This window comes from Notechis scutatus, chromosome 1 (assembly GCF_049901735.1).
Source record: "Notechis scutatus isolate UNSWTSFEM ecotype Mainland chromosome 1, rNotScu1.2, whole genome shotgun sequence".
NCBI lineage: Eukaryota > Metazoa > Chordata > Lepidosauria > Squamata > Elapidae > Notechis > Notechis scutatus.
The window spans coordinates 121,895,418-122,039,596 of record NC_142009.1 but is presented as its reverse complement, the minus strand read 5'-3'; the positions used below and the strand labels follow the sequence as shown (position 1 = coordinate 122,039,596).

Sequence of the window (144,179 nt, the reverse complement as noted above, 5' to 3'; positions counted from 1 at the left end):
GGGGGAAGGATCTAGCTCACACACAGAAGCAAATACTTGTTAGTTGAGGAAGGAAGAGATCCATGACCACATCTGCCAAACTGCTTCAAATAATTTCCTGAGATAGTGGCATAACATATGGATTACTGCTGTAAAGAAAAAAAACACAGATAAAGGTTTTATTTTGCACTTATTTTGTACTTTCCACTCTCAAGCTATGAAAGAGAACTGTAATTAAAATGTCAAAGAGAACTGTAATTAAAACTCCTAAAACAAGCAGCTGAATTAGTTATATATGGAAAGATTTTCTTGCATATTTTTTTCTCTCATTCCCGTGTTTCTTTCAAAGGAGTTTTCAGTTGATCTCATGGATTAGCAGGGGTGGGATTCTACCTGGTCAGACCAGTTCTATAGAACCAGTTGTTATGATTCTGTCCAGTTCAGAGAACCAGCCAATTGTACCACTGGCTGGCCCCATCTCCTCCCCTCCCCTTCCACTCACTCCTTACCTGGCATGCGCACCATCCAACTTGCCTGCGTTTGGTAAGTTGCTATTTTTCCTTCCCGCCCCCACAACCATCAGCTGTTCTGCTGTGCCGGGAGATTTAGATTAGCTAGAAAGCAGGAAATTGTTGGTATTTCTTGCTTTCTAGCTAATCTAAAAGCAGAGCTGAACCTTCCTTAGGACTGAAGCTTCTATTTTTCAGTGCAGACTCAGGTAGCAGATTGCAGAATCATAGATCTCTAAGTGAATCTGTGATTCTATGAGCAACTCAATCTGCCTGCCTGCTTTGCCTGATTTTGGGTAAAAGTTGCTCTTTTTAAATAAAAAATTCAATATTTAGGTAAATATTTACAATATTTACATACAAGCCATGCCCAGCCAGTCACATGTCCACCAAGCCATGACCACCCAGTCACATGACCACCAAGCCACACCCACAAATTAGGCCACACCCACAGAACCGGTTGTTAAGAAATTTAAATCCCACCCTGTGGATTAGATACGGTGATCTTTTTACTTAGTTAGTTATGAGCAGACCATGGGAATGTATAAATATCCAGGCTTACATTGTATGATGACTGGGTTTGTGGTTTTCCTGGCTTCCCGGATTTCCAGTGAAACCCCAAGGCAAGACAAGCTACCCAGTCTTTTTGAGAGGGTTAGAAGAGAAACAGATACGCCCGTATCAATAAATGGAAGTTTTTCCAATTAGAAAATCCAGGCAGCCACAAGGTCTTCCCTGAAATAGAAAGAAGTATGTTGAAGAAAACAACACCTCAGTCATTTCCAATGATAATGCAAGCTCAAAAATACAGCCGCAAGGGAAGTTAAATTATTAGAAGCAGGGAGACAGATCTGCTGAGAAATTCCAAAATAGACTTTGGCCCCGTCTTCACTGAAAATGATAATCCAGCTCTCCTGAAACAATGTACTGTACCTTGGTATGTAGCATTTCAAGACAAATGATTGTGCAATCCACGCATGACAGTCTACAATGGTTGGCAGAAGTACCCCAGGGAGAACCACGCTGGGGACTTTGCTAGCGGTACCTCTGAGAAAAGTGAGGTCCTACACAAATGCATTAGTATAGAATAGCTGGCTCTACAGTAGTAACTATGAGAGGAGTTTAGGTGTCCTCATAAGCCACACTTACTTATGAGCCAGTGTGTGCTGCAGCTGTCAGAAAAGCCAATGCAATCCTAGACTGCATCAACAGAAGGCTAGTATCAAGATCACATAAAGTGATAGTACTGCTCTATATTGAACTGTTGAGGTTACACTTGGGAATACTGAATCCAGTCCAGGTCACCATGATACAAAAAAGATGCTGAGACCTTAGAAAGAGTACAGAAAAAAGCAACACATAGGCGATAAGAGGCCTGAAGGCTAAACCATATGACGAATGGTTTAGAAAATTAGGTATGTCTAGTCTAGGGAAGGACTAGAAGTGACATGGTAGCGGTCTTCAAATACTTGAGAGGCTGTCACAGAGAAGAGGAAGGTCAACCTATTCTTCAAAGCAGCTGAAGGCAGAACAAGAAGTAACCGGTGGAAGCTTATCGGTGAAGGATCCAATCTAGAACTAAGGAGAAATTTCCTGAGAGAGAAAACAATTAATCAGTGGAATGGCTTACCTTCAAAAATTATGGGTGCTCCATCACTGGAGGCTTTTGAGAAGAGATTGAATAAGTGATTGGGTTGAACTAAAAGACCTCGCAAGTCCCTTCCAATCTTGTTATTCCATGTTCTTTAGTTCTAACGTCAGGTATCAAACATGGAATCCTTTGCAAGAGAAGCAGAAGCCCAAGTGAAATCCCACTGACCTCTAATGGCTACACTATTTTATCATTGTAACTTGTACGTTTCATTGTCCCCACCCCACCCCTCTGCATCCCATACCACCTTCTTTGATACAAAAAGAATTTTTCTGTGTCAAGATTTAAGCCATAGAAATATGTTTTTTTTTTTCCAAAGGAAAGGTCTATGCTTTTCAAAAAGCTTGGCCAAAGCCCAAGTTATTTGCGATGCAGACACCTCATGCAGGAAAAGGGTATAGAAAGATACAAACCCTTTACAAAGATGCAAACAAAACACTTGAAATGTCCTTTGCTGCTGAAAGCAGATCAAAGAACCTGCCATAAAAGGATTCCAACTGAATTAAATCACCCCCCTTCTACTTCAGAAAGGTAGCTGAGCTTTTAAGAGAAAAAAAACATGCTCAAATGTAATAAAATTAAAGATAGCGAAAGGAGACTGGAGAGTAATTAATTAAATTACAAACCATTGCTCAGGTAACTGACTGTGAGAAATTCAATAGAGCTAAAAGCCTGCATCAGTGTTTTAGCAACTGACAATTTGAATAAGCTTCTGAGTTGATCTCTAGGTCCTTTCTAATGATTGTTTGAAGGTTAAAATCAGAAAGTAACATGTAATATGAATCACGCACCCAAGCTAGCACAAAATTGTTAGAGAAGGCTCGGCCTGGGCTTACTCACATGAGCAGGCAGAATCCATTAGCCTTCTTTGAACTGAGAGTAGCTACTTTGTGGCGGGGGCACTGTTTCTACCATATAAGCATTGATGTTTAGGGCATAAGAGTCCATTTCTAAATATTTAATTCCACCATAGAAGATGTGCCTGTTAGTCATATTCTTAACTAAGGCTGGGTTCACACAAGCTATTAAAATATCAATGGCTAGTTTATGTCACAACCTATAGTGTTAACCCAGCCAGCATGGTCTGCTTATGACTCAGAGTGTATAAGGTGCGTGTCGGTGTGTTCGTGTAAATGGAAGCAATTGAGCTAAGATGATAAACCATGGTTTGGTTTGTTATGTGTTAGTATATTGTGAAAAAAAGCAACCTATGTCAAGCTCTCAGCGTTTAGGACTCTTGCATTGGAAAGGATCTCTTGCAGAGGTGGTATTCAGCAGGTCCTGATCAGTTCTGGAGAACTGGTAGCGGAAATTTTGAGTAGTTCGGAGAACCGGCAAATACCAATTCTGATTGAAGATTTTACAGTATCCTTCCCCTGCCACGCCCACCAAGCCGCGCCCACAGAACCGGTAGTAAAAATGTTTGAATCCCACCACTGATCTCTTATATATAATGCATCTCTAATACTTAAGAGAATCTGTTCTTATTTGGTGTAGTGAAGATGCTGGCATAGAAGCTGGGAGGCTTTGAGTACTGGGGCTCCCGTAGGCCTGAAAATTGGCCAGATGACTTTGAGACAGACTCTCTCAGCATAACGCACCTCACAGGGATTTTGTTGTTGGGAAAATAGGAGGGAAGGAGATTTGGCATGTGTGCCATTTTTAGTCCCCCACGTAAACCAAACAGGAAAAATCAGAAGATGAGCTAAATCTAAGTTGTAAGGCCTCAGTAACAGAATTTGAAAGTACAAATCTTCTACTGTCTCTTTTTAGTGTCTGAAAAGTTAGGGCAAATTCTTTCAGAGTTTCTTTCTTTGCTCATCACTCAGTCCTCCTCCTTTTAGCTGATCTTTCCTAGACAGCATCTCTTCCTCACCACCCGCCCTAGCCTTCTAAGGTCATTCTCACATTCCATTTGAGTGGACCAAATATCAAAAAGGCAGGATAAAAATATAATAATCGCTTACAGTAAGTTTTACTCGACACAAGAGAATTCTTTCCCTGCATTAAATAATTGAATATTTGAGACATGACTTCATTGACCATGAATTCTAAACTGCAAATCCAAACATTTTAATGAGGAGTAAAAATCCAGTGGCTACAATCAAATTTATTTTTTAAATAAACATAGGGCTGTTCAGATAGCAGTTAGGAAAAGAATTAAATTTTGGTGGTTCAAGAACAATCACCCAGATTATAAATCAACCTGGTTTATGGGTTGGGATGAGAAGGAAGTTGCGTCATGCAGACATGTTCTTAAGGAATCCTCAAGAGACAATTCTGAGGAAATGTTAGAAGAACGGGTCGCGCATTTTCTATTCTAAGTATAAAAAATGAATCAGAAATAGGAGCATAAGTCAAGATTGTAGAAAATGATTTATGAAAGTCTCTCTGACTCCATGTCAGAAGTGGTATTCAGCAGGTTCTGACCAGTTCTGGAGAACTGGAGTGAAAATTTTGAGTAGTTCAGAGAATTGGTAGCGGAAATTTTGAGTAGTTCAGAATTCCACCTCTGACTGGCTCCACCCGCATCTATTCTCTGTCTCCCGAGTCCCAGCTGATAAGCTGGGTCTTCTTTTGTTGCCCCACACAGGAGAATGGAGCTGGAAAGCAGTTTAGTGGGGTGGGGAGGGGAGGGAATGGAGATTTTGCAGTATCCTCCCACTGCCGTGCCCACCAAGCCATTCCCACCAAGCCAGGCCACGATCACAGAACCAGTAGTAAAAAAAAAATGTGAATCCCACCACTGCTCCATATGCTAAGAAGTTCCTTCAATTAATAAGGGTCACACTGAGTATACAACATCTCGAGGGCAGATATATTCAGATTTGGTGATCATTTAAATCTTTGCGGATAGAGCATATTTATAAATAGAATTCCAGTTATGATAAGGAGAGGCAGCATCATTTCAATGCCGAGCACAAAGGTGGCATTTGCTTAGGTTTGGTTTTGCAATAGCGTAAACAATCACTGGGCGGGCATGATGTGATGTGCCCAGCTTGACAGCTTGACACTAAAGCAAGTTGCTTTCTTCTCTGAGACATGTCACTTGCTCAAAGCAATCTGAGCTCAAATTTCCCTTATCTGAAGAAGAGCAAGAAGTCTGTGTGCTGTATTATTGTTTACAAGCATTGATGCTGATATATCTCTTCTGCCAGTGCAATTTAACTATTTTTTTTCCTGGGGTTTTTGCTCTCATTTACAAACATTTGGAAATCTGCTTTTAACACATGAGCAGTCGCTTCTCCCTTGGAGCCACAGAAGAGTTCATTGCAGCTTTCTGCAGCTCAGGAAAAGTGCTTTCTTAAAATGAATGAAACTCAACCAGGGTCCCTCGGTCTGAGATTGTCAGTAGCTAACGAAGACGCAAGAATAGAAAAGAAGCAACAAAAGAAGCAACGTATAGGAAACTTTTAAAGTGGAGAAGAGGCGATATTAAACTAAGATGGGATGTTAGAATCGTTTTCATTTCTGCAAATCATGGTTTGTTTTTTTACAAATGAATCCCTCGAAGCAAATGCTGCTGCAGAAAAGAAAAGACAGAAGGTTCACTTTATTCTTTTATCTTCGTTCTTCATCTCTTTGTTGTCTTTCTCACACCAGAGTTTAGAGTGCAATTTTTTTAACAAACGAAAATTCTTACAGACTTGAATGTACACTGGTAACATATTCTGGTTGTTTTTAGAGTAACCCCTAGAGGTGGTTTTCAGCAAGTTCTAACCAGTTCTGGAGAACCGATAGCGGAAATTCTGAATTTTCAGAGAACTGGCAAATGCCATCTCTGACTGGAGATTTTACAGTATCCTTCCCCTGCCATGCCCACCAAGCCACGCCCACAGAACCGGTAGTAAAAAAAATTGAATCCCACAACTGGTAACCCTAATGAAATCAATGGGATTTAACTTAGTTTGGAGGAATCAGTCACATAGATTTCACTGAATTGTACTAAAGGGGATTAAATTTGAATCCAAATCCTTCTCCTCAAAAAAGTAACGTCTTCCAATTTGAATAGTAAGAATACTATAGGTGTCAACATTTATAGCCTATAGTTATCTATATATTTCCAGGAAAAATGGGGTGTTTAGATTATATTGAGAGAAGAATTCCATCTTTAACTGCACTATCAAAAATCTGAATTATAATACAAAGGATAAATGAACTTGGCTATTTTACTGCTAAAGCAAAGCACTAATATAGAAAAACATTTGAAGGAGAAAGACACTATAGATAGTGGCGTTCATAAGCTGAGTCACCACATGACCAGACTTGAGTCAACAAACATTTTTATAGCAATTGTAAATTGAATAATCCAAGTTGTTAAGTGAATCATGCAGTCATTAAGTAAATTCAGCTTCCCCAATGGCCTTTTTTTGTTGGAAACTGGCAAAAAAAAAAGAAAATGTTTCAAGTTGTATTCACATATGGGGAAGACACTGCATCATAAATGTGAGGCAATTGCAACTGTCTGAATTATGATCATGTGACTACAAGGGCAGTGCAACAGTTTACAACATTTGTAAGTGCGAATTTAGACCATACATGACTTTTTCAGAGGCCATTAGAACATCTGGCCATTGTTAAATGAACGGTGGGATGTTAAGGATCACCGTATAGTGGCTTGCTGAATTAATATCTGCACATATTCTTTATACATGTTCTTTTGCTATGTTGAAGCTTTCAAAGTGCCTCTGAAGTCTAAAAGCCAGCACAATGCCTGCTGTGTCACTGGTTTCAGAACCAGCACAGCTTGTTTACTGTGGCTATCCTGCTTTAGCTATTTTGCCATAGAACAAATCTTGCCTAGCACGTACACCTCTCAGGGCAAATTCCACTGACAGGACTGAAACTGACAGGATTAACTCCAAAAGTCTGTGTCAGCTAAAAACTGTGTATTTGGTATTAAGACATGTTTACCTGAAAAGTATCAGTCATGAAGTTTGCTCCTTGTGTCACGTATCTTGGTTTCAATGATTAACTCTGTAACTTCATTGTTTCCTGCATTCACCCCGCACCCCCGTCTTTAAATCAGCACAATAAAAGAGGACAGCGCAAAGCAATCGGGGCCGCCGGGACAATTCCATCTGCCCCAGGCGCGATGTTTCCTCACCTAAAGAAACTATTTGTTTTGTGTCTTTTTCTTTGTGCTTTGGCACTCACCCTTGCGAGGGCTCCGCTAAATTAATTCTTGAAGGGAATTCAGCAACAGACTGGAAAATCGAATCAACGGACCGGTCGCTCGACGCGACAGCTGGGGGCTCGTCCGGGATCCCTCGATTCGTCCGGGATCCCTTCGATTTTCTGGTTTCACGGTGTGACTTCTGTCTAGGGGTGCATCGCCTTCACTCCCATTTCCGCACCTGGCATAGGCTCCGTACGAACGTAAGTAATGGGCTCCTCACTTTCCAAGGTTTCGTCAGGACATAGGGACGAACTTTACGATTTGGTGAAGAAGGCTAATTCCTTTCAGAAAATCAATGGTACCACTGTGTACCCTATTTCTAAGAAATCTTTAAATACATTTATAATTTACATTGAGGCACATTGTCCAGCCTATCCATCTGCTGGAACTCTCAGCCATTCTCTATGGGAAAAATTAGGGAAATATCTACACGAAATTCCTAGAGCTCCCATGGATATACTCATTTCTTGGAGAGCGATAATGGCTGCTATAATTACTGTTTATCCACCTTCTAGTCTTCCTGAAACCTCTTTTTCCCCTGTTTCCTGTGATTCCCCTTCTTCTCATTCAAAAACTACTAAGCCTCTTGCGGCTCATCTTGATACAATTTCTTCCTTACCACCTCCGTATCCTGACATTTCTTTCCCTCCTCCTTCCGCTCCATCTTCTCTTTCTGACTCTTCTCCGATAAAACCTGTGGGAGGTATTATAACTAATCTTCTGTCATCACCTCTGCCTTTAGAAACAGAAGATCCTTCTGCTTATCCTATGACTATTATCCCTGGTGCAGCGGGAGGCAATGTTCACAGCAACATTGAGTTTAAAGTTTTAAAAAATATAAAAGATGCAGTTACAACTTATGGATTACACTCTCCTTTTACTCGGGGAATACTTGATTCTTTGGTCACCGCTAATACTGTTATGTTACTTTATGACTGGAAAATGCTTTTCTCTATGCTTATGACTCCAGCGCAATATGTTGTGTGGCAATCTGAATATGAAAAAAGGTGTTGAGGCTGAAATTCGTAGGGGTTTGCCTGCTGGAGTAACTGTAGATCATTTAATGGGAAAAGGTCAATCCTCTACTCTAGCACAACAACAAAATTCCCCCGTCGCAGTTTTGCCATTATTCATATGTGTGCTATGAATGCTTTAAAGCGAGTGGATGATTCAGATTCGCAGTCCACCCAAACATTTTGAAAATTATGCAAAATCCTGATGAGCCATATGCTTCATTCATCAGTCGCCTTCAGACAGCCCTAGATCGACAGATAGATAATTCTACTGCCAAACAAGAGTTACTTATAAAATTGGCTTTTTCCAACGCAAATCAGGACTGTCAAAAATTCTACAGCCAGTCGCTAATAAGCCAGGCGTGACATTGGCTGAGTTTTTACAACTCTGTAGAATTGTAGGAACAACCACTCATAAAATGAATATGCTTGCTACTGCTATCACTGCTTCATTATCGGATCCTAATTCCGCATCCACTTCTCCTCCCGATGCTTTCGCTGTAACACGCAATGGCAATTGTTTTAACTGTGGCAAGCCGGACATTTTAAAAATCAATGTCGTATGCCAGGGGTGGGGCCGCTCTTCGTGGCCAAACCAGAGGTCCACCTCCCTCATCTAAGCCACAAACCATCTGTCCTCGCTGCCGGAAAGGCTATCATTGGGCTTCACAATGTCGTTCTAATCCTTCTCTCTCTCAGCCTTCAGGAAACTAATTGAGGGGTCTTCAGCTAGCCCCGCCACAAAGGCTGAATTACCTGCCACAACATTTCCTGTGGTGCTGTTAGAGGATCTTGTGTATGATGATCCTGGTGCTGTTTTTACTCTTCCTTTAACTACAACGCTTTTCAAACCTCTGCCTCCCTCCACACCTGTCTTACTTATTCCCAATTCTTCCCTTACCATAGAGGGTGTGGTTGCTGCTCCTTACTTATATGATTCTTCTGCTCTTAATAATCTTGCTTTGGCTGCAATAGGGGATCGTTGCTTTTCTTTAAAAAAGGGGACAGTAGTGGCTATGCTTATAATTTTGCCTCTTTTTGAACCTCTCTCCTTGTTTGCATTACAGCAGCCTGTCCAAGCTTCAAAACCCACTCTTTCTGTCACACTCAATGGTCGCATTTTTGATGGTCTGATTGACACCGGTGCAGACGTTTCTGTTATTCGTTCCTCTGAATGGCCCTCTTCTTGGTCTCTCACAGAAGCTTCTTCAGTGCAGGGCATAGGTGGGGCCCAAGCTGCTAAGGTCAGCTCTCATTGGCTCTCTGCTTCTACTAAGCATTCTACCTTAACTGCTTATCTTAAACCCTATATCCTTCCTCTACATTGTAACCTCTGGGGACGTGATTTACTATCTCAATTTCAGGCTTATATTCAGCTGCCATAGTTTTTCTATCTAAATGTCTATTTCTCCTTTATCCCTTACTCTTAAAACCTCTCTTCCTGTTTGGGTGGATCAATGGCCTCTCACCAAAGAAAAATTGGAGGCTTTACATCTTCTTGTCCATCAACAGTTAATAGAAGGACATATTGAACCATCCACCAGTCCTTACAACACCCCAGTCTTTGTAATTAAAAAGAAATCTGGCAAATGGCGCCTCCTTAATGATCTTGAGCCATTAATTTAATTATTCAACCCATGGGACCACTGCAGTGTGGCCTGCCTAATCCTAATTTGATCCCAGCTGGATTTGATCTCATAATAATAGATTTAAAGGACTGTTTCTTTTCCATACCTCTGGCACAAAAAGATAGGATCATCTTTGCCTTTACAGTACCAGAGCTTAACAACTCTAAACCCACCTCTAGGTATCAATGGAAAGTTCTTCCACAAGGTATGCTAAATTCACCAACTATGTGTCAATTTTTTTGTCAATGAGGCTCTGCGGCCTTATAGATCTCAATTTCCTAGTTTTCTTGTATATCATTACATGGATGATATCTTAATTGCTGCCGATGGGCCAAAGGGGACGGTCCAAAAACCTTCCCGATCCTCTTGACCACATTAGCAAAAGCAGGGTTACATATAGCACCTGAAAAAATCCAGTCTCACTACCCAATGCAATATTTAGGCCACAAGGTTTTAGCTTCCACAGCATCTCCACATATTCCTTCACTCACACTTCCCCAGCCAACCACGCTGGTTCAATTACAGCAGTGCTTGGGGGTTATTAACTGGGCTCGACCATATCTTGCTCTAACCACACAGATGCTATCACCACTCTTTCAAGCACTAGTAGGATTGAAAAATCCTGCAGATAAGGTCTATCTTTCAGATCAGCATCTAGAAGCTTTAAAACAAGTAAACACAGCCCTAGCCACCCGATGGGTAAACCGTGCACTCACAGACACACCACCTTCTCTTGCTATCCTTTCCACTCATCAACTACTGACTGCAATAATTGTCCAAATATCAGATGCAAGAAATCTTCATATTTTGGAATGGCTACACCTACCACACACTCCAAAAACATCTATTTTTACTAGAGCAGCGCAAATGGCTTCTCTTATAGAAAAAGGGCGTAAGAGAACCAAAGCCCTGATGGGAATGGATATTTTTACATTGTATATTCCTTTTAAGATCACTCAATGGGAACCTCTTTTTCAGACTTCCACAACACTGCAGGACGCGTTGGAAGATTGGTGTGGCCAAGTGTCGTGCCACCTTCCCTCTGATTCATGACTGCAAGTGTTGCGGACAGTTCCTTTTGTTTTACACTCACCTTTTGTCCAACAGCCATTGAAGGAAGGCTTCACTGTATTTACTGATGGTTCAAAAAATATTGGAGCATGTACATGGTACGAAAATGCTCAATGGCATAAACGTTTAACTACTTCACAAACATCAGCACAACAAGCTGAATTAGCTGCCTTCCTATTGGCGTTGTCTCTTTTTCACAACAACCTTTAAATGTAATATCTGATAGCATGTATGTTACCCAGATGGTTGCTCATATTTTCGATGCATATATCTCCCCTGTTACCCCTCCCTCTCTCATGACACTTTTTTGCAGCTTCAGACCCTGTTGAAAAAACGAGGGAAACCCTTATTTGTAGCCCATATCAGAAGTCATCAGCAATTGCCTGGATTCCTAGCAGAAGGCAATCATATGGCAGACGAGGCTTGTAAAATTATGGCCTCCTCTCCCCTTCTCCAACAGCCTTCACCTGGGGAGAGTCATGATTATTTTCATCAAAACAGGAAAGCTCTAGTGCGACAATTTGGAATTACATATCAAGAAGCCACGGCAATAATTGAACAATGTCCAACATGTAGCTTGCAGGCCAAAGGTATCCCTGAAGGCGTTAATCCTAGGGGTACTCAAGCCTGTGATACGTGGCAAATGGACATCACTCATTATCCTCCCTTTGCTCCCTGGAAATACATTCATGTATCAGTAGATACTTATTCAGGGTTTATTATAGCAACATTGCAAAGAGGAGAGGCTACCAAAAATGTTATTAATCACTGTATTCGATCATTCGTAACGTTGGGATGTCCAAAAATTCTCAAAACAGATAATGGTCCTGCTTATGTCAGTTCTCCCTTTGCTGTACTAATGGATTCACCTGGATATTGGGTTTTTGTAGAAAGTTTGATTTCAAATTGGGATTGGGACCAACATCGTAAGTGGACATGGATATCGAGAGATGAATTGTAAAAACAGGACTGAAACTGACAGGATTAACTCCAAAAGTCTGTGTCAGCTAAAAACTGTGTATTTGGTATTAAGACATGTTTACCTGAAAAGTATCAGTCATGAAGTTTGCTCCTTGTGTCACGTATCTTGGTTTCAATGATTAACTCTGTAACTTCATTGTTTCCTGCATTCACCCCGCACCCCCGTCTTTAAATCAGCACAATAAAAGAGGACAGCGCAAAGCAATCGGGGCCGCCGGGACAATTCCATCTGCCCCAGGCGCGATGTTTCCTCACCTAAAGAAACTATTTGTTTTGTGTCTTTTTCTTTGTGCTTTGGCACTCACCCTTGCGAGGGCTCCGCTAAATTAATTCTTGAAGGGAATTCAGCAACAGACTGGAAAATCGAATCAACGGACCGGTCGCTCGACGCGACAGTTTACCCCATAGGGCAGGGGTCCCAAAACTTGGCAACTTTAAGACTTACGGACTTTAACTCCCAGAATTCTCCAGCCAGCATAGAATTCTGGGAGTTGAAGTCTACAAGTCTTAAAGTGGCCAAGTTTGGAGACCTCTGCCATAGGGGTTGCTGACTGGAGCCCAGCAACATCACCATTACAATTGGGTCATCAACATTGGGTGGAGAGAAGATGAGGAGACATGAAGAGATGAGGAATACATCCATTGAGAATCAAGGAAATGTGTAAAAACCCAGGTAGAATCTGATCCAGTACAAACATTGCTCAGGCGCTGCTTAAGGATTGAAAGAGATAGCCAGCTGAGGTATTTGGAGTGTGTCCACATCTTGGGTTATGTGAACCAGGGACCTGAGTTATTATCCTGGATCACATAGGTGAATCAAACACTGCTCAGAAAGAGATTCAGGTAAATTGGGACTTAAGAACTTAAGAGCTTAGAGTCCTTCCTAGAACAAAGGTCTTCAAACTTGGCAAGTTTAAGTCTTGTGGACTTCAACTCCCAGAATTCCTGAGCTAACATGACTGGAGAAGGAATTCTGGGAGTGGAAGTCCACAAGTCTTAAAGCTGTCCAGTTGGAAGACCCCTGTCCTAGAGCAACGTAACTACCATAAGCAAGACAGCCTGATCAATTTCACCTCGCTCCTGCATATTTCACAGCATGGAATCCAAAGGTATTCCTGAGCTGCATGTCTATCACGGCAGCAGTCACTTATTAGGATAGGGGTGTCAAACTCGAGTCATTATGGCAGCATCATGGGGGACGTATCATGACTTTTTTCCCTTTCCCAAGCATGGGTGTGACCAGCGCGTTTCGCATCCAGCCCTTGGGCCACGAGTTGGACAGCCTTGTATTAGGATAACTAGTTGAACTAAGAGTTTATTTTTTTTTTTAAAGTTGGAAGTGGCTGCAGAAACAGGGTTTCCTTGTCCATCACAGTCCAAAAAACGAAAATGAATTATGGGCAGAGAGCCCAGAGACACGCTTCCAACTATCATTTTGACTCACCTCCTCCATGTGATCTACTGTAGAATGTCTACATAGGAAATTTTCTCCACATTTCTCATGGAAGTCACCGTTTCCACCTTGGTCTAGTTTTAGCTTGGCTCAACAAGGACTGGCAATAAGAAGGAGGCTTCCCTGTGAGGATAAGGCCCTCTACAAAAAGTAAGCAGGTTGTCTCTTGTCTTTCCAGGGGCAAGGAGGCTGTGTGGATTGGTTCAAGGTTTTTATACTCCTTTTTTTTAAAAAAAAAGTTTCTTAATATCCACGCCTAAACTACAGCAAGAGGGGAAGTGCAGGAAAAAGGCTTCTTCTGGGAGGAAATATCTTCAGTCCCTGTACACTTTCCTCCTAAAAGTAAGGTTAGAAAAAGGGGTTTGCTAACTCTCAGGCAAGAGCCAAGCAATAAGAAAACTCTTTCTTTGCCTCCCCTCTAGTGGTCAGATGGATTTCTGCAGCCCAGCTATGGAATTGTTACCTAAAGGCAGGGCTGTCAAACTCAATTTCATTGAGGGCCACATCAGCGTTGTGTTTGACCTTGGGGGGGACAGGGTGGGTGTGGCCAGGGTGGGCATGGCCATTTGACATCACTCTGGTGTCCTGAGCACTCTGCCAGCAAAAACGGGCTCCTGAGCTCTGTTCCTGGCTGTGAAGGCCTCCTGCAACCCTCTGCCAGCGAAACCTGAGCTCCATTTTCACTGACAGAGCAGTGGTGGTATTCTACTGGTTCGGCCCAGTTCAGCCAAATTGGTAGCTCCGAGGATCATCTGTGAGTGAACCAGTTCATTCCGACGATCAGCTGCTGGGCCCGCCTGCCCCCCCCCAGCTCTATTCTTACCTTTATTTCCTGGTTTTCAAGTTCAGCTGCCGCACGTCAGCTGTTTTATACACAGAGCTTGCAGCAGAAGGTGAGTTGCAAAGCACGCGTTCACTCCAAACTGGTAGGAAATTTTTTTGAAACTCACCACTGTGACAGAGGCACCATGGGCCAGACCCTTGCTGTTTCCAGGGTGGCCCCACGGGCAAGATCTAAACACCCTGAGGGCCACATTCGGCCCGTGGACCTTGAGTTTAACACCCCTGCCTAAAGGAGATGATAACCACAAGGATATTGCTTCTGGCATTCAATAATGAATTTGATACTTGAGGATCAAAAGTGTCCTGTGGTTTGCTCACCTGACCCAGAAGAAGGATGCTTTCCCAACCACATCCCAAAGGATTGCAAAAACAGAATCAAATGTGTGGTGAGCTCTAATGGTTCAGTCTACCTCATTTTATGAAGTTACATTAAAGTCCTCCTTTGATCTGATGTGCCTAAACTATTGTCACAGGCAATATCGCAGTTGCTAAGCAACTCTCTTCATCTATGCGGAATTGCCTTTTTATTTTTTATTTAGAAGAGTCAGAATTTTTATTTTTTTGCAGCCAAAATAGCATTCTTCAAAGAAGAAAATGCTTAGAAGAAGAAGAAGAATTGCACTGAAGGATTCAAACATTTTAAGGAGTTAATTCCAGCTGAGTTACAGAATTAATAGAGGCTTTGATTACAGTATTTTGGATGCTGATGTCTACATATATTTCTGCAGGTTAAGCACAAAGAGTTATTCTAAAACTTTTATTCTATGTGGAGAAAGCCAGGGTGTGGAAGAAAAAGAGGAAAAGACAGTGGAAGAGGAAGGAGACAGAAGCACTGTCATTTTGGGTTTGTCACCTTGTGCCTTCAAATGTACTATATTGGATAACTCCTCAAAATCCAAGAATTGTTAATAATACAATCCTGTATTCTAACATCTGAGTAGCACCAAGCTGGACAAGGCACCAAGATATATAAGTTTTAAAAATAATTAATTTACTAAAGTGGTAATAGAAATAAGGTCCAGTTCTTTTATAGCAATAGCACTTAGACTTACATACCATTTCATAGTGCTTTACAGCCCTCTCTGAGCAGTTGACTGTGTCAGCCTATTGCCCCTAACAAATTGGGTCCTCATTTTACTGACCTCGGAAGGATGGAAGGCTGAGTCAACCTTGAGCCGATCAGGATCAAACTGCTGGCAGTCAGCAGAATTAGCCTGCAATACTGCATTCTAACCAATGTACCACCTTTTATAGCAATGCACTACAATTTTCCCACTTAAAAACTACCCAGAGCTGTCCTTTGGGTCATCCAGACATTTCTTAAAGCCAGGACTCTCCCTTGGTTATTACAACATGAAAGTGGAGTGATACAAATTTGTTAGCATCTGTTAAGAAAATAAAAGACTTATGGAGTAAGATAATGTTCTTGTCTAAGAAAAAGTGATACATCAGATATTATCTAAGTCAGAAGGAGACATACCGTGGCTTCCAGATGTTATTGAACTACAATTCCAAGAACGCTCAATCAGTGTAGCCAGTGGTGAGGGATGCTGAGATTATAGTCCATCAACATCTGGAGCACCAAGAACGCCTTCTCTTTATCTAAGCTGTAAGTATGCTTTGCATACAGATTTTCATTTTGATCTGGTTTTTTCCCCTGTTCAAGTTACTGAAAGAGAAGAATTAATGCCAGTGTTAGTGGGAAGCAAGAGCAAGATTGGAAATATTAATGTTCTAATTAAAAGCACAGTGAATATGCTCAGTGAAGCAGATCTGCAGCAGACTAATTCTGGAAAATAGAATAAAAAGTGGTTGGGGTAACCTGAGATGTTTCTCTCTCCCTCCCACTCTTTCTATTTTGTTTTTAAACAGAACAAATCATTTATGGGGTTTGTATAAATTTGTGTATTTTTATTTCGATTATAAACTGTTATTCTTAAAGAGAATGTGAAGGCTAAGGGAAGAAGACCGGAAGAAAACTGGAAGTTCTTCAAGGAATTGAAGAATTGAATTGTAGCTAAGCTATATATATGGACCATGCCCTGAAGCAAAGGTTAGCAACTGGTACCCATGCCCAGCAATATGTACAGGTACTTTCCTTGGTGGATGCCAGGTTATTTGTCTCATTTGTCCTTTACCATTTTTAGCAATAGCAATGGGATTTAAACTTATATACTGCTTCACAGTGTTTTACAGTCTTCTCTAAGTGGTTTCACAGAGTCCAATAATCTGGCTCCTCATTTTACCAACCTTGGAAGGTTGGAAAGCTGAGTCAATCTTGAGCCAGTCAGGATCAAACTGCTGGCAGTTGGCAGAGTTAGCCTACAATACTGCTTTCTAACCACAGTACTGCCACGGCTCTCTTTTAAGATAATTCTTAGAAAGGAAGTGACCATTGATAGAAAAGATCCCAAATTTTATAAAATTGTTTATCCTCTTGTTCTCTAATTTCAAATGTCAATCTACTCATTTCAGCACATTCCAATATTTTCTTAATGATTTCCTCCTGTGATGGTATCTTCTCATTTTTCCAGTTTTTAGCAAATACAATCCTAGCCGCTGTTAATACATTTCCAATCAGGTATTTCAAGTCTTTACTATATATTTCAGGTAAAATTCCCAATAAAAATATCTCTGGTTTCAAGTCTATATGTTTTTCGTCATTTTCTCCAACCACATGTGGATTTTAGTCCAGTATTTTTGGCATCTGCACAAGTCCACCACATATGGTAAAATGAGCCAGGTGTCTGATGACATTTCCAACATTTTTCGGATTTATTCTTAAACATTCTTGTCGGGGGGAAATGCCACCTGTAAAACATCTTATACAAATTTTCTTTATATGCTGTTGACATTGTCGTTTTATAATTTTGAGACCACAATTTTTGCCATTTCTCTAAATCAATCCCATATCCAAAATTCTTCCCCCAAGCAATCATAGTTTCTTTAACTTGTCCTTCTTCTAGTTTAATTTCTAATTAATATCCATACAATTTTTTAATCACCTTTTCATCAATACCTGTAAAAATCTTATCTGTCAGTCAATTTATCATAGAAACCTTCTGTTTAAAAATCTTTATCATACTTTGAATGTATTTGCGCATATGAAAACCAATTCATCTTCATACCTTGTTCCTCTAGTTTTTGCATAGATTTAAGTTCACCCTTTTCATTCAGTATTTCACCATATCTAACTGTTTGTTCCTTTTTGTATATTATAGGATACGAAAATGCTTCAATAGTCGATAACCAGACTGGAATTTTCAAATAACATTGTCTTTTAACCTTCTCCCAGTTTAACCACAGCGATTCCTGTATATAATGTCTTCTAAAATACCCCTGTGTTTTAGTTCCTTTATACCATAAAAAAGCATGCCACCCCAACAACAGATCATGTCTTTCTAATGTCAACAATCTAGCATTTCTTAGTGTTATGCATTCCTTAACCCACATCAGATTTGTAGCTTGGTAGTACAATTCCCAATTAGGCAAACCAAATCCTCCTCTAATTCTAGCATCTTGCAAAAGTTTTAACTTTATTCTCACTTTCTTACCTTGCCATATATATTTCAACACAATTTTATTTAAATCTTCAAAGTAGTCTTTTCCAAGCCTAATTGGAATTGTTTGAAACAGATATAAAATTCTGGGTAATATATTCATCTTGATTGTTGAGATTCTCCCTATTAGTGAGAGTTGTAAGTTTTCCCATTTCACCAGATCTAGCGCTATCTGATGTTTAAGTTTAATATAATTATTCTCTTTTAATGTACTACATCTTGCTGTCAAATATATCCCCAAATACTTGATCTTATTTGTAACTTGAATCTTCAATAGGTCTGCCAGTTCTTCCTTTTGTCTTAATAGCATATTCTTTGTCAAAATCTTTGTCTTATCTTTATTTATTTTCAAACCAGCCACCTTTCCATATGTCTCTATCTTTTCTATCAATTTTGATGCTGTTTCTAAAGGGTCTTCTAAGATGAAAACCAGAGCATCTGCAAATGCTTGCAACTTAAATTCTTCCTTTTTGATTTTCATTCCTTTTATATTCTTTTCATCTCTAATATTTCTGTTTAACACTTCCAAAGTTAACACAAACAACAAAGGTGATAGTGGGCACCCTTGTCTTGTTCCTTTTCTTATATTAATAGAGTCTGTCAGCTCTCTCTCTCTCTATCATTACCTTTGCCGTTTGCTTATAGTATATAGCTTCTATTGCTTGGATGAATTTTCTAGCAAAACCCATCTGTTCCAACAATAATAACATGAATCGCCAATTCACATTGTCAAATGCCTTCTGTGCATCTAGAAATATCAGAGCCATTTGTTTTTCAGGATGTGCCTCGTAATATTCCAAGGTGTCCAAGATTACACTCATATTGTCTTTAATTTGTCTCTTTGGCAGAAATCCATTTTGATCAGGATGGATAAAATTATTTAAATATTTTTAAGTCTTTCTGCCAATATTGAAGCAAAGATTTTGTAATCTGCATTTAGTAAGGAAATGGGTCTATAGTTCTTAATTTGTAATGGGTCGGCATCCTCTTTAGGAATAAGTGTAATATAGGCTTCTGACCATGATTTAGGTATCTTCTTTTTTAACATAACTTCATTCATAACTTCTAGCAATGGAAGATTCAACAATTCTTGTAATGTTTTATAAAATTCTGCCAGAAGTCCATCTGGGCCTGGTGCCTTTCCACTATTTTGCTTCTTGAGTGCTTCAGTTAACTCCATCATCATTATGTTGCTTTCTAACACTTTTTCAGTCTCTTTAGGTATCTGAGGTAAATTAGCATTCTGTAAGTACTGCTTAACTCTCTCTCCATCAATATTCTCTTGCATATATAATTTCCCATAGAAGACTCGAATGATTTCCTTCTTCTCTTTGCTACCATGGCAAACTTGGCCTTGGCCATCTATTAATTGCAATATTTTCCTTGATTCTTTCTCCTTTCTCAATTTATATGCTAGCCATCTACCTGGTTTATTTGCGTCTTCAAAGTAGTACTGTTTAGCACCTCTAATTTTCTGTGCTAATTCTTCTTTTTCTATTTGACCCATTTTGTGTTTAATTATATCCATTTTTAACTTGATGTCCTTTTTCTGTGGCATTTTCTGTAGCTCTTTTTCAAGTCTTTTATGCTCATCCTCTAGGGCCTTAGAGGCTAGCCTTTTCATAGTATTCCTTTTCCTTGTATAGTCTATTATCAAGCCTCTAGCATATGCCTTCATTGTGTCCCATACATTCTGAATTGATGTATCTTTTTTATTTTCTCTAAAGATAAAGGCCAATTCTTTCTCCATCCACTGTGTAGTCTTTTTCCTTTAAAATAGTATTATTTAACCTCCATCTAGATCTTCTTTTTTGTCCTTTCCATTTAATTGTCATTGAATTGTGATCTGTCCAAGTACTTGTTTCAATATTTATTTCTTGAATGTTAGGTATTAATTCTGTTGACATCCATATCATATCTATTCTGGACCATGATAAGTGTCTATTTGAATAGAAAGTATATTGTTTAGTTTTAGCATTTCTTTCTCTCCATGTATCTTTTAAGTTTATTTCATCTACCATTTTAAAAAAGGATTTAGGGAGAGTCTTTCTGTTTTGCTTTGTTGTTTTCTGTGCTGTATAATCCAATTTGTTGTCTACAATTCCATTAAAATCTCCCATCATAACTATATTAGCATAGTCCAGTTCAATTATTTTCATATGTAGTTTTTTGTAGACTTGTTCTTGTTTGTCATTCGGAGCATATATTGCAATCAGGAGTGTTTTCATATTATTGTCCATTATTTCCACCATTAGTATTCTTCCATCATCATCAGTATAGATCAATTTTGCTGGGATGGTCTCTTTAATATATAAAACCACTCCTCTTTTCTTACATTGGTTCAAGGAAGTAAATATTTTCCCTAATTTTGGCTGTACCAACAATTGTTCATATTGTTTTTTAATATGTACTTCTTGTAGACAGATTATATCAAATTTTAATTTCTCCAATTTATGAAAGGTTTTCCTTCTTTTAATGGCTGAGTTGAGTCCATTTATATTTATTGTAATCATTTTTTTCTCTTCCATGGTTATATTTTATAATTTTTTCCCCTGTTCAAGTTACTGAAAGAGAAGAATTAATGCCAGTGTTAGTGGGAAGCAAGAGCAAGATTGGAAATATTAATGTTCTAATTAAAAGCACAGTGAATATGCTCAGTGAAGCAGATCTGCAGCAGACTAATTCTGGAAAAGAGAATAAAAAGTGGTTGGGGTAACCTGAGATGTTTCTCTCTCCCTCCCACTCTTTCTATTTTGTTTTTAAACAGAACAAATCATTTATGGAGTTTGTATAAATTTGTGTATTTTTATTTCGATTATAAACTGTTATTCTTAAAGAGAATGTGAAGGCTAAGGGAAGAAGACCGGAAGAAAAATAAATCTGGAAGTTCTTCAAGGAATTGAAGAATTGAATTTTAGCTAAGCTATATATATGGACCATGCCCTGAAGCAAAGGTTAGCAACTGGTACCCATGCCCAGCAATATGTACAGGTACTTTCCTTGGTGGATGCCAGGTTATTTGTCTCATTTGTCCTTTACCATTTTTAGCAATAGCAATGGGATTTAAACTTATATACTGCTTCACAGTGTTTTACAGTCTTCTCTAAGTGGTTTCAGCATATTGCCCTCCAATAATCTGGCTCCTCATTTTACCAACCTTGGAAGGTTGGAAAGCTGAGTCAATCTTGAGCCAGTCAGGATCAAACTGCTGGCAGTTGGCAGAGTTAGCCTACAATACTGCTTTCTAACCACAGTACTGCCACAGCTCTGTTTTAAGATAATTTTTAGAAAGGAAGTGAAAGTAAAATGATGCAACACATTTGCAAGGCATAGGGAGGAGGGGAATCCAGCATTCATTAGGACCACACAAAATGGAACAAAATAATGCACAAAGCAAATATAATTCATTTGCAAGTAATAAAGCCATACATTATCCCTGAAAAATGCAATAGCTCTGTCCTGTTCTACAAATGATAAAATGTTGAAATGGGACTCCATCTTCAAGCATTCTGAAGAGTCAAGCCTCACAACCTTTGCAGATGCAGGAAGTGCACCACCTTTCACATATCCAAAGAGGACATTTGAGCCTGCCTTCCTTCCTTCCTTCCTTCCTTCCTTCCTTCCTTCCTTCCTTCCTTCCTTCCTTCCTTCCTTCCTTCCTTCCTTCCTTCCTTCCTTCCTTCCTTCTTCCCTTTCCATTCCCCTTCCTTCCTTCCCTTCCTTCCTTTCCCCTTTCTTCCTTTCCATTCCCCTTCCTTCCTTCCTTCCTTCCTTCCTTCCTTCCTTCCTTCCTTCCTTCCTTCCTTCCTTCCTTCCTTTCCTTCCTTCCTTCCTTCCTCCTATATGACCACTGATCTCAAAACTGACTCTGGGCAGTAAACAGAATTAAAAATTAAAACAATTACAAGCAGCAGAAAAAAATTAAAACACAAATCAGCTGCAAAACATCAAATCCAAATCACTCATGCAATATAGGTGTATTCTATTCTATTACATGGCATTGTATTATACTGTGTTGCAGTGCATTATATACATAAATGCTGCTGATAATGTTTCATTTCAGATGGAGAATCACATGCAAAATGCTATGAAAAGATGCTCGGAAAGAAACACAGCTAGCACTGCAATGCATGACCCAGCAGGAATCAATCCCCATTGTTTTGGGATTTAGGGGGACATCTGGAATTTTGAGAAAATGCAATGTTTTCACAAAAGTTGCCTTGCTAAACTGTGTCTGTTTTCCAGACAACCGCCCAAATTAATAGGAATAATACATAATACACATCCAAGTCTAAATATCTAATATTAATCCAGCCAGACCCAACAACAGAAATGATCAGCAATGATGGCTTTCAAAATTTAAAATGTAACCATCAAAAAGGGCTAAAGCTGCTTGGTGCTGTGAAACTAAAATTGAAACTCTTCTCCTCTGCTTGTGTTTTGCATTTGGAACAGATTTCTTTTCAGGTGGGGAGGGGGAGTAGAACTCCTTAGCATCAGAGCATGTTAATAATAATATAGGATATACTAATGCTCTGGGCATTTCAACAAATCCTTTCTTGGTGAGCACCTAGAAGCCAAGAGGAACATACATGCCAAATTTCAAGTTTGTAGGCTTTATGGTTTTGGAGATTTTGTGATGATGCGTGAATGGTATTTCGCTTTTATATAAATAAAAATTTCCTTTGTTTCTAGTTTCTAGACTATTTATTAATCCTGGTTTCTCATCTATTAAAGCTGACTGCAGGCTACTTTGGATTCAGCTCATTGGGTAGCAATTAACTGAGATGGGTTTTAGTTGTAAACTTTTACCTCCAAGTCTTTTCTGGCTATACATTTCAACTAGTTCAGGAAACCAAAGTACAATTTCAGATTCATGACTGAATGAATAGGATTGAAGCTCTCCTATTTTTAAGCTTTTCGAATGAAAAAAACCCACTCTCTGCAACCTCGTGCTACATTTAAAAGGCCATACTTACCTAGAAACCCAAATGCTCTGTTTTTAATTTCGGGCATCGTATTGAGTTAAACAAAAGAACCTGCAATTCCGATCTCTATGCTACAAAGTGCTGCTCTTTTATTTGGGAGTCAACCTGACCTGTTCAGGGAGACCTTTTCCTTTAGTGGAAAAGTATGCTGCTACAAGCTTCAGTCTTCCCATTACATGACTCTGGGAAACATGGGGGCGAAGGGTGGATTTCACAAAATTCAGAAGAAGAGTGAGTGCAGTCTATACATAGTTAAAGTTCTGTGCAGAACAATAAAATAAGGAAACATTGTTGAGCACAAAAAAGCTCATGGTAAATTGATCAGTGCCTAAACGTAAAGCCAAATATAATTATTAAGGTATAATAATATCTAGTGCTAAAAATTCAGAAAACAGAAATGATCCAACATCTGCTTCCAACATCTGTTCTGTCAGCTCCACTGGGATTTATCAGATTTGATCTACAAAAATCTGAAAAGGAAGCATAAAGTTGGAGGTTCCCAGAGTCTTTGCTGCTCATTAATGGACTGTGTGGATTATTGCACCTAAGAACTAGCTCCTTTAAAATTACAGAATCAGAATTGATAGAAATGGGAGCAAAGTTATTCTAAATTATTCCCTTTTTCTTACAAGAATATGACTTAATCAATGGCTATCATGTAAAGTCTCTTGGATTCTTTGGCTAGTGAAAAACAAAACATTTAACATCCACAGAACCTACACAAGAATCCATTTCAAGCAATTCTCCAGGCACATGACGGAGAGCTGACGATGATGGAAGAGAATAGAGGACGTTTCGATACAGGTCCAGAAATCCACCTCAGACTACTGTGACCTATACAGAGGGAATATCTGCAGAACAAAATGTAGCATTATTAAATTGAACACTTATCTCATAGCTTAGATACAGCAGATCTCTGACAAGCATGGACCAATTTTCATATTTGCTACTTCACAGACCCCATGTTCACTTTTTGATTCTTTGTTGGAAGAAGTTTTTTTTTTTTTTGATGAGCTTCTGTTGATAGGATTTCCAAGTAGAATTGAAGGGGGGTGCTTCCAATGGCCAAGCGCAAAGAAGTCCAGATCAGGGGGAATGGTGGTCTTTGGTAGGGTGACTTTGAATCACTCACATGTTTTCAACTCTCAGTGCCCCAACACCAGTGGTGGGATTCATCCGGTTCACACTGGTTCACACGAACCAGTAGCTAACACCATTGGCTCACTCCACCCCTCACCCCTCTCCTCCCAGCCACTCCTCGTGTAGCTGACTTTTTGCCTAGGTTTGTCCGGAGGTTGGGGGGGGAAATGGATGCGGGCCTGGTGAGAAAGTGCTTCGCTTGTCGCAGCTGCCAGCAGGCAGGGGGGGCGGCCAGGGACTGTGAGGCTGCTCTACCCTCACCATCCCTCTGCCCAACACTGGAGGTTTTTAAGAAGCGGTTGGACAACACTATTTGTCTGAAATGATATAGTGTTTCCTGCCTGAGCAGAGGGTTGGACTAGAAGTCTTCTGGGGACCCTTCCAACTCTTGTTATTCTGTTATTCTCATTCTTAATCTCACTGACTTGCTGTGAGAATAAAATTAGGAGGAGGAAGAGGCATCACCAGGGATGGCATCCGACCAGTATAATTACGGGTTCTGTTGCTCTGCATTGCCTGAGTACAATTTACGACCTGCTGAGCTGCCTGGACAGCTGAGCAGTGCTGCGTGCAAGTGGCACAGTGGTTGGAAAAGCCCCTTTTTCCTGCTTTTTCAACCGCAGCTGTGTCACGCAAAGTAGCTGTGGTTGAAAAAGCAGGAAATAAAGGTCAGGTAAGAACCTGGGTGGGCAGGTGGGCCAAAACAGCAGCAGACATAGAACCAGTTCTATGTATACTCTCTGTTTGCTGCTTTTCAGAGCAACCGGTTCTACAGAAGTGGACAGAACCAGTAGAATCCCACCCCTGGGCATCACCTTGAACTCTCAGAGAAAAACAATCCAATAGATATATAATAGAAATGCATGGCTGGGAGAGACTCAAAGGTTACCGTGGGAAGAATGGGACCTTCCTCTTCTACTAACAAAACTAACCCCAGCTAATAAAATCTGATACTGGACTGCAATAGCTTCTGCAGGAGGGAGATTAAATCTAAAAGAGTGAGGCCACACCGACCATTTTGCAGATTTTTATCTTCCCTGTAGATGTCATGTCCTTCAGAGTTATCTCCTGGATTTGAAGGCTCCCTATAAAGAGTGATGAGGTGTGGTATTCCAGTATCCTGGCATCTGTAAAAAGATGACTAGTCCAAGCAACCGCAGCTGCTAAGTAACACAAGCTTGCTTCCAAGCCAACAGAAAGTGACAAAAAAAAATACTTATTGGAAATCTGGGGTAGAAATCTTTTTTTAGGCAAGCCAACAACATCTGGTGAGTGGGATGTAGGGTGTGCTATAATGAATCCTCCCATTCATCCCCACTGAGTCAGTTGTATTCTAAAAATGGTCTCCCAGAGTTTGTTGCCTTGTGTAGTGAGACAGAGGCCTACAGAGTGAAAAGCAGAGATTCAAAATTTCTTCTCCCAGAAGCCCTCCAGGTTTTGTCGCCCTGGTTCCACTTCCTGCTTTGGGGCAGCAGCTTGGTGGTTCTTGTTTCCATAATTTTATTTTGGAAGATGTTCCCCATCTAACATCCATCCCTTTAACTATGGTGGGAAAAGACAAATATGGAGCTCACATAATCTGATGATTAAACATGCAAATATTTAAATACAGATAATCATCGATTTACAACAGTTCATTTAGTGCAGGGGTCTTCAAACTTGACAGATTTAAGTCTTGTGGACTTCAACTCCCAGAATTCCTCCTCCAGTCATGTTAGCTCAGGAATTCTTGCCAAGTTTGAAGACCCTCGATTTAGTGACTGTTCAAAGTTACAATGACGCCGAAGAAAGTGACTTGCGACCATTTTTCACACTTTTGACTGTTGCAGCATCCCCATGGTCATGTTATCAAAATTCAGACATTTGGCAACTAACCCATATTTATGATGGTTGTCATGTCCCAGGATCATGTGATCTCCTTTTGTGACCTTAAAGTAAAGTCAATGGGGAAGCCAGATTCACTCAACAACCACATTATTGAATTAGCAACTACAGTGGTTTATTTAACAACTGTGGCAAGAAAGGTTGCAAAATGGGGCAAAACTCACTTAACAAATGTCTCACTTACCAAAATAAATTTTGAGCTGAATTGTGGTCATAAGTCAAGGACTACCTGTAATTTTAACAGCCACCTCCTGACTACAAAACTAAAGAATTTATGCCTTCTTTTCCTTGCCCCACCCAATGCCCTGGAATTTAAAACAATTTTAGGTAGCTAAACAAAATCAGTTTTGAAAAGATAAAATGGAAACAACTCCCCTTAATTTTAATGGCCAGTCATAGTAGCATTGCAAATTACAATTTAGGTAAAAACAAACAAACACACAAAATAAATAAATTCTCGAGCATACAATACTCTGAACATTATTGTATCACAAGGTGAAGTAGGATAATTTGATTCTAGTCATTTGTATCTTGAGTGACAATTCTGGATTGATTTGCTCAATGATCTATTGCTTTGTCTTCTTGACTGTCCACAGTTTTCTCTAGCATCTTCTCCAACACCAAAGTTCAAATGCATCAATCATAATGAGAGAGAAAAAGGTGAAACCTAGCACCACACAGAATTTCTTTTAAAAAACAGAAAATTATTGGCGGCAGGTTATTTATGAAATGAAGGGAAACACCTCCCTCCCAATTTCAATTTCCTGTATTTCCAGGGGTGGGATCCGACAGGGTTAACTACCAGTTCGGTCATTTATGAAGTTTGGTGATTTACTATGTGCTTCCCTGCATGCTGCCAGGCGGGCGCCTGTAAATCGTCATCAGCATGCTACATGCAGAGAAGCAGCCTTTCAAAAAGCCCCCTTTTCCTACTTTTTTTAACTGCAGCTGTGCCTCGCACAGCAGCTGAAGTTGAAAAAATCAGGAAATAAAGGTCAGGTAAGAGCCCAGATGGGCAGGTGGGCAAAAACATCAGCAGACATAGAACCGGTTCTATGTCTGCTGCTCTTCAGAGCTACCGGTTCTACAGAGGTGGACAGAACCGGTAGAAACCCACCCCTGTGTATTTCTCTAAATTTTTAGAAATCCCATGCCTTAAGCCTACTGGGAATGAGAGATTTATCTCTGCAGTTTTCCTGGCAAGATTTTGTAAACGGTTTATTTCTAGAATTTGTTCTAGTCAAATTTCTTTCTGGCGTAAAAAGGTGGTGAATAAATAAATAAAAAACAGAACCAGTTCATTCTTGAAATATCATCAATAACTCTTAAAGATTTGTCTGATTCCATCTGTGTAACCAAATGGATGGGTAGGGAGTGGGATTTCCCCCCCCCCCGGGGATAAAATGTTTTCCTTCAAAGATCTAGAACAGGGGTGTCAAACTCATGATGTCCCTGCATTGTCACATGATGTATCGGGACTTTTATCCCATTTGTTAAATCGGGTGTGGGCATGGCCAATGCATGACGCATCCGGCCCATGGGCTGCGAGTTTGACAGCCCTGATCTAGAAGGATTAGATCAGAGAACTTGTAATATTCAGAGAACAATCTGCTGATGCAGCAGAACACTCTCGTAAACATTAAAAGACGATCCAGAAATAACAATGCTCTTTGTCGTTGTTGTTTACTAGTTTTAAAACAAGTAATTCATTAGAATATTGCAGGCATTGAGAATATATAATTTGCCTTGAATCATGAATATTAATAAAGTTCTATGAAAGTGTTTATACGGCACACGTGATGGTCTTAGGATGCAGGCTGGAAGAAACTATCAAGTAAATCTCATTAAGTGTGCAGTCACAGTCGTAACCTCTTACTTCCCATTGCAGGCTGGCAATGCTTCTCCACCCACTCACTGAAGATGGAGCAAGTTGCTCCACTGCATTGCTTCCACATCACTGCATCAGTCAGTTCAATCAACTGAAGTGTGCAAATAACACATTAACCTACATTTCGTCAATGCCTTTTTAGTTCCACCATAGCCTAGAGCACAATTTTAATGCTAGATATCAAGGAAAGGGTTTTTTTTGTAATAGGCTGGAAGCCATTGTCAATTTTTTTTTTTCTTCCTGAAACCTCTGGGAAATTACCTTTCTTTGTTTGGAAAGAAAGCTGAGTAAATGGATAAACCCACAAATAGATCACCTAACCCAGAACACAGAAATGAGCTTAGAATGTTTTTCTCAAAAGGATTGTCTTTTAAAAACAACCAGCAAATCATTTCTGTAATACAGGATTCTTTAGAAATTCCTCTGCCTCCATAGGTTTGTAGATTATTACTTTTTTTCTCTTAAAAGCAATGATAAATCATTGCTTCATTGATCTATTTCATGCACTGTCTACTTAATTTAAAAACATAATGAGCATATGATAATACAGCACACTGAGCATGGAGTATTGTTCTGTCCTCACTACACGTTAGTCTGTGTGCAGCTCAACATGAAGCTTAACCCATTTATCCTCCAATTAAACAGACCATGTGTGTAGATCTGGATACTTTATTGAAAGAACAGGATATGATGAAACTGGGGAAAATAGGAATACATACAATGAGAACCAAATACAAGATAGGCAGTATTGAGTTGCTGCTGAACGTAACAATTAATAAATACAAATAAACTAAATCTCACCAGCGATACTCTGTGTGTGGGATGTGGGTTTGTCCTTGGATGAGCATATGCCACAGATTAACATGGATTCTTCTTTGTGCTTCTGCCTCCTCCGAATGCTAAAGGAAAATGGAGACTGGCTTACCAGTGTGCACTTGTTTTGAGAGTGTGGGCTGATGGGTAAAGGGGTTGGGTCAGCTTCAAACAATATAATTGGTATTTGTCCCTCCAGCCACCAGGTGGGGCTAGAGAGCAACAATAGTATATAAAGATTATATGTTGGAGCATGATAACATGCATACTATGCCCTGTCTTTAGAAGAGGGTTGAACAGAAGCTTAAAAATGGGATCTATTGGTACTCCTCTGGATGATTGGCAGCAAGGCATGCCTGCTTCCAGTAGCTGCAAGGGGAGAATCAAAGCAGATGGAGTGATGTCACAACATCACAACTGAATCCCCACCTCTTTCTGCAGGTGTTCAACACATATAGAAAAGGGTTAGGGCTTGGAACATACTGCTGTGACTGCCATCTTGCTTGTTTTGACCCTCTCTCTAGAGCAGCAGCAATAACAATACTGTAAAATAGCGCTTCACCTACTCTCAGAGATAGTGCTGAAATAAAGGTTGGGCAAGGGGAATTTTTGTTTGGAATAATTTTGCAAACTGTTTGATACCAGTACTCAAAGCAAATTAGGAATTCCCGTGCTGCAGCTTTTTGTTCTAGTTGGTGAACAACTGAAGTTCTGGAAACTGAAGAAATGAAATGGCGAAGAATGTTGATCTCTAGCCTTTGAAGTGTAGCTAATTTTGTTTTACAACAGTTTGTTCATCCAAGCTAGAAGTCATACAAGGTCTTAATCTGCTTTGCCTTTGCTATTTCTCATCCAGACCTCTTCCAAGTGTAAGAAAAACCATGCATTAGTTTCGAGTAGCTTTAGTTGTTCTTTCGTTGATAGTTTAATTTTGTACTTCATTACTGAAGGTAGAGGGATCTGACCAAAACAAGGCATATTTATTTTTATTTGTCAGAGTTATAGTCTTTCCTTCAAGAGTGCAAAACTGTGAGAATTTCCCTTTATTCCCACAACCACCACCCTGTAGCATAGGTTGGGTTGAGAATGTCTGGTCCAAAGTGACACAATGAGGTCCTATGGCCAAGCGTGGACATGAACGCCCATTTCAGGTATGTTGCTTCAAAAATGAATGCCCTACGTCCAGTTGAAGGTTAAAAACAATGAAACAGACACCAGAGTTTTGGTAGAATATAAGATATTGCTACTTGTAACTTATACATTTCAAACAAGCAGTTCTGGCAAATCATCTGACTGGCAGTGAACATGGGGAGTTTGCGGAAAATTTCTATAAAGCATAATTTTCAAATCACTGTCCTGAGACCTGGATGATCAATGTATATCACTGTTCTCTAGTAAGGTGTGCCATTAAAAAAAAAAAAAAAAGCTGGATTCAGAAGACCTTTTCCAGAACAAAGGATCTCCTTTAGTTGGTGGAAGGACCTAAGAGTTATCAGTGTCTTTCCTTAGTCATAGGAATGGGAGGAGTGATTTCTTTTTCCTTCTGCAAGTCCCAAAACGTCTTAGCTCCCTCGAGAAGCTTGTTAAGGGACAGAAGGAGCTGCAGAAGGAGGGAGATTGTTAGACTTGTTTCCTGTTTCCATCCAGCAAGAATGTGTACCGAATTCAACCCCACTTGCGGGAATTCTGGATTCAGCTGGGATATTTCCTATGTGTTAATTTTTACTTGTCTGGAGGCCAGCTGCCGGAAGAATGGCAGGATATTAATTAATTAAGGAGCTCCTAAGCATGATAAAATGCAAAACAAATCGTTAATGTATTCTAAGAAGGGCAGATTTTTCCTGTGAATATTTCCCCAGCCCTTATAAGCCTCATCAGCTGAAAATAAAGAAATAAATATTGTTTTATCTCTTGCAGTTGTGTCACAGATTTCTTCCTTAAGTCAGCGGATGCAAGTATCTTCAGATGTTTTGGACTTTTGCCGCATCAGGCTCAGCAAGCACAACTCGTAGCAAGAGTTATGAGAGCAATAGACCAAAATACCTGGCTGTCACTAGGTTTGCCCACTCCTGAATATCTGGAGTTACTGCACATGGAAGCCCATCTAGATCTCTACTGTATATCTCGGAGTATCTACTGAGATCTTGTGCTTCAGCATGTACAGTGTGCTCCAATGAGTACTTCTTGCCTAGTGCCAGGTATCTCCATTTGCTAATTCCTGCTCCCTCCCTCAGCAGAGTGGCTACAAACAGCACTGACCCTTATTTTCTACAAAGCCCATAAACTCAGAGATCAAGCTTGTTCACCTTATGCAATCATGATGTGCATACCATCCAACCAGCCATTTTACTTTCATCCCAAGACAATATGGGGAAGGCTGGCAGTGCAACACTTCAAATAAGGAGGAACCAAATAATGTCAGAGGTGGTATTCAGCAGGTTCTGACAAGTTCTAGAGAGAACTGATAGCGGAAATTTTGAGTAGTTTAGAGAACCGGCAGATACCACCTCTGACTCGCCCCACCCCATTTATTCTCTGTTTCCTAAGTCCCAGCTGATCGACTGGGTTTTCTTTTGTTGCCCTGCACAGGAGAACGGAGCTGGAAAGCGGGTTAGTGGGGTGGGGAGGGAATGGGGATTTTGCAGTAACCTTCCCTTGCCATGCCCACTAAGAAATGCCTATCAAGCCAGGCCCACAGAACCGGTAGTAAAAAAAAATTGAATCCCACCACTGAATAATGGTACCCAACATTATGGTGACATTCACCAAGAGTAAATTTTTCCTTTCTGACACCACCCTTGGTAATCTCCCTCCAGGGGAAGAGACTATGAAAACATTGAAATAGATCATCTATAGAAGTATTGTGTCAAATTGTTTTTTTTTTAATCTTGGTAGATTAGAAATAAGTATGTTTGTGATGCCTTCTCACACTCTTCCTATGCTCCCATAGGATAATCAAAATTATGGTTTTTTTTCTTTTGAAGGTGGCTGTTGTTGAGAACGGCCATACAGAAAGGAAAGTGTGCTCTTAGGAACCATTGTAAACAAAGTGATTAAAAATGGCATTTGGGAGGGGGAAAAGCATCCAGCACTTTGATACAAGATTGTTTAGAGGTTCTTTGGAAAGAAAAGTAATTGCATTGGGGTGGAAGACAGAAGTGGAGGTGAAGCTGTTTAGAAATCACTCAGCCAGGCCTGTTTTGTGAAAGGCAAGCGAGAGGCTTCGTGTCACTAAAAATGGCTCTCTGAAGTACCTTCTTCATATTTCTCCAGAAAGCCTTGCTTTCCCTGAAGAGGGGAGAAAATAATAAAACAGAGGGTGTCATTACTGAAAGGATATAATTCTTTTTTATTTTCCTTGGAAGAGCAGCTGTAATAAGTCATGTGCGATAGTTATCTTCCAGTAAATATCTAGCTCAATAAAGAGAAGAAAATGACAAGATATGAATCTGGCAAAAGCAATGTTATAAAGAAAAATCAATATTTGCAACTGCATGCTCTGTATTTCCCACCCCTCCAGACGAGAGAGAGAGAGGGGGAGGGAGGGAGGGAGGGAGAGAGGGAGAGAGAGAGAGAGGGAGGGAGGGAGAGAGAGAGAAACTCCACAAAGCTCCAGTCAAGTAAAAGCAACATTTCCACTTATCCTGTAACTTCAAACTTCTGTTAATGGTAAACAAGAACAGCTATCTCAGTTCACTGAGCATAAAGCTAACAGAATGCTTTCAGTGAACATCTCATACTGGGAAAAGGCCACAAGCCTTATAGGATATAATTGGCACTTTGTGCATGGCTGGATTTTCCCTCCAAAAAGAAGAGGGCGGAGGAAAGAAAGCGGCATCTCTTCCTGTGGATTAAGCTCTGAAAAAGGAGCTTGCAATGCTTCAGTTGTCAAAAGGAAAAGGTAATCTATTTACCCATATGAGAGTCAAATATTCATTCATTTGTAATATTTTCATGTTTGAGATGACAATCTGCCTGAAGCAGCCAGCCTCCTTCACCTCTCCCTCGCCCTGCTCCCACCTGCCATGTCAATGTCAACATGAAAACTCAAGGTGTGGGGAACACAGCGTCAAAACATTTTGGTTGACGTTGGTATCTAAGTTTAAACTTCTCTTAATTCTCTAATAGAAATTAATCCTGGTTTTTTTAAAAAAAAAAATTGTCCAATACTCGAAGCTACTTTGATACATCTTTGTTCCCTATCTGTTTCCTTTCTTCCCTATCTGAAAATATGCTCAAAGTACATGACCCATAGATCAGAAAAACAAATGAATTAAAACATGTCAATAAACTTACAGGGAAACCATCTGATTGGCTGAAAACTTTTTCAATAAAATTTGAAGTGTTTTCCAATTCTTTGGGCAAAAGACTAAAACAGCAAATCCTCCTTCATTATCCACCCCATTCTCCTCCTTTTTGTTCTGCTTAGAGGCTTTTAAAAGTATCAAAAGCTCAGGTCATTCATTAGAACAGGAGTGTCAAACTACAGCATCACGGCATCATCATGTGATGTATCGGGACTTTTTCCCCCTTTGCTAAACCAGGCAGGGGCATGGTCAGTGCGTGACACATCCAGCCTGCAGGCCAGGAGTTTGACAGCCCTGCATTCAGTGGTGGGATTCAAAAATTTTTTACTACTGGTTCTGTGGGCATGGCTTAGTGGGCGTGGCTTGGTTGGTGGGCATGGCTTGGCTTGGTGGGCGTGGCTTGGCTTGGTGGGCGTGGCTTGGTTGGTGGGCGTGGCTTGGTTGGTGGGCGTGGCTTGGTTGGTGGGCATGGCTTGGCTTGGTGGGTGTGGCAGGGGAAGGATACCGCAAAATCCCCATTCCCTCCCTTATTCCTGGTGGAAGGTTACTGCAAAATCCCATTCCCTCCCCACCCCCACTAACCTGCTTTCCAGCTCTGTTCTCCTGTGCAGGGCAACAAAAGAAGACCCAGCCGATCAGCTGGGACTCAGGGGGGCAGAGAATAGATGGGGATGGGGATGGGGCCAGTCAGAGGTGGTATATTCCGGTTTTCCAAACTACTCAAAATTTCCGCTACCAGTTCTCCAGAACTGGTCAGAACCTGCTGAATACCACCTCTGCCTGCATTAGAAGATCTAAGTGATCATTTCAAATGTTTCAAATGTTATCTGTGTCACAAAGACCTTCTTTATCAGGGCATTTTGTCATGGATCAACTTGCTCCCAAGATTCAGATGACCCCAATCGTGTTAGCCTTTTTGTAAGGTTCCCTTAGACTTTGGATATTAGTCAAAGCGTTGAATGAACCCATCTTTAAGAAGCATGGGGATATATTGGTGAGCAATTTATTGGTGAGCAATGTACTGTTTTATAGTTCTTTTTAACTTGTACACCATCCAGAGGCATGGTGAACTGGCAGCCACAAATCAATAATTGTATTAAATAAATAAGAAAGGAATCATTTTAATCAGTTAAAAGCAATTGAACTTCCATCTTTGGAATACCTCAATGGCATCTACATTTTCTTTCTTATAAAATGTTGGCAATTGTTTGCCTGCAGAACAGAACTGCTCCATTTTTTGTTTTGTTTTGAGTTAACAAGTTCTGTTTCCATGATTATTTTCAAATACATTGTAAGCATTGACATGGCATAATCACATAACCATGTGTGACAAAGAGAGGGGACTGCACATTAGTCATGACCTTATCAGTTCCTATTCTGTGGTCATGTGTGGAAAATGTATTGGGATTGGTTATTGCTGAACAGTTAAACACATTTTTAAGATTCAGCCTATATGTGTTTCCTCTGTTCTGGAAATCCTGATTGGAGGTATTGTCCCAGCATATGTTTATACTGTATGTCTTTTGTCTGCAACTGTGTTGTAGTTAAATATTCTGCCTGGAGCTCAAGATCTTAACATGCTACTCAGTATAGCTTGTGTGTCTTGTTGATTATATGGTATTAATAGTCAGGAAGCATATGCAGTACACAGAGCTAGTTCCTAAATTGCCATTTTTGGCCAAGAAAATTGCTAAAATTGATTTACATTCCTGAGGGTGGCCCTCTCCAAGTGGGAAGCCATGGCTATCAGCCCAGGCTTCTCTGCCTCAGTCCAATTGCAATGCCAGTGACCTCTGGTCAATTGATAAGAAGAGAAAATGGAGTGAAGTTATCCCTTTCCCTTTTTCCAGGCATGTGCAGAGGTAACTATGTCAGAATGTAATCAGTACCCCGTTGGATTGGACACCAGGCCTTTCTAATCCAGCAGTCTATTCTCACAGTGGCCAACTAGGCAACAAGGAAGCTACTTGTCTCCCAGCAGTGGCCTTCAGAGGTAGCCACATTGCCAATAAGGCTAATAGCCATTGATTCCCATGACTTTAATGGATTTTTCCAACCCTTTTTTTTGAAACCCACCAAGCTAATGGCTAGCATTATATTTTGGGGAAGCATAGTTTGCATAAGAGCTGTTAGCTACCAGACCTGAGTTAGAGTTGACAAATACAACATAGTATTTCTGTCATTTTTTTAATTTTAAATAAACATATTTAATAAATAAATTTTGTTTTAAATAAATAAGCTGCATTTTAGCTTGTTTTTGAAGTAATTTCATTGAAGACAAGGGCCATCTCTAATTCTTACATTTTCCTCCTCCTCCTCCTCCTCCTCCTCCTCCTCCTCCTCCTCCTCCTCCAAAGGAAAATATATTTTATGCTATATTAAAATAGGATTTATGCCAAAGATAACAGAACAGTCCTAAGGAGAAGCATGCTTTCTGATATATAAAGAGATGATTGACTAAAGTTTGGATTTGTACATATGTTCTTAAAGAACCATATCATTCTAAAATTGACTTGAGTCATTTTTGCAGCATTTTAATTTACAGCTGCATTTAGAGATAAACATTGTCTCCATTCTGAGGTTGAAAGGTTCATTCTAAAATGAAAACATATTCTTGGTCATAAGGATAGGAATTTATGATGATCGTTAATTAGCAAGTCTGGAAATTATAATTTCTGGCACCCATAAGTGGAATTCTTTTTTAATATTATGCAGTTCAAAAGCATTGTTAGAGATAACTCATTGGTTTTGTGGCAGTTCACATATTTTTGGGGTGTTTATTCATTAAAGTGTATTTATTGTATCCTTATTCTTTTTCTTACTGGAGCAAGAAGCAAACATGATAATTATTTCTATCAGACAAAATTAGAAATGCACCATTTTAGCAGATGGGAAGAGGTTATTGGTGGTGGCAGGGAGATAGATTTCTAAATTCTTCCTCCATATAAAGAAAACCTTTATTGGCTTATAGCACAGCATCCCATAAGGCGAGTAACCACATGACAGATGTGGATGACAAGTTGGTTTTCTCTTCCCAAGATCGCAGATTGCAACTTCTTTGCTTTTTTCCATGTACCTGGAGAGATTGCCAAAGAAATGAGCTCAGCTCTTTCTGCTCTGGTCTCTGTTTCTGAATGTGACACTGGACCAAGGCTAAGCAATTTTGGGTGGAAGAGTGTGATGACCCAGCACAAAGGCAACACAGCCAGAGAATAAGTAGAGGTCCCTTTATTAGGTCCAATTTTCCCCCCAATGACCTGATTACCTTCCAGTCTGGAGAAAAACTCTCCCACAAACCTGCACCAGCCTTTGGCTGCAGATATTCCAGTCCAAACATTGTAAACTAAAAACTTTAAACTATAAAACCAACAAGGCAAAATAACGTAATAAATCCGGCAGAGCAAGATTGGAGTTCCAGAAATGAAGTAACAAGGCAGTAAATCAAACCAGTTGGGAGGATTCTAGGAACTCATAACATCAGCCAACACAAGATAAACTCAACATTTGTTCCCAACAAATGCCCCTCTGGTTCTCCCTTCCCAGGTGTGCCTTGTGAAGGGAATCAGGGCCCTTTCCTCCCTCGTAAGCCACGCAACCCATGTTGCTCTCTTCTCCGTTCTTCCCTGCGTGCCCTAGGATGAAGAGGGGGTGGGCTTTGGTCTTCCTCTGAACCCCCTCTCCCTTGTTCTACCTCTTCCCTGCTCTGCCCAGCCTGACGTTGCCCTTCCCCAGTTTTCTCCACAGCCAACGGAGCCACACTCTCGCTCCCTGACAACTGTTTGTCTTCCTCCTCAGATTCAGACTCCGAAGGCGCCATGACAAAGAGGGATGCATCTCCATCAATGCCTTCTAACTCTCCTTTTTATCATATCTTTGATCTTTTTTTTTTTTTTTTTTGCCTAAGCATGTTCAATACATTTCCATGAAACAAAATGAGCCATAGCTCCTAACCATTCTCTAGGAAAATTTGAAGGGCATTTGTGGGACCCAGAGGCATTTTTGCAAGTTAAAGTTAATGCTAAAAACTAGAAATTGCTGACAACTTTCTATGTGATTTTTTTTAAAATTAGCAAATCTGAAAGGGAAGAAAATTCTGAAAGGGCCAGGAGAGTTGTAAGCAACAAGGAAGAAGTTTTTGAATGTATTAGTGAGCAGAGCTACCATACACTCTTTGCCTTCATAAAACATGATGAAATCCTGTAAAAATGCGTGAGAGATTTAATTAATCTGGGAACTGGCTACTATTTAGGCATATATATGCAGACAAGTGGGAATAGTATTGACTTAGCATTGATCTGCTGGAGAAGAGCCTTACAGAAGAGGGAAGCTTGGAATGCACAATGTAGAATACCTTAGAGCCCAGCAGACATTAACTGAGAGTTCCTCTGATACGATGGTGACCTATTTTATAGATAGTCCTTGATTTTCAACCATTTATTTAATGCAGAGGTCTCCAAACTTGGTAACTTTAAGATTTGCGGACTTCAACTCCCAGAATTCTCTAGCCAGCTATGCCCACAAGTCTTAAAGTTGCCAAGTTCGGGGACCCCTGGTTTACGGACTGTTTGAAGTTACAATGGCACTGAAAAAAGTGACTTGTGGCCATTGCCGCATCTCTGTGTTCATGTGATCGAAATTCAGACGTTTGGCAACTGGCATGCATTTATGACTGTTGCAGTGTCCTGAGGTCATGTGATCGTAAGATAGGCTCAAGATCCAGAAGAATCTCAACAGATTTGAACACTGGGCCCTGCCTAACAAACTGACATTCAATGGTGAGAAAAATAAGGTTCTACATTTTGGCAAGAAAAACAATTGCACGGGTATAGAACAGGTGGTACCTGGCTCAATAGTAGTAACTGCAAGAGGGGTCTTGGAGTCCTAGTAAACAATCACTTAAATATGAGCCAGCAGTGTGCTATACAGCGGACAAAAAAAAGCCAATGCAGTCCTAGGCTGCATAGAGGCACAGGTGGTATTCAGCAGGTTCTGACCAGTTTTGGAGAACTGGTAGCAGAAATTTTGAGTAGTTTGGAGAACCAGCAAATCCACTCTCTGCCTCCCAAGTCCCAACTGATCAGGGATCAGTTATTTTGTTGCCCTGCACAGGAGAACGGAGCTGGAAAGCAGGTTAGTAGGGTGGGGAGGGAATGGGGATTTTGCAGTAACCTTCCCCTGACATGCCCACCAAGCCATGCCCACCAAGCCACGCCCACCAAGCCACAGAACCGGTAGTAAAGAAGTTTGAATCCCACCACTGCATAGAGGGATAGCACCAATATCACATGGTGTTAGCGCTACTTTATAATATCTTGGAATATTTGGAATATTGCATCCAGTTTCTGGTTACCGCAATTAAAAAAAAGATGTTGTCTAGATATCTAGAAACAGTGCAAAGAAGAGGAACAAAGATGATCAGGGGACTGGAGGCTAAAACATGAAGAATGGTTACAGCAATTGGGAATGTCTACTTTAATGAAAAGAAGGACTGAGGGTGACGTGAGGGCAGCGTTCCAATATCTAAGGGGGACAAGAAGCAATGGATGGAAACTAATCAAGGAGAGAAACAAATCAGAATCAAGAAGGAATTTCCTGACAATGAAAACAATCAGTGGAACAATTTACCTCCAGAGGTTGTGGATGCTCAAACACTGGAGGTTTTTAAGAACAGATTGGACAACCATTTTGTCTGAAATGGTATAGGGTTTCCTGACTGAGCAGGGAGTTGGACTAGAAGACCTCTAAGGTCCCTTCCAAATTCTGTTATTCTAATCACCTTTTGCAACCTTCTGATCAGCACAGTCAACAGGGAAGCCATATTCATCTAGCAACCATGTTACTAAGTTAGCAACTGCGTTGATTCACTTATCATCTGGGGCAAGAAAGCTCATAACGTGGTGCAAAATTCACTTAACAACGGTCTTGCTTAGCAACAGAAATGTAGGGCTCAATTGGGGTTGTAAGTCGAGGACTACCTGTACTGCACTCTGTGCAGCGCCATATAGTTGATAATAGCTGTTAATTTCTTACAATGCTACTGACAGAACATTATGTGTCATTTTGGGGAATAATTGGTCTCAGAGGAGCTTGCCTGATGCTGAAACTCAAGATTCTGTGCCTTAAGGTCATTTAGGATGTCCAATTGCTGGAGAAATTGCATCTAGATGTATTATTACCTCACCGTAATATCCCATCATGACCCTAATGCATTGGTTAGCAATGGCTTGAAACAGATATCACTTCAGATGGGCAGGTGTAATAAAGCAGCTCTTACATTTCTATATGCTGTCTACATTTCCTGGAGAGCAGGCAACTGAAACACATTCAGTCAATGTCCAAGTTTGTCAATAATTGTGTAACAAGTATGTTAGCTGCAATGTCTTAGCTTTGATCCTGAAATTTATAACTGTCAGAACCAGCAACTAAATTAAAACATCACTTGCTATATATCTCGCTCTTTTAGCCAGGAGAGTGCTTTTGTAGCATTTACCACATTTATCTTCAAAATGAAAGTTTGTGGCAAGCCAGTTGGACTCTCACTTTGAAGGAAAAAGAGCCAGCAATTTAATTTCCCATTTCACTACTGGACCTTGCTGATTCCAAAACACCAGATTAAATTCACAGTGTACTTCTGCAAAGTATTGTTAAAATTATCCTATCAGTGGTGGCACTCAATTTTTTTTACTCTCAGTTCTATGGGTGTGGCTTGGTGGGCGTGACTTGGTGGGTGTGGCAGGGGAAGAATACTGTAAAATCCCTATTTCCACCTCACTCCAGGGGAAGGATACTGGAAAAACTCCATTTCCTCTTCACCCCACTAACCTGCTTTCCAGCTTCGTTCTCCTGTGCAGGGCAACAAAAGAAGACCCAGCTGATCAGTGGGGACTCAGGAGGCAGAGGATAGGGGCAGGGCCAACCAGAGGTGGTATTTACTGGTTCTCCGAACTACTCAAACTTTCTAGTACCGGTTCTCCAGAACCTGTCAGAACTGGCTGAATACCACCTCGATATCCTATGCTGTTGTTGAAAGCATGCAACTATAGGAGAGACATTGAAATCAGTGGAAAAACTTAATCACGACCAAATTCCTGAAATTCAGTGTTTCCACTTTATGCAATAATAGATGTGAAAGGCTGTTGTTAGCACTTCATTTTTTTTTCAGGAGACAGTCAGAGTAGGAATTCAGAAAATATATAAATATGCAACCAAACTGAACAAAAACAAAAAGGCCTCCTCATATACACACATCTTTTGACAGGATGCTAGAGCATGCTTTTTAGCAATGTTTTGGTAGGCATTGGAACCCATCTTTAAAATATTGGACTTTCTGTTTGCTACTTCTGTTGAATTACATGTTTTGGTCACCAAGGGACTCCCTATTCTTTGGATCATTGTGAAGCGTGCAGGCATCTTTTTGCCTATCACTATGCCAATTTGTGTACTCCGCTTCTGGTTTCTGCAACCACTGAAATTACACTCTCCTTGCGTTGTGAGATATGGAGACCATGAAAGCTGCAATAAAATTCTCACACTGGTTAATTGCATAGCTAAAAACAAAAACAAAATCCCCGAAAGGTCCTTTCCCAAACCCAGCCCTATTTATGTGTGATGGGTCATGTCCTCTTTGATTCTTCAGCCCTCTCTAAAATATTAAATATGGCCTTTGGCCACCAAAAAGTTAGCTTCATGGGGGTTAATATAATCATCTAGGTTTTTCATGTCAAGCAGATGGTCCTTGGCTTTATGACCTCAATTGAGACCAGGATTTCCATTGGGAAGCCAGATGATTATTAATCAATCAGAATAAAACTGGAAGGGACCTTGGGAATCCAGATGATTATTAATCAATCAGAATAGAACTGGAAGGGACCTTGGAGGTCTTCTAGTCCAATCCCCAGCTCAAACAGGAGACCCTATAACATGTCAGACAGGTGGCTGTCTAACCTTTTCTTAAAAACCTCGAGTGCATGAAGCGCCTGCAACTTCTGACCGCAAGCTCTTCCCCTGGTTACACCCAATTTTACAACTTTTTTTTGCCATGTTTGTTAAACAATTCATGGCAATAGTTAAGTGATCCATGTGGTCATTAAATGAATCTGGCTTCCCCCATTGACTTTGCTTGCCAGAAGCTGGCTGGGAAGGTTGCAAATGTTGATTATATGACCCTGGGATGCTGCCATCATTGTAAATATTTGCTGGTTGCCAAGTGCCTGAATTTTGATCATCTGACTGTGGGGATGCTATGAAGGTCCTAAGAATGAGGAACAGTTGTAAGTCACTTTTTTCAGTTGCTGTTGTAACTTTGAATGTTCAACTAAATGAATGGTTGTAAGTTGAGAACTACAATAGCTGGGTGGTCAAAATAAGTGCTAGGCTGAAGCAAATTAGACCCGCTAGACTGTTTGCATTTTAAGTTTTTATTTCCTTCTGGTGTAGTTGTTATTCTACTGTTTTATGGTCTCATCAATTTATATCTTTAATCCATTTTAATTTCTTTAATGACTATTTATTGAATAAATAAATTGAACTACCCAATCCCATTTTAGCCTAGTTTGTATATAAACACAAATGAGGAATTGAATAGAAGAGACAGAATTCTGCTATTTTCCACTGCTTCCACTAATGTAACAGTACAAATCGGATCCCTTTTCTGAATGATAAGCATAATGTAACCCAGAAGTCTCAATTCTTTCAATATTTGGAGGATCAAGGAAGGGTTTATCATAGACTTAAATGCCATGTCGGTCAAAGAAATCATTAATAGAAATAAGACAACTTACATTGTATCAGTAGGCAAGTGACAACCAAATTAAAATCAGAAAAGCTTTAGCTGTAATAGAAGGTAGCTCTTTTGAGATACAATGGAACCTCGGGTTGCGACCATAATCCTTTCCAGGACTTGGTCACGAACAGAAGCAAGACTGACTGTGCATGTACCTACAATTCTGCACATGCGCGGAAGGAGAAACCGCCACGGCAGGGAAAATCACTGTGGCTGTACTGATCGGCACCTGAGGGTCTGTTCGCAACCAGAAGCAACAATTTCTCCCAATTTTTGGTCGTCACCGGATTTGGTCGCAAACAGAAGCATTCGTGACCCGAGGTTCCACTGTACAGTGTTATTAGCTGCAAAACTAAAGATTAGATTGAGGCTGCGTAATAAAGAGTGGAATCTATTGTTTCCCAGAGAGCATACCAGGGACCCCAGAACTGTAAATCTCATTGTCTACCTGCAAAAAGGGACATTTTCAGATGAAGAAACAATATGAGATCTCTTCCTTCTTGTAGGACGCTGAATCAAAAGCTGGACAGTTCACTCCTCATAGAGTGTCAACTCCTCCAAAATTCACTTGGTTCTTTTTTTAAAGCAGCATGGTGAAGATGCTGGCCTACCACTTGGAAGATTGAGAGCTCAATCGTAGATAGCAGCAGGTGTTTCTCTCTTAGGCCACACCCCAAAAAAATCTACTGCAAACTCCTTGAAGGCTTCTGGAAGGGCATCCAGCCAGTAAATGCTCAGCTCCATTCAGCCACCTCAACTTTACCTCAAATAAGGACTACAGGATCGTAAAAAGGGAGTTTTCTTCATTCTATCTCCCAAGTTTCTTTCCTGCCAACAAGAACTAAACAAACTTTGGGATGTGACAGCTCCTCTGAAAAAGGATGGGGGAGTGATAAAACCTGTTTCAGCCTCAAAATGCAGTCTGCTCAAGTATGAAAGAGTGGCATTTACAGCAAGAAAAATAACAAAAGAAAAACCCATAATATTTTTTCTGCTTCTCTGCACCTCACAAAAAGTATTGTTACACAAATAACTACAAACTCTGTTTTTTAAAGAAGAAATTGAACCTTGATCAACTGAAATCATATTGTCCACTCATTCTTTTCCATGGATAAAACTTCCCACAACTGAAAGTTAGAAAGGTGAAACAAATTAGTTTTAATAGCAAAGCTACTGCAAAAAAACTAGTTTTGTAGTTCAACCATACTACAGATGAGCCAAAAATAATCTCTACATTCTTTTAAGGAATGTTGACATTGTGTGAACAGAGGTCTGGAATGGCAGGATCTCAAGCGGAAATACTGTCCTCTTGTTTTCAGGAACTTGTAGGTAACTAATTCAAGTGATTTGCTTGTTCTTTTGTACTAATGAATGGCTGCTGGGAAGAGTGAACCTGATGGTTGCTAAAAATATGAAATGATACGTTTAAAAATACTCAGTCTGTTAGGCCACTTGACATCTGAAGATGCTTTATTCCTCTTTAAAATCAGAACAAATTATATCCTGAATACAGATAGCACAAACAAGTTTGGGGGAAGACTATTAGGGATTAATGGCTTTTTTCCAGCTTTAAATACACACACATCTACCACTTATTTTCTGAATTCTCAACAAATTTACTTTTTGGTCTTGTCGTGGCTTCCATTGACTATAATATTGCACAGAGATCTCATAGAGGGCATCTCATTAGATCGTTGATTCCATTGTCACGAGGGCTTTGGGGGTTTATTGTGGGATTTTTGTGGAAGTGGTGAGAGACGGCAAAAATTTAATAAATATAAACAAACAACAATACCGGTAATTCTTGACTTACATCCACAATTGAGCCCAAATTTTCTGTTGCTAAGTGAGACAGTTATTAAGCAAGTTTAGCTCCGTTTCACAACCTTTCTTGCCAGAGTGAAGTGAATCACTGTAGTTGTCAAGTTAGTAATATGGTTAAGGGAATCTGATCCCACTTATTTTGCTTGTCAGAAGGGAGCAAAAAAGGATCACATGATCTCAGGACAGTGCAACCTTCATAAATACATGCCTCTTGCCAAGACTCTGAATGTTGATTATGTGAGCATGGGGATGCTGCAATGGTCCTAAGTGTGAAAAAGTATGATAAGTCACTTTTTTCAGTGCCATTGTAACTTCAAACAGTCAGTAAATGAACTGTTTTAAGTCTAGGATTACCTGTAAAACTGGGGTCTCCATATTTGGCAACCTTAAGACTTGTGGACTTTGGCTCCCAGAATTCCTGAGCCAACCAGGCTGGATGGGGAACTCTGGGAGTTGAAGTCCACAAGTCTTAAAAGTTGCCAAGTTTAGAGAACTCCTGATGAAGAACATTGCTGCTTGGTTCTGTCATAAAGGGTAGAGTACAGATGTGATAGGCAGGTCCTCATCTTCATTCCGGGGTGCTTCTTCCGTGTTCCTTTTCGAATGCATATATGAGCTCAGTAAGAAAGACCCAGCTCTAAATTATGTAATTTCATCTCTTGCAATCTAACTCATTTATCACATGGCTGACAACGATCATATGAGATCAAAAGCAACAGATATTGAAACCCAGACAAGGAAAATGAGGAATATTTGTGAAAGATATTTAGGCCTTTCTCAGAATACTATATGTATAATTTTTTCCTCAAGATTTAAGTACCCTTATGTACACCTTGAGTTGAAACAGCTGGAATGTGAGGCATATCTCTGGTTTCAAATCAGGAACTTCAGCATTCTGCAGAAGGTGGCTGCTTACATAATTTTAAAAACGGATTCCACTTTGATGCTTCCCTTGTCACTTCTTGTTCCTCTCAATTTTCTGTAGTCATTTGAACTCAAACACTTTAACTTCAAGGATCACAGAATGCAGGAGCAATATGATGAACAGACAGGTCATTCGCATTTAACATGTCACCCACGTAACAAGTTTATACATGAAGTGTGTACAGATGTTTGCAAGCTGGCCCAAAACATGAACAAAACATCTATTTTATTTATCTTATTTTATTTTATTTTTCATACTTAACTGCCTCCCTCCCTCCGAGAGTAGGCCTATTTTGGGACTGGTTTTTGAGCTATTTTCAGGCCATTTTGGGGCTGTTTTCAGGCCATTTTCCAGGCCAAAAACTTTTATTTCTTTGAAAGAAAAAGAAAAACCAGAAAGTCCAGTTGCCTCTTGAAAAAAAAAAACACGTTTGGGACTTTGAGCAACTTGAAAATGTATGCTAGTGAATGTAGAAAGACAAATCTCACTGTATCTATCTGAATCACTCTTCTAAAACGTGCTTTATATTAGAAGAGTCCCATTCATGATTTTGTGCCATTATAATTGATGAAACCAAGCCCCCTCCCCCTAATATGTTTGTTTCCTGTTATTCATCATTTATACTCAATAGGGCATTGGTTTTTCTTTTCCTGCACAAGGTAGTAGCTATGAGAGCTAGTAATAATCCAACAGTTATTTATTTTGATTCTCTTCCAATGTTTTTAAGGAAATCAGAGTTGTTTTTGTACTGACAGTTGCTTCTTAATATTAAGGATGCTTGATAGAAGCATACTATAGTTATACATTTATAAGTAGTCTTTATGCAAGAGGCATACCATGTTTAGTTGCTCTGTTGTAGCCTAATGCTAATTTTATATTTCCTTACTCCAGATAGCAGGCTTTGCTTATGAGGACAAAGTAGTTCAAAAAGTCACTTTACACATAAAATTTTCAAAACACCCAGGCTATTCCTTGTGACATTTTTACTGAGCATGCAAATATTACCAAGAAAGCATTGCATATTATGTCAGCATGTTACTCTTAGGAGCTAAACAAGTTACTGGTTTTTCAGGCTGTTTGTTCCTGTCAGGAGAGGTTCTGGCTGTCACATCTGCCCAGAAGTTGTTAAAAATGGCAAAATGAATACAGTGTGTATGTGTGTGTGCGCGCGCGTGTGCACTTCCAGTCAGTAAGGACTCTTGGCAGTTCTCTGGATTAATTCCTGCAGTTTTCTTGGCAAGATTTCTGAATTCTTGCTGAACTCTTGATTTCTTGCCATTGTATTCTTTGTAGGGCTGAAAGAGGGTGATTGGCCCAAAGTCACCCAGCTGGCTTTGTACCTAGGGCAGGACTAGAACCTATGTGCAAGAGAATGTTTTTAGCCTGTTTTAAATTCAGAGCCTGAAAATAAAATTGAATTAATTCTTGATCTAGCTGGATTTCAGAACTGGAGCTGAATGGCTTTGATGGCCATAAAATGCTTAGCAGTTTGAGGAACCTTAGGTGTTTCATTCTAAACATCTAAATGATCTTAAATCTCTACCTGGGATTTAAATTAAGATTCTTTAAGTGCATTGAGTAAATTCCAGGGGGCAATTGCAGAGACAGAGTTCTGAACTTTCTGTCTTACATGGAATTGAGAATCAGTTTTAGGTAAATGCTATTAGTCATGCATCAACTGCTTCCTTGACTTTAAGGTCATGAAACAGAAGGGGGTTTTTTGGCCTAGTTTTTTACTGAATCTGTTTCAGTACCTGGACAGAACAGTCTCTGGACCTGGACAGCTATTTTATATTGTGCTCCTTTTTAAAGGGAGGTTGCCTGAAAAGGAAAATTAAGAATATATAAGACCAATAAACCTATAGTAGTATGCAAGAGTATTCACGGACTATCCTTCTACATGCACTGAAGTTGTCAATGTGAGCTGAGATTCTAAGTTTTAATAAAGATAAGGGTTTCTCCTGTCCAGTTGTGTCCAACTGGGGGCAGTGCTCATTTCTGTTTCTTGGCCGAGAAAGACAGTGTTGTCCAAAGACATTTCTGTGGTCATTTGGCCAAATGACTATAACCCAAGGCTTATGGAATGCTGTCACTTCCTACCAAAGAGGTACCGGGCTTATTTATTCACATTTGTATGCTTTCAAACTGCTAGGTGGACAAGAGCTGGGGAAGAAACAAGAGCTCACCCCATTGCACAGCACTTGGGTCTCAAATATGGGCTGTCAGCTTTACAGCTGACAGCATCCTTAACCACTGAGCTTGTCAGATGGAAATGCAAAGGCCATTACTAGCATTATGCTGATAGTCTGAGCTGTTTTGCTGATCTTTGGGGTGTGTGTTTGTACACTGTGCATGTTGAAGGGCATTACATCACAGGTTATGTGAAGTCAAGACATTATTTTGTCCTTCTTGCTATTCCCAAGTTACAATGATCCAATGAAAAGTTTTGAAGGGGGCTCTTACCTTCTGAAGTTGGGAACAAAAAAAATTGTTTGGGCATACCCCTGGGGAGGGGGACTCCTTAAGAAAGAAATCATAATGAAGTACAAGGATTCTCTTTTCTTCCCCCTGCCTTTTCCAGTAAGCATGTTAAACTAAGCCTTTTTTGTCTCTCCTTTGACCACATCATTTCTCTCATGATTTCTGGTATGGGAAACCCTGCAAGAAAAGCTAGCTTAAGCATCAAAAAATAATAGTAAATCTAAAATATTATTCCATATTATATTTTGAGGGAGCAAATATATGAAATTGCTGCAGTCTGGAAAACACAGAAAACACACTCAAAGCTTGTTTTCTTTATATGTAATTATTTAGGCATGATAAATCTAAGAACAGTAAAGACTAAAATTAAATAACAGATTTTGAGTTACAAGAATACTTCAGAATAGTATGTATTTAGGATCCTGATTTTTATTTTACAAAATAAGAAACAAAATAGCATTATTTTAAAGCATTTGTGCCTTTCATCAATTATAATTAAGCAAAATTATACTGAATAGTTGTTTCAGTGTTTAAAACATGGTTCAGCATATTTGTACTATTATGCCAAGACAGTAAATAGCAAACTGTAACCAAGCAAGGTGATTAATATTTAATGTTTTTTTTTAAATGTACATACTGGGTTTAATTTAAACCAGGAAGAAATTAAAGCTCACAAATTGTATGAAAAATGGAAAAAGTGTCTTTCTTTACATTGTTATTTTGAATTAGAAAGCTCAGAACATATTCTATATTGTTGATCTGCCCAGATCTATTGCTCTCTATCCAACTGGGTTGAGAATAGTATATGCGGGCAGATACTAAACTGGGTAAACAAAACTTGAGAATGGAATACACATTTCTTCCACTATTTTACTGAACATAATAGTTATAACCCATCTGCAACTATTGAATGTCATACTAAATTCATATTTGATATGGGAAGGATTTGCTCGAATGATCAGAGTTGTACCTAGTTCTATTTTCTTTAAGTATCACTTCATATGGCAACAGGTGTGTTTCAGGTATTAGTTTCATATTAACAAACACTGGTAACTTTAGATTTCTACGAGATGTATGACACATTTGTCAGTTTGGTCAATAAGTCTAAAGAAACAAAAATCATTAATAAATTTAAAATTCAAGACTAACAAACTTAAATGGCATTTAAATGACATCACAGCTTCGTAGCTATATACTCAAAAAATAGTTCTCTTTAATTTTTCCTTCATAAAATTAGCTCTTGTGCCGATGTACAAATGAATTTAACTATAAGCCAGTCAGATTTGCAGAAATTCCAAATCCTGGTTTATATTACTTCTCCCTTCAATATTGGCAAAAGTGAACTTTTCCAAGAATAAAGTCAGAACCAAAAGTGGCATTTTCACAGTTTTACATTGCAAGCGTTAACCTTCAGGACTGTAGGCTGTCAGCCATAATAGAGCGATGGCTCATCATCACTTATATCTGAATCATCTTCATCCACTTCACCTTCAATGACTGATTTTTTTCCTTTGCAGCATGACACAATTAATCCAATCAAGAAAACCTGTGAATTTACATCAACACACTGGAGGTTAGATGAAGGATGCAACAGATTTATGCAAGGCAATATTGCCATGATGTGCATATATTGTTAAGTATAGTTATCCTAGAACATTAAATTGTATTTATAATCATCTTCAAATGAGATTACTTACTCCAATAAAAGCCCAATTGCCAAAATAATATACAGCACTGAAGAACCAAAATTGGTGTAGAAACAGATATGTCCGAGTAACAGTGCACTGATCTGGAGGGAAAAAAAGAGAGAAGCAGCTAAGAATTGCTCTTAAATGTTAGGAAATGAGTTTAAAAGGGTCATGATTCTTCTAAGAATACATGGATTCTCTTTATAATTGAAATTACTGCCAAAATATACACTTACAAAATACCATTCATTTTTCAATCTGAACAGATGAGAAAGGATTCATAAACACAAGTATATACAATTTGTCAATTTCAGAAATCTAATTTATTATTCAATCTCTGAAATCTAATAAGGCACCTGGAGAAGATTTTTTTTATTGCCTGATCTCTTCAAGACATACATTGATTGGCGGGTCCCATTATTAGAGCTGTTGAATATAGAATACAGGTTACATCCCAGTCAGATAAGAAATCGCCATTATAACCCTCATTTATAAAAAGGGAGGCAAGGGTGACAAAAAAAAATTATAGACTGAGAAATCTTAACTGAAATTCTGGCAAAAATGTATACAAAACATCTTTTAAGAAAATACACTGCTCAAAAAAATAAAGGAAACACTTAAACAACACAATGTAACTCCAAGTCAATCATACTTCTGTGAAATCAAACTGTCCACTTAGGTAGCAACACTGATCAATTTCACATGATGTTGTGCAAATGGAATAGACAACAGGTGGAAAGCAGAGGCAGTTAGCAAGACATGCCCAATAAAGGAGTGGTTCTGCAGGTGGTGACCACAGACCACTTCTCAGTTCCTATGCTTTCTGGCTGATGGTTTGGTCACTTTTGAATGCTGGCGGTGCTGTCACTCTAGTGGTAGCATGAGACGGAGTCTACAACCCACACAAGTGGCTCAGGTAGTGCAGCTCATCCAGGATGGCACATCAATGCGAGCTGTGGCAAGAAGGTTTGCTGTGTCTGTCAGCGTAGTGTCCAGAGCATGGAGGCACTCCCAAGAGACAGGCCAGTACATCAGGAGACGTGGAGGAGGCCGTAGGAGGGCACAACCCAGCATCAGGACCGCTACCTCCGCCTTTGTGCAAGGAGGGACAGAAGGAGCACTGCCAGAGCCCTGCAAAATGACCTCCAGCAGGCCACAAATGTGCCTGTGGCTGCTCAAACGGTCAGAAACAGACTCCATGAGGGTGGTATGAGGGCCCGACGTCCACAGGTGGGGGTTGTGCTTACAGCCCAATACCATGCAGGACGTTTGGCATTTGCCAGAGAACACCAAGATTGGCAAATTCGCCACTGGCGCCCTGTGCTCTTCACAGATGAAAGCAGGTTCACACTGAGCACATGTGACAGGGTCTGGAGATGCCGTGGAGAACGTTCTGCTGCCTGCAACATCCTCCAGCATGACCGGTTTGGCAGTGGGTCAGTAATGGTGTGGGGTGGCATTTCTTTAGGGGGCCACACAGCCCTCCATGTGCTCGCCAGAGGTAGCCTGACTGCCATTAGGTACCAAGATGAGATCCTCAGACCCCTTGTGAGACCATATGCTGGTGCGGTTGGCCCTGGGTTTCTCCTAATGCAAGACAATGCTAGACCTCATGTGGCTGGAATGTGTCAGCAGTTCCTGCAAGAGGAAGGCATTGATGCTATGGACTGGCCTGCCCGTTCCCCAGATCTGAATCCAATTGAGCACATCTGGGACATCATGTCTCGCTCCATCCACCAACACCATGTTGCACCACAGACTGTCCAGGAGTTGAGGGATGCTTTAGTCCAGGTGTGGGAGGAGATCCCTCAGGAGCCCATCCGCCACCTCATCAGGAGCATGCCTAGGCGTTGTAGGGAGGTCATATAGGCACGTGGAGGCCACACACACTACTGAGCCTCATTTTGACTTGTTTTAAGGACATTACATCAAAGTTAGATCAGCCTGTAGTGTTTTTTTCCACTTTAATTTTGAGTGTAACTCCAAATCCAGACCTCCATGGGTTGCTAAATTTGATTTCCATTGATAATTTTTGTGTGATTTTGTTGTCAGCACATTCAATCGTGTAATGAACAAAATATTTAATAAGAATATTTCATTCATTCAGATCTAGGATGTCTTATTTTTGTGTTCCCTTTATTTTTTTGAGCAGTGTAGAAGACAGAGAAATAGAGGGGAGGGGACTTTTAGTGGAGGAACAAGCTGGATTCACACTAAAGCACATCACAATAGACAACTGTTTTATTTAACACCATCTCATAACAAAACAACTAACTAATGGCAAGAAAATGTTTAACAACATTATAGATCTCAGTGTGGCTTTTGATTCTATAAACAAAAATATTCTGGGGAAGAAACTACCCAACTTAAATATGGGAACCCAGACTCTAACTCTTGGTTAAGGCCCTTACTCACCCATTTGAAAGTCTGCGTGGGTGTAAATGGTCCTCTAAGAATATACTTACCCATAAAGATGTCAGGCAGGGATTGTATTTTAGCCTCAATGTTTTTTTAACATCTATGTTAATGATGTTCCAGGATTCTGTATGCTTCACACACACTCATATGCCAAAGATCCATGACAAATTTATTAATACCATTTTATATCCTGATGATATGGCACTCTGAAATAGGGTTAATTAGTATACTGCTACTGTGCAAGACAGTTTGTCAAAATCTACATTAAACTTTTTTTTTCTTTCAAAATGGCATGTCTTGCAATTTTACATCTGGAATCTGTATATTCTAAATAAGTCTACTCTTTATTCTCAGAAGAATGTGTATGTATGTGTGCACTAAAGAAAAGAAATAGACATTGTTGGCAAATTGCAGTAAGGCTTAGCCACATCTTACAAGCAAGGCCTTGTTCTTCTGCCATTTCATTTAGGAGGATAGTATCAGTAGAATCAACTGACTTCACTGACCCTACTTTCTTAGTCCTCCAGAAGAATCTAGAATGTAGTTTATACATGCTAAGTGAGAGATAAGTACACAAATACACATTTGTTCTCAAACATACAGATTTACAGTACAAGTTTAACAGTTACAACTCAATTTTATAATTTAAATATCAGAACTTGTTTATACTTACATATGGCATGACTGCTAATATTGAAACTGGTTGAAACCACATAGCCAGTTCTTTTCTGCTACGTTCAAACTCTCTACTGGGAACTGAACTTACAGACTACTGAACTTTAGATTACCAATGCAGTGCATTAGCTTTAGGAGCTATCCAGGGCTTGGTGCTTAACAGTGTGGTAGGAAGTGATATGCAGAATTTATCAGAATGGTATGCGTGTGTGTATACACAGTTTGGATGTGTGTGTATGTGTATATATGTGTGAATAACTGTATGTGTATGTATATATACACATACATACATGCACAATCCAAATTTCCTTAAGATCTCAGGTAAGTACAGGTGTTGCATTATATTATGCCCCTGCATTTAAGTTTTTACATGATTTCCATCACCACTGGAGTAAGGTTTGGGGTCAGTGAGTTCAATTCTTGTCAGAGGGTTTGATATAGACCATCCAGAATATAGATCTCCAGAATTAACACTAGATTAAGTCACATGCATCATTTCCAATCTATTTTCATAAAATCACAGAGTTGGCACATATCTTAGAAATCAACTGGTCTAACCTCCTGATTATGTTAACAATCTTTTCATCTTATTCCTTAATATCTTCACTGAATTAATTTCCACTCAAAACAAATGAGTTGCTGCAGCCTCAGCTTTGTCCACAGCACCTTGCTGGTCAGTCCAGGTACAGCCAGTCCTCATTTAGAAACTGCCTTGTTTAGCAAGTGTTTGCCGTTATGACAGGAATGAAAAAAATAACTTTACAACAAATCCTTGCAGTAACAATCCTTACAGTAACAAACTTCAAAGGTCTATACAGGTAGTTCTCAACTTACAGCCACAAGGGAGACCAGAATTAAGTAAATCCAACTTCCCCCATTCACTTTGCTTATCAGAAACTGGCTGGGAAGGTTGGTAAATGGTGGTCACATCACCCCAGGACACTGCAAATGTTGTAAAGACAGGCCAGTTGTCAAGTGCCTCAGTTTTGATTATGTGATGGTGGAGATGCTGTGATTGTTATCAGTTCGAGAACCAGTTGTAGGTCACTTTTTTCAGTGCTGTTGTTAACTTCAAATGGTCACTGTAGAATGGTTGTAATATCATAGTTTCACTTAGCAATTGCTTCACTTAGCAACCGAGTTTCTGGTTATAACTGTGGTCACTAAATGAGGATTATTTTATTCAGTACCCTTTTGTTTCAAGTAAGCCCTGACTGACTTTTTAAATGCTTTAAAATATATCATCTAACTTGGAAACGGAAAAAAAAAAGTTTGCCTTAGTATGAACAAGGCAAATCAAGAGCAAGTTGCTTTGGAGATGATTGGTGTTGTTATAAGTGCACACAACAAAAGCAAGAAAGCATGACCCTACTGAACCTTCGTTATGCTCTGTTAAATGAGAAACATAACCCAGACATTCAAATTAGCTCTAAGGTTGAGAGAAAATGACTGCGCTAAGATCACTAACAGAGTTTGCATTTGAGAATTGGAATGTACGTCTCTATGATTTCTACGGATTACACATAAATGTTCAACTATGTTTTCAAGTATCATCCAGGAAAGAAAAATAAGCTACTTAAAAAAACCTAATAGAAATCAGTACACCAGATGATAGAGAAATTTCCTTTAATTTAGCCTGTGACCATTCCCTCTTGTGCATCTTGCTGTGATTCATAGAATCAAAGAAAGCAAGAGTGGGGAAGCCCTCTGGAGGTCATCAAGTCCAACACCTTGTCCGGTGTAAGAATCTCCACCATGGCATCTCCACCAGATGGTTTTCAAATTCTGTTTAAGCACTTCCAGTGAAGGACAGACCACCACTCCTAAAGCAACTTGCTCCTTTGTTGAACAGTTCTTACTTTTAGGAATATTTCCTGATTTTCAACAATATCTACTACCTTGTAATTTAAAGCCATTATTTCTTACCCTGTCTTCTGCAACAACTCTGAACACTTCTGCACATGACAGCACTTCAGATACTTGAAGACAAGCTATTACGTGCCCCCACAGGCTAAACCTACTCAACAACACTTCACAAATGTTTACCCTCAAGTCCTTAATCTTTGCTCCTCTCTTCTGGACCCATTCTTCTATGGCTCTAGTTTGATAACTGCTTCTCTCTGGCCTGTTTTACTTTCCTGTGTCTGTCTGCCAGATACTGCAAGCCACTTCCATAAAGCAAACTTCTACAGCATCCACTCCCAGGACCATGTAGTTTATGCATTAAGTTGCTGACAACATTAAACACTTATGTTGATCAGGACCTTACATGTTTCAGGAAGAAATCTATTATAGTACAATACCATTTCATTTTTTTCTTTTCTTTTCTACCAATTAGTCAAGAAGAAATTCAGCTTGATTATCTTTCACCTTCACTTAAACAATGAAGAGTCAGAAGAGGAGCAAGAAACTGTTGCCATGAGAATATAGTGCGCCCACACTACTGCTGCAATGGGAGTGTCCTGTAAAGCTTGACAAAAATAATCTAAGGTCTTCTGTTCCTTATTCACACCAGATGCATTTTAAAGAAACATGTAATTGGCTTTAACACATGCTAGAGATTATATACAGCATAGACAGGGCAAAAAAGTATTAAAAGATTCTATGACAGATTTCTCAAGAGAATATCTCAAATGAGTAAGTAAAGTGCAGATGTTTCCCAGACAAGGTGGACTTGGGGAAAGCGAAAACCTATCCTGGATTTAACTAGCAATCTCAGCAAGATCCAAAGGAAAAACTGGACAGCCATTAATAATTTATCAAACAAGGTTTGTCTAAAAATAATATCAATGAATCTAAAGTTAAGGAACAAATTCAAGAGGCTAATTATTTATGTGCTATTTTCTTTTAAATTGAGGAATGAAACTACAAAGAATCACAAATGAATGCTGAGTACTTTGTTTTTGGAAACCTTTTCAAATCAAAAGAGTTTTCAGTAGTAAAGGTGCCATACCAAACATCTTTCAGGAATCACTTGTGAACAATATTGAACCCCCGTGAGTTAACCTCTAGGTAATTTGGATCCTGTTTAAGCCCAACAAGGAAGGGTAGCTGCTGATATTTGTAAGACTATTCTTAAAGACAGGAAGTTCTTACATTGATCCAAAGTCATGAAAATATTGTATCAAATATGTTTTTGGTTCCCTTACTTCAGTGATAAGGCATGCTGGAAATGTACTGCAGAAAGGCCATTTACTTGTTAATCTAGAGTCACACAAATAATAGCTGAAGATGATTTTATTTTTTCTTTAACAATAACCTCAGACCAACTAATATGGAATATAGGAAAGTGGTATCAATGTTTTTTTATATTTCACAATGTGTCATCTTAATTTCTATGTACCAAATAACTTAAAGTAATTAATATGATACCGTGTTTCTCATATAATAAGGCCGGGTCTTTTTTTTTTTTTTGAGCCCCCCAAAAATGGCTAGGACGTCTTTTTGGGGGTGACTTAATTCCCCCCCTTGCATCTTTGGGCGGGTGGGCGGCGACGGCTTGGATGTTGACCTCGGTGTTGATGGGGCACTTCGTATCAGGGTCAACGCAGGCAGCACCATATCCGGGTGTGCCACAAAAGTACTTCCTAACGGCAAGCCCCCCCACCATTCCCCCCCATTTCGCATGTTTTAATATAGGCCTTAATTTGGGGAGAGGGGCTTAATTTCATTTCATGCCTATAAAACATGCTGGGACTTCCTATTGGGGGAGACCGTATTGTTGGAGAAACAGGGTATAGGTAGTCCTCACTTACCAATGGTAATTTAAATGGGGAACTCCATTACTAAGCAACCAGGTTGTAAGGTGCAACAACATGTGATTGCCTTGAATTATAACAGCCATTCTGGCAGCCGAAGTAGCTGTTATTAGATGACCTCTTAAAACATTTCTATTTCAAAAACCCTTTAGTTTGCTTTATTTTTTTTCTTATAAATGGAGTTGTTTTTGCTGTTCTTATTTATTATTAAACACAGCACTTGCCTTTCTGCTTATACCAGCATTCAAGATATATTATATACAACAGATAATACAAATTTTTAAATTTGACTGTAAAGTCAACAGATTAGGTTAACTATTAAAATACTTAACAATTTAGAGTTTGACAAAAGAGATGTAAAAACACATTTCTTACTATCTGGAAAGTGGGACTCATACACCTCTCCTTAGGCAATGCATTGTGGGAACAGCAGTGGAGGCACCACTAAGGGGGGTTATCCTGTTAGTTGAAGTAACTAAGCAGATTTATACAGACTATCCCTCTACAAGAAAAAGAGTGAGAACCCATTTAAGCTTGTAAACTACCTGGGAGGCCACTTTCAAAGCTGAAAAGGGTGGCACATAAATAAATAAACCATGTGTAGGAAAAAGCCCAAAATGTAAATTGAGATCTAATTCAGCAGTGTAGGACCTTTATGAGCCAGCTTCTATGCTCTATGTGACAAGAAATAACACACAAGAAAATCAAAGCAGCATATACCATGCCATACGCAACCCCCTCCAGCTGCTTATCTGAATTAAAGAAAATGAACAGACTTACAGATGGCTCTCTACAGTAATCTGACAAAACGAATTATAGCCAATTTTTTGGACCCATTTAGTCTTCACAAGACAGGAAAGCAAAGACCAAATTTGGATAGAGCTGAGAGAAGAGGAAAAGTGCTTGGGGATGGAAGGAAGGAGAATAAAGAAGTACTCTTTAAGGTTAAAATACTAAATACATCTGATAACCTGCTTGCCCAAGCAACATTAATATATAAAGGAATCCACATTTTGCACCAGGTCTTGTCTTTTCCTTTGTCTTCAATAGCTTTGATTCTTACCGACAAAATTAAAACTATCACCTGAAATCCCAGATAATTATTTGAGGAAATAAATGCTACCTTCTATTGGATAAAAATGGTGCATGCATGTTCAGAAATGAGACCAGGCTATGGTCCATTTAAAATGTCTACTATTAAAACTGCCTGCCTGTTAAAACTATTGAGAGAAAGTGGCTTGGTAAACTTTGGGTTGATACTGGTGGATGAGATAAGATTTTTTCCTCCGTTGGCTCCAATGACAGTTCTTTTCACAACTATCCATTTCTTCTTGATCTGTCCTTTATTATGAAGATTACAATGAATCGAAAAATTGTCTCGGCTCACATACACTTTCTAACAATTCTCTTCTGCCTGAAACTCTAAGACAACATATAATTAAAGAAATATAATGTGCCCTTAAAGGACACAAGTGAAGCTAAGCCATGCTGAAAATAGAAGAACTACATGGGATTGACCTACATTTAAAGATTATGTTTGCAGCTTTTTTCAAAATTTAACAGGTAAATGAAGCCAAGACGTTACTGCATTTTTTTTTTCAACAGAAGATAGATAACTGTATGCTAAATGGGTATAAATATCTAAAGGAGAACTTGCTTTAGATATAGAGGGGAAATATTCTTAATTTCACTCATTATTATCCTACAATTCTTTTTTGTGGCAATCACCCAAAATTAGAGGTGTGCTTTTTATATCGCAGGAAAATTGAAGTGAGTCCAAAATTATACTAGGGCAAAATTGTTTCCATCTATAAATTCCACTAGAAATCTTGTGTTCTATGAACATAGTGATATTTTTTTCTGAATTGAAAATGACTATTTCTGTGAAATTCAAAATTATTGTTATAAATGTGCAAATAATGCCACTTTCTAATTTTAGAAAATAACTGTATAATGTGGCAACTAAGGATAGTCTTATACTAATATTTAAATATGGCCTTCTACATCTGAATAAGTTATTATGGAATTGACAATTTTATTTTTAAATTTGTTCCTTACTATTTTTATAATAGAATTCCCTTTTTTACATTTGCAGCAGATGTTTACTTTATTGATTTATAAAACTACCACACTCTTGAGGTCCCTATCATTTTCATTATATACTCATAACCTCAAGATTCCTTTTCTTGCCAATTCTTGATAGTTATAACATTTTGGATACATTTTATTACCCCATTTAACATATCTTTTTTATCTGAACTGATTTCCCCCCCGCCTTTTCTATTTACTAACAATTCCTCTGGAGGATAGAGAAGACCCAGACTAACGTCTGAAGATAAATGTAGGCTAGAGTTTTACTTTACAATTTGCTAACTTTCCAGTTTAAAATCATGTCATTCCATGATGGACCTTCAGAATAAAGCATTTTTCTCCTACATAATGAATTACATAGTTTTAATTACCACAAGATATGATGATGATTCACAACCAAAGTTGCTTTTAAATTTTCTTATAAAGAACATTATACAAATAAAGAGTAGCTGTAATCACTGAACACCTCCAAGTATCAGTGGCATAATGCTCAAAAGTACCATTTGATGAAGAATAGAGAAAGACAGTTATTTCTGTAAGATCAAGCTAAGCACTGTGGGAAACAGGATGCTGGGATAGAAACATTTAGGTCTAATTCAGTTAGGTTACTCTTCTATTCGAAGCAATATTCTGAGAAATGTAGTTGCCATAACAACCTCTTTTTAATATTACCAATGAAACTGGAATTCATGTACAATCACCTCAGCAACAGTTTATTTCGAATACTCTTCTGTCAGTATAATCTCATAATCAATATATACTGGTGTATAAACCATAAGAACTGGAAGCAGGATGTAAATTAGAAAGTAAATTGGTCTGCTAAAATATATTGCACCACAGAACAATGAACATATTTAAGAGAACATTCTCGCTGAACAAGGAGTTACAGCCACAACAATTTATTACAAATGAATTAGTGTGTCAGTTTCTTTATTAAAGAGTCCTTCATGTCAGCACTTTTTTAATTCCCAAAAGCTGGTGGGGAAAGTAATAAATTATCTAGTTAGTGGCCAAATGCTCATCTTTACTCCAAAATACAAGTTAGTCTAGTCATTAACATATTACTTAGAAGTAGTTCTACTGACAAAATAAGCATCCTTAAGACTATAGTCACACACAAAAAAGACCAAAAAAAAAAAGAGAGTGACACATTTTTCCCAACAGTTTTCTGGAAGGAATTAGCAGCCATTCTCTGCAGAAACAAACAAGCAAACAACCAAACATAAACCTCCAGAGAGGAAGTGGTAAATACCTTCTCATTCACTCATGATCTTCCTTTAAATAGCCTACCTCCCTAACGAATGCAGTGGAGAATACTTGAGCATCTGGGCTACTTGAGAGGAAGATAATACAAAAACAGTTGTTTGTGAAGGAACATCCTTCTGAATGTTAAAAACTTGTTTAAAAACTGCCCAAGAGTGGGGAAAAAAAACTGTTATTGCAAAATGGGCAACAGAAATACAGAGATAATTTTAAGCCTATTACTCATTTGAAAATAACAGCAAAATCAATATGGATATGGAATTTTGTTGAGGGAACTCTATTTAGAATGGCTATTTTCTTAGAAAAGACATTATGTCCAAACATTAGCAAGTTTCCAATTTCTTACATTTGATAAGCCATATTTAAAGGAATTTGATGGCTCAGGACTAAAGCCTTCATTTAACATCAGAATAGACTGTAGAAATAGAAACAGAGTTAGTTCACCAACATATTTGACAATATTTTTATTTCTTAGAAATTCATGAGATAGGAGGTGAATCATCAAGATTGCAACCATAGTTGGGGACAAAGAATCAAATTAATGACAGTTGCAAGGCAAGTTCTGATAGTGATTGGTGAGTAGCTTTAGTGTCTTCCATGAAAAATCAATACATTAAAATATGTTAATTACAACCTCAGTTATCTGTCATTGTATATTATAACCGGGCTTGAAGTTATCTTACCTTCAGGTGCATCTGCATCACAATCTTTGGATATGTATGTTGTTTCATTGTTCAAATGTCCTTGAAATGTCTTATTATTCTGCACAAAGAAGACATTAATTGAGGGTTATTTCACAGTACATGTAAGATACTATTGCCATTAACACATCATGCATTTTACTTGGTGCAACAGGTATCATGAGCTTTTTTCTTTAAAAAGAGATATAGTCCTCAACTTACAACAGTTGATTTAGTGACCATTCAACGTTACAAAGCACTGAAAAAAGTGACTTATGACCGTTTCCCACTTACGACCATTGCAGCATCCTCATGGTCATGTGATCAAAATTCAGGTTCTTGGCAACTGACTCATATTTATGACGCAGTTGCAATGACAGTTGCACATGTTTTTGTGACCTTTTTGCGACCTTCTGACAAAGTCAATGGAGAAACCAGTTTCAGTTAACAACTGTTACTAACTTACCAACTGCTGTGATTCACTTAACAACTGTGGCAAGAAAAAATGTAAAATGGGGTAAGTCAAGGACTACTGTATTTGTATAACATGCAGTATTAGAAAAATCACATTTCAAATTACTATTTGAAATGCAAGCAGTTTTGTTAACAATATCTAAACTGTTTTGATAACTTTCCATCAGCTGAAAAACCAACAATTGCAATCTGTTATCAAGGTCAAATCCCTACCAAGGAACTGAAGGAATCAGATCTGGGGGGGAAATGATATTACTAAATAACATGAAAAGATAAAAGGGAATGAGATAAGAGAATATGGAAAAAAAATGACCGGGTCATCAAGGAATGATTGAAAATGCTTAGGAAAGAAAGTCTATTTTGAATAACATAATATATGTAACAGATTTGCAAGCTTTGCAATACTGTGACCCTCCGAAAAAATAAGAGTATAAAATAAAATACATATCTAAAGACCCTCCCTCAAGAATAAAAGTAAATAATTCATTAAAACTAGGCCGGGGCAAAAAATAAATGCATCACTTATACACTGTAGGAAGAAGTACAAGTCCTGTATAAAACCTATTTGGAACACATTAAAACATACACGCAATCGGACCCAAGGTCCAATGAAATAAAACTGTTTTGGGGCCCTTCCTGTACACCAAGAGAATGGAAACACTTATAGGGCAACTATGATCCAAAAGAGTGGGTCACTATCCCTTAGCCCAATCCCTCCTGATATCCTATGGAGTGGGGTGAAATATGGACCAACCCCACCCTTAGTATTAGGAAAATTTTAGGCACTGTTATGATATTGAAGGATGGAATTGGAAAAAAGCAATGAAAAGGAAAAGAAAATAATTATATTCTGTCCTTCATATTATGAAATTACCACTATAATGCTTAAAGTATTACATAATTGAACACTAGATTTATTACTTGAACTTATATTCAACATAACCCAAAAAAGTGCTTATTTCAAAATGCATAATGGCTGACCGCAAAGTTCCAAAATCTTACCGTAATTAGATACTTTTGACTCCCATACATAACATATTGAGGGGCTAAACTGTAGATCATATAGCTGGTGTGAAGAACAATCAACAGAAGTATCATACAAAGAAAGAGAAGGGCTTGAGGTCGTGTCCTCCCCCGTCTGATCTTGTACAGCTAAAATGTAAAAATATGTTCTTATATTAACACATTATGACTTAGTTTTTGACATTAAAATAAAAAGGCCTTTCATTTGCAATTTCTGTTCGCAAATTTGAAGAAACAGGAGTTTACAATTCTATACAAACAAAATATTGCTGATGAATGGATGCTTTAACTCAGGGGTCTCCAACGTGGCAAACTTGGCAGGGGAATTCTGGGAGCTGAAGTCCACAAGTTTTAAAGATACCAAGTTTGGAGACCCCTTCTTTAATTTATTTAAATATGCAAACATGTTAAAACATACCAATCTATAGGAAACTGGATTATGCCAAGCCAAATTATGAGCACATCTACCCTGGTGTTATATATTCCAATTCTTTTCTACATAGCACACTATCCTATGTATTAACAGCAAAGGACCAAACCAGGACAGGAAACAGAAGCAGTGAAGAAAGAGAAAAGAAGAGAGAGAACTACAGCAAAGCATGAATGAAATATCTGGCATGTGGCTTGAGATCTAAACTGCTTGGGTAATATGAGCTCCACTGGGGGATTAAACTAAATGCTACTCATCCTTTTTGTGGAGCTTATAGTTTGAAAGGCACTTAAAATCATCTAGTCTTTTCTTCTGTTTTTTTTTTAATCTGTGTAAGCTGCTCAGAGTACACTTGTTTGAGATAGGTGGCTTTATAAATCGTATAAATAAATGAAGAACAGTCCAATTTCTGCAAAACGCTGTTGCTGCAGCATTCAGTGTTTAACTAACTACTTCTAGAAAATAAGTGTCTATCTTTTTAAAGCATTTGTTCCAATGGGAATCAGCCCACCAGATAGTTTTACTTATAATTAATCCAATTTCCTGCAATAATGCATTTCTTGTTACTGGTTTTAGAGCAGAGGTCCTTAACTTTTCATGCCATTGAGAATCTGGTGAAATGTATGGATCCTTTCCTAGAAAAATGTATTTAAATGCACAAATAAAATACATAGATTGTATTAGAAAGAAAGCAAAACGTATTTGTGCTCAAAAAGTATTATCATTTATTAAAACATAGCAAATGTATAATATAGGTAATACAGGTAGTCCTCGTCTTACAACCATTCATTTAATGACAATTCAAAGTTACAACAGCACTGAAAAAGTGACTTCTGACCATTTTTCACACTTACAACCACTGCAACATCCCCATGGTCATGTGATCAAAATTTAGATGCTTGGTTCATATTTATGATGGTTGCAGTGTCCTGGGGTCATGTGATCAGCTTCTGTGACCTTCTGACAAACAAAGTCAATGGGAAAGCTAGATTCACTTAATAACTGTGGCAAGAAAGGTGATAAAATGGAGCAAAACTCACTTAACAACTGTCTTACTTAGCAACCAAAATTTTGTGCTCAGTTGTGGTCATAAGTTGTGGACTATCTGTTTATATGAAAATACATTTATGTTTTCCCCATGAAAATTCATGGATTTCCTGAAATCTATCCATAGACTCCTGTACCCCATAGGGGATATTAACTACAGACTAAGAGTGGCTCTAAGACTAAAGAAAAAATGATGTACTATCTCATCTATGTTTTAGCATTTCAAATATTTGAAAACAGAACTGATGACAATAGCTAAGAAGTATTTCTTTTAGATCAGAGACAGAAAAAACCGCTTAGAGAGGGCTGTAAAGCACTATGAAGCAGTAAATAAGTCTAAGTGCTATTGCTAAGAGTTGTTTCTTTTAAAGAAAATCAGCATCTAAGCATTCAATTTCTACCAAGCGTCCATTTTCAAAGCAACCCTGCTTAAGTAAAAACATATATTTAATAAAATTAAAAATGTTTAAAATACTGTTTACAATACTTTAAAACTGAATTCATACTAATAACATATTATGAAATACAGTACGCTAGAACACTTTTTAAAATATTACTACTAATAATACATGTTTTAAAATTAAGCATTTAAATATAATAAAATTGCCACCTAGTTATTTTGGACACATTCCAAGGCATTAAGTTTCAGAATGATTCCTGCATGTGAAGTGAAATGATTTATATGAGCTGATATAAAAGCTGATAAAACAGGTATCTGGTTTAATATTATATGTAAAACAAAGCTTTCTGCATGTTTTCTAATATAAATTTGCAATGTTTTATTCATTTGTCTAGCATACTAAATTACTTGGAAAATGAGTGAAAGATACAATAAAATTTACCCTTATCCAGAAGAACCATATACCCATATTGCGAATTCCAGCCATTGAAGTAAATATGAAGTACATGATGATGGTGGTAATAAGAATATAATCTAAGGGAAACACCTAGAAGATAAATGCACTATATTTATACATCAGACAAAATTTTCACTCTTCAGCTATCAAATTTTGAGGAAAACCCAAACAATAAAAGTATAAATAAAAGTGTTACTAAATCCAATATATTCAATAATGATAAGAAAATAACAGAAAGTAGTATTTTATCCAAATGTTGATTATATTAATATCAAAATAATTAATAGACTTAAATGGGTTCTTAAACAGTCAAAGTTGATGTGTCTTCCCAAAAACTCTCCTGCACTCAACACTCAGTTTATGGAAAATGGGATAGCATTAACAGGGTCCCTTGGTGAATGCTATGGGATCAAGAGATTCCTTGCTCCAAAATATGGATAAATAGCAACCTAATTTCAGGTTACAAATAGATTGAAAACTATTTGCATGCTTTAAAAAACTCTGTACTGGCAAGATACAATCCAGCTAGAACAATTTAGTTGATTATATTTAATTTATGATATTCTCAACCAATAATAGTTTGGGTAGTTTTCAAAAGATAACTGTTATTTATTGGAATCAGAGTTTTCATTTTCTATCAATCATTGTCAAAGATGTACTTATTATATTATTAACTCATTGTTTAATATTTCATTTGCTTATTTTTAAAACTCTTTTACTTATTAGCATTCAAGTCCTTAACATTTAGTAGAAGTGAGGTTTTACTTACTGTCTGTAGAACAGGTAACAGCATATTCAATGGATTGGTCAAATTAGTTCCCAGGATTATAAATCCAGAACTTATACCAGTAGAATGAAGTGCTTTATCCAAACTGTAAGAATTTAAGATATAAATTGTTATTGCTTGATTTTTTTTTTTAAAAAAATTACATTTTGAGTATATTTTCTGTATGAAGTACTTAAAAATAAAGATATACATTGACATCAACATTTTAGAAATTATCTTATAACATTTGATAGTGATAATGATTGGGAGTATAGCATTTTCTATTTTAAATTGTGCACAGATCAGGATTGATCCTTGTATATATCTTCTAAGCAACTTACAGATTCAGAAAACATACCATTTTATGATAGAAAATTCAGAAGACTCATGAAGTAGACATTAATCTGATAATTATCACTCATGTTTACATTAATATCAACTGTTGTATTGCTGAAGCTCTCCAAGCTTGATTTTTGGATTGCTGATAACATTTCATAAACCCTCTCTCCAAAACTCCTGAATTGATGATGTTACCAAGTAGGGTAATGAAACATCAACACTTACTACACATATCTGCTGTAAGGGCAATAAAATGAATTCCCTGTGAGTGCAGACTTTTATGGAAACCTTTTGCAAAACCAGAAATATATTTGAGGTTTTATTTTTAAATTCTATGTATTCGATTCTATGTATTCTATGCCTTTTTAATAGCCTCTGTTCTACTCTCAAAATATTATGCATTACAATTCACACTCCTCCGCTAGCATCCTATATATTTTAGCACATTTTGTCGCAGACACATTTTTTAAAATCCATGTATTTATGCATGTTCACAGTGCCAATAATTCAGAAATAGTCCTGTAAAAACACTAGAGAGACATATACAGATTTTGTTTGTTAGTTCTTTATTTTAGGTTGCTCAAGTTTCATCCCATTCTTTCATCTTAATATATATGAAATAGGGATGTACAAACTTATTTGTAAGTATGCTTTCAAGTCAACGTTGACTCCTGACAACTGTCTGGAGAAGTCCAGGCAGTTTTTTCTGGCAATATTATTTTGCCCTTGCCTTCTCCCTAAGGATAAGAGTGAGTGACTGGCCCCAATGTCACCCACCTTGTTTTGTACTGAAATGGCTCTTATGCAAAACATACAGATTTGAAAATGGAATATTCCAGAGAATTTCACAGTATTCCAAACTCTTTCCAGTCGATTCATAATCTCTTTTAGGCTACAGCTTTCCAGGGTTGTTCAGCTATATCCAGAATAAATCTTCTAGTAGTTTGAAATGTCTCTAAGTGAAGTAGCAGGTGGGTCAACCCAGAGTACTTTAAGCCATTTATGGTCTGCAGCATTTAGTTTCAGAAACTGGCAAAACACCACCAACATAGACTAATCCAGAATGAGAATGTGTCATTCCCATGATTTAAATAGGTGCTACAACAAATGTTCAACAACAACAAACAAACAAATGAAGAAATAATGATTATATTATCTCTATCTAGGCCTGTACTTAAGCCATATAGTGTTTGCTGTAAAAGCAACAAGATAATTGTAAATATTAGTTCACAGAGCGATAAGGATATGGTTTCTAAATAGCTACTTGAGTACTTTTCCATTATCTGTGAAATCTACTCCCCCAGCAGTTCATCAGAAAGCCATTAAAAAGAAACTAAGAAAGTCTCCATTATAATATATTGGGAGATAAATTGGTTCTAAATTGAAAATAGTTACTTGCTGAGATTTCTGTATCCCTATCCCTTTCATCTCACAAAATCTTGTTAAACCAGTGAGAGAATCTTATCTGGAAGAAATACTTTCCGTCTGGAGCAAAAAAAAAAAGCTTGCAGCAAGGTAGGACATTAAGCTTTTTCTTCGTGTGTTTACTTGAATGTATAAGGATTTGAAATATGCTGAGCACACTGGTAATTCACTCTATTTTCTGTAATATTCACATGCTCAGACAGAAAGGTCTGAAAAATTGTTGGCTTAAATTTGAATAGTACACAGCCTTGCAATCAATTCGTCTTTTGTTATGCAAACAGCTGATTTACATTCAAATATACATCCAAAGGTATTTTCAGTCTTCTGTGCTAAACAAGAGAACGGTGGGTATATGGCCCATGTTCTGTTCACTTTCCAGCTCACACGTTTCTGGTGAAGGACATTCATATCAAGTATTGGCCTGAGTCTGTCTGAATGATTTTCACAGATACATTTTAAAATGTAAAGCACATGTTAAATACTTACTTCGACAGGAAGAGAGAAACAGTGAACAGCAGGGCCACAAGTATAAAAAATATTCCCCATACAACCTAAAACACAAGTAAGTTTGAAAAACAGTTTAGCATGTTCTCAACAATTCATAGTTTGTTCTACTATTAGTTAATGACATAAATATGAGAAATTTGTTAGCAGGGCATTTTTCCACACAATTACAAATGCAGCGCCTACAGTATTTCCAAAGCCTCTACTAATAACATCAGAAGCTACTCTGAATTCTGCAACATATATTTGCTCACACAAAACAAAACAATCAAAACTATAGAAATTCAAGACTGCAGTTGGAAATCAAGTTATAAGTTAACCTGAATTCCTCAATTCATTTTCTGAAAAAAAAAAAAATTGTCCACATATAGGACAAATTAATTTGTACAGTTGGTTATTTTGGGGAAGATCAGCTCAAATGACAATGTACATTTAAATCTTTCTAAAAAGTGGATAAAACAACTAAAACACATGTTTATGTATATTTATTGATTACTCTAGCATGTGTAAACCATCTAGTCCATAAAGTCTTAGACAACAGATAAAACACATAAATACATGTTCATATGAGGTGCCATTTCCACAAGTGTGAAAAATTATTTAGACATAATTGCTGCCTAGTGAACTGACTTCATTTTTTTAAAAGGAAGTCTTTAAATAATTAAAACAGCAAGATCAGAGCTCACTGCAAGGCTGGAGTCTTAATGTGACTGTACATGCTGCAAGAGAGAATTATATAAATTTAAATGATTTGGAATAATGTACTGTTCTGTAATATGATCCCACTTGTGTTTTAATATGTTTAATTTAAAAATAGACTCGATTTTAATGATTCTCATTGTTAACAATATAAAGCCTATTTAAATACTGTATTGTTTACATCATAGCTGTTGCAGCTATAAGATTATTGCTGATTAGCTACTAGAACATCATTACACCATTATTTACAAATACTTGATTCAAATTTTTGAGTCTGAACTTTATACTGAATAAATGCAAGAGGCCTTGACAAGTGCAGAGTGCTAAACAAGTTCTCAACTCTTTGGAAATATATACATTTGATCTGCACATTGCAAAGTAATCTTCATAAGTTACATATAACTTTCACTATAAACAAATTATTTTTATAACAAAACAAGCCTCTTTTTGGTGGAAATTTAGTCCCAATACTAGAGTGAACTTTGCTATCTAACATGCCTATTACAAAGTAATGGTGTATTTTCAGCATCATTTGGGTGCAATTCTTTTTATGGGAATGTAAAATCCCTAGTGCCTTAGCTTTTGTTTCTACATTCTGTTGGTATCTTTCCTTTTTCCACATTCATACCCTGATAGTTTTCTAACACTAAATTGAATTTGTTGCTTATTTGTTCATCCTTCAAATCTGTTCACACATTTCTCCTTTTGTCTACCTGTTTTACCTTGATCCATTATTTATCCAATTGTAATAGTAACTTAAACCATAAATCTCTCTTCAATTTCAAAGTTAGTCTGTGTGCTTGCTAAATGGAATGTGACCCCATGGCACTACACAACTGTATGAGTCTCTACTCCCAGTATATTTAATGGGAGCCATAGGTCCAAGTAAATCAACAAACAAAATAAGAATCAAATTGATGTGTGCTCACATTTAATATTCTGTATTAGAATTCCCCCATTCTCCACATCTCGATTTTAGCTACAGTTCTGAACCATAATATATTTTAACAATAAAGACATGGAAATATAGCAAAAGGTTATCTATTTATATTGTATATGTACTGATTTAGCCAGCTCAAAAGAATTTTTCCACGCATGACTTTTTCCATTATAAAATACTACAATTATTGAACATCCTAATTTAGCTTAGAGTAATTCACCAAACATTATTTTATTTCCTTACACCTAAAGAAGTGAATATTTTTCAAAAATGAGGGGTGGGGTTTTTGTTTTTTGCAATTTTGCAAATTTGACACAGTTGTCCAAATTTGAATTAGCAGAGGCTATCTCTAATCTGTCTTCTAAAGAATTGTATCAGGACTATGCAAAACATCTCAATGAATGGGTTGCTTGAAGCAACAAGGCTCCATCCCTGCTTCTAAGCAGCAATTCAGAGTGAGGCAAAGCATTCCAGTCCAGCACTCTCTCAGATGCCCAGCCAGCATCCAACATCTTTTGCAGTTGTTTATGTAAACATTTATGTTTACAGAATAGGCAGTGTTCACATTTATGAAATACAGTAGTTTGGATTAAACCTAAGGGGCTGAACTCCCCAGCAGGATTTTCAAACCATTATTATATATCCTTGGCATAGCCATTTATTTTTCCACTCGGTTTAGTTTCAAAACATTTTGTTGATTAATTTTAGTAGAAAAATATATTGCTTACTGACACATCAAACTCAAAGTATATTTGCACATAAGGTCTAAGCAATAGAGTTTTTTTTAAAAAGCCCTCAAAAACAATGCTTCTGCTTTCTCTCACACTGTGGAACCAGCAGAGCCATTCTGATCTTCTGAGTCGAGTCTGTCTCTAATAATATGAACATTTTATGTTATATTGGTAGGACATCAATATCTTTTAGTACGAACATAAAGTTTTCTTATAATACAAAATGAGGGTCTTTACTTTTAGGGGTCTCATGGCACCACAGAATTTTGTCCAGAAACTTTTCTCAATGTATTCCAGACGCCGTCCTCTTTTGTGAAGGCTTCTTAATTTGTCTTCAAGTTGTTGCAGCATTTGCCTGTCTCGAAGTGGTAAAGGCCGGCCATCTCTGCACTAGTAAGAAAAATCGTAAGTAAAAGTGCAACATTTGTATATTAGTACTACAATGTTTTTGTTTAATTCCAATCATTACTTGTGGAAAATGAATTCCAATTTCATTTCAGTGTATTTAAAAAAAAATCTTTTTAAAAACTAAGAACTCGTTTCTAAAGGGATGGGCTTTCCAATTCAAATTACTGTAAATGAAATATTACGCCAAAATCTGAGAATTTCATTTCTAACCCTAATACAAACTTCATATAAACAAACAAAAACTCATGGAATGAGCAGAATATAAATTAATAATACAAAGAACCATATATACTATAGTAGTAACTTTTAACTGTTATTAAAGTTGTCAGGAAATTATATACTTTATTGAGCTACTAAAAATGTGAATGAATGCAAATGAAATCCTATATGAATGCATACTGTATAAAGAAATAAAATCCTACTTTAACATACATTGCATTTTTCAGGTGTCCAAATTTTAAACTAATAATGAATGAAAGTTAAATAATCTTAGAAAAAGCATGGAACTAAAGTCCTGTTTAATGTTTAAAAGTAGCACCAAACCTTTGATTTAATTCTTTGAATATTTTGCTCAACATCTTCAATATCTTCAGTGTTTTCCAAGCGTTCATAACTAGCATTTCTTGTGCCTTTTATAAGGTTGAGAGGCAAAGCAGACATACCATAAGCCTGGAGAAAAATGAAACAGAGCATTAACTGAACCAGCATTTCTAAATGATCGCTGTAATTGGTGCAAAATCAATTTTAGTTTTAGTATTAAAATGTTCAGTCATATTCTTTTATGACCATTTTGTACCAAATACTCACAAAACATATTCTGAACCCCTCTCTCCTTACCAGGAAGAAGAGTAAAGTACAGGATACAGAATTCACCCAAAATACTGGCAAAAATTTGGATATTTAAAAAAAAGGAAGATCCAACCTGGAACTAAAGAGGAACTGCTGACAATGAGAGCATTTAATCAATGGATCACCTTGCTTCCCAGAATTGAGGGTATTCCATCACCGGGGGTTTTCAAGAAAAGATTGGGCAATCATTTGTCTGGAATGGTATAAAGTCTCCTGCTTTCAGCAGGGCGTTTAAACAGAAGACAATTATCCAGCATGTATTGGGAATAATGTCTCATGTTCCTTAGCCTTTTCTAAACACAGCTTGAATACCTGACATTCCTTTTCCATATAGGGCTCTAAACTGTGCTGGACAATCCTAAACATAGTTTTGCTAGTATATGAAATTAAGGATACTATACAGTAGTTTGCACACTTTATTACATCTCCTTTGATACTAGTCTATAGATTGACTTATTCCAATTGGTTGGCTACAATGTCATTCTTCAGACAGATATGCTGGCATAGTTTAGCTAGAACCTTGAGTTGTTCTTCTTCTGTTGCTTGCCATATTTCAATGGGTATTCCATCAGTTCCTATAGTCTTCAACTTGGTAATGATTGGAGTCAGGGGTGGGCTGCTGGGGGTTCGCAGAGGTTCGGGAGAGCCCCTAAGATTCTGTGCAGTTCGGAGAACTCCCAAATTCCACTCCTGGCTGGCCCCACCCAACCCACCCAGTCCTTCCCTGGAGTCCCCACATGGCCTGTTTTGGATGCAAGTAAGTGAAGGGCTTGCACGGAGGTTCGGGGAGGGTGAAAAATGGGCCAGTTTCTGGCTTCCAGACAGCCTCCGGAGCCCGGGGAAGCCATTTTCACCCTCCCAGAGGCTCGAGGAAAGCTTCTGAAGCCCAGAGGGGGCAACCCCCCTGCCGTGATGCAGGAGGCTGACTAGGCCATGCCCACCATGGCCACACTCACCCAGCAACCGGGCAGAGAACCCTTTGCTAAAATTTTTGAAGCCCACCTGACTGGAGTGCTGATCTACAGTAACATCTAGCACTAATTATTCTTGTAAGTAAAGAATATCTTCTAAGGTATCTTAGATCTCCCACTCTCTCCCTCTCTCCCACACACATTTATTATTGAAAGTATCTCTTGTAGTACAAAAATATTGCTCCTCAAAATAAAAAGAGAAGATTAAAAACGGCAATCACAACACACAACAGCAATACTCACAAAGAGCCCCAGAAAATAATGTAATTTTGATTTGGCAGTTAAGCTCTGTAATCAGAGCATCAGACAATCCTCTTTAGAGAGTTTGTTCCATAGCCAAAGCACTATCACACAGAAGATGCAATATCATATTAACACAGTGAAAGCTTTTGGAGGCAAAAGTACCAAGAGACGATAACCCTTTAATGAAATTAACAAACGCTGAAGAAAGAGAACTATCGGCAATTCTGCAAATCCAGCCTATGCACCAATAAAATATAATAAAAATAGACATAAGAGATGAGGTAACATTTCTAAAATAAAACATAGGAAGTTATTAGAGATAAGAATAGAAACTGCAGAAGTGACTGAGATTAAGTGACAAATGAAAGTTGTTTATGCCCAGAAAGTCTAATAATTAAATGTAGGAAAACACCAGAAACAAAGAAGAAAGGACATCTAAAACACATACACCTTAGTGAAAAACAGAACTGGAGAAAGGAAGCCTGCAGCAGTTACTAAAAGAAAATCCAAACCTAGAACAAATAAACAAACTTTGAATGTATATTAACAGGAAAAAAAACCTCAAAATAAGCACAATCCAATTTATAAATGTTTTGGAACAGACAATACTATAACCAGTGGTTCTCAATCTGTGGGTCTGCGGACCCGTTTGGGGCCATGATATTATCACAGGGGGGTCCGCGAAGGCTTGAAGAAATGTTATGATTTAAATCTTAAGTCTTAGGAGTCCTTGGCCATGATCCATGGCCACAAAACATGTTTCAAGGGGGTCCATGATGAAGAAAAGATTGAGAGCCGCTGCTGTAACTATTTACTCAATGCTTCACAGAAAATTTATTTACTGTATATACTCGAGTATAAGCCTAGTTTTTCAGCCCATTTTTGTGCTGAAAAAATCCCCTCGGCTTATACTCGAGTCAGATCCCCTCTGAAAAAAAATGGTGTGGAGTCGCGGCCTCCGGCGGCAGCGACTCCCAACAGCCCCAGCCGGGAAGGGAAAGGCAAAAAGCGCTTTGCCTTTCCCTTCCCGAGGCGGCGGGACTGGGGCGCGCCGGCGGTAGTGACTCCTGACTCAGGGGGCCTCCGAGGGAGGGGAAGAGAGTGACTCCTGCCTCCCGCTGTCATCATCATCTTCTTCTTTTGGGTTAGTGAATCAATTAAACCTTTCATGATAGTGAGATCGTTTCCCAAATTTATTTTTATTTTTGAAATTTACCAGTAGCTGCTGCATTTCCCACCCTCGGCTTATACTCAAGTCAATAAGTTTTCCCAGTTTTTGTGTAAAATTAGGTGCCTCGGCTTATATTCGGGTCGACTTATACTCGAGTATATACGGTATTTGAAATAAGAATGAGCAAATTTAACAGCATCTCTGGAATATACAGTCAGCATGTTTTCCTGGAAGATATTCTATTCCCACCATACTGTTTTCTAGACCCCAGCTCAGAGTCCATTTCTGTAGCTCACTGTCATGGCCTCATCGGATCCTGATTTGGAGGAGGAGGAGGAGGAATAGAAAGAAGATTAAGCTTCTAAATGGATAAAATTATATTATCAATAAAGATTTCCAAGTGTCAGGTTTCCAAGTGATGAAATCCATTTTAAAAAGAAAAGCACAAAGTCCATCTTCCAAGACAATTTCTTTTATTGAGGAAAGCATCAAATTGGCAAAGCCCGTGGTATTTCTGTGTAGAGTTGTAATTGCAGGAATGTTCCAATCTTGGATGGCAAACCTCATTAAAGTTGATCCAAATCCTGCATCCCCACGATTACCTATACCAGGAAAAGGAATTTCATATGGAAGAAGAAGCAATTGAGCAACAGAAGAATTACAAGGAAGAACTTGAGGAAGATTCACCCAAATCTGAATCATGAGGATACCAGTGTAATCTGAATCTATTACCCCAGGTACAACAAAACAGCCCTTTTTGTGTGCAGAACGAGGCAAAATTAAGCCAACTAATCCCGAAGGAAGAGGACCTTTAAATTGAGATGGAAATATTTTAACTTCCATGGGAAATTTAAACTCAATTTCCTCTTGATTAAATCAATCCCAGCGCTACTGGCTGTGGCTGGGGAGGAGTGAGAGAGACTGCTGGAGGAGTCAGAGTGATGGGAAAGGCACGCTTTGGATTCTGGGTGGGTGCCACACCCATTGGCAAGTTTCCCGACCGAAACCGACATTGATTGGCCCAATGAAACCCCTTTTTGCAAATAGGGCACTTCTTAGAAGGACGATTCTGAGGCACAGAAGGTGTAGAACGACAGTCCTTCTGAAAGTGGCCAGGCTTCTTACACTTAAAACAGTTACCAATTGGTCGCTGTCCTTTCTGAATAGCAGCTGCTAACATATGCATTTTATAAGTTTGTGATCCAATATCCTGGCAGACTCGCAGCATATCTGCCAGAGTGTAATGAGCAGTAGCTTTTAATGACTGTAAAGCTCTTTTACAATCTGCATTAGCATTTTCAATAGCTAATTGGCGAAGTAGTTCACCAGCAGCTTCCTGATGATCAAACTGCTGTCTAATTGCTTTGGACAGACGGTCAACAAAGTCAGCATAAGGCTCATTGGCATTCTGTCGAATGTTTGAAAAATTTGCTCTAGGTTCTCCAGCTTGGGGTACCTTAAGAAAAGCACGAAAGGCACATTCAGAGACAATAGTTAACGTAGCTGGAGGAAGAACAACTTGAGTAGGAATTGTACCAAATGGTCCAGAACCAAATAGCTGCTAAACTGTATATGCTCCTCCCCCTCCTAAAGCAGCAGCTTGAGCATGTCTCATATATTCACTCTCCCAAACCATATATTGCATGGATGTTAAAATCATGCGAAATATTTGCTTCCAATCTTCAGGGATCATTGTATAACCATTTTTTATTCCTTCTACAAGTCCTCTTGTAAAATTACCACTAATCCCATAGTCTGTAACTGCCTTTTTTAACTCTCTTAAGATCTGATAAGGCAGACCCTCCCATTCTGCTACTTGCAGTCCAAGCTGTGGCCCCTGACCAGGACGATATTGTACTGGACAAACAGACAGTAATTCTGCAAGTTCTGTTCCTGAGACAGAGGCATTCCTTTTACAAGTCTCTACCATTTTCTGAAAAGAAGACTGAACAATAGAGTCAGGAGGCTTTCGCCCTCTATCTGCAGGAGCTGGGGGAATTGAAGACATATATTCAGGTGAAGAAGGGGGACAAATGACAGCATTAGTATAACGTGAAGGTGGAGGTGTTAAAAGAGAAAGTTCATTGTGACCAAATTTTTCAATTGCATGCCTACATAAATGCCACACATGCAAAACTTCTATTTTTGCTCGAGGTTCAGTATGCAATGTTTTCCCTATACGTTCCCAATCAGTTAATTTTAAAGACCCCTTTTCTGGGTACCATAGGCACTGAGCTGCAATCTCCTGGACCAGCCTTAAGAGATTTCTCTGTAGTACCTTGGTATTATTTTTCTTCAACAAATTGCCTAATTCATCTACATGCTTCCTTTGTTCCTCAGAAAGTGAAGACCCCATACTTACAGAAACCAAAAGGCTGAAGAAACCACAAAGGGTAGAAGGTGCACCAAATCCTTGCCGGACGAAGTAAGAGGGTCCCTGTTCATGCGCCACTTGTTGTAATGATGAGGCAGTCGAGTTGTTTGATCATGAACAACTGAATCATGATGATCTTTATTGGAGTCTAGTCTTGCATTTATACACATTTTTAATTATCCTCCATCATTGGTTAACTTTTGTTACTGCTTAACTTTCATTACTGTTTAGCACAGTAATCCATACAATTAATTATCTCTAATTAAAGTCTAACATATGTTTACTTCCTCTCTCTAATCCTCCTTTAGATTAGTGACTTTGTTTAGCTGAGTTGTATTTGCTTGGAAACATTCTTTATCTGAGGTTTGCCATCCGAGATTGGAACATTCCTGCAATTACAGCTCTACATTTCCGGATCTGACAGAACCTGGAATTACCCCACATAGTAGAAGTTAGAAACAATTCTCCAAAAGTCATATTCTCCAATAGAAGTAATTCAACATTGCTTGATATCATAAATCTCCACCTCCAGTGCCTAGGCACAGACAGCTTGGGTTCCCATGGGAAGAGTGATCACCTAGCCTAAAAACTCTATCTCCACTCCTCCCCACTCAGGAATGTGGCAACCCCGAAACCCTTCCCCCATAACTGCCAAAGAGAAAGTAAGAAAAAGAATATATATTAAGCCTAACTAAAATGGCTACACATATGTCAACACCGGGCTTGACAAATATCCCATAAAACTAACATCTTAGTAATTTTCAAGTCTTGAAACAGAATGATAGCAACTTTCCTGAAGAATAATAGAAAAAAATGTTTAAATAATCTGTAAACTGCTCAAAGTCGCTGGGAGGTGGGCATTGTATAAATAACAACAACAACAAGAAGACTCTGTTTCTACTGTATTCAGCATTACTGCCCATCAGACTTTAGAAGCTATGAAAATCATCCTTTCCAATGGGAAGTGAAAGTTTGAATTAGGTGATCTTATGGAATACTCCTGCAGATGCAATTAGCTGTCACCTAATTTGGGAAAGCCCTCAAATTATTTTATTTTGGAGGCCTTTGGGCATAGAGTGATTACAAGCTTCTCCCTTTTTTGCTTTTCTTATATGATTGTTCTTGTTCTACAAATATTCCTTGACTTATGACCACAACCGAGCCAGGAATTTTGGATGTTAAGTCATTGAGGCTGTTGAATAGATTGCTATGTTACCAGACTTAATCCATAAAATGGATCAGATGCTCAATAAACAAATCCAGCATATCTAGTGTGCTTTTTGCTTTTTTCTGCCAGAAAAGGACAAAAAGGTCACAAACCATGGTCATGTGACTGCGGGACACCGCAACTGGTCAAAATGCGAACCAGTTGCCAAGCACCTAAAATGCAATCACATAACAGATGTGAACAGGTGCAGATGTAACTTTGAAGATGGATCACAAATAGCCTTTTTTTTAAGTCCATCGTAACTTCAAACCGTAGTTAAGAGACCAGTCATCCAGTAAGCACAGCCTATACCTTTGTATGGTTGATCTTTTAACAATATCCATGCTGTTAATTTGTATATGTATGCTGTCAATTCTTTGAGGCAAGCAAGATCAAGAAACAGGAACAGCGGGGATTCTCAGACTGCTGTTTATTATAGCAAGATAGAATCTTGAAAGCCTCTCAGAGGTTCTGTCTGCCTTATCTTGTACCAAACAAAATCAAGATGGGTTACTTTGAAATTTATTTCTTATGCTTTCATCTTCTCAGGACTGAATAATCTTTTCTGAAAGTCACTCTTAACAGTTCACTCATCATTTTCCCATTCTCAAGGCCAGAGCTATTCTAGCTAGCTAACTAAATAAATATATAAATCTTTTCATTCCATTCTTCTCCTGCAGATTACATATATTTCCTGATTCTAAAAACAGCAACATATCAAATAAATTCCAAAAGAAAATAACTAGGACTCCAAGTACATGGGGAAATAAAACTGTTACCCATTTACAGTGTGGGACACCTCACAATAGGAATGGCTCAGGGGCAGGATCTTTTTTATTTCCTATTACAGAAAATCCTCCTTTAGCGACTGTCTTGTTTAGCAACTGTATGCATTTACAACTGTGATGAAAAGGTAACTTTTCCTTGCATTTATTACAGGCCTATAAAGCAAAGGACAATTGAATTAAGCTCATAAGAACAGCTGGGGTTTCCCTTAGCAATCACTTCACTCAATAACCAAGTTGTTAGTCCCAATTGTGATCACTAAATGAGGACTTAAGGCAAAAGCTTTTAAACTAGGAAAATATTTTAGCCAACATGCTGAGATCAGTTATAAGAATGCTAAGATATACATAAGCAGCAATCCAACTCCATATCCTCCTCTTTAACATAGTGACTTAGAAATGGCATCAAACATTTGCTGACTGTACTATGGAGTCAGGATAATACATCACAATTATACTATTCATTTTAATATCCTTCTCTCTCTGGATACTAAATTTTGAGAACATCCAATAGTAGTATATAATCATTTCAAAACAACTATTAACTAGATTTATGAAATACTTTTAGAAAAATCCATGCGGGTAGTCCTAAACTTACAACCACATCTGGGACCAAATTCTGTCATAAGTTATTACATAATCAGACCTGATTTTATGACTATTTTTGCATTGGTTATAACAGTAAATCCACCTTAACAAAGGGCATTTTTTTGCTGGAAACCAGCAAAACCCATCACAAATTGTGATCATGTGACTGAGGGACACAACTGGTTGTAAATGTGAGCCAGTTGCCAAGTGTCAAATTGCAATCATGTGACCCTGAGAATTGCAACAAATTCAGGTCATAATTGATTTTTTTAGAAGTTGTGATTAATTTGAACTATTAGGTGAACTTTCGTAATCAAGGACTACCTTACTATCTAAATCTTTAAAAGCAACTGTTTGATATTTAAACATTGCAAATTACTTTCACATTAAAATTTGTTTAACAATGCATCAATCATGTGGATTCCTTGTTCCTAATTTATATTGTCCTTTGCACAATTCCTGATGATGGTATAAGGACTTTCTAAACAAATTTGGTCCCTGATAGTAGGAAAGAAAATTTTGTTGCACAGCTTCTGCTTATATAGTAAAAACTGTCATTGTTTTAAGTCCTCAGTAGTTTTAAAAGGAAAAATATTAAGCTTTGTTAAAGAAATATTGGAGCCATGAGACAGTTTGGTCTAGTGGTTAAACTGTGTGACCATGAGTTCTAGTTCCGCTTTAGGCCTGAAAGCTAGCTGGATGACTTTGGACCAGTGTCACTCTCCCTCAGCCCAACACACCTCACAAGGTTGTTATTGTTAGGAAAACAGAAGAAGGGTGGAGCATTAGATATGTTCATTGCCTTGAATTACTTATAAAAATAATAAAGGTGAAATAAAAATGAATCAGTGTGAAATCCATTGCTCTTCAATGTTATATTTGATTCCTAAAGTATACACCAGAAAGCATAAATGTTAGGGGAACAATAGTTCAATAACATCCAAAGGGCTAAAAATGCATCATTCTTATTCCAGATCTTCTCTTTTAAAGAATAAATTATATCATCCAATTAAACCTGACTTCGTTAACCTAAAACTGAGAACTTGCAAAATAAGTTTAGGGAACAATAGATTTGCAGCTTAAATCACTTGTTATGCCTCAACTTCAACAATACTGAATTTGATCTTGAATTAACAAAGGGAAGAGTTCAAAATGTTGAAAAATGAAGCCAGCCTTCAATGGAGGTAAGACCAAAAAGAAGTTGCTCACCGTATAGGTAATAGCTGCCACCATTCCTATAAGGGTCAAAGAACTTATGGAGAAGGAGAGGGCAGCTAAACCATCTGCAAGGAAAAAAATACAATTGTTTCGTTAAAATGTATACAATAAAAGAAAATGAAATGAGTGCCATCCAGTATCACAGGGAACAATAAAGTATCAAAAATTGGCAGTGTAAATAATTGTTAAAAGCAGAACAGAATATCAAATCTCATTTACCATCCACTCATTTACCAACCACTCCCCCCGCCCTGCCCTTCTCAAATTGTGTTAAAATTGATGTTTGCATTGATTTAAACCCTTATTTCAAGCAGTGAGGAACTGGTGACCATCCGGACCTTGCCAGATTACAGTACCCATTATTCTTGATCTGTGGCTAGATAGTGCTGAGTTAGAATGCTATAAAATTGGGTAGGTCACTCATCCTCAATTACTCTGTTTACTAAAGAAATAATGATGTCACTAATAATACTTTTGGCTTAAGATCCTGTGCGCATTGGCTCACATTCAATACATCTGTTGATTTTGGAGCGTTTGTACTTTTTCCAATAAGATTTCTAAGTTTTATCACTCAAATATATCCATTGTTTCTTCACTGGAAGTATGCTGCCTGGAAGGGCTAAAATCTCAAAGACAAAAAATAGAGTACTTTAAATAAAGCATATAATCTGAGGGTATTTAGTCCAGCTCCATGATTATTGCACTATATCTCCAAACACCCCACTAACTATTCAGCTTCTCGTTAATAATTCTAGCAGAGCAGAACCAACACTCCATGAGGTATTTTACCACAGATCAACAGCTGTCTGTGTTAGAATGTTACACGTTCAGCAATGAAATAACATTGGGCCAAAATACTGACATCCTTAATTTAGCTCCTTAATCAAACTTTAGAGCTCTCCAGTTATTATTTATATTAGTTCCTCAAAAGTTCCTCAGAACCAACTACCATAAACACAATTTTTCTGCATATAGTAAAAGGTAAATGGTATCTTAGGTCTTCAATACTGAAACTACACTTAATATAATAGTTCTATACTACCCAGATTATTCCCTCATGATTAGCAGTTCATTAATTCACACACAAATGCAAGTTGCCTCAATCCAATGGAATTTAGAGTAAGAAAATACAAAATTATCCAACTGATTTACAAGGGGAAAAAAATCTTACGGCTACTTCCAAGTTCTTCAAACAAAAGTTTTATTTTCTCCCATTCTGTTGAATTTTTCTTATTAGGAATATCCAGTGGAACAAAAGCTCTGTAACAGGAATAAATGAAACATATAAAATCAATCTGTATGATTGTTCTAATAATACTGGCATGCTAAAGCAACTGCACTTAACTAAAAAAAAAGTAGCTAACTTCTTTACTTCATATAAGTAATATTTATTTTCTGATTTTACATATTATGCTTTAAAAATTAATGCAGTAGCTTGGGATGAGTCATGTGATTTTTGTGATAAATCAGAAATTCAAAGAAAGTAAAGAAAGCAAGAAAAGAAAGCAGGCAAATTAATTGTTTCAAGTGAAGCTTAACTCCTACAGATTTGATGGACCGGCTTGTGTGGTTTTCTTAGCAATAACATTGAAATGGCTTACCACTGCCACCTTCTGGAATTTTTTCAACTCTCTAGTCTAGCTTATAGAGCTCCATGTCTGGACTCTTCCCTTTTAAATGTCGATCAAGCCTGACCCTTCTTAGCTTATGAACCTGGGTAAGATCAACCAGGCACCGACATATGCTGAGACAAGCAGCCAAATACAGAATGTGTAAGCACTGTATATCGGTACAGCATGCCTAACATGAACATATGCTAAATTAAAAAGTATGCAAAAGAGAAATGAACTCACAACTATTTGCTTGTAAAATAATTTTAAGCATGTCTTCATTCAAAATTTACTAATGTGTACTGCATTTGGGTCGATCTTAGGCCCCCGGCACCAGCAACAGAAAGTGGACCACGTGGCCTTGTATATACGATTTGTTGAGGACCGTCTGGATGCTTGTATGGTGGCAATGACATCCTCTGAAATCTGTTAGGTCCTTAAACGGTTCCGCTCAACCTCCATACGGCTAGGCTGAGCCATTGTGGGTCCGGGTGAAGTACCGGCCCTTGCGAGAGGGAAACCCTCGACGGTGGAATTTTCCAAGGTTGTTCTCTCGACAGGTCCTGTAAGTCCACGAACCACGTTCGCCTCAGCCAGTAAGGGGCGACCAATATCAGTTCAGCTCATTCCTCCAATAACTTCTGGATCAACCTGGGTATTACAAGGAGTGGAGGAAACGCATATAGAAGTCCGGGAGGCCACTGACATCGCAGAGCGTTGACGGCCTCCGCCCCGAGTCGGGTACCTTGAAATATACCGGGGCAATTGGGCGTTGAGGGGAGAGGCAAATAGATCGATCACCGGTTGCCCAAACCTCCGCACTGCTTCCTGGAAGAAAAACGGGTGTAGACGCCACTCTGCCTGATCTATCGAGGCCCTGCTGAGCCAGTCCACTTGTGTTTTTAAGGCCCCTGCTATGTGCTCTGCTTTGAGCGACAACAGATTGGCCTCAGCCCACTTGAACAACCTGGCCGTCTCCAGCATCAGAAGTTTGGAGTGGGTACGCCCCTGTCTGTTTACGTGGGACTTGGTTGTGATATTGTCTGTCAAGACCAGAATGTGGTGTGACTGGAAAAGGGGTAGAAAACTGCGTAATGCCAGATGAACTGCACACAGCTCCAACAGGTTGATGATTTGTGATTGTTCGGAAATAGTCCAACTTCCCTGTGCAGTGTGGGATTGGAAGTGAGCTCCCCATCCTACCAGGCTGGCATCGGTTGTGATCATTGCCCTGCAAGGTTCCTTGAAAGGACACCCCTTGTTTATTGTGTTTTCCGACCACCAGCGGAGCGATTGGAGAACATTTGCGGTACCTTTATCCGGACGTTGGAAGTGGCTCTTCCGGATCGCTGGAAAGGTAGCAGGAACCATTGCAGATCTCTAGAATGGAATCGAGCCCAAGGCACAATGGAAATACAAGAAATCAGTTTCCCTAACAGTTGAGACAGAACTGCCAGGGAAACCCTCTTTAAGGCTCTGATCTCTCAGGCCAAAGACTGGATACTATTCAACCTGTAGTGAGAGAGAAAAACCTTGCCCTCCACAGTATCTATCACTGCCCCTAAATGAACTAACCTAGTTGAGGGGGTCAAATGGCTTTTATCCCAATTTATGGAAAAGCCGTGACCTTGAAGGGTCTCCAGAGTAATCTTGGAATCCAAATTTGCTTGATGTCTGGAAGATGACAAAATTAAAATATCATCCAGATAACATTGTAAACGAATAGATTTGATCCTGAGGGAGGCAGCCAAAGCCGCTAGCACCTTGGTAAAAGTCCTAGGGGCCGAAGCCAGACTGAATGGTAGGTCGATATATTTGTAGTGCCGATCACAATAGCAAAATCTAAGATATTTGTAGTGAGCAGGTCTAATTGGTATATGTAGATAAGGCTCTGTCAGATCTATAGAGGTCAGGACATCATTCTCTCTGATGCTGAGTAGAATGGACTGGAGAGTAGTCATTTTGAATTTCGATAAACCAATGCTCTGTTCAGACGTTTGAGGTCCAGAATTGCCCTCCAGCCCCCCGAACTCTTTGGGATCACAAACAATAGAGAGTAACAGCCTTGACCCTGTTGTTCAGATGGGACCTCTCTAATGGCCCGAATATGCAGATGATTGAGACCCTCCTGCATCAACACTCCCTTTAATGGGGTCCTTAATGGGGACCTAGGGCTCCTAATGAAAAAGTTCGGAGGGGAGTATTGAAACTCTAGTGCCAAACCAAACCTAACAGAGTCCCTGATCCACGCATCAGAGGTGGAGCTGTCCCATTGATCAGCAAACAATTTTAGACGCTCTCCAATGGGAGCTGCTGTCAAGGACTCACTTGGGGCAACTAAAAAATCGGCCTCCGGTATCTCTGGGGTTTCTTCTGTTTTGGCCTCCCCGCTGACCTCTGTCGGAAGATTCTGACCTATCCTGTCTAAAACTGGGTCTGTAGTCTGATGTTCTTTGCGATCTGGGAATGTATGGGCCTTGATAGTAGGGCCGAAAGGAACCCCTTCGAAATGACTGGGGCGTTCTGTTTCAGACCTCCGAAAAAGAGGGGGAAGCACTTTTTTCTTGTTTCTATTCTCAATAAGCAGGGGCTCCAAGACACTGCCAAATAATTTATCCCCCGATATTGGGGCTGATGCCAGCTTGCATTTATGCTTGGAATCCGCCTGCCAATGTCTGAGCCATAGCAGTCTCCGTGCTGATACGTGAGATGCTATGGCTCTAGACGAGATTTTGACTGCATTAAATGTGGCGTCGGCGGAGAATTCTGCCGCTGCAATAATCTTAGCAATGTCCTGGTGGGCTCTGACATTTGACGCCGGCAATATATCCCTCAAGTGGAAGAGCCATCGTAGGGAGGACCGTGTAAAAAAGGACGCAGCTGTAGCTGCCCTAATGGCCCAGACATCAGAAACATGCGCCCTATGGAGTGCCAACTCTGCTCTCTTTTCCTCCGGTCTCAGGGCTTCCTCGGCCTCATTGGGAAAGGTTGAAGAAGAGGCCAGTGCCACAATGGGCTCATCCACCTCCGGCGTTTTGAGAAAATTTGAAAACTCTGGTGCCAAATTATAATATCGTTTATCATACTCTGTTGGGGCTGGGTAGGATCTGCTGATGCCCATTGATTTTGTACAAATTCAGCAAACATACGAGGGACAGGAATAGTTTCTGCCTCATTAGCCGGTTGTGAGAATATTAGATCCTCGGATTCGTCCTGAGACCCTGTTGACAATGGATGAGGGCTTGATGTGCCTAGTTTAGCGGTGTTCTTTGCTTTGAACAGTAAAGATTTAAAGAGGTGAGGACAAAAAAGGCCAGAAAAGGTAGGTTGGTCCGGAATGAGGCCTTCGTCATGCGACATTCCTCGTTCTAATGGGTCAGCCTCTGACAACCGCAAGTCCATCTGGTGGATTGACCCCACCTCCATGGGAACATCCTGGTCATCTAATTCCACCTCCTCCTTAAGACCCTGGACTGGTATGTCAGGGATATTGGGGAATACCTGAGTTTGATGATGTCCCATATGTGCAAAGGATCAAGCAGACAGGGATCCCGCTTCCGAAGTAGCCAAAAAGTGTCTGGTCCAGATGGATTGCTGAACTCCAGCCGCAATGCCCTTTTGTATGGCCATCTCCATCCATTGCCTCATTTCGATGGGAATAGTCTCAGGTAATCCCTCCTCCTGTCATAAACCGGCAGCCGTAGGGGTGAAGGTTGCCTCTGGGATTCGCCGGGCAGTGCTCATTGGAGGAGATATGCCTATGGGAGGCTGTCCAGAAATAGCCTGTCTGGGCTGGGTGGATAAGTCCAAGGGCCCCAACAATGTACTTGGGCCCTGATCCGATTGTTGTGTCATAGTCATCTTGTCCGCCTCCCTGGCCCGTTTCTGCCACTGCCTTTCCAAGGCTTGGTGCCATCTATGGGCATCCTTATCCACTGCCTTAGAGGCCTTTTTGGGGCTCACTGACTTATCTCGGGACTTATTTTTCTTGGAGCGGAAGACGTTGTCACCTTACATTGTGGAGGACTGAAACTCGTGTCTCTAATTTTATTTTATATTATTATTGTTGTTGTTGTTATTGTTGTTATTATTTGTACTTAGGGGTGGTGCCTACCCCTGTGGTTGAAAGTAGAGTGCTTCTCCAGGAGTGTAACTCTCTCTCTATATATATATATACAAACACACATATATATACATATGCCTATATCTATATGTAAGCCCGTATATATGGGAAACAGTATCTAAGGGTCCCCAGCAAGGGAAACCCCCCCAAGCGCTCCAAGCAAGAAATATTCAGGATCCCTGGTCCCCAACAAGGGAAAACAGCTACACAGGTCCTGGATGGATCCTTTCCTGTCAAAAACGTCCCGCTGTTTGAAATGGCACTTGAGGCTTCGCTCCAATGTAACAATCCAAAAGCAATTGCGAGAGGGAAAATTTTTTTTCCTGTTTAAGGACTAGCCTGCTTATCCAACGCCAGCAGGCTAAGAGAGAAATAATCGCAGGAAAGTGGAGTGGGAAGGTACTTGCCCCGGTCCCCAAGAAGGGAAACCAGCGGGGAATGGCGCCTGTAATATTTAGGCGCGAACTTGAAGCCAGCCATTTAAAATGGCAGGAAGGCAGAATCTCCTATGTTAAATGCCTGTGCAGTTTAACGAGCCGCTGCTGCTGACTCTCCAAAATGTCAGACAAATGATCCTGTAAGGAGAAGTGAGCCGCGGCTGCGAGCGTTCCAGCAAGATCGCAAAGACAATCGGGAATTAGATAGGCTAATTGCCTGAAGCGGCCATCTCAGATGGCCTGCGAAGTGGCAGGCTCCGCTAATCATAAAGAGCTGCTCTCAACTGATCGGGGGGGGGGGGGGATAACCTAATAGAGCCACAAGCCTTGAAATCGCCAGATTAATAGGGGGAAAATTTTGCAAGCCGAATTAACCCAAGAGCAAACCTGAATCTTGACTAGCTGAATCAGAAACCGTTCCAGTCAGGGAGTGTACAACCTCTTACCATGAAGGCTGAGCTAAAACTGGGGGACGCTGAGGTGTCCCGTGGAGGAGGAGGAGCGTCCCGGAGTTTTAAGCCCAGCCTTTCCAGAAGAGACTGAAGCAACTCCCACTTCTGGATGCTCTGAACAGCTCATAGGAGAAGAACGGAGAAGGGCGCAATGCGAATTGCATGGCTTACAGGGGAGGAAAGGGCCCTGATTTCCTTCATTAGCTGCAACTGGGAACAGTGTTTAAAAGGGGAGCTTACACAGAGCAACTTGTTGGAAGCAAATCGTGTATTATCTTGTTTGGTCGAGGCTTATCTGGGTTCCTGGCGTCTTCCCAACTGTGTGTGTTTTGTTGGCCTTTGAAGCCTGCAATTCCTTTATCCTGCCCTATCCAGTTAATTGCTGCAACGTGGTTTGTGTGGATTTTTATTTACAGTTTGTATGTACTTTGTTTTCGGACTGAATTTCACAGGGAGCTGCCAGCAATTTGGCAGTTCGAGTCTCAAGGTTGACTCAGCCTTCCATCCTTCCTAGGTGGGTAAAATGAGGATCCAGATTGTTGGGGGCAATAGGCTGACTCTGTAAACTGCTTAGAGAAGGTTGTAAAGCACTGTAAAGCAGTATATAAGTCTAAGTGCTATTGCTTAGTGCTATTGCTACTTTTCCATACCTTTTAAGTAACCCAAATGTCGATAAAGGATCAACAGGAAATATATTTTAACTGTGTTCTCCATTATTCTCTCAATCAATTAGTGATTAATCAGTCTCACAAGATAAATCAATTGGGGAAGAATCATAAGGGTGCATGTGTTTATGGAGATTCTCAGTCATCCAGGCTAGTTAAAATATTTAAATTAATAAATATATTCTATCTTGTTCTATTTTCTTTTTATTTTGATGCTGTCTGTTTATATATATACACACACATGAACTTTCTCCAGTAAGGATGAAAAATAAACCTGGAATAGTATTGAGATAAAATAAATCTTAGTAAATAATATCACACATTTTATTGCTACTTTTATTATAGTATATCTTGGAATTGTTGACTAGAAATTGGCTTTAACCTTCTTCTCCAAATTTCTGGAGGCAACTATCTTTTAAAAATTAGAAAATGAAAAGTAATATGCTACATTACAACGCAGGCATTTTATGTCAAAGAAATAGGTATGCATTTGTACCACATTGAAAAGAAGTATTTTATCAGTGTCTTCAACATGCATACAGCTTATAATAAACTAAAAGCTTCATTCTATCACATTTTAATAAAATAAAGTCTCAATAATATTGGACTCAAGTTAAAGATTTACAGCAAAAGAGCAGTGTATTAACACAACAATATATGGTTTCTTGAAAATATGCAGTAATGGTGACAATGCTATACCAATGATTGAGTAGCAGTGTATATAGGCTTAAGGAGAAGTAAACCATTCTGACAAGTAACAAACACTTTAAGAAAATGACAATAAACCATTTATCCATGCTTGTTTCTTTTAAGATTACATTTTATTTTAAATTAGTAAATTAGGCCTATAAAATAGTGAATTTCCATCTAGAAATACAATTCCTGGTACTGTCATTTAAAAGAAATTGTGCAGCTAAAGGCAACTTCAAATGATTTAGGGCAGTGGTTGCCAACGAGTGGGCCAGGAGAAAATTTTAGTGGTCTGCAGAGAAATGTTATACCCAAAGCACTCCCCAAAGCAATGAATCCAAGCTGTGGGGGGACACAAGGCTGTGCCGCCCACATTGCCCATGGAAGCACAAGGGTTGCATCGCTTGCATTGCGAACAACATGAGGTAGTGAGGGGAGGAAGGAAAGGGTGGAGGGGGGGCTTGCCCCACTAGTCCCACGCACCTCGCCTGGCCACTGGATTGCTTCTTTCCGCTTCTTTCTCCTTCTGCTTTTGGCTGCACGCAAAGCAGCAAAAGTCTTTCTCTCCCAAATTCCGCCAGAAATGAGTCTTTGGGACCCTGCAAGGCATCCTGCTCCAAGAGACTGTGCAGGTGCAACAAGTCTCACAAAGACTGGCAGAGTTTGGGGGAGAGACAGAAACACTTCTACTGTTTCTGCTGCTCCCCATGCATGAAACCAAAAGTCTCTCCCCGAAAATGGAGCTGGAAACAGTATCCTGCGATCCCAAATAAAGAATGATCAGTTGGTAGGAAAAAGGGGTGGGGAATTTTCCTGCAGACTTTTTTTGGAATTTTCCCAGGTCTCGGGTCCGTGAGATTTAAAATTATGAGTTTGGTGGTCCCTGAGATCCAAAAGGCTGGCGACCCTGATTTAGGGGAAAGGAGGCAGAGGTAATGTTGAGAAAGAAAGGTTACAAATGGAAAACAGAAATAGATTTCTACAACATTCCATTTTGAGGGAATTTAAATAAAAGTTTGATTTAGAAGAAATTTCGTTCAATGTGTAATTGTAGATGATCAGGCTGAGCCCGAGAGAGGGGTCAAAGATGTCATAAGCCATGAGTCCCTTTCGTGCCCACAAAAGATCTAGTCCAGCCCACCTTGAATGTCTGTCTCTCTTATCTCCGCACGTTTCCCTTAACAGTCAGTTGCCCAGATTCTTATACAGACCTTAAGCTTGCATAAATCTTTATACTCGTTTGAACTGCCTTTGAATTTCCTTATTTCCTGAGCACTTGACAATAATCTTAATAAGAATATGCAGACACTTTTATAACCATTGTCAATATTCTAATGGTTTCACAGCACATCTCATATCTAACCTTTCTAAATCTCAAAAAATAATAGATCGATTTCAAACCTTTAGTTTCTAAAAGCTAACTTTTTAACAGCACAGAGAAATGTTGATCTCTCATCCTTTTCATGAAACTATTGTAGTATACTATTTTAATAAAAATTATTGGATTCTCATAGAACTCAAATATAAAAAAACATTACATTTATCAAGAAAAAATGTAACCTTTGAATTTTTATTATTTAAATATCAACTTTCTCAGCTAAAAAGACAAATAATGAGTGACTGTAGAGATCAAGGTAGCAATAAATTCTTCAAATTCAAGATACATATTAGTGAAGAGAATGGAGACAGTGACATTTGTGTGGAGCATGCACTGTATTTAATTAATCTGGGCAAAAGATTGCAGCTTCATACAATAATCTTTCAAATCTCATACATGATTTATTATTTTAGAATCAACAAAAATTATATGTATATTTTAGGCTGAACAGAAGATAAACTGTCCTGTTTTACATTCTAATCAAAATGTTACCTACATGTAATTCCTAAATAGTTGGCCAGGGCAAAAATCAAAATGTAATGGTCACTTTATGTTCCCTCAAAAAACAAATCATTAGCATGAATACCCAATTCTAATTAATTTGCTTTATATCAAGCCATACATTATTCTACTTTGAAAACTCTCAACTCTTAAGGGCAAGCATAAGTCTAATACAACAGTTCAGTGAAAACTGAATAAACACCTAAGACAACAATGGATAAAAACAGTGTCAGCCATATTCGTGTGGTATATTTCAAAAACTAATGAAAAAAACTGTGAAGCAGGAAAAGTTATTGAATAATTCCAAGATTTTCCTTCAGTTCTATTTCAAGGACATAGTACTTTTCTCTTCAATCGGAGAACAGTGTAAAAGCTCAACTGTACCTCGCCATCATAACACAACTCCAAACTTTCCTTGAAATTGTATTTATTTCCAACTTTTTACAGTATTTATTTCCATCTTCAAAATGAGAAGAATCCATCAACCATCAAAAACACCAGGACTGAGAACATATCAATTTTCACTGTGTTTGCGGTTCCTTTGTAGTCTCAAACAAGAACCATTTAACAAAAGTATGACCCATTTGTAATTATGTAAGACAATAGGATTAAACAATGTATACAGTAGAACCTCTGGTCATGGACGCTTCTGACAACGACCAAATCGAGTTCCGACCAAAAAATTCACAAAAGTTTTGAATCTAGTGATGAACACATACTCGGGTGACAATCAAACATGACCCCTGACCCAGAAATTCCTGAAGAAAGCAATAGAAAATGAAGAATTCACCAAAGTTATGGAACGAATTATGGTTGTGACCAGAAGTTCTACTGTACTTGCTGATGTTTATAAGAACTAATGTGGAAACTAAAAGGGCAGTTAAATAAACCATACAATTGTAATCTATGCATATTTATGTATACACATGCATAATGCTTACCCAATCATTAGAAGAACTGTACAAACCAAAAGGAATCCTAGTGTATACTTGACTGCAACTTTAACCTGCTGTAAAAATAAGAAACCAATATGAAGAAACAGCTGCTAATTATGATTTTAAAGGATTTCCCTGAATATATAATAAAGTCAATTTTATACAATGATTCTAATATTCCATACCCTATTCAACAGAAAAATATCCAATATTCATTAACCCTGTTTTATTAACTGTACCAAATGCCCCCAATTTTATTCCTATGTAATCTGTCATTTTCACATTAAAATTAAAGCCTCTTTTAAATCTGAATCAGGGATCTAAAATATTTTGTAAAACCACAGACATCTATAATATATTGATAGATGGCAATTCATTAGTCAAACAAATTTCTGAATACTTTCCATTAAATAGAACACAGACATATTATGAAGTTACTTTTTCCAGAGGAAATTCTATAATGGATATTTTTGTTCACTAAGTTCTGGCATCATTGTTAGAAAAGTTGTGACATTTTTTCCTATAGGAAGAGATAGCTGCTTTCAGAAAGATGATCAAGGAAGAAGGATCAAAGAACAAATCTTTGAGAAAGGTAAGAAGAGAACAGAAGAACAAATTATGTATAAAAGGTAGCCAATATTGATATGGTCCCCCATATATTTCCCTTTTATTGTTAAAGCTTAGGTAGATTGTTGAAGAAAAAGCATGGTAAGTGCACCATGTCTACATAAAAACCTTTCATGGTAAGCCTAATGTATCATTTTCCTACAAGGAAATGATAACGTTTTTTAAGGACATATACCACAGCTATTTCCGTGATGTGATTCTTCTCATAGGAAAATCAGATGGCTTTCTGTGGTCTGGATTCAGAACAGGTGAGGGCTCAGCAACCAATACCTAGAATACGGCAGGAAGATGAGGGTGTATGTTATCGTGCTATTGGGGACCGGTCACCCTATTTGGCCCCATCTGTCAGAGAGGTCTACAAGGAAACTAAAGAGAGTAGAAAGAAGAAAGAATTATGTTGCTAGATTTGGGTTACCTGAGGAACCATCTCTCCCAATGGGATTGGCTCACCACACTGCAGTAGCAGAAGGGATATGCTGTGGACACTGTTGATCAAGGAATCTTTTCTGCCCTTGCTCCCACACTCTGGAACAGTGTGTCCCTTGCAGTGAGATCTTCCCAGAAGGGCCTCAAAACCTGCCTCTGCCAACTAGCCTGGGTTCTGATGGTGGCATTTCATACTCGAGGTGGTTAGTGAATAAAGAGATGAATCTAGTTTTACACATTGTAATGTATATTGGTTCCTTCCTTAGCTATCCTTGTTCATTTTAATGTTAATACTTATCATTTTAATGTTTTATATTATGTTTTCTATCTTCTTCTAAGCCAGCAGACACCTGATGGAGAAATGGATGTCATACACATTTAATAAATGATTGGTTGGATGGATAGACAGATGGATGAACTCCTGGCCTTTGAAAAGCTAGACAAGTGTTGGCATCCTTCTCCAAGACTAGCTGAACATAAAACTAGAAAAGTATTCATCTCTTTGCATAGGAAGAATGTTAGAATTTTTATAGCCCGATCACTTGAACATGTGGGAACGATCTGTCCTCTGTGGAATGCCCTGACCTTTCTATTGGAAAAATGTAAGTTTTCACAATATGTGCCTCAATATTTTTGTCTACATAGAAAAGCTATTTTATTTCAAGGTCTGTTAAGCTCCATTCTCTGGTTCAGTCTCTGCACATTTTTTTTATTTAAAATAACGTTTCAATCCACTATATCAGCAGGGAAATTATGGTTCCCTTTGTTGGCTACTGTTGTCAAGTTGGAAAGAAACATTTAATGCCAGGAATTATTCTCATTTATTTTACAGTCACACTAATAAAATCCTTTCAAATCTAGTTTCTAGAGAAGAACAAAATCAAACCACAATATAGTGGCAACAGCTTCCATTTATAAAATAGGAAAAAAAGAATTTTGAGAATTGTGATTGTAGACAAATGTTAAGTAGTTTACTATATTATAGTGAACCTCAGTTTAACATATATCAATTTAATAGATTAAAATCTGCTGGGTGTTATCTTTTTCCAAATTTTAGGAAAAAGTAGACTTTGTCCCAAGCAAAGCATGTTATTTGAAAAATCAGTCTAGAAAATATTAGTTATTCACTGTAATTAGTAGGGCAGATTTTCATGTACAAGTGTAGCTTGAATTCATCCTCCACTTAATGAATATTCAGCTTTAATTAAAACTTCTTCCCTTATTAGTAAGATTAAGGTTTACTGTAAAGTTTGTCTCCAACGCTGCCTTAACAGGCACATTTGCCAAACAGAAAAAAGGAGCTATTATTTTAAGAGGCTATAAGTATCATATTGCAATAAAGCTATGGTGTTAATTCTAGTTATATATAAATATATGAGCATTTTTAAACAGTGCATTTCACTCTGAGATAATGACTTAGGGAACCTGACCCAAACCCCAGCATTTTTACCAATTTTGATCATTAATGTCACATTTAGGAGCATTTTATTTTCATTTAATTTTCTGAACAGATTTAAGAAATCTACAGCTGTGGGCACAAGGCAAAAATATACCTTAGTGATGTAGCATATGCTTTGCATAGAGAAAGAATCAGATAATCCTGACATAACAGTTAAAAGGATAAGTAAAAGCAAAAGCCCCAGTATGATTCTACACCCCCTTTCCTCCCAAAAAGCTATTGCTTGTCAAAGCAGATTATACTGAACTAAACAGAGCTATATGAGGCAGCTCTCTGTGCTCCCAATAAGGATATTTAAAGGGGGAAGGACCCACAGCTTCAGTTTATATAAGACAACATTATTTCTTTTCACCATGATAAAATTTTTAATGTTTCAACTACCACTGGAATGAAGAAATCAAACCCTTCTTATTCACCCGGCATATCCAACCAAGCAACTGACAGCGGTATAAGCATCTTACCAAACATGCATTGCCATCATCTTCATCTTTCTCCTCGTAGTAGAAGTAGACAAATGGGATCCATAAAAATACACAGAATAATATGATGGAGTAAAGGGCTAGAATGAAAGAAAGAGACAACAGGGACATTCTGAAACAAAACAATTCACAAAATGAGTACGTTAAATTCATGTTTACTACAACGTAATAAAGCAGGGGTACCAAGCAAAGTAGAATCCTGTTGAAGTAGGTCTCTCTAGTTTCAATGTACAAACTATTAGAATTTGTATTATGTCATTAATATATGCAAGCTTTACAAATTGTCCAAAAAACAAAGACTTCTTCTATAAAGTAAAGGAATAGAAACACTTTCATAAGTACGGCTAGTCTTCCATTTACAAATTTATTTATTTATTTGATTTGCCAATTGTTTACAAGATAATAAGTATAAGTGTATACATAGTTGTGAATACATGAAATGGGTACATATAAGAAAAATAAAAGAAGAATAAGAGAAACAATAGGACAGGGACGGTAGGCACGTTGGTGCGCTTATGCACGCCCCCTACAGACCTCTTAGGAAAGGGGTGAGGTCAATAGTAGACAGTCTAAGGTTAAAGTTTTTGGGGTTTGGGGAAGAAACTACAGTCGGGTAGAGTATTGTAATTGAGTTTGGAATGTTGCTAATTTCAAAGATGAGAGGGTCAAACGAGATGGTCCAAGAATGTTGCTCCTACAAAGACAAGAGAGTCAAACTATTTTCCAAAACACCAAAAGGCAAGACAAGAAACAATGGATGGAAATAACCAAGGAGAGAAGCAATCTAGAACAAAGGAGAAAATTCCTAATGGTTAGAGCAATCAACCAACGGAATAGCTTCCTTCAGAAGTTGTGGATGCTCCATCACTGGAGGCTTTCAAAAAGAGACTGGACAACCATTGTCTGAAATGGTGTAGGGTCTCCTGCTTGAGCAGGTGATTGAACCAGGAGACCTCCAAGGTCCCTTCCAACCCTCTATGTTCTATATTCAATATAATTTTAATGGGTCTCATTGTTAGCCTGTATTTTTTTTAAAGACTTGAATTTATACCTGATAGTTTTATAGTGTTTGTTATATATGAGCTGTCAGGAAATCTTGGATTCAGATGGGATGCAAATGTTGTAATAAATAAATCATTTAACAAAAAGATTTGTAAGTGAAAAAATCTCTATATAATTACACAGCAGTTCATGAGTACATCCAGAGATGGGAAAAAGCATGTATTCATCTACAGTCATTTTGGTTTATCTCTTAAAGATTCTTTAAAATTGATATTTGTTTCATATAAAGCACACTATCAAGCTGTCTTGATAAAATAAGATTTAATTAATTAGATTCAGCTGTCATTCAAAAAAATGTTATTTAACTGACTGAATATTTTATATAACTTTGTTAAGCCTTTGAAGGCTCACAAAGAATACATACAAGTCTTGGTTCATATACAAAGTTATTGTTTATTTTAATTACAATTTGTGCAATAAATCACAATAGATGGTTCATAGGTCATGTTAAAATCTTATTCATGATTAACAAACTATGATGGTTGAATTTATATAAATAACTAAGCCAAAAATAAACAAGCTACATTGTGGTTTGAATAAGATGCAAGTCCAGTCTGAATATATATGGAACTTAGGTAATGAAATATATTCTTTGTTTTTTTCAACTCTTCAATCAAATGTTCAGAAAAAAAAGCTGCTTAGGAAATCATCCAACTTGTTTTTAGTTAGAATTCACTAAAAAAAAATCACTCATACTTACCACAGATTCTTCATGGCTTTTAAACTAGTGATCAAATTTAATTCCAACTCTATTACATTTACCTTGTCAACCTTAATGAATTCTGAATTTTTTATCTGGATTTAGACAAATTATTTCTTTTTAATAAATTGAGTACCGATAAATAAGTTGCTGACTTTACAATAAAAATAGCAACCTAAGCTGTAAAAACATGTCTCACCATTCTACGATCACACATTGAATCTTTGCCTGACATCCAAAATCTCCACTAAAGCTAAAAATGGATGATCAAAATATTCATTTTAGAATAAAGAGCAGACATTTCTCAGACAGGGTAATGTTGAAAGTATCTACCACTTTTTCCACATATTATTTGAACTCCAGCAGAGTTAATAGCCTGATAGCCCATAAGGAATCCTTGCCTCAGAAAATGGAGAGGCCATTTTCAGAAGGACTTATTTTAAATGAAAATCAAATTGTGTAGTTTGCAAGTCGCTCTAACTCTAGATTTCCCCACTGCAGAAAATAGTTAAACTATTTTTTTCTCAAGATTAACAATCTCAAAGATTCTTCAGCATCTGTGAAAGAGCCCTTTTTCACTGCTGCCATCTAGTCACAGATCAGAAGAAACTTGCACTATATGTCTAGTCAAACACATTCAGCTTTGGACAAGATGAACAATACATTTTTTAACATACAATGTCACACCTACAGTATACTTGCAAATGGCTTGCCAACGTTTTCAGATATGTAAAACAAGTCGCAAAACAACCATAAACTAAACATGATGCAAAAATTATAAAAGCTGACAACTATATAAATACAAAAAAAATAGTGGGAGTCGTTCAAAATAATCTAAACATTGGGACTCTTTGTTTGATTGCAGAAGCACAGGAGGAAACTACTCACAGTAATCTAACTGCAGTAACCTGTAACAGAAATGGCTTGACACACTGGATTTTCTTAAAACCATAAAAAGTAGCTCCGAGTTAATCCAATCATTAGCTCTGATTAACATTTGGTTGTGCTATTACGTATTTTGATACTTGTTTTATTAAATCATGGTTCAGTTCAACATAGATTGAGTAATGGAGATAAATCTCATTAATCTGATTTACTTAGAACAACAATAATCAGGAACATTTTGTGTACAGTTAAATCATTACCACCATCTGGAGGCTGGTTTATGCAACAGCACCAAACCTATACTCTTATCAAACTTCCATTGTTTTATATACTGCACTAAATACCAGTATAATTCTTCCAAAACAGAAAATATTTATAACTTTCATGAGTGGTTTCAGCCACTTAATATGTGTTTCTTCTTTCATAATTTCAAAATCCCAATGTCATTCAAAATCCCAATGATTCAATTTACTGTAGCAGTGTCAGCACTAAGTTAGAAATCAGGACAACCTGGGTTCTAGAGTCCAGCTTAAGACACAAAGCCAACTGGGCCAGTCACAATCTCTCAGCCCTAAGAAGGCAAAGGCAAACATCCCTATCAAGAAAATTACAGATACATGTCCAGGTAGTCCCTAGGAATCAAGAACGACTAGAAGGCTTACACTTAAATAGATATTATTGTGAAAACAAAGTAGGACATTTACTTTTGAACTATGTTGTTTCTTATTAAATACAAGATTCCATCATGTCTTCCTTAGTTCTTAATGAAGATTTACCAAGCCCCCATGCAGGAAAGAACTTGTCACACAAGTATCTTAGAGACTATCATACCTATGCCTTTATACCGTGTCTATTACCAAAGCAGTTGACAAACCTTTATCCTCCCTTTACTGACATGTTTTATTTGTCAAAAACAAAAAATTCCCTAATGATTTTCTTCAGTCAGATAGGAAACCATGTATCAAGTATAACAGGTGATTAAAATTTATAAACATATAATTATCAGTATAGGAGATGGGCAAACATATTGAAGATTCTTTTTTAAAGATCACTATTACAATAACTAATACTCTCCCAAAGGGAGGCTAAAGCGTTCAATGTAGATTTATTACAACTTATTTATTTTATTAACCAAATAATCCTAATTGATCATATTGAATTTCAGTAATATTCTTAATACAATTGATGCTACCTTATATAGTTGCTGCATTTTATGTAATGAAAAATAGTCAATATATTAATTAATGTAATAAAACACACTCAAACATATTTATGACAAATATATATTGCATCCAAATACAAGATATAAGGACAATCACCCTTGAGGCAAGCTCCACTCTTGATAACTATCTACATGCTTTGTGAGGGATTTTTTGCAACAATACAGGATTAGATTAAAATTGTTATCTTCTTCTGGAATGTCTTTCAATTTCCTAGTCTGCAGTCTTGGAATGTTGGAATTTCTTGGTAGTATCTTCCTAAGTATTGGTTAAGCCAGACCTTGCTTAGGTTTCTGTAATCACTCTGCTAGCTGAATGTCTTTGGGCCAATCACTGTCAACCCAATTCACCTCACAGGATTGTTGTGGGGAAAATAGGAGGAGGAAAGTATGTTGGATATGTTTGCCACCTTTAGTTATTTGTAAAAATAATAAAGGCAGGAAATAAATACTCCTAGGTTGGGTCAGATAAAGCAACGAATGGCTCTTGTTGTCCTAACATGTTGACATGGGGCCTTGAAGGAGGCATTCCATGGTGGAAGTGGTTAGTGGACTAGGAAGAAGATCCCTCCTCCATCCACCCTGGTGTATTCAGGTTTCTAACTTAATCTTTGTTCTTTTTAATATTTAATGTTGTCATATTTAAAATATTTTGTACTTTTGCTTTTATGATAATATAAGTGGCACAGAGTTGCTTGAAACTAAGTGGGCGGCATATAAATTTAATGAAAAATAAAATATAAAATATACTTTTACAAGTACACATGGTTCGTTGTCATGGAAAACTGAATACTTTGTCAAACAGATGTGCCTTCCTATGTAAACGACTTCACAGGCATGAAGAATTTTTTTAAAAAATTGTTGAAAGATTAACAATGTTCAGAATTCTCTAAGAACATATGAAAAATAAAAGGACAGGGAAGGTGATACAGTGATTGTCACAGAATCTTGGGACATCATCCTAAGTGTTAAATCTAGCATAAAACTTTTGAAATTGTATAAACCAGATGAAAGAAATACCCATGAGATCAATTAAGAACTATTTTGGACTATGGCACCATAGAAATATCATGTAATAAATCTAACTAAATTCTGGAAATTGCTAAGCTTTTCATCCTTACTCTAAGTTTATGAAAAATTTCAGTAGAGGAATATTTGCAATACTTACTGTAATATGCATATAATACGGTGTCTTCAATTTGTCTTGTAGCATTGGCATCAGCCCAGTCCTACAAATGTTCACAGAAGAAGAAAACACTGTTAGAGTACCTAAACAGCTATTTTTATGTCCAGTTAATTTTTTTTTTAAATCAATCTCTGCAACTGTGCAAACATATAGTCTAATTATATATAATTAATCACCGTAACAAATAATATTGAACCCATTTAAAAGTAATATTGAAAAATTCTTTATATAAAGAAATCTATAACATTTTATTTATTTTTATTTATTTATTTATTTGATTTGCCAATTGTTTACAAGATAATAAGTATAAATGTATACATAGTTGTGAATACATGAAATGGGTACATATAAGAAAAATAAAAGAATAAGAGAAACAATAGGACAGGGACGGTAGGCACGTTGGTGCGCTTATGCACGCCCCTACAGGCCTCTTAGGAAAGGGGTGAGGTCAATAGTAGACAGTCTAAGGTTAAAGTTTTTGGGGTTTGGGGAAGAAACTACAGAGTCGGGTAGAGTATTCCAGACATTGACCACTCTATTGCTGAAGTCGTATTTCCTGCAATCAAGTTTGGTGCGATTTACTTTGAGTTTGTATCTATTGTGTGCTCTTGTGTTGTTATGGTTGAAGCTGAAGTATTCATTGACAGGTAGGACATTGCAATGTATGATTTTATATACCATGCTTAAGTCAGACCGAAGACGGCGTAATTCAAGGTTTTCTAGTTCTAGAATTTCAAGTCTGGTGGCATAAGGTATTCTACAACGAGTAGAGGAGTGGAGAACTCTTCTTGTGAAATATTTCTGGACTTTCTCAATTGTGCTAATATCAGATACATAATGTGGGTTCCAGACTGATGAACTGTATTCAAGTATTGGTCTAGCCAATGTTTTGTATGCTCTGGTTAGTAGTGTGATATTACCAGAGAAAAAGCTACGTAGGATTAGGTTAACAACTCTTAATGCCTTTTTGGCTATGTAGTTGCAGTGGGCTCTAGCACTTAGATCATTAGAGGTGAGTATTCCAAGGTCCTTTACAGAGCATGGGTCATCAACAAGATCTTGACTATTCAGCTTGTATTTTATTTTCTGATTTTTTTGCCAATATGTAAGACAGAGCATTTATTTGTTGAGATTTGAAGTTGCCATTTGTTTGACCATTCTGATACATAGTCAAGATCTTTTTGTAGGGTAGCAGTATTGTCTGTGGTATTGAACAGCTTTACATCATCAGCGAAGAGAACGCAATTGCTCTTAATATGATCACAGAGGTCGTTTATGTAGAGTATGAAGAGAGTTGGTCCTAGAACACTGCCTTGGGGAACACCACTATTGACAGGTACTGGATTTGATAGGACGCTCCCGATTTTGACCATTTGTTGTCTGTTTGACAGGAATGCTTCTATCCAGTTATTCAGTTGTCCAGAGATACCATAGGATTTTATTTTTAGGAGTAGTTTGTCGTGTACCACTGAATCAAAGGCTTTACAGAAGTCTATGTAGATTGCGTCTATTGCTTTGCCCTGGTCGAGTTGTGTCGTCCATATGTTTTGCAGTGTAAGAGTTGCAGATTACAGGATAGTTTTTTTCTGAAACCAAATTGTTTATTGGAGAGTAGGTTATTTGTCTCTAAGTGGAGGATGATGGATTGGTTAATAATTGATTCCATGACTTTACAGGTGACGCAGCATAAGGAGATTGGCCTGTAATTTTCAACTAGGCTTGGGTCTCCCTTTTTGAAGATGGGGATGACTGTGGCTTGTGACCATAGGTTAGGCAAGGAGCTGGTTCTGAAAGATTTTTCAAAGATTATGCTTAGAGGTTTGGCTATGACAGTGGATAGCTTTCTTAAGAAGTAGGCACATATTCCATCCGGTCCAATAGATAGAGATGGTTTTAGATTGCGTAGTGCTTTTTCAACATTGTCTTCTGTGAAATCGATATGTATTAGATCATTGTTGTTATCTGTGGTACGGCTAGGAAATACTGGGCATGATCCATTGCTGTTTACAAATACTGAGCCGAAGAATGTGTTAAAGATGTTGGCTTTAATGGTGTCGTCGTTGCAGTCTTTACCATCAGGTCCTATCAAGGGAGGGATGGACCTTGATCAAGGGAGGGATGGACCTTGAAAAACATGGTAGTAAAGGTTAGCATGTATTGGATGAAGGTGAACTAAGAATCAGCAATGATTCTTCAAAAAATATTATTAAGATGCATTAATTAAGTTGGAAGCAAAGAACATGCTAAAATATTTTAGTCATTTATTTATATGACTATAAGAAATAGTAGTTATTTAGTCCAGTAAATAATATTTATTCTAGTTGATTATTTGTGGCCAGTATTTCTTATAAGTAGATATATTAATATTTCTTAATTAAAAAGTGCAATGAAATAAATAATAAAATAGGTAGGTGATATATTCTAATGTTGTAGGGTGCTTTCTTTATCTTATTAAATTTAGATACTCTGCAAACTCTGGGTAAACACTCACCCTAGTACCAGACCCTGGGAGAACTCCAATCTCAAATGGGGTAGTGCCACCCTATGCAAAACTAAAGATGAAAAGCCCCCAGATCTAGGGAGTCAAATACCCAAGTTAATTGTTAAAGCAGAGCCTGAACCTCTTACTCCTCATCCAGATCTGAAAATCCTCGAGACACTCAATCAGAACATTGACAGCTTTATCAATTAAAACACACACACACAAATAAATAGGGTAGAGATGCATAAAGTTATAAAATAGAAATACCTAAAATAAAAATAATCTAAATTGAATAAAAGATCTTTGTGTAATAACCATCAATTTATAGAATTATGCTTCTATATTTAAAAAAATCTGTCCCATCCTTACGTTATTGTGATTAATCACTATTGAATCATAGAACCTCTTGTATTTTCTTATATTTTAGAAAGCCTGCAGACAGCAGGTTCTGACATATAACCCTAAATATCAAGAGCAGATCACATTTGGAAAAAAACGTTCAAATGTTACTTTCATTTACACTGACAATGTTAGGAGTACAAATTCTGAGAATGATATTTCAGCAAACAGAGGTCCCAAGTGACTTGAATACATTCACAAGGCTCTGAAATATTCAGTAAAACTGCCTTTTCACTTCTGTGGGTGTTAAAAACCTAGATGAGAATTTCCTGCAATACAGGATCATTCTGAAGGAAATTCTGTACTGCCTTCACCAAGCATTGGCAGCAAATCTCTAAGTCACTTGTCAGCTGTCATAGTTCTGATTCAAAATCCCAAATATAACTAAATAATGTACTGAGCTATACCAAATTGTTTTCTATGATCACCTACAAGACACATGGTAAACATCTTTTCTATAACTTTGTAGCACTTGGCTGTCAGATAAATCCTACTGGATATGGCTAGCATTCAGATACTAAGATGTTGGGTACATCTTATGATTTTAATCCTAAACATTAGCTACTTTCCTAATAACGTCACCAAAACCAATATATTGTACTCAGGTTGCCCTTATTAACAACCAAGGCAAATCACATCAACTTGATGAACAAAAGCAAGAATCTGCACTGCAAAATACAGGCAGCAGCATCTCCATTCTTCTTTTCCCAAGCTATGCACACTTAGGAAAAGACTACAATATCTCACTTGCATGAAACTCAAGATAACATTTCTCTCCCTAAAGTAGATTTCTTAATATTTTTTTAAAAAAATCTTTAAAAAACTTTTAATAAATCTTAGTCTTCCATCCTTCTGAGGTGGGTAAAACGAGGACCCAAATTGATGGGGACAATATGCTGATTCAACCAGGGCCCCCCCCCCCCCCGGTGAGCACACCCCGCACCCCCCAACCAAACCACCCCCCCCCGGGGGGGGCGGGTGCCCCCCGTCCCCCCCAAGAACTCACAAAGTCCAAATACCCCCCCCCCCCCACCAAAAAAACCTTCCCCCCCCCACAACCCCCCCCCCCCCCCGCCCCCCCCCCCCCGGCGCTGTAAACCACTTAGAGAGGGCTGTAAAGCACTGTAAAGCGGTATATAAGTCTAAGTGCTATTGCTATTACCAAAGCATCTAAAGTTATAATGCCCTAAAAAAGAATTGTTATTGATTTAAAGGATTAATTTAAAAAATCGATACATTATACATTTGTGATTTTACAAATATTTTAATGGCCTGCTTATGCATAACTGCTTTCTTTTGTAATATAGTCCATCTCTACATATTTTATGTGCTTAATATACACAGCTCAAAAAAATAAAGGGAACACAAAAATAAGACATCCTAGATCTGAATGAATGAAATATTCTTATGAAATACTTTGTTCATTACATAGTTGAATGTGCTGACAACAAAATCACACAAAAATTATCAATGGAAATCATATTTAGCAACCCATGGAGGTCTGGATTTGGAGTTACACTCAAAATTAAAGTGGAAAAAAACACTACAGGCTGATCCAACTTTGGTCTCCTGAGGGATCTCCTCCCACACCTGGACTAAAGCATCCCCCAACTCCTGGACAGTCTGTGGTGCAACATGGTGTTGGTGGATGGAGCGAGACATGATGTCCCAGATGTGCTCAATTGGATTCAGGTCTGGGGAATGGGCGGGCCAGTCCATAGCATCAATGCCTTCGTCTTGCAGGAACTGCTGACACACTCCAGCCACATGAGGTCTAGCATTGTCTTGCATTAGGAGGAACCCAGGTTGGCACCAGCATATGGTCTCACAAGGGGTCTGAGGATCTCATCATAGCCTGGCAGTCAGGCTACCTCTGGCGAGCACATGGAGGGCTGTGCGGCCCCCTAAATAAATGCTACCCCACACCATTACTGACCCACTGCCAAACTGGTCATGCTGGAGGATGTTGCAGGCAGCAGAACATTCTCCACGGCTTCTCCAGACCCTGTCATGTCTTGGCTATCACATGTGCTCAGTGTGAACCTGCTTTCATCTGTGAAGAGCACAGGGTGCCAGTAGCGAATTTGCCAATCTTGGTGTTCTCTGGAAAATGCCAAACGTCCTGCATGGTGTTGGGCTGTAAGCACAACCCCCACCTGTGGATGTTGGGCCCTCATACCACCCTCATGGAATCTGTTTCTGACTGTTTGAGCAGCCACATGCACATTTGGGGCTCAGTGGAGGTCATTTTGCAGGGCTCTGGCAGTGCTCCTCCTGTCCCTCCTTGCACAAAGGCAGAGGTAGCGGTCCTGATGCTGGGTTGTTGCCCTCCTACAGCCTCCTCCACGTCTCCTGATGTACTGGCCTGTCTTCTGGGAGTGCCTCCATGCTCTGGACACTACGCTGACAGACACAGCAAACCTTCTTTCCACAGCTCGCATTGATGTGCCATCCTGGATGAGCTGCACTACCTGAGCCACTTGTGTGGGTTGTAGACTCAATCTCATACTACCACTAGAGTGAAAGCACCGCCAGCATTCAAAAGTGACCAAACCATCAGCCAGAAAGCATAGGACCTAAGAAGTGGTCTGTGGTCACCACCTGCAGAACCACTCCTTTATTGAGGATGTCTTGCTAATTGCCTATGATTTCCACCTGTTGTCTATTCCATTTGCACATTTCACCTGTTGTCTATTCCATTTGCACAACAGCATGTGAAATTGATCAGTATTGCTACCTAAGTGGACAGTTTGATTTCACAGAAGTGTGATTGACTTGGAATTACATTGTGTTGTTTAAGTGTTCCCTTTATTTTTTTGAGCAGTGTATTTTTCTGCAAAGATGCCCTTACGTTTCACCAGACCGTCAAAGGAGTCTATGGTACAAAAAAGTTGTACAAAAGATGGTACCAAGAATTGCTGCTATAAAGCACAAAAGTTAAACTGAACACTCTCTGAATAGCAAATTGCCTTTTTCCCCACCAACCCACTTTTTCATAGTATATCTGGTAAACATTTATGTTTAGTTTGAAAGAGGGTGGGCAAACACAGATTTGTTTAAAAAAGGAACTCATATGTCCACCATTGATCTAATTAATATGGCCAGTCATACCAATCTATACTGTAAGACTAAACCCAACTTCAATTACAGTGAATTGCACAATATCAATATTATAACTTCATAGAAAGAGGACATACAAAATCTAGTATGGGAATGACATAGACTCAGAAAAATATTTAAAAAATCATTTAACTGGGGAAAAAATAGTATTAAAGATCTGAAAGAGAAAAGCTATCAAGAAAATAGTAAAACAGACTGAACCTGGGTCAATGCTATTGAAAAATAGCTTTCAATCTATTCAGGAAGAGACTGCAATTCCTCTGATAAATTCGGGACTTTAGCTTTAGTTTTGTCACTCAAATCCAAGTAGTTCCAGTAGCAGAGAGGCCTTTTGCTGACATTGCTGATTACCAGCTACAGCCTTTCCAGAACAGGAATAATTTAGCCACAATTATTAACAACCACATAACATCCCAACTGCATTACTGCAATGCATTATGCATGAAACTGCCTTTCAAGACCATCTAAAATTTTCAATTGGTAGAGAACGTAAAGGCTATTTCACTGAAGACAGCTGGCCAATCGAATTCTTCTTCCACACTTCTCCCAAATCTCCTGCAGAGATAACATGAACACTCATAAGGTGGTTTGGGGATGTTTGAAGATTAATAAAGCAAAGGATGCTTTATGCACAAGTAGAAGCATGTTGCATAATTCTTATTGGAATACATATACAGCTGCCAGAATTTGAACCATCTACTTTCATACTCCCCTTTCTTGAATTCCAGGGTATCTGTTAAGATATTTAAATTTAGTAGTTACAGCAGTGAAGTTGTACAGTGATCCAGAATACAGTTACAGCTGACTGGCTGAAGAGTGCTGGCTTCTGCATGAGGTAATCTGTGCTGTGATTGGTTGCTGTGGATGTGGAGGGGGAATTTCCCTTTTCCCCCACCTTTTTCTTCTGTGCCCTGGGTGCTCTATGATTTTACCTGATGGTGCTACTGTTTGCCTGTCTATCTTGTTCGGTGTATGTAAAATATATTTATTTTACTTATTTTATATTAAGAGCCGTGGTGATGCAGTGGTTAGAATGCAGTAGTACAGGCTACTTCTGCTGACTGCCAGCTGCCTGCAATTTGGCGATTCGAATCTCACCAGGCTCAAGGTTGACTCAGCCTTCCATCCTTCCAAGGTGGGTAAAATGAGGACCCAGATTGTTGGGGGCAATACGCTGACTCTATAATCCATTTAGAGAGGGCTATAAAACACTGTGAAGCAGTATATAAGTCTAGCTATTGCTAGTGCTATTTATATAAAACTACAAGTCAGTGTCTCTGACTTCATTTGGACATTGCTGCGCAATTCCCTGATAGTATCTGTGCTGATTCTTCTGCGAAAGAATACCAAGAGAGAAATAATTACAAGCAACTACCTGTTCTTGAAAAGGGAGATGCACCACCCTACTCCAGAATCTAATTGGAGCAGTTCAGCAAATCCCTTTCCTCAGAAGATTTTAATTGAAAATCCAATTTCCCCCTTACAATAGTGCTTAAAAGTTTGTGAACACTTATATTTTTCAATGTTACATAAATGTGACCTAAAATTGATCTGTCCTCCACAGAAGTCTTAATCTTGATACAAAGAATCCAATTAAACAAATGAGTAAAAACACAATATTTGTTCATATTTATCTATAAGAAACTATAAGATGCCGAGAACTGCATTTCAAAATCAGCATTCAGTAATCAATAAACTGTCTGAGCAAGCAGTCAGATAGAGAATTGCACAAAATCCACATACAGCATCGACAGGGTTAAACAACAAAAACAACTCAAACCTCATTTGACTAAACCCTTTTTCCTGCCAACTTAATTTTACTGGTTCCTGTTCCTTAAGAGTTTTCTAGGTCAAAATCTTCATAACCAGTTAGAGTAGTATATTGTTTTTCAGCTAGTTATTTATCTAGCTTCCAGCCCAAACTCACAAGAACAAAAAAAAAGTGAACTTCCTTCCCCCTTTCCTCTCATTGGAAGGGCAGTACTGTATTGCATTTAAAAACATAAGTAAAGATTTAACAAACTAATGGAGGGAAATGGTGATGGTTAAACTAGAATGTCCATTATATCTGAATATGCATGCCTATTTTACACATCATTAATTATCTGAACAGGATATTATGCATAGGCAGAAGCATTCATAATATGTATAGTTTGTTGCATCTGAAGCCCAGTAATTTGAGGTCTGTTAAATCAAAGATTTACTGTTCTTAAAATTCCCTAGCTAACCATTAGGCTATTCAAAATTTAGAATCCTCACTTATAGCTATTCATTCAGGTACTCAGGTTTAAAACTTCCCATTAATCTATTAAAGTGTGTATCAGCTATTGAAATATTTTTGTCCCTTTCTACCTGAACATGGAGTAGATGAAAAGATGAGAGTATACCTTGTAGATGAAGATTAATAATAGCAATAGATATGATGTATAGAATAAGGAACAGGAAATATTGGAAAATCAATGGGTCCAAATTTGAAGAATCTTTAAGTCCTTGGGAATGAAACTAATTCATCAGAAAATGTGTTCAGTAATTATTATATTTTCCAAAACATGTTTAAAAATAATTTTGTGTGTTGTCACTATAAGAAAGCAGAAGACTCTTTCATCCATATGAATTAGTTGTATTCTTTTATGGATTCTTTTTTGTTTCATGTCACTGTGTAATATACATTTGTTCTACTTTTTTGTTTTATTCCTGTGATTATATTCAGAACCAATATTTTTCAAAATATTGTTCTAGAAATCCAGGTTTTTATCTGGTATCAGATGCCTTCCACTAGAGTTAACACTAAAAATATATCTCCTTTCTGCTATCAGTATTAATCACTTCATTTAAAAATTGGTATTACAATCTTAATGGCAGGAATAAAACAAAAAGATGGAACCAGCATATTTGAAAATATTTTTCTGGAAAGCTAGGTTATATCCAATATTATGCACCTGGTATCAGGAAATGGCTATTCTGATTAGTCTTATTTTAATATAAACTGTACCAAATTAATTTATATCTCTCAAACAAATGATGTGCAACTTTGCCAGAATGAAACCAGGCTTTCTAAGTGTTTGTTCAGTAGACTTATATACTTCACTCATCCAGCTTCTATCCTGCCTTTTAACTCTAAGCAAACATTCAGATCAAAAGCTTTAACAAAAACCACATTTAAAATAGAACAAATGTTTCAGTATTTTTTTAAAGAAACTCGCAGCAATCTACTTATTACAATATAAACATGTCATTATAATTCATAATTAAATCAGACTTATTGCATTTGCTTTCTAGAGTTTAAAACAATTCAAATACTTTTTACTTTCCTAAACAAAACAGAAACAACAAAAAAGCCAGAAGAACAGGATTTGTTATAAAAATTATAGAAAATGGAGGATGAATAAATACCTTAAAAGTTCCATTCTGGTTCTTCACATAAGAAACTAGAAAAATGTCCACAGGAAGGAGAGCTGATGTTATAAGTGCAATTGCCAAAGCAAAAATAGATGTTATGGTGGAAATTACTTCACTTTCCTGCCTACTCTGATACTTGCGGACATAAACCCAGCAAAACACCAAAATGACCTAAAAAAAATAAGACAAATAATTGTAACAAAGTAATTAATTTCAGCATTCATTTTATTCTTTATATACATACTGAAATAACACTATTTTTCTCAATATGTTTATTTGGAGAAATTTATTCTCTTATTTATTTTAACTTTACATGTTAGAAAAATTACAGTACATAAATATTATTGAAGTGCAGTTTCAACCTATCAATTGCCATATCTCTGAAACAGACCGCATCCTCATCTCTCACTGCCCTTGACTTTTGTTTAGTCAATTATCATCAGTGCAACATAATACACGGACTTTTGTATATGTAGCATCGTATTTCCTTATTTAAAATGTTGATATATTTCTGATATAATAACAATGATTGGATACAGCATCTACTCTTGTAGTACAAAGGAATTCTTGGCTGATCTTAAAAAGTTAAGGCCTGAATAATATTTGAAGAAAGATGCGCAAAAACCCAGGGCTGTAGATTAGACTAGGCAGATTAAAAAATTAAAACAGGAAGACAGCAATGATCAATTCTGTAATTTTGTTACAAAAAAATGCACAGATATGCCAATGAAGCTAGCAAAAGACAAATTCTAATTGAAGTAACTGTTACCTTTTTCAGTTAACTATGGATAAGAATGTAATCAAATACAAAGCAAATGAAAAGTTCAATGTTTTTAATTAGCACATCAGGTAAAACTTTCACTGAACTGTTTGTTGCAGCATATTAGTTTACTAAATAAACCATTTCATGCAACATAATAAGTTTCTGGTTTTGGTCTAACAATCCTAACCCTAATGTATATATGAAGACCACTATTTAACAAACCATGATTATGTCCAGATTTTCCCAAGCATATATGGTCCTCTACTGTCTGACCAGGAAAACTGTCCAAAACTATCCATGACAGAGGCAATGGAATTATACAGGTGTTAAATCAGGAGAAACAGAAGCAGCACATCCTAGCTGCATTTTCTATAAAAGTATCCTGCCTGTATCCACTATTGACTTGAGGTTCAGATGGTTGATACTTTTTTGTAAAACAAAATATATTAATGATGACTTAGCTTATACAGACTTGGGATACAACAGAAACACACGATTTCATACTTCAAACACAGTCCTAATGTCACTGATTTGCAATTTCATGCAGGGCACGCTGCTTTAGAGGGTTTTGATTTTTCAAGACTGCAGGCTTGGAGGGCAAAGCCAAAATAAACCTAATTGGGGTTAATAAGGTGCTCAGTGCTAGAGAAGCCTGACTAAGTTGTGTACTTTATATTACGTTTTTCTAAAGGGTGGGGGGGACGATTCGGTTTCGGGGCTGCGCAGCTCTTCCCGCTCACCCACGACAGAGGCGGCGAGTCTCCTCACCGCGGCATCGGTTAAATTCCTTCCGCCACACACGCACTTTCAAATATAATCCCGACTACTACGGCTTCAGACTCGGCTAAGTTTACCTGAAGAGTAACCCTGATTGGGCAAAGTACAGCTCGTTCCCAAGAGAGTAAAGCCCAGGGTCGGTGCCGAGCATGAACTCAACCGCCTCCCCTGAAACTATTTCGCCCCGAGGCGGTGAGAGAGGGGAGAAGCTTGGTCAGCGGCGAGGAGAGAAGCGAGACAGGGAGGAAAATAAATGGGAAGCCAAAGCGCTGCTTTATTCCTCCTACCAGTAAAGCAAGGCCGAAGAGACACCATCCCGTCACCAGATCCACCTCCGCGGTGAAGGCCACCATCTTTACTTCCGGCAACAGAACAAGCGCGAAGAGGAGCAACGGCTGCGGAAACGTCGCCGAGAGGGGAGGAGCAATTGAGGGGGGAGGGGGAGGCCGTTGCCGTAGGAACCTCCAAGCAACGCTTTCGCCGGAACGCCCCGACGGCATTTGGAATGTTTCAATTGGCTAATGTCATAAAGCGGCAGCCAATGAATGAGAGAAAGCGAGGTTCCTATAAGAAGTGCGCTAAGGCTTTCGGGTAAGGAAAATGTGTTGTTTGGGCTCAGGGAAGCGGGTGGCATTGGAAGGGGCTCGTGATTTAAGATTGGAGTATAGGTATTCCTCGACTTACGACCACAATTGAGGCCAGAATTTCTGTTAAGTGAGTTTTGCCCCATTTTACCACCTCTTTTGGCCACAGTTAAGTGAATCACTGTTAAGTTAGTAATAGTTAAGTGAATCTGGCTCACCCATTGACTTTGCTTGTGGGAAGATTGCAAAAGCTGATCAATTGACCCCGGGACACTGCAAGTGTTATAAATATGAATCAGTTGCTAAACATCTGAATTTTGATCATGTGTCTGGAGAATGCTGCAATGGTCATAAGTATAAAAATGGTCATAAGTCACTTTTTTTCAATGCCGTTGTACTTTCATATGGTCACTAAATGATCTGTTATAAGTCAAGGACTACCTGTACAGATCCTCCTAGGAAAGGTTGCTCACAGGATATCTTTCCAATGCAAGCTTAATTCCAGTAGTATTGATCACTGGCCTCAGTTATCGTGCGTATGTACATACACCTTCCCATAAATATCCACAAATATTTGGAGTAGTTAGTGGGTAATGGGTAGGTGGTGTGTCATTCTTGTTAGAGTGGATCAGAAAGAAGCCTAATCACCTGGCAGCACAGCAGTATTAAAGACGACCATCCTGTTATTAAATCCAGCAGGGTCTGTATAAACCATCTTGGCTTCTAAGGGCTATCCTCAAACACTGCTATCCTCTGTGGGCCAAATCCATTAAAGCTGCTTCATCTTGTTTCCAGAGGCACTTCTCCGTACCACTTTGTCTAAGTTGCTTCTTGCTTTCAGCTCTGCCACATTGAGGAGGGACTGAGGTGTCCATGTTGGAAATGGTGTGTTCTGTGACAGGCTTCTTCGGGACACACTGTGGGGGCAATGGAGCAGGTGGTATTCTGTGTCCTGGATCCCAAGCCTGATGGTTTTGTTCCAGTCCCACCATGTCCACCTTACCCACCCTATTTTGTTTCCTACCATCCCTATGGCCGAGAATAACTTGTTTTCTGGGCCAATTCCCCACCCCACCCTGTCAGCTATTTTGGCCAATTGCAGAAGCTACTCAGCAATTCAATAACCCATAAAGCAGATTGACTGCCACTGTACAGAATAGCGCTGTCCATTTTCCCTTTTCCCTTTTCATATTACTCCCCCACCCCCTTGTTCTTGTGTTCCTTGTTTTGCAGACCTGCAAAGATTGGAGATGTAAGGATTGGTCGGTCACAAAGCTACCAATCATCAGCGTTATCAATATCATAACCAGTGGTGGGATTCAAATTTTTTTACTACTGGTTCTGTGGGCGTGGCTTGGTGGGTGTGGCAGGGGAAGGATAGTGTAAAATCTCCAGTCAGAGGTGGGATTTGCCGGTTCTCTGAACTACTCAAAATTTCCGCTACCAGTTCTCTAGAACTGGTAAGAACCTGCTGAATACCACCTCTGGTCATAACCATGAATTATTGCTAAACCAGTCAGTCACTATATGAGAGATACCTATACACATATGCAAACAATTTCTGCCTATTGCAGTTCACAGAAATTAAAGAGGCTAGATAGATGGACAGATTTTCTAGGATGTCGGTTCTAATACATTTCCTGCTGTTTTTGCAAATCAGTGAATATTTGTTTTTGTTTTTTTTGTTTTTTTTTTACAGCCTTGAGATTGGGAAGCACATGTTCAAAATTGCATAACCTTAATGCTGTCTGACCTGACAATGAGTTTATGCTAGTTTTATCCTTTATGATATGAGCATGGTGTTTTTTTAAAAAGGGATGGGGGGGGTATACTTTTTCAGGGAGAGGTATCAAAGAAGAAGGCTTTGATCCAAAGTAAAGATCCACTCCAATGGAATGTTGTAGTCTAAGGTAACAAAAAAAAGTCAAGTTGATAGTTGCAAGAGCTTTGTCCCATTTTTGTTATCATGTAATTAATGGCAGGGTGACTTTGGTCATGGTGATGACAGGGTCACTTTCTGAGCCCAACCCACTGACCTGTTACAGGGAAAATAGAAGGCAAGAATGTATACCTAAATATATTTTAAGTCAAGATATATATATATATATTTTATTATGGTTGGCTCACTGACTTCGTATGCATCAGTACACCTTCATATTATACTAGCTTAGTGTATCTCAGTAGGCCTTCCTGATATACTTTCCTGGCAGGTTTTGGCAGATGTTAATCACTTTTCAATTTCATCTCCTTGCAGTATATTGTTAAAAAGGCCCCAAAAAGGATTACGGGTGTCTTTGAAGTTGTGATATAATTCACTGAAATGGATTAAAAACAAGTAAATTAGAATAGAATCACGTTAGAACAATCCTGTATTTGAAGAAAACTGATCTTATTTTGGAAAAACTATAAATTATATATCAATCAGCATTTTTGTCAAAACTAGACAATTTGAAAGAGTCAATAATTTAAGCTGGTGAGTAACTTCCTGGAAGAAATTAGCAAGATTTTTCCTCACGTTTGCCTTTGGAACAATTCAACCTAGCAAATCAAAGCAAACTACCTAAATTCTATTTCTAATGCTGTGAGAGAGTGCATTCTGTCTAAAATCTCTGATTTTATGGCTGAATGATATAGCCCAATTATAGGACATACTTAGCTTTTCTGCGTCCCTGGTATAGAATTCCGCAGAATTTGAAAATCTCAGGAAAACTCATGGAAAAATTCAGAAAGAATTAATTTCTTTTACATGATTCCTATGTAAATCTCTTATCAAACAACTGCCTCTCAGTATGATCATTTCATATTATTAAATAAATATGGCATCTCACCTTTGTCTATGTTATATTTGACTAACATTTTTGAATAGATATATACCTGGGAAACCCTGGGAACATTCATAGAATCTAACTGGTCTTGTCTTTGTCTCTCCTCTTGAATGTGGAAGATTCCACTGCTGTAGCAGAAAGGGTGTTGGTACTTACCTGATACGCCCATTCTCTGTACTCCCTTGCCTTTTATCATAGCTATCAGCATCTCCTCCTAATCCCTGGGGGAAGGGAGTGTAAGAGAAGAATAAGTGGCTATAAATGTGTACTGATTATGTTACTTAGTTGGATAATGAAATGTCTGTAAGAAAATAACCAAGCTCAGAGAGCACCAAGGACCCACAGTGTAATTTCTCTAACTGATTAAATTGCTGTGATTAACTGTAGTTTCTCATCGCCAAGGACCTTGGAGGTCTTCTAGTCCCACCCTTTGTCCAAAGCAGGAGTTATTACATCATCCTGAATAAATGAATGTCCAGTCTTTTCTTGAAAACTTGGAGTGATAGAACAACTTCCATTCCGGAAGGAAAGCTATTTCATTGATTAAATGCTCTCACTGTTAGAAAATTTCTTAGTTCCAGGTAGGATCTCTCTTTAACAAGCTTCTACCCATTACTTCTTGTCCTGCCCTCTGCTTTTGAAAATAAGTTGACCCTCTCATCTCTAGGACTGCCCCTCAAGTATTGGAAGACAGCTATCATGTCACCCCAATCCTCCTCTTTGTAAGGCTAGACATACTTAGTTCCCTTGACTGATCATCATACACACATATCATCTTAGTGCTCTTCTCTGCACTCTTTCTAGGGCCTCAGCATTTTTTTTGTATCATAGTGAGCAGAACTAGATGCAGTATTCCATGTGTGACCTCACTAGTGCACTATAGAGTGGTACAGGTAGTCCTTGACTTACGATCACCATTGAGTCCAAAATTTCCATTGCTAAAAGAGGCAGTTGTTAATTGAGCTTTGTCCCATTTTATGACCTTTTTTGCCACACTTGTCAAATGAATCACTGCAGTTGTTGAGTTGGGAATATGGTTTTAAATGCATCTGGCTTTCCCAATGACTTTGCTGGTCAGAAGATTGCAAAAGGGGATCACATGACCTTGGTACATTGCAACTGTCATATTTTGATCAGGTGACCATGGGGATGCTGCAACAGTTGTGTGAAAAATGGCCTAAAGTCACTTTTTTCAGTGCTGTTATAACTTCAAATAATCACTAAATAAATGATTATAAGTCAAAGGCTACCTATACTATCACTTCTTGTGATGATAGTATGATGATATTGATGATATGATGAATATGATGATATTCCCTGTTGATGCAGCCTAGAACTGCATTCATTTTTTTGGCAGCTGCAGCATACTGCTGATTCATAGATAAGCCAAGGTCTATTAGGACACCTAGATCCCTATCACTATTACTACTATTGAGCCAGATAGTGCCTATTCTATACCTGTGCATTTGTTTCTTCCTGAAAATTTGCTGAGGTTCCCTTCTATCCCATCATCTAGCTCATTGACGAAGATGCTGAAGAGAACTGGGCCCAAGACAGAACTACTGTATGCTTCTCTCCAGGTAGATGTAGTTTCATTGAGGGCTGCATGTTGACTGCGGTTGATCAGCCTATTGTGAATCCATCTGGTGGTGGTACTGTTTATCCAGCATTGTTCTATCTCAAAGGTCTTTAAACTTGGCAAGTTTAAGACTTGTGGACTTCAACTCCCAGAATTCCTGAGCGAACATGACTGGAGCAGGAATTCTGAGTTGTAGTCCACAAGTCTTAAAGCTGTCAAGTTTGAAGACCCCTGTATCTATCTTATCAAAATATAGGCTGTGGTCTACTTTGCCAAATGCTTTATTGAATTCTAAGTATACTATATCTACACTATTTCCTGGATCCACTAATTTAATCATGAATTTAATCACACCTTATTTATATAGTACCTTTATTTCTGGATATTCCTTCAGTTTGTTCTTCAGATCCTTGTTTTCTTTCATAAAGGATGCCATTTTCACTGGCTAAGTGGTCATTTTCCTCTCCCAATTAAGATGCAGAAATTACAAGAGGCATACATCAGTCACAGAATATAGGTAAATAAGCAGGCAAAAAGAGGAGCTTAAAACAGGTTTGTAAGGGAAATGAATTATTTAAGCTCTTATGGTGGCATCTTTTTTCTGTGAGCTTTTCTTGCCTTGATCTTATTTCTTCCATCTGCTTTTTTCCTGTATTTTCATGGAAAAACACTTGTGTTATTAAACAATATTCACAAAAAAATTACATATTAACCCACCAACAACATCAAAATTTAACACTGGTCATTAAATAGGAAAGGTCAGGTTCTCAGACAAAAAAAAAATTGGTTACTTACTTTTGGTCTCTTTGTTGATGTCTGTTTCTTGAGACAGATCTGCCAAAAGAAACATTTTGAACACCTGAGGATAAACCAACTCGAGAGGATTTACTAAGTGTTATAAATCATAGTGTGGATACAATCTATACTGACTGGCGTCAAATCCAGTTGCCATGCACTTTGGCTGCATTCTGACCATTTGTTTTAAAAGGTTTGAAGTTCTTCTGACAAAATGCTTGGAGCATAAAGCCACATTTTGAAAAGCACGGTAACTACATCTATCTATTATCAATCTTACATTGTAGCATCTTCATGTACTAGTTTTCAATGGAATTTATATATGCCCCCTCTAAGCAAAATATTGACACTTGTACTTGGGACAAAGTATGGTGAATTCGGATTTTTAGCTGCAATCCTTAAACAGGCTGATTACAGATGAAGCTGCTGAGAATAATTATTTTGCTGTCCTTCCCTCTACTAAAAATCTGTAAGGAATCTGTAACTCAAATAGATCTTTAAAAAGGGCGTTGGTACTTACCTGATACTCCCGTTCTCTGTGAGCTGTGAAGAGCATCCAGAAGTGGGAGGTGCTTCAGTCTCTTCTGGAAAGGCTGGGCTTAAAACTCTGGAACACTCCTCCTCCACAGGACACCTCTTCAGCATCCCCCAGTTTTGCGAAGACTGAGTACCAAAGTCCGGAACTCATCACCTAATCTAGATCCCTGACCAGAACGAAACCCCACCAGACGGAAAGAAATGGGTGGGGCTGGATGCTCTTCACAGCTCACAGAGAACGGGCGTATCAGGTAAGTACCAACGCCCTTTCTCCCATGAGCTGTTCAGAGCATCCAGAAGTGGGACATACCAAAGTTTGGCCTGTCCTTAGGGAGGGACTCTGTCTGGATCAAAATCCACTCCTAAACTCTGTGGACCCTCTGCAGGACTCTTCTGCCAAATGAAGCGTCCGCTGAGGCATAGACATCAATTTTATAATTTCTGACAAAGGGCGATGGTGAAGCCCAAATCGCCGCTCTGCAGATTTCGTCTATGGAAGCCCGAGTGGCCCATGCTGCTGATGTTGCCGCACTCCTTGTTGAGTGGGCTCTAATGCCCTTAGGAACGGAGATGGACTGGCATTCGTAACTTTTAGCTATGGTGGCTCTCAACCAACCATCTACCAATGGTCGTCGACGACACCCTGTGTCCTAAAGTGGATGGGTTGAAGGATAGGAATAGAGCCTCAGATTTTCGAAATGCCGTGCAGTCTAGATAGATGCTTAACGCCCTTCGAATGTCAAGTCGATGCCATTGATGCTCCAGTCTATGAGATGGTTTCGGACAAAAATTTGGAAGCACCAACTCCTGCGCTCTGTGGAAGGCTGAATTTACTTTAGGGATGAACGATGGATCCAATCTGAGAACCACTCTGTTTGACTGCCTGCGAAGTGGCAGGCTCCGTCAGTCACAAAGAGCTGCTCTCAACTGATCGGGGGGATAACCTAATAGAGCCACAAGCCTTGAAATCGCCAGATTAATAGGGGGGGAAATTTGCAAGCCAAATTAACCCAAGAGCAAACCTGAATCTTGACAAGCTGAATCAGAAACCGTTCCAGTCAGGGAGTGCACAACCTCTTACCACGAAGGCTGAGCTAAAACAGGGGACGCTGAGGAGGTGTCCCGTGGAGGAGGAGGAGCATCCCGGAGTTTTAAGCTCAGCCTTTCCAGAAGAGACTGAAGCACTTCCCACTTCTGGATGCTCTGAACAGCTCATGGGAGAAAACAATATCAACCTTGCATATAATCCATTTAATTCTTCTGTGATAGCTCAAAACTCTGATCTGGAAGGAGTTATATTAACATTTTATTTGGATTCTAAATATATATCAATTTCTGGAAATGTTGCTCCTTGGAAATAATCATAGCACAGGTCAACAAAAACCTGCCTGGATATTCATTAGTGAATGGGATTCATTTTTACCTGCTCTGCCTCTGCAGCTATCAAAACATACTAGATTGTTTTCTGTAAAGTTAAGTCAGACATGATAGGAGCTAAAATTTGCTTGAGGTTTTATTTATTTCTTTGTTCATTTATGGTGGGGGATGGGACTTATCTCTGTTAAAGTTGGCATGAAAGAAAAATAGCAGATTTCTATAGGCAATACAATTTGCCAGATTGAATCCATATTTTTTTAAGAATATTGTTTCTAAATCTCTACACAATAAATTAAAAATAGTACTGCAAGAAGTAATCCTAGAATTTATTTTCAATTTTCACTGCTGCATCAAATGAAAATGGTGGGGTCTACCAGTGGTGCATTTCAAAAAAGTTTACCACTGGTTTGGTGAGCATAGCTTGGTGGGTGCGCTTTGTGCGCATGCACACACTTCATGCATGCACACACAAACGCGCACTTTGCTCAGGTGCAGAGGTTTTTCGACTCACTTCCTGAAATCCTACACTCTCCCTGTCACTTCAGCAGCTGACGTGTGGCAATCTGCTGTGCCGTGCAAAGCAGATGTGCTTCAAAAGCAGAGAATAAAGATCAGTATGGGAGCCTGGTTAGGCTGGTGGGCCCAACAGCAGCTGCAGCAGCTCCTCAGAGAAAACCGGTTCGTCTCTGCTGCTCTTCGGTGCTACTGGTATGCCAGAACTGGGCCAAACCACTAGAATACCACCCCTGGGGTCCACATGTTAAGGGATCAATGTCCTGGGATTAGGTTTTCAAAGACTATGGTCATCTTTGCTTACTTGCTTTGCTGTATTTACGGAAGTCAAACAAACTGACTAAAAATCAACATAACACTTCATTTATATTGAACAAAATGTTTCAGATTTGAACATAACAGGCCATACCTCTATAACCAAACAAGGAGAATTAGCACACATCCTGCCTCTGGCCTGTACTTCTGAGGAAATACGAATCATGTACAAGCAGCCCGGTTTACAAAAAATGTATCGTGCTGGGCTTTGCAATTGTTCTAAGTACACTCCCAATTCTATTTGTTTATGTACATCCTCACTGCTGCTGAAGTCACATTAAAAAATAAGCTTGAGCAAAAAGCACAATGACGATAAAGGAGAAAAATTGTAGCTCGGGATTGAAATAAGTGGCCCTTGGTGCTCTCTGAGCATGGTGGTTTTCTTGCATTACCCAGACTAGGTTACATCGTCAGTGTTAGTAAGGAGTGGGATATATATTCTATTGGCTTGCCCTGTCAGTGTTGGCAGGAGTAGTTTTGGAGGTCTATAGTCAACTGTTAGGGACTAAGATTCTGCCTTTCTGAAAGTTGCTTTTTCTTCTCAGGTGCTTTGTTTGTCCAGCGGGAACAATCAGTGATATAAAGAAATGGGTTAATTGTCATGGGAGCAGGTATATGGTGGGTGGGACAGCATCAATACATTGCAATAGTTGTCTCCATCTGTCATAGCCAAAAACATTAGGAAGGGGTGGGGTTGGTTCTCTCCCCTCCTCCACTATTTTGGGCTATCCAGCTGATGAATGGAAATAGAGATAATGTCATGCTGAATCTTCTCCAGTGCTAAAAGGGACACGGGATATATAGAACAACAATATTCACTAATTATTGTCTTCTGGGCGCTTAACCAGGACTAATGGCCAATGCAGTTTAGCATACCAGGAGACTAGAACACCCATTTGTTTATTTATCATATTTAAGAACTGCCCATATGCCTCACAGAGGGACTTTAGGTATTGTACAAATGCAATATTAAAAACTTGAGTGCCATATGTAAAGTTTAAAATTGGCATGCAATGTTATAAATTAATCAGGAAAAGGGATTTAAGGGGTCCAACCAGTCCCACGACTGTGTAGTGCGTACCTCTCCGTATGCCCCAAGCAAAGCCGCAGACAGCCTTTCTGGAAGGCTGTCCTGTAGATATGTTTAAATTGAAGATATTAACACAATTCACCAAGAAAGGGCCTGAAAGAAAATGTACAGATAGTTTTAAAAGTTTAAAAGTTATTCTAAAAATTATTCTAAAACAATTTTGTTTTTTCCTAGATTCCTTTGATTCCTGTTTTATTTCATTATTATTTATGACATGTTACCTGTAATGTTACCGCTTTGAACCCTAAACAAATCCTAGAGTTACACATTTAAGTTGACAAGTAAATAAATAAAACAGAGGATCACTTACCTCAAACAGAGTTTCCCTGCACAGTATAGGAACATCTCCATCATTCATTCAATGTCCTAAACTAAGCTAAACTAAGCTAAGCTAAACTAAGCTAAGCTAATATAAACTAAATATATTAAATATGATAAATAAATAAAGTGTTAATAAACTGAACTAAGTAAACAAGTGTGATATGAAATAATATAAATTAACAAATACTGTAAACTAAACCTAACTATGTAAATGCAATTAAATAAAAACAAAACTAGATCTAAGCTACCAATCCTCGATGAGTAAAGAGCAGTATACTCACACACAGAGAGAGACAAATCTCTGGAATGAATGGCTTTCATTCAGCCCACCAAAAAGTTTTATTTACTTCTCCTTTGTGAGCTCATCTACCTGTCAGCACCAGTATGAAGCACAACCTCACAAAGGAAAAGCAAAGCAAACTGATTGGCTGAATGAATGCTACTCAGAGTTTTAGCTGTTTTTCAATATTGGGGAAAATGTAAGTACAAAATCCTGTTGATGCATTTGGTGGAATCAGAAGATCTGCTAACAAGAAAAATACCATAGAAAAATTAGTGCCACTGAAGAAAGCAGGGAGATGTCTGCACAATTTAAACTGAAAAAGTGGAACAGAGGTGAGTGAGCAGAATTGGAGAGATACTTGCTCTTGTTCCACCATACTGTACTTGTCTATTTCTCTTGAAAAACTATTTCAAAACAAACACAGTATTCGAACTGAATTCAGCAACAGCCCTTCTACTTGAGTTGTTGGTATACATACTGCGATTTGTTGCATGACCATTATTATTGTGATTATTTTCTTAGTGTTTTGCTGTCCGCAGCAGACTTTTTGATGATAAGAATGACAGAAAATCTATTGCATTTAAGGAGCATGTGTGTATTGAGCATTTAAACATAATTCATATAAGCTGGTCATGATGATGTCATTATTTAATTCATACAATACATTGAACCTTAATTGCAAAGGGTGAGCTAATGCAAGAATCTAGATTTGTGTTAATAGCTAGTTTGTGGGGCAGAATGTAATACCTATTCATTGTGGTGAGACCTGACAATAAAAATGCTGTCCAACTCACACTAAATTAGTGAAGTCTGGATGACCAATGGTAGCCTGAACTGTTTTTTAAAAATTATTATTAGCTGTATGCAAAAAAGCAAAGCAAAGTACACAAAATTATAAAAGGAAAAAAAGATTTTTAAAAAAGAAATAAACATACAAGATGTATATTTACAGACAATAAATGGATGCCATAATTCATTACAGACATCCATTGTTGACCTATAGTAATACATTTTTGGAATCATAGGTTTGGCTTTCCGGTGCTGAACAGCAGGTCTTTAGATTCTTTGTCCAAAAGTAAAAAATAAAGTGTTAATTTCACTGCACCTCCAATAACAAATAAAATCATTTTGAAACATTATTTGTTATTGAAAAGGCTATAATCTAAAAAATTCAAATTGTTGAGTTTTTTAAAAAAAATCTGTTTTGGTTAAGACATGCAAGCAAAGCAAAAACAAAGAAGAACTTTATGTACGTATCTAAAGAATGAAAAAATTAAAAAGCAAAACAAAAGGGAATAAAAAGAGCATTTTAGAAGAAACTTTCCCTTTCTCCATACCCCTCCTTTCCCCCCAGTTACTAACTGTTACTTAATCCTACATTGGACCTTGTTAACTCATATCTGTTTGGATCATTTGAATTGTTATTATTACTAGTGAAACATGCCTGTATGCTTTCCCATTTAGACAGAATCAGTAATTGAAATCTGAGAATAAAACCTTTTTTCCCAAAGTGAATTCCAAACTTCTGCCATTAGAGTGTGACATAGCAGCAGCTTTCCTCTCTCACATCCACTTCCAGACCAATTAAAGGCTACAAAAAGATGCGACAATGCTAAATATAATACAGCAAATAAGTTTGCAATATATTATCAATAATAAGGTAAGTGGGATTTATTGGTCTTGGTTTGGTTTGGTTTTTTACTTCATAAAAGTCATCTCTCATAATTCTCTGATTTTTCAGAGTACAAGGCATCGGCCAGCTTTTCCTCAAATTTTGGGATGCAACCCATAAGAGAGATGGTAGCTAATTGTTTCCAGGTCCTTTATTGTATTGAAAGGAAAAGTGCTGCCTCTGCTCTCTTCTATCTTGAACAGGGTTATTTTTGGTCTGCATTAAAAGGCATTGTCCACTGATTTGAAAAGAGCCCCTCTAGAATACAATGGGAAGATTGGATTGGCTGTGCTTTTCTACCTTGTTTTGTGGTTCAAGTCAATAAAAAGGAGTGGAAGACAAAGAAGTAAGCCCAGAATTGCAGCACATCTTCCACATTTGTGCTTGAAGAAAAAGGATGGAGGAGAAACCAAGAATATTTTTCTTTCTTTCTTGTGTCGTCTTCACCCACAACCCATCATTATCATATTGTTTATTATTGATTTTCATACTTTGGAAAGGTACAAATAAAATCAGGAATTCTGGATCTCAGGACTCAAAAGATCAAAAGATATATTTGATGGCTTCCATATTCAAGCCGTGTTTACTAAACAAAATCAGTATATGGTTGTTATAGAACTCTTGATAAGAAAGAATACCAGATGTTCCCTTGTGTTTTCAGGAAATGGATTTCTGACAACATATACTATCTATTTGACATTTTGTTTTTATTGCTGAAGACAATTTATAGTGAGCTTTCCATATTTATACTTCTATATTGTTGATCCTTACCATGTTCAGATGTTTACTTTCTTTTGTATTAGCTTGACATGTTCTTGCATGTCAAGACATACACACTAGCATTAATTTTGTTTGCTGATTAATTCAATCAGATGCCCGTTTTTATATTTGTGTAGAATAGTGAGCAGCTGTTCTCTGCTAATGTTTTCAAAAGCTTTTATGGTTTCATATGCCTCTATCATATTTCTAGTTAGTCAGGGTTTTTTTTTTTTGAGCTGAAGAGCTGTTGTATTTTTAATGTTCTGTGTAAAAATATTTACATAGTACTTTATATCCTTTCTGCTTTTGTCTCTACTTTTACCAGTCTACTCAGTTCTTCTACAATGCTGCAGTCAGAATGATTGGGGGCGATGACATAACTACTGTAAACTGCTTACTGTAAGGAAACATACCTTCAATTTAGATGTGTACCTGGACAAAGAAAGATAATCTGAAGATAGGAGGTGTTAAGTGGTTGAATTGTCATGGTCAGGCCATTTCTTAGTGAGAGTCTTCTCTAAGGGGATCATGAATCAGTTAATATTAACTGCTTTGGAGACTTCTGAAATCTAGTGATTTCCAGCAAATTTTGTGGAAATTCTTGAGAGTTCCTTTGTGGAAATCCCATTGTGGCATTGGTTGGAGAGATGAGATGAATTACTGACAAGATTACTTCTTAGTGATCTCTCTCCAACCTGGCACCTTAGTACACAGTAGAATTGTTTACTTCTCCCCTTCTAAGTTGTACACCACAATTCAGTTTAGGTTTGTGCAATCTAGATGCTGCGTTCAATCCACATTGATCTCAAGTATCAACTCCATCACTCAGTCAAAATTGGTATCATTATGCCCAAGGAGACTGCAGGCATATCAGTTTGAAGAAAAACAGGGTACTCTTAGTAGTTGCAGTCCATAATTGACATAACAGTGCTAATAGAAAAAATAAAAATGTTACATATTTGCATACTCACCGTGGATTGGTCAGTCCTGACGGCGGGAAAGTCGAAGAGCCGTCATTGGCCGCGAGCAGCCCGCTATAAAGAAGGCTGCTGAGGTTCCGTGGTTGTTCAGTTCTAGAGGAAATAAAAAGAACAAAGGATCAACTGGGTCTCAAGTCGTTATTTCCCACAATGCAACACTGGCGCCGAGGGTGGGATACTGAGACAAAGGAGACCAGTTGAGCACGTGGCAACGAGGACCAAGCAAGACGAAATGGCCGGCAACAACTCGCCACCCGCACCATTCAACCCAGCAACGGAAGACTGGGAATCTTACATCGAACGATTCCTCATGTTCCTAGAAGGGAACGAGTTCCAAGGAATATCCGAAAATAGGAAGAGAGCCGTTTTCCTCACCCACTGCGGGCCCGCAGTATTCAAGATGGCAAAGGCATTGGCATCACCCCACGATGTGAAGAAAATGGCGTGGTTGGACCTAGACAAATTACTGCGAGCCCATTATGCACCAACCATTTCATGCCTCATCAAAAGACATGCACTAACAGCGCCGGGTCAGCCGGCTACGAACGGACAGGCGGAATGCATGGTCCGTTATACTAAGGAAACACTACACAAATTGGGAACTGGAGATATACAGAAAAAGATATATAAGCTACTCAGTATACAACACATTACACCAAACACCACAACAAATAAAAGCCGAGCAGAACTATTAATGGGAAGAAAACTAAGATCTAACCTAGACAGACTGCACCCCACATATAGCCCTGAAAAGCCAACAGACTCCTCCAGTAAATGCTGCACATTCAAAACAGGGGACCTAGTCTATGCAAAAAACCTCACGGGGGAACCATTGTGGATACCGGCAACAATAACCCAAATGACAGGACCCCGGTCATACAGAGTAGAGACAAAGGATGGAAAGAGCTGGAGGAGGCACATGGACCAACTCAGATCAAGGGCCACACTGAGAAACACTAACAATCGGGGGAAGAAGGGGAAGAACTTAAACAAACACAGGAATCGCCTCAAATATTAAACAAAAATAACCAAACCAAAGAGGGGGGAGACCCCTCAAACACAACTGAGAGGGGAGGGGGAGACCCTCCACAAGCACGAGAAGTAACAAAACAAACCTTAACAACGGTACAACAACCAATACCAACATTAGCCCCGATCGGAAATCACAATCATGTATCTGAAACCATTGAAGAAGAAGATAACATTGAAGGACTGGAGCAGGCTTTGGAAAACCATCATGAAGCCACTTCTGGCGGGAGCAGTCGAGCCGACTCAACCATCCCGGAAAGGCGGGAGCAGCATGGCTGACTCTACCTTCCAGGAGGTTCCACGGCAGAAGACGGGAGAGACAGCGAACCCGTCCGAACAGTCTGGAGACAAAACCACGACTGAATTGCGCAGGTCCAGTCGAACCCATAAGAGCCCCACCTATTTACGTGACTACATAACATAGGGAAGGCCTGATTGGTTGGACTGAACCACATGGGGAGGGGTGTTACGTATTTGCATACTCACCATGGATTGGTCAGTCCTGATGGCGGGAAAGTCAAAGAGCTGTCATTGAGCCGCGAGCAGTCCGTTATAAAGAAGGCTGCCGCGGTTCCACGGTTGTTCAGTTCTAGAGGAAATAAGAACAAAGGATCAATTGGGTCTCGAGTCGTTATTTCCCACAACGCAACAAAAAATATTATTAAAGATATCCAAGCATGGCTTTTCCAGACTAAAATTGCACAAACTTCCCTCTTTAACTCCTCCTTATTTGCATGGTTGATTGCTGGTTCTTGGTAAAACCATGGTAGGTATCAATAAAAGATACCTGCATAAATAAATGATAGGTCCATTAACTCATATTGTTAATTGCAAAAATAGGAATGAAATAGACTCGCTAGTTCTTGCTTTAAGCTTCTTTGAGAAGCACAAGAAATTAAAAAAAACTTTTAGGGTCATCAACTTTAGGCATCTTTTGTGGAGGTAATCTGGAAGAGTAGAATTAATTACATTCAAGTTTCATAGTTTTGTGTCTTTCTGATCCTTTTTTGTTAGTGGTGTTCACCTTTGTTTCTCCCCATTTTCCTAGGATAAATGATGTCTATGGAGATTCTCAGTCATCCAGGTCATGGTTGTCCCAAAGGTGCTTTTTCAAGAGGCAACTGGACTTTGTTTTTTCTTTGAAGATATTTTGCTTCTCATCGAAGAAGCTATGTCAAAATTGAATAGTCCTCTCTCAACAGAGGGGGAAGAATACAACATTATCTATCTCCAGTCTACAACACCATCCTTTCAATAGTTCCAAGAAGGCTTCACAACTATTTACACTACTCAGATGACCCTGACAATATAGATAAACCTCCAGGTGGCCTCAACTATTCTAAAAGAATGCAAATGACCAGCTACCTACAAGGACTATAAATCCTTCCATTACCCACCATTCAGCCAGAGCTGAAGAAGTTTCTTGGATGAGAAGTGAAACATCTTCAAAGAAAAAAACAAGAAAGTCCAGTTGCCTCTTGAAAAAAAAGCACCTTTGGGACTGGGATGGATTTCTTATCCTTGAGATAGAAATCTTTTATGAAATGAGAAGGAAATCTCATTTAGCAAACTTGCATTGCTCAAATATAATCTCTTCTTCGTTTTCCATTGTCATCTGAAGACACTCAGAAGAATCACCAAATGGGATAGCCAGGCTGCCCTGAGGTTTCCTTGTCGTTTGGGGGGGGGGCTTCTGAAACCCACCAAAATGAACTGTCAAACAGATATCCTATACCGTTTCAGATTAATGGCTGTCCAATCTTTTTTTAAAACCCCAGGAAATTTCTCCTTATTTCTAGGTTGATCCTCTCCTTGATTAGTTTCCATCCATTGCATCTTGTTTTGCCTTCAAGTGCTCTGGAGAATAGATTGACTCCCTCTTCTTTGTGACAGCCCCTTAGATATTGGACCACTGCTATTGTGTCATCCTTAGCCCTTCTTTTCATTAAATTGGACATACCCAATTCTTGCAACCATTCTTCATATGTTTTGGCCTTCAGTCCCCTAAACATCTTTTGTTTTATATCACAACAACTAAAACTGGATATAATATTCCAAGTGTTCTTGAAGCAAGCCAGTTGAATTGGGATTCACAGTTTGGAACAGCCAGTTGGCTTTACCCAGTGGTTAGATCAAGACACAGACAAAATAATGGTATATTCATCCTTAGAACTGATCTGAATCCCCAACCTCAGGAAAGTATGGCTGCAGGAAAATAAGGAGCACATGCAAACAGAAGAGCCAAAAGAGCCATTGGCAAAGCAATTATTGATAGGGACCCTCCAACATTCCTTTTCTTTCAATTGTTTGAGGATCTGTCTGCCTTCAAAGACCAGAACCCTGGGCACAAGCTGCAAAGGAAAAGGAATTCTCCCCACCCCTCTTCAATCCGGATACATAATTTTTATTTTGGTCTCCACTCCCAAGTGAAATAGTGCCCACGCAAAAGTGTCCTTAGTACATACAGTTATATGTGAATGCTATATTGTATAAATGTCTATGGAGATTCTCGATTATCCAGGTAATGGTTATCCCAAAGGTGCTTTTTCATGAAGCAACTGGATAAATCTTATAAGGATCTTTCCCTCTTTGTTGTGGCAGGAAGCGTCCCAATTTCTGGTTTTCTTGTTACAGGAAAAGTCTCTATGCTTCTCTTTCTGTATTCTTCTATATATGAACATTTGATACAGTGAAAACCTCTTTATTCTTCCCCAATTTCCCCTGCTATTGTCTGAATTTCTTGCCTTTATTTTATTGAGTCCAGTATGTTACTCTCCCTTGCCTTTCTCTTCAAGCTCAGTATTCACTGTGCTTACTCTGAAGTGAGTAAAGCACTATTTTTTCATAGATTATCACTTTCTTCTGATTGAGTTTTAATATTCTTTTTATTTACATTTCTCATAATTTGTCGAATGTTTATTATTTGGTTGCCTTGATACCATTATTCTCAAATAATAGCTAATGCACTGTTTGGTTATTCATTTAGAATTTCTGAAACATATAAGGCTGTTTAATAACCCACACCCTAAAGATACCACCAGAAATGATTCTGTGGCAGACTCCAGTTCAGAATAATAATGAAACAGGCTGGACAATGACAAGAGCACTTATAGTAGACAATTGCCCTGAAAGTGACCAAATATACTCTACATCTTCTACCTATGGATATTACATGGCAATGCAGCTAGCGATAAAGGCTCATTTTACTTCTTTTGTTGTATCCTCAGTAGAACTGTATGGTATAATTCAACCTTGGAGGCTAAGTTACATGAACTTACAGTATTCTGTGACAAATTTCCTAAGCATATTGGAGGTTAAATCATTTGCCTTCATGCTGAATTGGTTACCAGATTTCAAGTGAATTCGAGTGGAGCATTCAATGCACCATCCCTCTCAGTTTTGACGCCCTCTATTGTGGCCTGGGAATACAGACAAGTTGATAGCTTTAATGCTGTGAACCTCTTGTCTTAAATCATATGCATCATGCCTGATGGATTGGTTCAGTCCAGACTATAGCAAACATGTCTCTGTCTGAGAGAACAGTGTTGGTCACCCTTCAAAATTCATTTGAATGGCCTCTCCTGGAAAACAAAATCTGTACTGGACTCAAAAGTTTGAATAATTATAATCTGATTGTACCTTTCAGCCATAGCCTTCTAAAAAAAGATACTTGTGAGAATGGAATTCCAAGCAATCTTTGAAGATTCATCAGAAGATTTCTGGATTCATCCCACACAAGGTTTAGAACTGGTTTTGAGACTTAAATAGTCCAGGTTAATCTCATGTGTGTTTATTGAGAAATGGATGAAGGATTGCTGTGAATATTATTGGATGACTTATCTTTTTCATTTCCTTGGCAGTTGTCTCCAGAGCTGATTTGTCTCCAATACTGGCAAGAATAACTTAGCTACAGTGATCCATACATCATAACTCACTTTTTTTTTACTGTTATGCACTCTAGATGGGGCTAGTGCACAGTCTAGCAGCAGACATGCTATAGGGTACCAGAGTAACTATTGTTGAAAGAATTGCACTTGTTGCTGATTTGCTGCAGATCTAAATTTATATTTCTTAACAGTAACCTATATACAGTATCTTGGTATCAAGTTACTTGAGTTTCAGCAGGCCCTCATCAGTGCAGTTTACTTATCTTTATTTCCCTAGAAATTTCATGTTGGCAATTTCCTTTGATTGTTTTTTCTGGATTTTTGGCTTTTGTATTGTTGATTATACTTGTGCACCTCATTCTCTCGTGTCATTTCATGTGAGGACTTTAGAGTGCAATTACATATGCAGAAAGATTATGCTGCTTGATCTGATAAGCAGAGGTGAGTCTGTTTACTAAGCTTGCTCTGGATTGTGTTCATGATGCAGTTTGCTGCAGTAGCACATCTGTATTTTGTTAGTTTGAGGGCTGTTCACTGTAGTGCTTCAGCCTGTTTCTTTAGTGCTTCAAATATGAACAGTTGCTTTGCTAAGTAAGACTGCATGTGTGACTCATGATTATTCTTTTACTCTGTTAAAGCTGTATGTATTTTGTGCCCTTTATATTTAAGATGTACGGTAAATGGAGGATTTGCTAGGGAAGGTTATGTTTATTTCCCAGGATAGGGACTATATAAATGAATTTGTGTGAATTACAGTTCCATTCATAAAACTGTTTGTTGGTCAAACAAATCTCTTGTCAGCTTGTCCAAACAGAAGGAGAGCGTGTTCTGGTGGCAATCCAGATGTGCAGTTGCAAAGCAGGCATATGCTTCCAAAGCTGGCTTACTATCAGAATTCATTCTTGGGGCTGAAGTTTTCCTTCGGTGCCCATTGCACTTGCCGAAGTGGATCCTATAACTGTCCCAGCCTGATTTTTAGCAATGTCCAAGGTGACCTGACCAGGATTGAGGTGCTTTTGTCTCTTTCAAGTGTGACTCTTCTTTGGGAGGACCAAGATGATTCCTGGTATTGGGCCATTGCCCCTACTCCAAGCAGCCTCCTAATGCAAGGCATATTTCTACTGCAGTTTGATGGAAGGAGGAGGTGGTTCAAAATACACTACTATGTTCAAATTCTTGATTTTCCAGCCTCTTCTCCCCACCATTTCATAATATACTCTATGCGTTGCTTAGCATAAATTAGACAATAATGTGAAATAAATTGTGTTGAAGCTAATGGCATAATTTCTTTCAAAGAAATCCTGAGGATTTAGTTGCTCATGGTGAGACTGGTTAGATTTGAATTGCCAAAATGCAGGCAGCTGGCAGTACTGCACTCTACCCACTGCACCGCCGTGGCTCATAATATTATCTTCAGTTATAACATAAATGTAACAATGTAACAATCTGTACTTTATCACAGTTTATAAAATTACTTTTTTTTAACAGAAAGAAGGAATTAATGATAGTGTTGCTGGGAATTTCTCTTCTTCAGTTGGAATACAAAATCCAACCAACCTGGCACATTAAGCCTATAGTGAGAAACTGTGCCTGTAGAGCACAATAGGCATCCACCCACACATATGTTCTTTTATTTCTTTTAACTTCCTTGTGAGTTTTGTGCCTGCCTCTGGCAGATTCAAAGAAACAGAAGAAGATGAATGCCAGACTGACACTTAACAAAAAGTGGAAAAGGGAAGGTATGATGAAATATTAGAACCTATATAAAAATTGCTAACTTGATTCCATGCATGGATTACTTGAATACAAGCTTCCTTGAATCAATGTAATGTTCAGAGGATTTTACTTATATTTTAGACTATTTTCAACCTGTAGTTCTATTTTGTGTGTTTAAGAATAGTTTCTACTTAAACATTCTAACAGAAATGACAAAGCACTATAATAATTTTAAAGCACTGTGGGGATTCCTTTCCACATGATACATATCTGAAGGCTGCAGGATGGTCTCTCCCAATACAATGGTTTAATGTAGACTCCATAAATACAAAACAATCAATATAACACTTATCTACCTGGAAATTTTAAAAATAATTTTATCTACTTTTGTCCTTTTGTTTATTTATTTATTTATTTATTTTGAGTACAGGATCCTTTTCAAGTGGAGCTAAACTATGTCTTCTCTTTCGGAACTGATTAGTGCTATCTTTTCCAGCAAAGTATCTGAGTTATGGGAAGAAGATATTATTTCCTTGGCATCTTGTGACCAATGATGAAACCTGAAGGGCTAAGTTGGGATGTTTTTTTTTAGATGAGAGCCAAAATATCACAGCATTTATCTTCAATAGTTATTTATTATCCTTTTTGAAATGCTTGTTTTGAAGATTCCACATTCTAATAATACCTTACTCATTTGCATTCTCCTTTCTAGTAGATCATGTTGTCTTTTCCTGCTATGCGTCAAAAATAATCTTTTCTGACTTGTACTGGCTCAAGTGGAGCTGTCTAGTTTGTCTCTTGTTTCAGTTTACTGCAGGCAAACTCTCCCATTCCAATCAACTACCATGCACTGTGGCAGGAACTTCCCCTCCATTCCCACCACGGATCATGCTACCCTCCCAGGGCCATTCACTTTACATGTTCACCAGAGGCTTTTTAACAAATTCACATACAAACACTTCTCTTTATCTGATTCTGATAAAAGTTCTACCAATTTTCCCTGCTTGCTTAACCAAAAGAAAGAAGAATTGCATCATGCCACTTTTCCTTTAGTTAAAATAATAGAGAAAAATGGTAAACTCTGAAGCCCCCTCTTCTTCCTTCCTATCCACTTTACCATTCAATAGGGGGAGAAGCTGTGAGGCCAAGAGGAAGTCAAAGGATGAAGGATGAGACATGTTTCCTTCACCCTATAACAATGTATATAGTTTGCAAGCTGTATCCAATTATTTTGTCACCAGAGGCATATAATCCAGAAATGTGCACTTCTTCTGCAAGAGCAAAACCAATACAATAATAAGAAATATGCAAGAGTTTCCTACTCTTTCACAAAATTCAAAAACAATTGCTCGAGTAATGGGAATACTTTGCTTAATGGCAGGGCTAGTTCTGAAAAATACTTTTTTAAAAACCCCAATGGGAAATTCCTGTGGAAGTGAACCTATTTATTCCAAATAACTACAAAAACAATTTCAAATACATTTCAAATTCAGTACCAGCATATCTGTATCTCTGTCTAAGCAGGAAAAAACAATTGTCTATGGATTAAAGAACACCACAAGAGGTCCAGAGATCTTTGGTCCCAGCACCTAGTGAACTTAATGGATCATGAAAAATCTATGACGTTTGAATCTGCTTAATACTGGGATAGGAGATCAAAGAGAAAGTCCAGTGCTATAGACTAAACTGGGAAGTCGGAAACACATGTTGGAAAAAAGGGTTGTATTTTTCCTTTATTTGAGGAAATCTTTAATAGAATTTGATTTTTCTTAAGTCATGCAGTTGTCTCTGAAAAAGGTGAAATGAATGTGATATCAAGGGACAATATCTATCAACAGAAGATAGTTATTGCCAGGGCATGTTTGTTAGAGTGCATGTAGGGAAAGCAGGTTGTTTTTCTACCATAAATGCTGCCTAACTATACAGGCAATCTTCACTTATCAACCACAATTGGGAAAGCTAAGCAACATGGTCATAAAGTGAAAACCCACTTGACAGTGCCTCACTTACAATGGCAATTTGTCACTTCTCGTTATGGTCACTAAGTGTAATATCATGTGACTGCAACTTGCGACTTCTGGTTGGCTTCCCTATTGACTTCGCTTGTTAGAAGCCAACTGTGAAGTTTGCAAATAGCAATCATGTCACTTCAGAATGCTGCAACCATTGTAAGTGCATACCAGTTGCCAGGTATCCAGGTCACAATCATATATTTATATCCTAGAATTTAGAATTTTCCAATATCTTCTTATAATATTGTTCAGATATCATAGAAATTGTCTGAAACCAGAGGTGGGCTGCTCTGGATTCGCAGGAGTTTGGGAGAACCTCTAGCTAAGATCCTGTGCAATTCGGAGAACCCCCAAATTCCACTCCTGGATGGCCCCACCCAGCCCCTCCCACGAGACCCCACGCAGCTGGTTTTGGATGCAGGTAAGTGCAGGGCATGTGCGGAGGCTCAGGGAGGGCAAAAAACAGGCCTCAGAAAGTTCAGGAAGGCCGGAAATGGGCCGTTTCCAGACAGCCTCCAAAGTCCGGGGTGAGGAGGCTGTTTTCGCCCTCCTGGAGGCTTGAGGAAAGCCTCCAGAGTCCAGGGGGGGCATTTTTGCCCGCTGTGGTGCAGGAGGCCAATTAGGCCACACCCACCATGGCCATGCCCACCCAGCAACTGGGCAGAGAACCCTTTGCTAAAATTTGTGAAGTCCACCCCTACCTGTAACAATCCAAATAATAGTAAAACAAGAACTTGTTCTTATTTTCCTCACTTGGACTGCAATATTATTTGGAAATAAGATACCAATAGCAATAATATTTAAACTTATATATCACTTCACAATGCTTTACAGCCCTCTCTAAGCAGTTTATAGAGTCAGCATATTGTCCCAACAATCTGGATCCTCATTTTAGCAACCTTGGAAGGATGGAAGGCTGAGTCAACCTTGAGCCAGTGAGATTTGAACGGTCAAATTGCAGCTGGCAGTCAGCAGAAGTAGTCTGTAATTCTGCGTTCTAACCACTGTGCCACAACATTATATTCTCAAGTAAATGGGTATAATCCATGACATGGGAAAGCTAGAGATGAAATAGAAAATAAAAAACTGTAACAGGAAAAAAAGAAAAAAACCTGTAAGAAAAAAAATGCAGCATTGGAATTCTCCTCTTCAGAATTCAAGGCTGGCTTCTAGCTTTCTTTCAGTAAATCTCTGTCCTTGTACAATGAATGATTATTTATTTATTAAAAATAAGCTTTCGGTGACCACTGAACTTGCTCCACTTAATTAGTGTTTCCCTCTTTCAGCATGCTTGATAGCTCTTCAAATCTCTACATTCTCAATCTGTCAATACCCCAAATTCAAAAGCAAGTACCTACAACAAACATTCATAAAGCAGTGACCATTCAAAGGAGCAAAAGCAACTATCTATATTCTTCAACTTGCGGGGCCCCACCCATTAATTTTAACCCAAAATAAGGGGAGAAAGTCTGATCTTTATGGAATACTTAAAAGTGAGCAGAGTGGGGATTGTCCAGGGGCATTTATTTCCAAAGGGCAAATGCAGAAATGGAGACAGTTCACTTCATGCCTTCCAGAAGATGACCTTGCTTAATTGCTAGGCCGTGAAGCGTGCTAGTCCTGTGAGAATGAAGGTATTATGGACGATTGGTAGCCCTGACCTTCTGCTCTGTAGAGCTTTATCAGCACCTTTAATTGCTGGTTGAATTGCTGGAAGTCAAATTGTAATCATGGTGGTTCACTTGGCAGGGATGTATTCTATAAGTATAGTGAAGAGATACAGGATTATACACTTGTATAATGGGTTGTACACTTATTCTGCTTTCATTGCAAAAGGGCATGTGGTTTGAATGTCCATATTTTCCCCAAAATGTGTTTTGCCTACATTAAGAAATATATATTTGGAGTTGATATGGAATGGTATGTTATAAGATAAAATTAGTAGGTAATATCTGCAATGGAAAGGAATGAGTTTCTTAAAAAAAAAATAGAAATGTGGGTTTCTGTAGTAAACCTTCCTTTAAAAGCAAACTGATATTCTGGATAATACATATATTTCAGTGTACTCTTTCTATTAAAAATAAAAAAATAGTAGTTATTTTTATGCACAACCATTGTGGCAACTTTGCACTGCTCATCATTAATTTATAATGATTAAATGGCCAGGAGAAAATAGTCCCCTTGATGTCATTTGTTCTAATTTATTATGCATTTTCTGAAACCAAACATTACCACATACCACAAACAACTGAAACATTTACACAGCTTCCTCAAAACTTCCCAACAGATCCTATTTTTCCAATCAATAAAAATAATGTATATTTTCATTTTTAAATGTTAATAAATGAAACTGGATTAATAAAGCTATAAACACAAAAGACATAATTATCCATGAACATTTGTAATTATTTCTTCCTATGTTCTTTCTATTCTTTGGGGAATTCAGACTCTAATAACAAACCTGTTATCAGCTAATGGAATAGCTCTACTGTTTGTTTATGACAAGCATATTTATAGACTTCTATGCTTCTAAGAACATATTCAGAAACATTTTTGTGATTAAATGCTTTGCTGCTTATTAATTTAATTTAAAAGGTTATCCCAATTAAAATAAATTACGTATTGACTCATTAAAAAATTAAAACTTTAATACTATATCTAACCACTGTGCTTAAATTTTTTCTGCTGTGCAGATTTTTGTAACCAAGAATCATACATTTGTCTACTTTTTCTAATCTTGACAAAGAAAATACTGGGATCTGGATTCTGTCTTCCTACTAATGCATCCCAAAGTAGCATTTTTTTTCCAGCAGCTGCATTCCATTGCTGGCTCATGTTTAAGTTGTGACTGACAAGGATACACATACATTTCTGATATATTCTACTGCCAAGCCAGGTTTCCTCTGTCCTGCAGTTGTTCCTTAAATTTCTCTTACCCAGCTAGAACTTTACATTGTTAAACTCCATCGTATTAATTTCAGTCCACTGTTCAAACTTATTTGAATCTTTTTTTTTCATCTAAAATAATAGCCATTTCTCCCAGTTTTATGTCATCTGCAAGCTACAAGTATTCCCTTAACTCCCTTATCTAAGTCACTGATAAAAATATTGAATACCATTTGGCTTAGGGAAGACCAATATAGCATGCCACTCAATGGTTTCCTCCAAGGCTCCAAGTGAGTTGAAGGGAATGAACGCTCTTTGGGTGCAATTGCTCTGTTCACAGTTGTATCATCAAGCCCATGTTAAGAAGAATGTTATGACTTTTTTTTGTTGAAGGCTTCATGAGATACAGTCACACTATGTGTACAGCATTCCTTTGATCTACTAAACTCTATCAAAGAATGATAAGTGACTCGAAGAATAAGGTAAAATTAGTTTGGCATGATTTATTTCCAACAAACCCATACTGACACCTGTTAATTGCAGTGTGATCACAGACTTGCTATTTGAGAATCTATTTCAAAATCTTGTCCAATTTAGATTTTAAGATATATGTCTATAATTTCCTATCCTTCCCCTTTTTGAAGAGGGGATAACAGATATACTCTTCCAATTTTCTGGGACTTGCAAGAATTCCCAAAACTTATGCACATTTGTTCTTGAATAAATTTTCACTAGTTTTTTCAATTTCTTAGGATGGAACCCAGCTAATTATGAATATTTTTCTTGCCTATCCTTAGTTACACTGACATAATTATGACCATTTCTGTTTTGAAAAAAGACATGCAAATAGGAGATAAGAAATCCTGCCTCTTCCCAATAATTAATTACTGATTTGTTTTCTCACAATAAACATATGAAAACCTGTTGGTTTTCCTTTTGTTCCAAACAAAGAGGGATTTTTTGCTGTTTTTGAGTGTTTTATAAGCCTTGAGTCATTTTGAGCTTTAGCTTTTCTGACACAATTCCGAGTTTTTGAAGATCACTTTGTATTATTTGATTATACACAACTTTCTATTTCTTATGCATAATCCTCTTTTCTTTATAACAGTAAAGTTCTGCAGGTATTCATACTGTGTTTTTAAAGTTCTTCAATTTTTTCCCTTTTTTCTGGAATTTGGTGCAATGCAGTTTGATATCTTTCACTGGGTTTTACACTTTTCATGGACTCTCCTCATTCCCTTGGAATTCCTCAAAAATCTGCTCTTCTGAAGTCTAGTATGCAATTCTAATTCTTCTTGGGATTATAGGAGTTAACTGCAGATAGTCCTCATTTACTCATCACTCACTTAACGACTGTTCAAAGTTGCGATGATGCTGAATGTGTGGTACTTACAACCAGTCCTTGAAGCTGTAGCAGTGCTCCCTTAGTCATATGTTCACAGGTGCTTGGCAACTGGCTTGCACTTATAATGTGATCGCCCTTTGTGATCTTCCCTGCTGGCTTCCCACAAGCAAAGTCAATGAGGAAGCTGGTAAGGACAGCTTCAGGTCACTCTGATAAGTTTCCCTGGCCTTCTTGCACTTGGACCATGCCACACTGTCCATCCCCTGGACTTCCTGCATTCATGCTTGCGCCTTACTGCACTGCCATCCCCCAGACTCCCCTGGACTCATTCAATCAAGAACAGGGCTGTCAAACTCCCGGCCCACAGCTTGGATGCATCACATGCTGGCCACGCCCACACCCGGTTTTGCAAAGGGGGGAAAAGTCCCCATACGTCACGTGACGCTGCCGTGATGACGTGAGTTTCACACCCCTGGTCAAGAACTTACCCTAGGAAATTTAAATTCCATATAGATTATAAACATGCCAAATCAATCTCCACCTCTGAGCCATCACACTGAGGAAGTCTTATTGGAACCTAAGGCAAAACATCTGCCAAAAAAGTTACCTGTACTTTGGTGGAGATTCCTCTTAACTTGGAGATTGCCAGCAAAAAGTATCTACAAGGAATCTGTTTGTATATGCATATGTATATATTAATGTTTCAAAGAGGCACACAAAGGGATAATGGATTACAATTATCTTCACAGCTGCTGGGAATTTAACTCTACCAAGAATCTGACATTCAACTTGTCATGTCCTGTCTTGTTGATAACTTCATTGTTAGAAGTGGAAGAAAGAACAAGGGAATCTGCCATCTTGGACCTAATCCTCATCCACAGAAAATAACTGGTTACAGACCCAAAGGTGATTTCTTGGGAGAAATTATTGCGTTATCTTTTCAGTTTATTATAACCATGGAGACAATCTGACCTGCATACTGGACTTTAGAATTTTATGAACTCTGAGAGAAGGTATATTTGATCATCCCTGAGAGATGCAGTGATAATACAAATACTGATATAATGAAAACAATCTTGCCATTAAATTGCTTTTAACAGAAATCAGTGTCAGAACATAAGAGCAGTGGCTTGTCAATAGCAACCACTGAAGTATAAAGAACTGCAGGTAGTACCATCTGAAACTCAACAGGGCCCATATTCATAACACTGAGAAGCCAGATGAATGCAAAGGGACAAAATAAAAGAAGATCCCCGTATCAGCTCTATTTCTCAGTCTGAGAAATGAATCGTGTCTCATTGTGCTCTTCTACGCTGCCAATCTATAAAGTTTTCATTTTTCTTGAGTTCTGTCTCTCTGCTTACAAGTGTGTAGATTTTTGCTTGCACTAGAATGCAAGTTGATCTTAAAAGTAATAGTAACAGAGAAGCTGCTTCCATTCTGAAAAAAATTATCCCGTACAAAATTCCTGAAATGTGGATTTTATTTTATTATGAATCTAACAATGTGTGCAGAAGTATTTTATATTTTGCCCAGTAGAGGGATCACTCATTTGCTATTGTTTCTAATTATTTCAATCCTTAATGCTTTGAACATCCACACAAACCATAGAACAATTCTTAGAAAATGTGATGCAACAACATATTGGGGGCTTTATAAGTAGATCCCAGGAAGACTACATTAAAATAAATACTATTGACATTACTGCAACTACCGTGTTTCTCCAACAATACGCCCCCCCCCCCCAATAGGAAGACCCAGCATGTTTTCTAGGCATAAAATGAAATTAAGCCCCTCCCTCCAAATTTAGGCCTAGTTTAAAACATGCGAAATTGGGGGGGAAGGCGGGGGGAACTTGCCATTAGGAGTGCCCCGCGGGCAGCTATGCTTCACCATCAGCCGCTCCTAACAGCCAATCATGGTGGAGCACAGAGGGCTCCATTACCCCTCCCTTACCTGGGTCAGCAGGCAGGTGGCGTCGGCATGGATGTCCGGCAGCATTTCAGCCGCTTCTCAGGCCTCCGTAGCTTCCACGGTTCCCACCGGTGCTGGCGCCTCTCTCGCCAGCGCCATCTCCAACAACAGCGTCTGAGTCGTTCCGCTTTTCCCCCATCCCCGTAACAACAGGAAAAAAAAGATTTTGAGGTACCTGGGAGCTCGGCTCTTCTCACGCCCACCCAGTTGCTCGGGATTAAACCAAAACACAGCGTGCGGCACTCCCAGGTACCTCAAAATCTTTTTTTTCCTGTTGTTACGGGACGGGGGAAAATGGAAGCAACTCAGATGCTGTTGTTGGAAAGTGTTAATTCACCCCTGAAAAGACGTCCTAGCCGTTTTTCGGGGCTCAAAAAAATAAATAAGGCCCAGCCTTATTTTGTGAGAAACACGGTAATTCCTAGTTCGCTCTTTTGATTAAAGTTTTAGATTTAGTAATGGTCAACATTGTAGAGTTATTGCTACACAGACTATAGTGTTCATATAATAGGCTTTTACAGCACATTCTGCTGTATTTGAAGAAATCACATTTGGCTGTATTCACACAATGCAATAAGCTGATTTTTAAAAAATCACAGTATAACAACAGTGTGTGAAAACATCCTCTCTGTTCACAGGTACTTTCAACCATAACACTGCTCCTATTCCCATGACACAAATGATATAACCATCTCTTCAGCCACTCTGAGACTCATTATTGTACATCAACAGAACACCACCTGGGATAACTTGAACTGTGTTGTGATTTCATTTTTGCAAATGTCAGAGTTGACAGAGGAAAAAAAACTGGGAGCTGTCACATTTTTCATTTCCCAAAATATTTTGGTGGAGAAGAGGGCTTTTTGGTGTGTGTGTGTGTGTGTGTGTGTGTGTGTGTGTGTTTATGTTCATTTTTTTCCATACCGCAAACCTCAAGATTTATTCCTTTATTTTTTGTCAATTTTAGATGCCACCCATCTCACTCACAGAGACTTGAGTCTGCTGTTGTACAATTATTTTGGATATGGGTGAGAAGACTATCTAAGTTCAAGCAAAGGAAGAGCCTAATAAATGAATTATTTCAGTTTCAAGCCATCAAAATAAGCATACTGAATTTCCAGGGGATGATTCAAAGCTGAATTGAACTGGTTTTCAGTCAAAAACTGGATTCCTTCCAAAATATGGATAAAGTCACATATAAACTAGATCAAATATCTTCATATAAAGCCAGACTTGAAGAATGTTACTGTATAATCATATGGAAAATAAGCAGATTCATCTCAATGTTGACATATGATACACGTGTATGTTACAGTGTATTAATATACTAGTTCCTGAGCTCCTCAAAATAGCTATATAAACAATCTTACTTGTGGCACTGATCTACTGTGGGTGTAGGCCAGTAGGTCAATTTACAGCAAGTGAACATAGATTTTCTTGCCCATAGAAATTTTAACTTCTATATAATAAAGACCAAGAATACCACTGGAAAAGATTTTTCCATTCTCCAAATGACCCAAACAATCATATTATATACACACTTTTACAATTATTTCTTATCTGTTCTAAGATGCGTGCTTTAAATACTTTATGTACATATATTACACATGTATATACGTGAGATGTATAATACAAGTCATGAACAATAAATATACAATTTGTTAATTGGACTAGTTTTTCTCTTATAAAGGATGAAAGGTAAGTTTCAGGTTTATGCACATAATTACTATTTCATAGTGGTTCCCATTGGAAATACTGAAGTTCAACTGAATTCTGAAGTTGGAAACTTAAGAGAAGTGACTTTTAAATATGAGTGACAGTTCAACTCATATTGAAAATCAGGAGCTATAATGATTTCCAAAAATGACATTAAAAGAATAAATTCACCCAGATAGGTCTTTTTTCCCCAGCAGCTTTGTGGAAAAGTGACCAGAATGAGATGGGTTCACATATCACACTAAGCTATGATTAGCTTAACCATAATTACTGAATTGATTAACACAGTGTGCTAAACTGTATATTACAGTTTCCAGTTAACAATGACTAGATAATTATAACTTGCTAAGCAAAAAAAAAAAAAAAGTATTGGCTTAAAATGTTGCATGAAATAGACCTTTTTGAGCTTTGTGACAACTTCTTACATGTGGATTAAACTGATGTTCAAAAGTTGTTGGGCAAAAAGATGGGAACTGTCTTCTATGAGCTATTGTTTTCTTTCTTTCTTTTTGTCTTTCTATTGAACATAGAAAAATACTGAAACTGGCAGATAAATACATAAGATATTCTAAGGAACAGATACAGTTAAAAAATAAGTAAACTATTCTATGTTTTAAAACAATATTTTTATCTCTGACCATAATTGACACTCAAAAGCATCCTGATGCTTAAGAATGTCTGGCTTAGCACATCATACTAAATAAAGCTTTATATAATCGCAGTTCTCTGGATAAATCAATGTTGTCTGGTTTGCAGTCACAAAGCATGCTTTACAAAATATAATTGCTTAGCTTAGCACATTGTGTGAAGACAACCATTAATTACATTCAGTTAGAATTGCTAATTGATCAAACAGTTAAAAAAAAACAGCAGGAAAGAGAAAGAACTTTTTTTTTGCAGAAAACAGAAAAAGTTTTCAAAGCATAGATTAAATAACCTAGTTCTCAATTCTTTCTTATTTTAAAAAAATAATTTACTATTGGAAGCTCCCTTCCTTGGCCACTGCTTTTTCCAATTCAGCCCAACTTATCTCTCTCTTATTATTAGATGTATTTCTTGATCTAGGAATATTTTATTTATGAAACAAATTTATATGGCTGCCTAACTCTTACGTGGTGACCCCGGGCACCTTACAATAGTATAAATCCACAGCATAAAACCCATACTCCATTTCACTCCACCCTCATGATGGCAAGAGTTACAATCACACTAGCCACTTGCTTATCTCTGTATTGACCTGAGGCACCCAGATTCCATGACAGAACCCCATTTTCAGGACCTTCCAGAAAAGTAACAAAGTATGGACCAATTATATCTCCAGGGAATGATATTCCATAAGGATTGATTAATCACTGAGGAGACCCTTTTTTTTTTTTGGTCCCACAAGGTGTACTTCCCTAATGGATGGGACCTGCAACATGCATTGCCTTCCTATCTAGGTGGGCTTGGTAGATGTAATTGGGGCTTCAAATAGCCTGGCCTCAAATAATTTAGAGCTTTAAATTTGATAACCAGCACATTGAATTGCACCTGGAAGCAAATCAAGAACTAATGCAGCTCCCACAAAAGAGATGACACATTCACAAATCTAGGCTTGCATAAAACTGTGTGTGTTGCTACATTTTGAACCAACTGAAGTTTCCAAATACTTCTAGAGCAGCACAGTAATCCAAATGGGAGGTGACCGGGCGACTGTGAGAAGAGCATGTTCATCTCTGGAATGGTTGTAACTGAAACACAATTCAACATTGTGCAAAGACCCTTCTGATCACAACTGCCATCTACTTCTTGAGCAGAAGTCAAAAATCCAGGAGAATCCCAGATTATACATAAGGTCTGTTTGGGACAGTACAATCCCATCCATTACCAGGGATACCAATAATTTTCCAAGAACCAAAGAACTCTGAGCCCAAAGCCACTCCATCTTGCCAGGATTCAGTTTCAGCCCATTGTTCCCTATCCAGAGCTCAACTGCTTCCAGGTACCAAGAGAGGACAGTTGTGGTATTGCTTAAGTCATCATGGACGGAAATGTATACCTGGCTATGTATACTGATGATATATCACCCCATGATAATGGATGATCTTCCCCAGTGCCATCATTTAGATGTTAAACAGATGTGGAGATAGTACTGACCCTTGAAGGCTCCATAAAGCAGGGGCTGAGGGTTGGATCTATTGCTCCCAACTGATACTGACTCAGAGAAAGGAAGTGGACCAAGACAACAAAATCCCTAGCCACAGAGCCATTCTAGAAAGATACCACATATAAAGGACTGCTTCTAGTGACAAACACTTCAGATTTAACTACTATTGTCGCTTCCATGCAATCTATCCCTTTATGGTTTGGGACAAAGAATCCAAATTTGCACACTGCAATAATCATGACCCTATTCTGAAGGGCTTTCAAAAATATCATATCCAGATATATTAATAAAGCATTTTAAACAAGCCAAATCAGTAAATATTATCATCAACTCCATCATCAGTTAGTTCAAATCCATTTCTGGCGGTCAAAATCATTTGGCCATAACCTGAAGAATATCTCTTTCTCAGCCTCATCTACTTTGCTGAGTAGTTATTAGCACAAAATAGAGAAAGTCCATGCTCCCTAATTTCGCTGATGGAAGACTATTAAAGTTACAAACCTTTAAAATGAAAATATCGTGATTATTCAGCATAGGATCTTTATGGTCCAGGCCTGTGCATTTTAATTTAAAATTAAATTATTATATTCAATACTGATCTACCTTGGTTCCTGTTCATAAAAATGAAATTTATTTGCAAGTTACAGGTTATATTTTATCCAATTAATGTACCCATTTCCAAAATGAATTTCCAGGCAACAGCAAGTTTGTTTTGCTGGTTAGGATTTTGATTGGAGGACATCAATCAGAACCTTAGATTTAGATTATATGGATATATTTCTGTGATTCTCTCCCTTCTCCTTTTCTTTCTCTGTTCACATTTTAACAGATTCTCAGAGAAATTTTTGTAAAAAAATTTGTCTTTCCTTTGCTGTCTGAGAACATAATACAGAATTGACAAAATTGTTCATTCTGTGGACCTTTTTTGAGAAACTTTTTCTCCTTGTGCCTTTCAATTGCTACACCATTGATGGATGAATAATGCTTGCAAAAAGATAATTAGATTTTGCATTCCTACCAGCAGGATTATTCCAGGGTAATTAGTTAGTAAGTAACAGTGCTATAATTAACACTTGTACTCAACAGTAAAAGTGTGGGTGTTATTATTTTTATTTGGTGTTGTATTTTTATAGTTTTTTTAAAAAAATTATTTTATTGATTATGAAAATATCCATTTTAAACCATATGTAATCAACCATCATTAGTAAAACATTATTAAATTTACCAGTATATTATTATATGCTAATATTTCACCTGTCTTAAGTAAAACACATATCCCCTTTTTCATGACATTGTAGAATAACTATAGCAGACAGCCAGGGTGATCCCGGAGGTGGGGTGGGTCAAATTCACCATCAGTCTAGAGCAGGGTTGTCAAACTCCCAGCCCATGGGCCAGATGCGTCACACACTGGCCACACCCATGCCTAGTTTAACGAAGGGGGGAAGTCCTGATACGTCACATGACTTGGCCGTGATGACGTGAGTTTGACACCCCTGGTCTAGAGTCTCTACACTGGGAAGTTGACAGTTAGCTTGTTTAGACAATCTCTCCATCAATGGTGGGATTCAAATTTTTTTACTACTGGTTCTGTGGGTGTGGCTTGGTGGGTGTGGCATGGCTTGGTGGGCATGGCTCGGTGGGCATGGCAGGGGAAGGATACTGCAAAATCCCCATTCCCTCCCCACTCCTGAGGGAAGGTTACTGCGAAATCCCATTCTCTTCCCACCCCCTAACCTGCTTTCCATTTCTGTTCTCCTGTGCAGGGCAACAAAAGAAGACCCAGCCAATCAGTTGGGACTCGGGAGGCACAGAATAGATGGAGGCAGGGCCAGTCAGAGGTGGTATTCCAAACTACTTAAAATTTCTGCTACTGGTTCTCCGAACTACTCAAAATTTCCACTTCCAGTTCTCCAGAATTGGTCAGAACCTGCTGAATACCACCTCTGCTCTCCATTCTGCGATGGGGGAGAGTCAGGCATTGGACAACACATACTTACTGGATATAATGGTGAAAACATGACGGAGAGAGACTCTGTGAAGATTGTAGATGCAGATATTAGTCACAAAGATATTTTTCCATCACTGTTTAATTGCATATGGTTGTTTGTCTGAGTCAGTTGCTAAAGGTGACTATCTATAAACCAAATTGGCTCTCAAGTCATATTAGATAAACCGTTGTAGTTCTTTTTCTTAAAACATATACTATGCCTGAGAGGCCCTTCTTCCAGTCATCCATTTAATGACCCATGCAGTTGTTTAACGATCACAACAACCACAAGCGATCATGTTACATCTTGCTTAATCTCTTTGGTCAATGACTTGAGATTCTGGGTCCAGTTTTTATCATAAGTTGAGGATTACTTATACAGTATTTATATTTTCATGTTATAGGTGTGTAAAAAATAAAAAGAGATTTTAAGTAATAAGAAGCTTACTTTGCAGTTCCTTTTCATTGTAATTTCCTACAGGCATTCCCCCCCCCTCCCTCTCCCTCTCCCTCTGTTTTTGTAGGTTGATCAAAAGTGATCACGTCATAATGAGTTTTGCCTAATTAAGCCCTTATTGTTATCTTACATTACACAAAAAACAGTAAATGTCATCACTATAAGTTGTGGTGATGTTCTGGAATATAGACTGGAAATTGGTGTTTAATTCCCATTTTTCCCATTTCAATAGAGTTGGCTGTAAGCAGTCATCAAATGTGAGTCAGATGCTGGGAATTAAGAGTAGGAAGTTGAGCCAGGAAGCAAATAGGAGTCAAAACCAAGCTAGATGCCAGATGTTAGAGCCAAGAACAAAGCAGCTGTCAAGACCAAAGGATAAAGATACAAGTCATGCCTGATGGGTAAGCAAAAACATACACACAAAAATGCACATGAAAGGCTATGATTATATTTGCATAACGAGCATACCCCTATTTAATTGAACCATGGTTTTCTAAGTTAACTTGATTTTCTGAGTTCCCATGTCACATTGAACTATAAACTAATCCAAGTATACATGGTTTGATGTTTCAGCAGTTGACTACCCCTTAAGTAAGACCTAACCTAAACAGAAAAATATTCTTCTTGTCCAGGAGAACCCAGACTCCAGTTTGGGGCAATTGTTCCAATTCACTGTTTAATAGCTTGATTAACAAATATGCATGGCACCATTTCTCTTCTTCTCTGCTCCTCAAATTTTGTTTATTATATAAGATTATTCATGATTTGCTGTAACCCAAATAGTAGACATCTGGAGTTTCTAAAAATATGCTTTGTAAAGTCAAGGCTCCTTTGACTACACCTCAACTCTTAATGACATCTTGCAAGTCTAAATGCAGTCTCCCGCTTATCTTTGTAAGAACTTAGAAAGATTTTATCTGAGATGCTTTTTCAGGTTACAGTTCTGTTCTGGATTCAGGTTTCTTTTATCTAACTATTGTCTTTGTAGTGGTGCTTCCTCCTGTCCCCCAAGGCCATTCCCTCAGCCACCACTTCGATACAACGTTTCCCTTATGAATTTTCTCAATTGTAGCTTTGGAAATACAAAAATTGAGCT

The 144,179-nt window shown here is 38.4% G+C and overlaps 1 protein-coding gene and 1 non-coding gene across 3 annotated transcripts; both read right to left on the bottom strand.

Moving 5' to 3' along the window:
• Positions 1–47,308: 47,308 nt before the first annotated feature.
• LMBRD1 (LMBR1 domain containing 1) lies at positions 47,309–108,666 on the bottom strand. 2 transcript variants are annotated; one of them, XM_026665228.2, is made up of 16 exons: positions 108,583–108,666; positions 106,750–106,926; positions 97,338–97,398; positions 92,286–92,383; positions 89,319–89,386; positions 79,693–79,781; positions 78,513–78,586; positions 69,659–69,784; positions 68,945–69,097; positions 66,320–66,384; positions 64,073–64,175; positions 63,289–63,393; positions 60,949–61,098; positions 59,476–59,554; positions 48,597–48,688; positions 47,309–48,445 (listed from the first exon to the last, which is right to left on the bottom strand). In XM_026665228.2, the coding sequence occupies exons 1-16, from the start codon at positions 108,646–108,648 to the stop codon at positions 48,326–48,328; spliced, it is 1,626 nt and encodes a 541-aa protein (XP_026521013.2). In that variant the 5' UTR covers positions 108,649–108,666; the 3' UTR covers positions 47,309–48,325. The 2 variants fall into 2 exon arrangements, with proteins under 2 accessions (XP_026521013.2, XP_026521015.2); XM_026665230.2 differs by having other exon boundaries at positions 89,319–89,383.
• Positions 51,401–51,532, bottom strand: LOC113410649 (small Cajal body-specific RNA 15). The gene has a single exon (XR_003370694.1).
• Positions 108,667–144,179: the final 35,513 nt, after the last annotated feature.

What these genes read in the sequence shown, in the direction of transcription:
- LMBRD1 (XM_026665228.2), bottom strand. Translation starts at nt 108,648, where the DNA reads ATGGTGGCCTTCACCGCGGAGGTGGATCTGGTGACGGGATGGTGTCTC. An exon ending in CGTATTATATGCATATTACA is followed by an intron (nt 92,384 to 97,337) that starts GTAAGTATTGCA and finishes CTTTCATTCTAG; the next exon opens with CCCTTTACTCCATCATATTA. An exon ending in TGGCAGCTATTACCTATACG is followed by an intron (nt 69,785 to 78,512) that starts GTGAGCAACTTC and finishes ATTTTTCTCCAG; the next exon opens with GCTTATGGTATGTCTGCTTT.